The sequence below is a fragment of the Puma concolor genome, chromosome D2 (assembly GCF_028749965.1).
Source record: "Puma concolor isolate L17-30 chromosome D2, mPumCon1.1.hap2, whole genome shotgun sequence".
NCBI classification, from domain to species: domain Eukaryota; kingdom Metazoa; phylum Chordata; class Mammalia; order Carnivora; family Felidae; genus Puma; species Puma concolor.
The window spans coordinates 32,374,385-32,515,300 of record NC_141677.1 but is presented as its reverse complement, the minus strand read 5'-3'; the positions used below and the strand labels follow the sequence as shown (position 1 = coordinate 32,515,300).

Below are 140,916 nucleotides of genomic sequence, written 5' to 3'. Positions count from 1 at the left end.
TAGGGCAAGTGCACAGCCGCACCTTCAGGGACCCAAGCAGGTGAAGTGACTGCCTCTGGCTCATTCATTCACTCATTTATTCACTCAAATGCTAGGTGACAGTATCCTGGGCAGGGGATGTTTCACTGAATGGAACAAAGATCTCTTTCCTAGTATGACTTAGAGGCTAGTGGAAGGAGTCAGACAAATAAATGTAATAAGTAAACTACAACAGTTCGGTAGAAAGTGCCCAGGACGGAGCAAAGAAAATAAATAAATAAAATAAAAGCTGAGTGTGGGAAACCGAAACTGTGGGGCATGAGGCAGGGTGTCATGGGCGCCGCAGTTGTAAGCAGAATGGGAGAATAGGCCCAACGTTTCCATTTTTCAAGGTAAGTTATAAATCCAGACTTTTTTGGTAAAATCTCTCAATGTTAAAATCGCGATGTCCTGGGAGCCTGCTAGAGTCAGCAGTTACTTTCTTCTCTTTGCTAGGACTCCTGTAGTGCCTTTAGCACCCGGAGAGACAGAGCCCAGTTACAGGGCCGGTCACTGCCCCAAAGAAGCCACATTCAGAGACTACCAGTGACGCCTTCAGCCTTGTGTGGAGAGCTCTTCCTGTTTTCCCAGGTGCCCAAGCGATTTCGAAGTCCCTGTCCCTTGGGGCAGACACGGAGGAGCTGGCCACAACCCGCTGCTCGCCCAAGTTCTGCCGGGAAGACTGTTGCTCCGGAGAAGCCGCCCTCCCTAGAGCAGAAAGGACGTGCAGTGCTGACACCCAAGCACACTCCTGACCCCTCTGGGCACTGGGGAGACAGATGCAACATACAGATCACTCTTTATTCTCCGTTAGCAACAGGAAACAGCATGAATTCTGGACAAAAAGGGCTCAAAAATGCTGAAGGACCATGTCGTTTTTTCTTGTTGCAATTTCCATAATTCATCTTGTGACCATGATGTAACTTGCTGAATCACCCCGGTTTGTTAATTCCCGCTTTCCTCCCCCTGAGAGAGAGAGAGAGAGAGAGAGAGAGAGAGAGAGAGAATCTGTAGTTGTATGGTGGTTGTCAAGAGATCTAAAAGGCCTTTATGAAGGGGAATGTGACTGAGGAACTCCCAGAACATTGGGCAACTTATCCAAACGTCTTGAAGTTTTGTCTTTTAATTGAAATATACCCCGTGGACACACAAGTCCACAAATCAAAGTCAAGCTTCATGAATCTTCAGGGAGTCAACAGCCGTATTCAGCACCTCTACTAAGGAACAGGGCATTGCCAATTCGATTGTTTTTTATTTTTATTTAATTAATTAATTATTTATTTAATGTTTCTTTCTTTCTTTTTTTTTTATGGGCAGATATCCAATATTTATTGGTGGTAATATTCCAAGTTCAAAATATGGTAATTATATCCATATTAACCTACAAATTTAATGCAATTCTAAAAAAAAATTCCAGCATGTAATGTTTCTTTATTTTTGAGACAGAGAGAGACAGAGCATGAGCAGAGGAGAGGCAGAGACAGAGGGAGACACAGAATCCGAAGCAGGCTCCAGGCTCTGAGCTGACAGCACAGAGCCCGACGCGGGGCTCGAACCCACAGACCGCGAGTCCACGACCTGAGCCGAAGTCAGCCGCTCAACCGACTGAGCCACCCAGGCGCCCCTCGATTGTTTCTTAAATGAAAGCAACTGAGGCTGGGGGCGAATGTTCAGCTTCCTGTCTGAGGCCACAGGGCTCCGTAGGATGAAGCACTTTTATCTTTATCCAAATATCAGCAAGCAGACACTGAAGTCATTTTAATCAGGGGGCTGGTTGTATCACATTTGGGTCTTCAATCAGTCCCTCTGCACTCTGTGGAGAATGGCTAGCTGCAGGTGCAAACGGACAGACTAGTCCCAAGGCTTCTGCGTTCATCTAGGCAAGGAGTAGATCTGGTCGGTTCCAGGGGAGGACAAGGGTTGCTGGGGCCATAGCCCAGGCTATGTGGAAAGCACTTACCTGGTAAGTCTTCCATAAATGGCAGCCCATCGCAATAATCATCTATCAGTAGATGTACCGATCTATCTGTGAGGTTAGATTGTACCTGGAGAAGATGACCTTCTCTTCTAGAGAAGATGGGTGCTTGGACTGATGAGATCGTACTGGACTAGGGTGGGCCCCTAAGCCAGTGTGACAGAGGTCTTTCGAAAGGGGGAGATTTGGACACAGACACGCACATAGGGAGAATGCCACGAAGAAGATGGAGACAGAGGTCGAGATGATGCTTTTCCAACCCAAAGAACACCAAAGATTGCCAGCAGACCACTAGCCGAGGGGAGAGGCATGGGCCAGATTCTTCCTCCCAGCACTCAGAAGGCACCAGTGCTGCTGACAGCTTGATCTCAGATTTCTAAGTCTCCAGAACTACGAGACAGGGTCTGACATTCAAGCCACCCAGTTTCTGGTCCCATGGTGCAGCAGCCCTAGCAAATTAATACACTGAGATTCCCAAACTCAACTCAAACTTCGGTGGGTTGACACGGGCAGCATGGGAAGGGCGGGGTGACCTATCCATTCCTAGTAACCTCATGTCCCGTCTGAGCCAAGTGTCAGAACAATGGTCGGAGACGGGGAGCCCCCAGTAGCCCTCGGGTCCACTGCTGGCTGGTGGGCAAAAGCAGCCTGAAGCTAATCCTTGGGGCGACTGCTACATTTAGCCTTGGGGGCATACAGCAACACCTGCCACTTCCGAATGTCGCAGGAGGCGCTGCAAAGGAAACCGCTCGCTCGGACATAGTTCAGATGCCCACTCTGACTGTCCACTCCTCGTGTATCTCAAGAATTGCAAACATTTAAACTATGTCCATTGGCTGCTCTTCAAACATCTAAGTCAAGGCTCCCTGGGTATTGCATCATGGTAGACCCAATTAAGCTCATTTCATTCGAATATTCTTACAAGTCTCTCCAGTACACAAATCATTCCAGTCCTTTGAAGCGAGTTGTTTATCGCTAATAAGCCTACTCTCCACCGGAGTCCGCCCCCTCCAGGGAAGCCTTACAAAGTTTCTAGCTGGGAACAGAAAGCCCTGAGGGGATTTCCCAGTGTTGTCTCAGGACACAACCTTACAACCATAAAAAACAAGTCCAAACCAAGGTCTCCCGGCAGAGAATCAGTTACAGTATAGGCGTGAACAAGGGTCCACGAAGGCTGCTGGGGCCATAGCCCAGGCTGTGTGGAAAGCACCTGCCCGGTAAGTCTTCCATAAATGGCAGCCCATAGCAATAATCATCTGTCAATAGATGCACTGATCTGCGAGTTAGCTTACCTCTGGAGAAGATGACTTCAAAGGGAAGACACCATACAAAGTTCAGTCAACGGAATGCTTTTCTTGAACTTGGCCCACAAGGCCCCTTATGATCAGTCTCTGCCTCTCTTCATCGTCATCTCCCTCACTTCTACCCCACACTGAGACTTTATTTCCCAGACATCGAGTGCCCACATAGCTTATCATCCAACCCGGGACACTTTTGAGGCCGAGGACACATGAAGTTTTCTGGGACAACAGGTGGAAACTGAATGGTTTGGCCCAATCTGGGCCTTCTGGTCTCATCAGCTGTGTGGAACTACTTAGAGTTCCTGCGACATGCCTCCGGCTCTCGTATCCCCAGACTTTTGCACACACTCTCCTCTTCTCGGAACATCTCTCCTCCCTGCTCTACTGTCTATAACCCATCCCTCCGTGGAGCCTTCCCCAAGACCCCTAGGTGGGCTTGGGTTCTCCTTCCCTGTGTCCCCACTGTCCCCAGCACTTACCACATTCTATCTCCACTTCCCTGACTCCCCACAAGTCCTGTAGCCTCCATTTTTTTTTAAGTTTATTTATTTTGAGAGAGAGAGAGAGAGCGTGTGCAAGTGGCACATGCATGAGCATGAGCAGGGGGAGGGCAGAGAGAGGGGGTGAGAGAGAATCTCAAGCAGGCTCTGTGCTGTCAGTGCGGGGCCAGATGCGGGGCTCGATCTCATGAACCGTGAGATCATGACCTGAGCTGAAATCGAGAGACGGACGCTTAATCGACTGAGCCACCCAGGTGCCCCCAAGACCTATAACCTCTTGAAGATATCTTTGTATGCTCTAGTCCATTCCATGCTGTAGGTACTCAATAGGTATCTAGTCAATGATTTGATAATTAGCCCAGACAAGAGGTAGATGTGTCCACTAGCTTCATTTGTCTGGAGGGTTGTGATCACAAGGAAGACCTACGTTTGCTTTATGAGACCCTAAGGGAAGAACAAGAATACCAACTGGAAGCCTCATGGAAATATATTTCAGCTCAGTATTAAGAAGAGCTTTGCTGGGGCGCCTGGGTGGCTCAGTCGGGTGAGCGTCCGACTTCAGCTCAGGTCACGATCTCACAGTCCGTGGGTTCGAGCCCCGCATCGGGCTCTGGGCTGATGGCTCAGAGCCTGGAGCACACTTCCGATTCTGTGTCTCCCTCTCTCTCTGCCCCTCCCCCATTCATGCTCTGTCTCTCTCTGTCTCAAAAATAAATAAACGTTAAAAAAAAAAAAAAAAAAGAAGAGCTTTGCCGCCCAACAGGACTACACAAAATAAACAGGGAGCCTCGAGCAGTAGAGAGCTTTCTGTCACCAGAGCTGTTTTATTGACAAATTCTGGCACACATTTGGTAGGAATCTTGAGGCAAGGATTCGGGCATGTAGTGGGTGAATGGCCTGAATAACTACCTTATGCTCCATGATTCATCCATTCATTTATTCAACTAGTATTTACTGACCAGGGATTGCACCAGGAACCCAATGAATCCACACAGAACAAACACACCCATGTAACCACCGTGCAGAGTGGCGGCCTATGCGAGCCGATGAACAAGGCAGATTTGGCCTCCGACCCGGCGGCGAAGAAATAGACGTAATTGAATGAACTATTGGGTGTCAAAAGGGAGTGTGAGGGGACAACTTGGGGTGGGAGTCAGAGAGACACTTAGCTTGCAAAAGGATGAATATAGGAAGCTTGTGTGGTTCCATGACCTTAGATGTCTCTAGAGGGCTCAGGCTTCTTTTCTCTTCAGTGATGCCTGCTCTTCCAGTTGGGTGACCTTCCTGAGCGCTGGCTTAGGCCAGTCTATACCTGTCAGCTCCGGAGCTGTGAGTCCTGCTCAGCTGACAGGTAACCAGGTAACTTTGATCATCCCAGGGGAACCATGTGTGGTCTTTAGTTACACCCCTTCTCTCCTCCCCTCTTCTCTAAAAGACCACCAGAAGGCTAGTCACACGGACTTGGAGACAACAGAGGCACAGGCAATGCCATGGCGGGTGCACCCCAAGAGCCTGGCCGACTCTCCGTTTTCAGGGCAGCCATCAAAGCACCCAGTGGGACTGGCCACAATCCAGAGCTCCACATACAAAACAGAAAAGACACAGCAGGTGAGCCAAGAGGCATGTGACCCCGGGACTTTCTCCCGCACTGATGGGGGACAGCACTAGGGTAACACAGCAGCTATTCATGAAATGTTCACATGATTTGGGTAAACAATAATCTAAAAAAAATACCATGCCCCAAGTCTTCACTATGGGCCAGGCGCTGTGCTGAGTGATTATAGATGCATTATCTTATTTAGGGATTGAACGGCCCCGTAAGGGGCAGAATTATTATGTTTACATTACAGAAGAGGAACCTGAGGTCTAGAGGTTGTCAAAACTTATCTGAGATCACATAGCCAGGAGATGGCAGGCCCAAGGGTCTCTGGAGCCTGTGTTTGTGGCCTCTGTTCTGTGGACCTTACGTGGCGATAAATGAAAGCCCAACAAAGCAGAAAGGGTCAAAATGAGCTCTCCTGTTTGAACTCCAGAAGTCAGTGAGTAAGCCCTCATCAGGACGGGGATCCAAAACTAAGTTCAAGGCCTGGGCAACGTCAAAAGAAAAATAATGAACCAGAAAAAAATGTTTTCTTACTTATGTTACAAAGGGATAACTTCTAATATATAAATGCATATATTCATATAAGGACTAACAAACAGAAGAAGTGGATAAAAGAGATGAACAGAAATCACACAAAAAAAAGTATCCAAATAGCATTTAGGCATAGGAAAAGATGCCCAATCTGACCAGAGAAAATGCAAATTAAAGCCGAACTAAGGCAGCATTCATCTCCTGCAAACTTGAAAAATGTGTGGGATGCAGCTATTGTGGCCTTAAATGTAGCATGGATTTGAAAAGAAGGAAACCGAAAGTCAATGACGTAAGTATCCCTATCAAGAAATTATAAAAGGAACACAAGGCCCAAAGAAAGGAACACAAGGCCCAAAGAAACTCCCTAAAAAAATGGAGTTTTTTTAAGGAAAAAAAAACTCACAAAAATAATAACCCTTGGCCGGATGAATCAAGGAAAAACAAAAGAGAAAGAAAGAGAGAATGAACAAATCCGGTCCAATATCAGGAATGAAAAAGCAGGCCTCACCATACCTCCTGGAGACAATGCAAAGTTACGGCCTATGCTCCAAACTTGAAAATTTCTGGAGAAATTCCTCACAAAACACAATGGAAGCCAACACCAAAATGACAGAGGTGTTAGAATGATCCGATGAAGATTTTATAGCAGCCATGATAAAAAATATTGTTTCAGTGAGCACTTAGAAACACATTTGCAATAAAGGCGGGTGGGGGTAGAAAGCTGTAGCAAAGAAATAGAAGCTATAAAGAACAAAGTGGCAATTTCAGAAATCGCATAAACATTTGTAACACCTGTCAATAAAGACTTCTCTGATCATTAATGTCCTCATCTACGGGGCTAACTGAGGAGCTAAACGTCAAAGCATTTCCAGGCAGACAGACCTTCCTGTGTTGGATGCTCTAAAAAGAAGCGACTAGAAGCAAGGTTGGTAACAACCTTACCGAACAGTGTGTTCCCTGAGGTATTCCCTCCACGCCAGGCAGCTGCAATCTGCCTGCAGGCCCGGTGTTTGGTCCTGAAGAATACGATGGAAGGGGTGGAAGGGGAAGGGGGGCTTTAGATCCCCCAAGTGAGCTGGAAGCAGCAGGGAGGGGCTGGGCAGGAGGGAAGAAAGCTTTGTCTTTTTTTCAAACACAGTATTGTTTATCGCAATAGTAGCCAGGATTCCCAGGAGGGTGGAAGAGGGGGCTTGCAGAATGGTTTCAAAGGGGTCCCCTCACTCCTGCAGAGACACGCCCCGGAAAAGCCATACTTACAAAGGAGACCATCATGACCTGTACGGATGGAGAAGCACTGGGGGCAAGGAACAGATCAGGGACTACCCCACCAGTGGTCAGCACCCTCAGCTGGGAGGGGCAGAACTTTTGAAAGAGTCGGGTCTGTCTCTAGCTTTCCTCCTTCCTTTTTTTCCTTGGAAGAAGACGACACAGCATCAGGTACTTTCCCTTAGTTTACAGAACCTGTTTGCCCCTGCCACAGTGTCTGATCTCACACCCGTAGAGACTGAGGGATAGCCTCGTCTCATTTTACAGACGTCCAAGTTGAGCCTCAGAGCAATCAAGTGAATTACCCAAGGTAGTCCTCAGACTAAGGACCCATCCCACCTATATACTATCCCTAGGGGTGCCCGGGTGGCTCAGTCAGTTAAGCATCTGCCTCTGGCTCAGGTCACGATCTCACAGTTCGTGAGTTCGGGCCCCACATCAGGCTCTCTGCTGTCTGTGCGGAGCCCGCTTCAGATCCTCTGACCCCCTCTCTCTGCCCCTGCCCCACTCACACACGCGTGTTTTTTGTCTCCCTCAAAAAAAATTCCTATCTCCATCAAGACATAATGAGTATTATTTCTACCATTTTAGAGCACCTCTTGTGTGCCAGGCATAAGCCTCGATGCATTGCTTCCCTAATCGCGGGAACCGGGGAGGCCACCCCGCCTTACAGGCAAGGAGGTAGGAGTTCTTACTTAGTGCCTAACACTGTCGGAAACACTTCAGTTTGCATGGAGTCACTCAGTCTTCCCGACAATCCCATGAGAGTGAGTGGAAGTAGCATCTCCATTTCAGAGATATGGGAAATCGCGGGTCAGAGACATCAGGTAATCTGTCTGAGGCCACACAGCTGAGAAAGAGCACAACCGGTATTCGAACCGAGCCTTCTTACCACGGTTCTGTGTCCCCGGCAGCACAGGCGACTGTGGTGGGACATCACACAGATGTGGGACATCTGACATCACACAGAAGTGGGACATCTGACAGAATCAGTCAAAACCCCAGCCCAACTGAAGACCAGTCTTTCCACCCAGCTATCCTGCCTAGAGCGGGGCTGGAGGGATGCTCTGGGTCACTTGGGCAGCCTCCTTCCCTCCGGCTAAGAGACAGCTGGTTGCCAGTCAATCCCCAGAAACGGCCCGGCACGTGTGGAGGCAGAGCCCGCTATGGTGGCATCAGACCGGGTCGGGCTGGCAGAGCAGGGCCCCAGCTCCATCAACCTTCTCTGCTGCTTGCTGGCTGAAAGCAACCCCAGACTCTCATCGTCTCCCTGGGCCCCCACTGAAAACACAGTGCCAGGAGGAAAGGGAACTTGGAGGGGTAAGAGGAGCCGGGGTGGTGAGGAGAGGGGCGCTGGGGAGCTTGGTTCTGGAGTTGTGGGGAAAGGGTAACCTAGCAACCACTGGCTCACGTAGTCACAAAGCCCGACAGGCTTGCCCACAGAATCAGCCGAGCTTCCCTGTTGATATGCCCTCTGCTCGGGCACCAGGGACTTCTCACCCACATGCTGTAGCAGACACTTACCTCGGTGAGTCCACGGATCTCTCCAGGGGAGGAAGTGGACGCCAGAGCCAGACAGGGGCCCAGGCGGAGCTGAGACAGGAAAGGGATGTTCGGTCTCAGGCTTGGTGTGAGCATTCAGACCCCTTGGACTCAGCTGGTTGGGGCCCCAGGCAGAGAGGGAAGCGAGGGCAGAGGCAGACACAGTGGGGCCCGTCCCATCCCGCTCTGGAAAAGCAGGCCTGGCCTGCTCGAGTCCCTGGTGACCTTTCCACAGCAGCTGTGGGTTGTGACCCATCAGTGGCTTATAAAATCAATTTAATGGGTCACAGCTAACATTTACAAAATAAAAACAAAAAGTGAGATGAAAATATCACTGTGCATCGGATGTAGCAAGGGTAAGTGTTGCTTCGGGATGTTCCTGCTTCAATTTCACATACACAAAAGCGTGTGCACACGCGCATGTGAATCAGGTCACAATGTAACAATGAGTTTCTTACGATGAGCACAGTCAAGAGCGTTCGAAAGTCCCCGTTCTAACAAGTACTTTCTCCTGTAGGCAGATGGGTTTGGGGCTTCCAAATGGCCTGTTCTCAAACCTGCAGCATGTAAGTGCTCTAGATCGCAGAACCATCATCGAGAACATCCACAGCTTCCCTCCAAGGAAGTTCTGCCAACTGTTTTTCTCCTTAAAGGCGTCAAGTCAGGATGTTTGGGTCCTTGCTCTGGGACCTCAAGTCTCTCCTTCCCCAGTCTCAGGCAGTGCTGCCCCCCGCCCAGTTCCACCCTAGCCTGATAAGCGTTTGGCCCTGGGGATTTCTGGAGTCCCTTGCAGATCTTGTGACCGAGAGTTAATTTTCAGAATGCAATGACTTCCTGTCCCAGCCCCCTTCCTAGCACCCGCAATCCCTGCACTTTGGGGACGGATAAATAGATACATCTATGTAAACGTAAATGTAAGTGTATATGCATAGCTGTATAGCTATATTCAGATCTATAGATTTTTAGACTGATCACAATTCCTCAACAACTATCATCCTTCATCCACTCCACTGATTTAGTTTATTTCATATTATAATGGGCACCAGCAAATGCGCCTCTCAAACCAAGAACGAGAATATCATCATCAACACACCTTATGTACTCCCTCCCCATTTCAACACCCCCCCCCCAACTTCCCTCGGAAATAGCCACTAGCTGAATCACCGCAGTCAGCATTTTCTTGCCTTTTCCCCCTCATTTGATCACACGTGTGAGACTTTTGCTTGCCTTTATACTTTATTTTGAAAAAGGATCTCGGGCCGCAAGGTTTTCTGGGACTTGCCTGCCTTGACTTTGCAATTGTATTTGTGAGATTCACCCATGTCATTCCGTGTGGCTGTGGTTCGTTTTCACTGCAAGGTGATGTTCAGCTGACCACACAGAGAGCACAGCTCCATTCTTCCGCCACGGGACGTTTGGTGTTTGCCAATTTGAACAATGTTAGTCTGAACAGTCTCACAAATGGCCCCGGTTGCCCTTCTCTTGGCTGAATGTCTAGGAAGGGAATTGCTGAGCGGTACGGCATACGCAAGTATTCGGTTTTATGAGATGCTGTCCATTCCTCTCCCCCAAGGGTCTGCGCCGGTTTACAACTCCAGGGACCGCCAGTCTGTGAGAGTTCCTGTTATCCAACTTCAACGCTAGGGTTAAGTGCGCCGGCCTTTATCCATTAGAAAGCCTACGATGGCTACAGAGGCAAAGACCCCGTTGGCTGAACATCCACTGATGAGGTAGGACCCCAAGCGCCTGCCCTGCTGACCAAAGGGGTGGGGGGGGGGGGCAGGGGGGGCAGGCGTGGCCTGGGGAACTCACCTGACCCAGGGGCCAAGAGACGCAGTCCTTCCCTCACCCTCTGCTGCCATCTGCCAGCCCCCCCCGCCCCCCCCCCCCCCCCGTGGGTTCTCAGGCCTGAGTTAGCACAGGTCCCAGACTGGGTCCCTCCCTGGGGAGGGAAAGGACATGGTGGCAGGGGGTAGAGGCACTGAGTGCAAGAATTCCTGGGGTTTTTAAGGGGTGACTCCCTCTGTCAGTTGGGGTAGGAGAGACCAAGTAACTGCACCTTTCAGAGAAGGTTTGCTTTATTTCTTTAAGTCCCAGATCCCTTAGAGGCCGATGGAGGACGGCACCGAAAACTCAGGGGCCTGGTCAGCGAAATCCTCAGAGGGTCCCGGGGCAGAGCGTCTTGCTTAGCATATCCAGAGTCCGTCTCTTCTCCAGAGGGACTCCCTTCAGCCAGGGCCACCGGGAGAAGGGACTGCAGACAGCGAGAAGGCAGGTGGTCTCACCAGGCCCCAGGCGGAGAGCAACCCCCCTTTGGATCCTTGCTGGACTGACCTCGAGCTCCTCCTCCGGAGGCAGGGCCCAGCATCGTCAGGAGAGGGAAGGGGTGCAGGGTGGAGGACAGACAACCTGAGAAGCTTGTCTCCAGCGAAGCCAAGCAAGAGCTTGACGCTTCCCCGAAGCGTTGCAACTCTGATAGCTGCCCCGTCAGCTTGGCATCTCCTGAGAGCGGCCCCCACCGCAAAGGACTTGCTGACGTGGTCTGGCCTTGTTGTTCCAGCTTTGGCCCTTGGACGCTGAGTCTGGGCCAAGTCTGCCCGGAGGGTACAGGGACGGGGTGGGCGTGGGGTGGGGGGTGAGGGGGGTGTTGCCTATAGCTTGGGGAGAGGCTCTTTGTCTGCCCCCTGCCCCTGGAGGTGTATATGATGCACCTTTGCTCCAACCCACGTATTTGGATGAGTAGGTGGGTCTATGTCCTTTTTCCGGCTTTAGAGATGGTTTCCGGGAGAAAACGGAGATCTTGGGAGATTCATCTGAGTTTTCTCAAGTAGATCCTAGCTCCCTGTGAAAGCACCTTAGGAAGACAGAAGGCTCCCTGGGACTGGATTGCGCCAGTTGGGAAAGGACCCCGGGGGAGGCCTGGCTTTGGGTGCCATGGGGGTGGAAGTGAAATCCTGGAAAGCGACTTCAGCGTGTCTCGGGACTAGACTCCATATAAGCACTGAGCTCTGAGCTTGGGTGGGCACTGCAGCCAGGAGGCTCCATTAGCTTCTCCTTGACCTTCTCCTTCAGTCCAAGGGCTCAGCTGAAGCCTGAAAGGAAGTTAGGGCACAGCCCAAGGAGCCACGGGCACGGCAGACCACGGAAAGAACTGATGATCCCAGGGATCGTGGATTTCCAGCTGATCCAAGCGGCGCGGAGGACCCCCAAGCCCCAAAGCCCGGGGGCCTACCGCTTTGGCCGCCTCAGCCACCACTCCTTCTTCTCCCGGCACCACCCCCACCCACAACACGTGACCCACATCCAAGGTAGGCCTGGGGGAGGTCAGGGCCTGGCTGAAGTTGGTGGGCCAGTCTTGAGAACCGGAAAGGGAGGACGCAGCCCCTGTTTCGGAGCTGAGGCCCAGAGAGGATGGGGATTTGGGTCACAGAGCTGCCTGGCCACTGGCAAGCACTTGGTCGAGGGAAGCCTGGACTTGTGGGGCAGACTTCAAGGGCAGACTGTGTAGCCCTACAGGATTTCCCTCATTCTGCCATTTTAAAAATCAGAGAAACGGATGAATGTTCGGCCCCGGAACTGTACTCTGTTCTCTAACGCAGGCCAATTCATCCACTTAGCCATCCATTCATCAGGTATCTTATTCAGTGGGAACTCTGGGTCAGGCACTTTTTTTAGGCCCCGGGGATACAGCAGGATGAGACAGTCCCTGCCGTCATGGAGCTGACTCTGACGGGGAAAGATAGGAAATAGATAGGTGTCAGAGTGTGGTAAGTGCCAAGGCTCTAGAGGGGAGGAGACCTGATTAATAGCACGGGATTTGAGCAAAGAACTAAAGCAGAGAGGGCGTGAACCATGTGGATATTGGGGGAAGAACGTCCCAGCTGGGAACAGCAAGTTCAAAGGCCCTGAGGAAGGTATCCTGGTTCTGCTGGAGGAACAGCAAGGAAGCCAGTGCAGCTGGAACAGAGTAAGGAGGGATAGAAGGGAGATACACCAGGAAGGAGGTGGGGGGGGGGATGGTCCAGATTGTGTGGGCCTTAGAGGTCACCTCAGTTACCATTAAACCATCTCACTGAGTCAGTGGGAGCCACTGGAAGGTTGAAGACAAAGAAGTGACAGGAGTGACTCTCTTGGCCTGCCTGATGGTGGTGTAGACCAAGGAGGTAGCAGCGGAAGAGTTAGTGGCCCTGCTCTAGAGATAATCAGAGGTAAGGCCCAGGCCCTCCTTCCCACAGCCTCTAACCCTTCACAGATTTCACCGGGAAGCCCGTCTGTGTCGTCAGAGACAAGTTCTCTCTGGCCCCCTTGCCTCAAGCCACACTCTTATCCCGCTGTCTGATGGAGATGCCCACCATCCCTGTCCCCATCGGAGACCCGCAGTCCAATCGGGACCCCTGGCTTCCTTATGGTGGGTACTTTGGCAGGTGCCTGGGAAGGAAAGGACCAGTGCTCTTAGGTCAGTGGGGTTCCGTGGGGCACCCTAGAGTTTTCCACATTTCCTCAGACAGCAGAATCTGCGTTTTTCCCCACTGCCCAGGTCCTCAGAAATGTGGCCCCTACTCAGATTTGAGGTGTTTGAGGCGTTATCACAGAGGACGGGCAGATAGTCACGTGATTGACAGCTACAGGCAGGAATGAAATTGGAAATATTGAGCAGCTTGTATGTTCAGGGACCAGTCAGTGAGAGCCATCCAAACAGAGACGGGGCTGGAGCAAAAGCTTTCCGGAGGCCCCTGCCCTGCCCTGCCCAGTCTGACCCTTCTGGAAGGGCCAAGGGAAAGCCCGCCGGCGGGGGTGGGGGTGGGGAGAGCCCCCAAGGAGGAGGAACCAGGACAGCCCTGCAGCGCAGAGAGGCTTGGGAGGCTTCGCCAGGAACAGTCCAGTATCTGAGTGACTGGCACAGCATAGCAACTGAGCCAACCTCGGTGCCAGCCTCCGGCCCCGAAAAGAGGCAAAGCTAGATTAAACCACAGGCATCTCGGCCCCTGTAGCCAAGCATCTCCAGCACCTCCCCGGGGAAGCCACAGGCTGGGATATGAACTTCAGCCCCCTCCGGGAGCGACCGCACTCACCTAACAATGGGGGGGCATTGCCGCTCCTTCCCTCAAGGGCACCGCCTCCCCCTCTCCCTGTAGGACACAGGGCAGAAGGCTGGGGAGGTGAGCAGGCTCTTCCCACCCCCCACAGCCCTCCCAGTGCCGGGTGCCGCAGGGAGGGCAAAGAAAAGGACCCCGGGTATCAGCTGGCAACGTCTTGTCCCCTCATCCCAGAGGCCTGGAAGAAGGAACTGAAGAACCTGGCTTCTCGGGTGGCCGTCTTCACCGAGAACGAGCTGAAGAGCAAAGAGGTGGGTGCGGAACACAGGAGCTGTCTGGGAAGGGGTGCGACGGGGCCGTCCCTTGGAATCCCTCCTGAGTGGATTCCACCTAATGGGGTGCAGAGACAGCGCTCACGAGGGGCGCTCTGTTGGCCCGGGAGGAGGGGCTGCGCGGCACCAGCGGAAGGGGGAGGGTCCATCGTGGCTAGGTGGAGAAGTCCAAGAAGGGTTCATAACAGAGGTGGGATGTTTAGAACCCGACAGGGGAGGCATTCCTCGTGGGGGCAGGCGGCTCAAACGCTCAGAAGCTGGGAAATGCAGGACATCTTTAGAGACCGGGGCTGAGGTCCAGGGAATTGAAGTGGACAGCCATCGGGGGGAGGATGGGAAGGGGCCGACTTTGAATGTGGGCCAGAAGAGGCGTTTGTTCTTAGTTTCTCAACTTAGTGGAGTGTCAGATCTCCTAAGGAGCGGAGGACCACCGAAGGATTTCAAACAGGATGGGGTGGCCTCACGGGTGCTATTTGCTGGTAAGCCAGTAAAGGCAATTGGGAGGCAGCTTGAAGGTAGTTGGAATTGGACTTAGGACAGGCCTGGCCCTTGGGGACAGAGTCTGGTCCTGCCCTTGTCTTTTTTTTTTTTTTTTTTTTAATGTTTATTTATTTATTTTGAGAGAGAGAGAGAGAGAGCACAACAGCGGGGAAGGGGCAGAGAGAGAGGGAGGAAGAGAATCCCGAGCAGGCTCCATACCACCAGCGCAGAGCCTAACATGGGGTGCAGTCTCACGAACCATGAGATCATGACCTGAGCTGAAAGCAACCGACTGAGTCACCCAGGCACCCCCTGCCCTTGTCTTGGGGAGCAGAGTTCTCATCCCTGCTTTGCAGCTAACTCACTGCAATGCTCACTGCAACTCAGCTAAACTGTCTGGGTCTCACTTTTCCTACCTTTAAAATGGGAAGAAAGATACTACCAGTCTCAACTGGGGTTGCAGGGGTAGGAGGTCCCAGGCCTTGTACCCACAGGCCTGGCTCAGAAGGGTTTTCCCAGGGCAAAGAAAGGATGCCAAGCTCTGGGGGAAAGACCTGGGGGCAGCTGAGCTAGGAATTAAGGTAGGCAACGGGGGCCTTGGCCCAGGATACTGCTTTCAAATCTCTGATGGGCTTGGGGGGGTTGGGCAGGGAGGGTCTACCCAGGAGGAAGTATGAGGACTTTAGAGGACCACCAGGGGCTCCAGCATTCAAGACATTCCAGGAAGAAGAACTTTGGCTTTAACTGATGGGCTCCCGGCTGGGGAGAGGGGTCCAGAACAGGGTGGGGCTGGCCCGGTCATCCTCCCAGGTCCTTGCAACGCTGTGATGCTGGGATTCCAGGAGGTGATGGCGCCCTGGAGGTGTGACTGGGCCTCCCTCTCTTCTGCTCTGGCTTCTTCCTTGAGCCTCTCTCTCTCTCTCTCTCTGTCTCTCACTGCCTGGAGTCTCTAGCTACTTTGCTCCCAGCAGAAGGAGGAGCCTCCGCGGGAGCAGGGAGCAAAATACTCAGCTGAGACCGGCAGGCTCATCCCCACTGGCACCAGAGCCACTGGCCACCGTCACTCCCGCCAGGACCCACGGATTTATCCCTCTGGTAAAGATGGAGGAGTCCAGACCTTCAAGCTGCCGGATCAGGAGCTGCTGGTGAGGCCCTGGGAAGGCTGGGGGCCACAGGCCCAACCGAGGCCTCGTCTTGAGGGCTGAGAACGTGGTGGTTGCTGCTCCCGGGCTCACAGTAATCCCAACGAGGTGCTTACAAACTGCTTTCAAGTGCAGCCTCTCCCAGGGACGCTTGTACCCGAGGCTGTGAGACCTGGGAGTCAGGAGCCTGGATCCAATCCCCTGCCGCCTCCAGGTTTCTGTGTGAGCCTTCCCCACCCCCCCTCTTTGAAGGCCTTTCCCCTCGGGGCTTTAGTGCCAGGATCTACCCAAGCTGGGAGCAGGAACATGTCTCGAGGGGCTGCTCCAGCCGTGGCACTGGATGAGTTCAGGGAGGGAGTGACACGCGTGGAGAGCAGGGTCCTGCCGGCCGTGTCCCCAGCCCACGCCCTGGTGTGCTGCAGCCTGCAGGCTGCAAGGCCAGTCCCAGCCCGGTCCCCGCACACTCTGGGGGGTTTGGTCTGTACCACATGAAGCAGAAACCCACCTCCTCCGCGTGCAAGTTTCCCATCGAGGCCTGGCATGAGTCCGTGACTGATTCCGCTGGGCTGAGGCGACTTGAGGGTCCCCTGTGACAACGCATACGTATTCTCCAGGAAAGGTTAGACACTGAGCCAGCATCTCAACACCCTCCCTGTGATCAGCACTTCCGAGCACACGGTCCCTTTGGAGACTTACAACAGTCCCGTGAAGTGGATAGAGCAGACAGGGCCCAGGATCCCCGTTCCACGGATAGGGAGGCCAAGGCCCTGCCAGGTGACATTCTGTGGCCCAGGTCCCCAGAGAGGGAGCAGCATAGCTGGGACTAGAGCAGTACTTTCTCCACCATAGGGCGGCCTCATCTTGCCTGGAATTAGGTTCTCAGGTCCTGTGGGGAGGGGGCACAGGGCAGGTAAGTTGGATGCGGAGAACGGAGAAGGGCCCAGGGGCACACCCAGGGTGGGGGTCACGACAGCAGGCGGGTATCTGGGGATAAGGGGGCACCCTAGCAGGCATAGGCCTGGGAAGAGCCTTGGCCTAGTTCCCACTCTGCCAAGAATGAGGCCGACCTGCTGGGGACTGACGGGGCCCCTTCAGGTCATGGGAAGACTGACCGCCAAGCACTAAGGGGACCCCACTTTCCCAGGACTGCAGGGGCTCCACCTCCCACCGCAGGCCCCAACTCCGGCCGACCATAGGCACAGCCGCCCCCTTAGCCCATCTGACACAGAGCTGGATCTTCCCCCGATGACCCGTGACTGGAGAACACGGGGGAAAGAGGGCCCCGAAGTGGCAAAGGTGCCAGAGGCTGAGGAACCGGCTGGCAGCGAAGCGTGCACGCTGCTCGGCGGGATGGAGCCCCACGCTGGGCGATCTGCGGCATCAGCCAGCCCTGGCCCTCAGCCCGCCCATTGGGATCACCCCACCTCTTTGCTGGCATCTCCAGACCCTGGGAACTCCAGGGCGGGGAGGCCTGTGTGGTCCCTGAAACCCCCACACCAAGGATTCGGTGCGTCTCCAAGGAGCTGACTGGCCAGCTCTGCCTTTGCCTCCCCAGTGAGGGACTTTGGGGTAAAATCAGCCCACGCAGGCTTCACAAATGAGGGGCCCACGTACCTGATTCAGAGGCTGCGTTCTGCCACACTCTCCCTGCTAGGTGTCCTTTCAAGGCCTCAGATTCCTTATCTGGCCAGTGAGGAGGTTAGGAACGTCCCTCCAGGACTGGCGGGAGAGAAAGCACTCCATAAAGTGTGAAGTCACAAGGAAGGGGACCATTGGGGGGGCAGGATCCATCGCGGGGACCATTTTAGCCAAGCGTGTGGCTGTGGGAGCGGGAGGGGGGTCTGTGCTGCTGGCTGGCACGTGCCATCCGGGCACCCTGAGCCAAGGCCTGTCCTCCTGCCCACAGATCCTGGAGCTCCTCTGCCAAATCCTGCAGACAGACTCCTTGAGCGCTATCCAGTTCTGGCTACTATACGCTCCCCCGAAGGGTGAGGACGCAGCCTGTGCCCACGTCTTTCTCGAAGTGGAGGGCCTTGTTCTCTGCTTCTGCAGGACTTGGGTGTCATTCGGCTCCCGCCCAGGGCCTTCCGCCTGGGCCTCTCCTTTTCTGGAGCCCCAAACTAACCTTTCCCAGCTGCACCACGCCCCTGCACCCTCCTCCTCCGTCCTCGGCGGGATTGCCCCGACCCTGCTTCTCGGAGGCGCCTCTGCGCTGACCACTGGCCATGGCACCTGGGAGGGAGGGGTCCAAAGGTGTACTCAGCAGACACACCCCCTCACCCACCGCCGTGGGGCACACGACGCACACACAGACGCAACACGTGCACATAAGCACACAGGCGCATGCTCGCGAACACGGGAATGACGTGCGCGCGCGCACACTGGGACACGGGCCGGAAGGTGTATCCGAGCAGAGGCCGAGCAGAGAGAGAGGGGAGGCGGGGCGGGGGAGGGGCAGAAGGCAGAAGGCAGGGGAGGAGGCAGGACCGGTGGGCTGGTGGGTGGGCTGGTGGGCGGGCCAGAGGGGGCCAAGAACAAGGTGTACACAAATGAGAGAGTAGTGACAGAAGGCGGGGGGGGGGGGGGGGGGGGGGGGGGGCGCGTGCCCACAGGGGCCACGACAGAAGAGGGAGCTGGAGGCAGAAAGCTGCCTGGGCCAGGCTGGGCAGGAGAGCTGGAGGCCCCTCTTCCAGCCCGTCCCTTGTGGGGACAGGACAGGGTGGGTGTAGCCACTGAGGACTGCGCCCCCTGGCCGTGCTTGCAGAGAAAGATTTGGCCCTGGGGCTCCTGCAGACAGCGGTGGCGCAGCTCCTTCCTCAGCCCCTAGACTCCATCCCAGTAGAAAAACTTCTGGATCAGCTCCAGGAAGGCCAAGAGCCATCTCAAGAGAGGAAACAGCCACCCTGCAGGTGAGCTTTGGACCCCTCCCCACAGTTCCCAGAACCGTTCCCTCGCATTCAGCCTCCTGTCCTCCCAGGTGAGGCCAAGGGTGGTCCAGAAAAGGCATCCTGGCGCTGGCCACCGCCTGGGCTGCCGGAGCCGATGCTGGGGGAGCGGGAGCGGGCCCGGGCCCTTCCTCAGGGACCCTCCAGTCCAGCCGGTGCTGCATGAAGGCCCCTCTGCCAGACCGGACCTTGGCGGCTGGCTGTGGGGGATGCCCAAGGCATGACCTGTGTCGGCTATAAACAAGGCAGGGCTGGAGAAGCCGCATCTACCCCTCCAGATGCTCTTGGTCTTTGAGAAGACAAGTAGAGGAGGAAAGCTAACACAGGCAAGCAGAAATACCTTAATGCCGGGGTTAAGCACCTTGGATGGCTGGAGGAGACCGGGAAAGGGAAGCCCTCACGAAGCAGGTGAGGAGGGCCTGGGCGTCAGCAACGGAACTAGCAATAGCGGGTGCCCACCGTGCCTGCCTGGCACGTCCAGACAGACAGTTTACACGTTTGTGGTCCATACAACCACCTGCATTTTACAGATGAGAGACCTAAGGCTCCGGAACAGTTGATCCGGCCTTGGGCTGGTCTAGCTTCTGAGCCCAGCCGCACGCAGATTTGCCGGAGACCTTGTTAAAATACGAATACCTAGGGATTCCAACACAGCAGGTCAGGGACGAACCGGGGGATGTGTGATTTTGACAATCTCCGGAGCTTTTCTGATAGAGCTTGGGGAACACTACGGGGGTAGGGAGGATTTGCAGGAGCAGATGAGAGCGTGGGGGCAGTCAGGAAGGGAAGGCAGGAAAGTGCTTGCTCCAGGGGACACGTGTGGGGTGGCTGCAGCATGGGCAGGGGGGAAGGAGGCAGGTGTTTGTGCTCATTAACCAGAAGGCCTGGGTTCTTGCTCTGGCCCGGAACGGGGTGCTCTTTTCCACTTTGAGAGACCAGGGGAGGCACAGAAGGAAGGCAGGCTTCACTATGACCTGGGGCAAGCCACCGCCCATCTGGTGGCTTCCGTTTCACGTCTCAAAACCCCTCTCCCAGACCCCTAGGGAAGAAAATTACACTGGGCGCGTAAAAAGGTTTGCTTTGGTGCAAAGCTGAAGTTCTCTATCAGGGCAGCAGAAATTCTGTTTTCTCCACTCACGGGGGAAGGCTTCTTCTCTGCGAGGAAGCAGGGACCAAGCGAGGGCTGGGGTGGGCTGGTGCGGGGGCCTCCCTTACCGCTCCTGGGGCAGAAGGGCCTTGGCTCCTTGGGGCCACAGCAGGCAATGGAGTCACAGTTGTCTGTCGGGGTCCCACTTGGGTGGTGCCAGCCAGGGACAGATACTTTGGGGCTCTCCAGGAGGGGTGGCTCTTGCGTCTCCCCGGAGCACTTCCCTGCCTCGACTCTGCAGCAGAGGGCTCAGGCCTCGCCTTCCCTGTTTTGTCTTTGTGTCGGTTATAGCCAATCCTTGAAGAAGACGAAGACACCGCCTCTACCCAAAGGCGACAAACCGGGTAAGATTCCACGCAGCGGATCATCCTGGGGGCTCCCCGAGGCCCACCCTGGCTGTACTCCTCGGGTGGGGGGGGAGGTCAAGGACCCCAGAGATGAGTCCCTGTCCTAGGGAAGCTGCCCATTCCATCCGTTCACCTATTCACTCATTCATTTGAGAGAGGCTTGCTTAGCGACTGTGAGCGGGGCTCTGGGGAAGATTCCAGACAAGTTCCTGCTGCTATAGAGCTTCTAGCCCCGTGAGGAGGAGTGCAGACAACAAATGAAAACACCTGAGGGGACAGGTGCCAGAGGAAAATAAAGCAGGGTAAAATGAGGGACAGTAAGAAGGACTGGCAGGGTCAGGGGAGGGCTCCTTGGGCTGAACGACAGGCAGGAGCCAGCCCTGTCCAGGTCTGGGGAGAGCCCAGAAGTAGGGCCCTCACCTGCCCGGTGTATGCACGAGAGCACGAGCAGGCATAAGCAGGACAGGGTAGCCAGGGCCTTGTGGGGCAGGACAGTAGTAAGAAGGGAAATGGGCCAGGTGGGCAGGGCCGGCCCATGGTCTCATGCAGAGGGCATAGGCGTGCACTGGAGGGTTAGATGCAGGGCATGGGGGACCCCTCTGTCTGCTGAGTAGAAAATGGACTGTTGGGGGCAGGCGGGGATGAGGGGAGACCGGGGAGGAGGCTGCTACATGATTCTGGTGCCTTAGGCCAGGGCAGGGGGAGAGAAGAGGACAGATACCCAGCATGTACACGATTCTCCCTCACTAGACTGTAAGGGGTCCCAAGGGCCCGACTGAGTGTTTGGCACAGAGTAGGCACTCCTTGGGTATTTGTTCCCTGGGTGTAGACAGAAGAGGCAGTGGTGAAGCTCAGGGAGGGGAGTCGGCCCCTCCCGAGTCACCAGCCGAGCCCAGAGCAGAAGTGGGGCTTGACCCACATCTTGGTCCACCTGGGTCTCCCGAGCAGCTCCCAAGTTGGGGTCTGTCCCCTCCCTGTCCTCTCCTGACCGATGTCTTCCCTTCTCCCAGAGTACGTCGGGAAAGCCCAAGTCCTCCGAATGCACTCAAGCCAGAACGCAGCAGAGAAACCGTCAAAGCCAGAGGCAGAATGCTGAGGAGTCCGAGCCACTTTGCCCGCCCTGCTCAAGAGCAGCCCCCAGGTTCAAGGTTGTTCCCAGCCCTACGGCCTCAACAGCAACCCCGACTTTCCTATCACAGGGAGCCTATTAAAAACCTGCCTTCCCTTTAAGAGGACAATTCCATGCCTACTCTCGGTAGTAGGTCTGTGCCCCACTCCCTTGAAGAACGCCCAAGTGGAATCACTCACGCGGGGCTCAGCTGGTTCTGTGTTCCTGAGAGCTGAAAGGCAGCCTGAGAACGAGGCTCTGTCCTTCCCGAGCCAACACACACAGGACTCTGGGTAGGTCAGAGCGGAGGTCAAGAACCCACAGCCCTCCATAAAGTAATACCAATACCTCCATCAGTATCAACTGTTGAGTTCTACCAGGCTCTGTGGGGGCGGGCTCTAGACAATAGATCGTGGTGAGCACTGTGTGAGCCGTTCTACATAGTTCACATGAGGTGCCATATTTGCTTCTCCCAGGAGCTCTCCTAATATCATCGCTCCCATTTGCTAGATGAATAAATCAGGGCTCAAACCATCTGTCCAAATCCACACTGTAAGTGGCGGATCCAGGACCCAAATCCAGCACGTCTGGCTCGGGAACCCCCGCTCTTCCCCGCTGTGCTCTACTGCCTTGCGGACAGCAACCCTCACCAAAGGTTATGGCTGCAATGCAAAAAGCGTGAGCGTTAACAAAAACGGTGGTCGGCAAGATCAAGGAGGGGACGTGGCGGAAATGTGACCCTTTACGATCTAGAGAAGATGGCCTTTGACCCTCTGGGGAGTCCAGCGTGAGCCTTGGGATTTCTGCAGATTCCCTGGAAAGCCGGGGCGCGGAGATATGGGAGGCGCTGAGGATCTACAATGTCATGGTCGCCTGTGGCTCTGAGCTCCTGCTTCCACTGAATTAGGTCCGTGGATCACCGCTCCGTCCTCTTCTGGCCACTCGATTCGGCCCCACCTCACGGCACCTCAGACCGATTGCGTCCCTCCGGGTTTCCTCAAATACCCCGTTCATGCAAACCTTGTGTGCGCCGCAGGCTTCGGTCCAGATCAGGGGCTGGACGGGGATTGGCTGTGGATCCAGCCAACAGCTTCACGTCCGTATGAGATCGCCTTGTTTTTTGAAAGTCCCCTCTCCCACGGAGGACGTTCCCCTGGCGGCAGCCTCTTTTATAACCACGCCCCTTGCCATCTTGCTGGCTTCATCCTCCCCCGTCTGCACCCCTACCACGCGTTCGCCTCCAGAAAGCCCACGTTCATTGTACTTTCATTGTTCTCCATTTTTTTAATCTTGCTAAAATCCACATAGCATAGACCTTGCCACTCTACCCACATTTCAGGTGTATACAGTTCGGTGATTAAGTACACTCACGTTGTTGTACAAACATCACCAACCATCTGTCCACAGAACTCTCTTCACCTTGCAAAACTGAATGTCTGTGCCCATCAAACACTTGTTCCGCGTTCCCCCTCCTTGCCCCCAGCACACCCCTAGGAACTGGACTGCTCTAGGTACCTCGTATCAGTGGAGTCACAAAGTATTTATCCTTTGGTGACTGGCTTATTTCACTTAGTACGATGTCCTCCAGGCTCATCCATGTTGTAGCCTGTGTAGGAATTTTCTCTCATTTAATAGTTTTGCCGATGCAATAGTTCAGCTACCCCCCCCCCCTCAGTCCCTGTTCCCTGGCTCTCCAGCCCCTCCCTTGGGCTGTCCAGCCCTGTCAACGGGCTGACCTAGAGGTCTGTTCCTGGACTAGGGCCCTTGCCCCTTGGCAATTGTAGTTATGACAATCTCTCCCTCCTCCCTTAGGAATAATTTTTAGCCATCCACACAGTAGAACATCCTAGAAGGTATCTGCTTCCAGAATAAATCATACTTGTTGGCACAGAACACCTGGCTCTTTCGGTAAGCCTCCTACCTCCCCTTTAACTGTTCGGGAAGTATTACCACGAGGTTAATATTTGCCACTGCAGATTCTCGTCATTGTCTTATTCCAGAGAGTATCCCTCTCTCCAGAGCTGCTGAGCTGGTCCTTGAGATTTATTTATCTATTTTGCTTTTGCAACTCCCTGCAAAATGCCTGTGTCACCGCCTGGCCTTTGCACCCTTTATCACTGCGCTTAAAAGACAGGGTGTTCTGGGCCTGGCTTCTCACACATATATTTGGAGGGTAGATGGCCAACAGATCTTTCTCCACAGCCCTGCGGTCTATCGGGAGAAAGAAAGATAAAGGGTCTGAGCTGAACCACGCACACAGAAAAACACTGTGGAAGAGAACACTAATCTCTACCAATGGGAAACTGTTACCTTGCAGGGACGTGGAGGACTGAGCTGGGCTCGTACGGATACCCTGACCCCATTGGGCGCTCAAGACACCCTGTAAGGCAGGCGTCATGACCACATTTTACAGGTGGAAAATCCGAGGCTTAGAGCATAAGCAACAGTAACACATCAGAGTTCACACAGCCAATAAATAGTGGATCAGACGCAGGGCTTCAGGGCTCCTTAGTCAGTGCTCTTTCCTTCTACGCCGCCTTCTTGCAGTCCACCCACCCTTGGCCTGCTGCTTTCTCACTCCCAGCCACTTCGCCCACTTTCCTCCTGCTTCCTCTTCCCCCATCTCTCAGATACAGAGCAAGTCGGGCTTTGTTGTCACCCCCTGACTCTCTTCAAAGTCCCTCAACCGGCCCACGTCCTATCTCCAAGTTTTAAGGGAATCACCGCTAACCCCCACGGGGACAGGCAGCAGAGGGCACTCGGAGGTTCCAGACACATCACAAAGCACTGGTCAGAGTTGTCACTGGCCTTCTTGGAAATGCCAGTGGCATCCAGCCTGCCTTCCTCATCACCTGTGCCCTCAGATCCTATGTGGTTTGGAGGCCGGGCTGGTTCCAGGGCTGTGGCTCCTAAGGGCTCTGCAGAGTCTCTATGCTTAGCAGCGCCCCCTGTCTGCGGTGACTCTGCACCCACTTGGACATCATGGTGCCAGGACACTGGCCACTTCTAGGTCACTCTTAGGTTTCCCCTGGCTCCAGACCCTGAAGTTTCTCCCTACCGTTTGCCTCTCTGCCTGAAGCATGAAGATAGACTGTCCTTTCCAACCTTCTCCCCTATGGCTCTGGGTCCTTCTTGGGATCCAGTCCCCTTAGCCACTGTGGTAGCCGCTGTTTGTGCCTGCCCAAGGTGTCCCCCACCCTCCTTCCAGGGTGGGACTGAAACTAGTTCCATCCAACCACAGCCCCCAATCCCTGGGCACAGGGACTGGTTCAGGGGCAGGATGAGCATGTGACCCAAGCTGGGCCAATCACAGACTATCCTTGGATTTGTGGGGAGGAGGGGAATATTGGCTTTTGAGGGGATGCCATCACTGGAAAGCATCAGTCACACCTGAAGCCCCTGACCGTCCCCCATCGTTCCCCACTATATGAGTCCATAAAATTACTTCTTATAGTTGATTTCTATGCATTTTTAACGTAAAACTTACCACCTTACCCATCGTCAAGTGTATAGTCCAGTAATAACACGTGCATGTTGTGCGACCATCACCACATCTACCCCCAGAGCTCTCTCCGTCTTGCAGAACTGGAACTCTGCACCCGTTGAACATGAACTCCCCCTCCCGTCCCCACAGCCCTGGGCAACCATCCTTCTACTTCCTGTCTCTGTAGATTTGACCCTTCCAGGTCCCTCGAGTAAGTGGAGCCATTCAGTAGCTGTCCTTTTTGTGACCGGTTGATTTCACTCAGCGTGGCGCCCTCAAGATTCATCCGTGTTGCAGCCCACATCAGAATTCCTTTCCTTTTTTAAGCCGAATCACATTCCGTCGAATGTGCGCATCACGTTTTGTTGCTCCATTCATCCATCGATGGACCTTTGGGTTGTGAACAGGGTTGCTAAGGAGATGAGTGTGCGAAAGTATTGATTTTTATGCCACATGATGAAAGGGATCCTGGATAATCTAAGGCCATGCAACTGGGAAGTGAAGCCTCCAGAATTAGAATCCAGGTTTGTGAGACTCCGGAGTCACTGACAAGAGCCCTGGGTTCCCAAACTTGAGCCCTTCTGATGCCCCCATCGCGAATGTGTTATGATGCTTCACTCTCTGTACTATTCCTAAGGTTTCTTTAAAGGTACTTTTCTTAGTTTTTTGACTTAAATATTGTTTTGATCTAAGCAATAATGCCCATGGCATCATGTTTTCGATGCGTTCTTTATAAAAGTTCCTCAAACACATGAAGATAAATAGCAGTGTGTCAACACTCCTCCTTCTTGTGCCACCTAAGTTCCTCATCGCACCCCCAGAGTTATGTCGCCCACACCTCGGGTGACATTGACTAGAACATATTGCAGTTTAAAGAAGAGACACTTGGGACTCTAGCTGAAGGACACATGTGGGGGTCAGCTTCTCCCGGCCCAGTTTGCTGGCTCGACAACCGCCCCTCCCCCACCCCACTCCCCATAAATAGAGGAGAATAGGCGGGAGACCCATTTGCAGCAAAGGCAGAGGAGGTTGTATCCTCACTGGTAGCACCTTAGAATCCCATGGCTGGATACCCCTCAGAAGCTCTCTAACAACCTTCCCAGCCCATGGGTAACCTTCACTGGACCACCCATGACGTGGTATCCGACTTCACCTTGGGGCTATAGTAACAGAGATGTCACTGCCTTTGCTGGCTTCTCAAACCTTAGTTCTGTCCCCAGCCACCGAGATCAAGTCTTTCCTTCTTCCTCTGGCTACCTAATTTTGTGCTTGTCAATACTCTCTTGTAAGTCTCAATCAGACCACACCTACCTCCCTTCTAATACTTATACCTTTTTTCTGGTCTGATTCCACTAGCTAATACTTCCAGGGACTAATGTTAAATAGGAATGATGACAGTGAGCATTTTAATATTATTTAATGGGGATGCTTCTCATTTGTCATCAGTACGCATGTTTACTTATGAAGTACACGTGAGCTGAAACAATCACATACTCATTAAGTTATGTCAAGAAGTATCCGTCGGTTCTTGAGTGTTTAATCCACACTGGAAACTTACAAAGTCTGTATTACTGCTGTTACGACAATTTTACAGATAAGGGGCTGAAGAAAGAAGTCAGTTGGTCAAGGTTATACACGTAATAAGAATGAGACTCAGGATTTAAATCCTGAGCAGCTTGAATGGGCAGAGCCCACCCTCTTGAGCCTGTACACACCAGAACTTTGTGTAGCAGATATTGTTATTAGCACGACTTCATGGATGAGAAATCAGAGGAGAGGTTAAACAGCTTGCTGGTGCATCTTTCCCATGGGAGGATTGGCGGCCTCCGAGTTTACCTCTACTGCACATTGGTTAATTTCTGCCCCAGGCTGTGTGACTTTTCTCAAATCTGTCTTCCGCTTTGCTATCGTGTCAATTATACCCTTGATCGGACTCTGCTATAACCATTCGCAGTGCGGTGTTATTTTTGTCCTTGGTTTCTTTTCTTAGTCCCCACAACGTCCTTGTCAACTCATTCTATTGCCTCGTCTTGACTTGGATGTCTCGTTTCAGATAATTCAAGTCATCTCTGATTTCTTGAGAACGCAAAACATTTCTCGTCTGTTTTCTCCAATCCCTGGGGGTGTCTTCTTCCAGAATGGATACTTCATCTTTCCCTTGTAGGCTCTCCTTCCTCTCTCTCGTTTCTTTCTTCTTTGATTCCTTCCTCCCTTTTTTCCTGTGGAAGTCTTGTCTAGGCACCACCTCTGTTTTTTGCCTTTGCTTACATTGGATCTGGAACATTTATAGCCAACCCTCCCATTTGCCTTTGTTTATCTGGGCCCTGCATGCATCCTCCCCTCTGAACATTAGCTTGAGGGCTGAGTGTCACTGGTTTATATGTTCCCTATTGCCCTCTTCAAGCTGCCTGGGATAGAGGGATTGGAAAAGACTGGGTCCTGGGGAGCCAGGAAATCAGTCTGGTCTCTGTTCACTTCATCTGTAAGTTTTGAAAAATAAGAGATTAATCTTAGAACTGTTTCAGGTTTACAGACAATTTGTGAAAGTAGTTCAGAGAGTTCCCTCACCCAGTTTCCCCCACTATTATTTTTATATGACAGCTTTACTGAAATCCAATTCACAAACTACAAAATCCACCCGTTTAAAGTACAAAATTCAACGGTTTTTAGAATTCACAGAGTCGTGCAATATAGCCCATTCCAGAACGTCTTCATCACTCCAAAGAGAAACTCCTATACTCTCCTTTTCCCTCAGCACTCCCTCTGCCCTATGCCGCCACCACACACACACACACACACACACACACACACAGCCTATTCTGGACTTTTCATGTAAATGGAATCATATAACATGTGCTTTTGTGCCTGACTTCTTTCACTTTAGCATAACATTTTCAAGATTCATCCATGTTGTAACGTGTGTCAGTATTTCATTCCTTTTATGGCCAAATAATATTCCATTCTATGGACACAGCACGTTTGTTTATCCATTCATCCGCTGATGGACACTTGGATTGCTTCTACCTTTTGCCTTTTGTGAATAATATTGCTAGGAACCGTCATGTACAAGTTTTTGTGTGCGTACATGTTTCAACTCTGCGGGGTAGCTCTCTAGGAGTGGAATTGCTGGGTCATAGGATTACTCCCTTTGAGGACGGTTTTCCAAAGCAAGTGCACCATCTTGCATTCCCACCAGCAGCGTATGAGGGTGTGAATTTCTCCACATCCTGTCAACGCTTGATATCTGTCTTTTTAAAAATTATAACCATCTTAGTGAGCGTGAAGTAATATCTTACTGCGGTTTTTATTCTTTTATTTAAACATTTTTTAATGTTTATTTTTGAGAGAGAGAGAGAGAGCAGGGGAGGGGCAGAGAGAGGGAGTCACAGAATCTGAAGCAGTCTCTAGGCTCTGTGTGGACAGCTCAGGGCTCGAACTCACGAACAGCAAGATCATGACCTGAGCTAAAGTCGGACGCTTAACGGACTGAGCCACCCAGGCACCCCTCTTACTGTGGTTTTTAATGTGAGTTTCCCTGATGCCTCATGATTTGGGGCATCTTTTCGTGTGCTTATCCCGTTTGTGCCTCTGCTTTGGAAAAAAATGTCTGTTCAGATGCAATGTTGTTTGTAAGACAGCAAAGGTCCTATTTTGTGTATGGGGATACTCCATCCCATCTGGGACTTCCGTAGTTCTACGGGGATTGCCCTGCAGAAGCCCACCAGCCCCCTAGGTTCGCGGGGCTCAAGTTTTTGTATGCTCTTGGGCTGGCCCAGCATTTGGTTAATTCCACCCAGCTAAGCCTTTTTTTTTTTTTTTTTTGCCATCAGAGATTATTAACACAGGGTACTCACTGTTTGCATATTTTCTCCCTCCCATCTGGGAGGGGAAAGTGCCTGGGAAAGTGCCGTCCTTCCATCTCTATCTGGGATGCTCTTTATCCTTCACGGGAGACAAATAGCAGGTGTTTTGACGCCGTCGGGGCACCTACAAATCCACAGTCCGTTTTCCACCAAACTGGGGGAACCATGAGTTTTTGAGACTTCTCTTTGCCCAACTCCTATCATTGCACCACTTGCACAAAACAAGGCACGAATCTATTCCTGGAATGTTCGTTCACTCTGGCCCAAATCATGGCATAGTCTCTAGGGTAATCTTCATGAGGCATGTGGTTTTGGTTGAGACCCTTGCTGAGTGCCTAGTGACCCATTCCTTACTCCTTGTTTTCCCTTTGGGCCATTTCAATATGCAAAAGGAAATTAAAATAGCAACAGAGATGCCGTGGTGTTAATTGTGTCTTAATTTTCGCTGACTTGGCCGAGGAATAAAAACCCCCGAATAGGATTAAAAGTGTGAATATCACCTCAGACTGAAAACAAAAGCAGTCCTGCCACGCATCAGGCTGGGGGACAGACACAGATGAAACCAAGCTGCAACATTAACGGGAAATGCTGGTTTGCCCAAGGTCAAGCAACGGTTGTAAAATGCCTTACTCGCCCCCTTTTTGAGTGACGATCGCTCTCTTACCAATGAGCCCCCCAGATCTGTGTTGCTATTTTGATTTATTCCTGGGGATACTCAGTTGTTAAGTCACCCTTGCCTCCAGAGAGCACCCTGTCCCCCTGGTTAATCCCTCATCCTGCCTCAGAAACAGTCACCAATCCAGAAATGACCCCTACTTCCCTTGGATGCTTCCAGAACTCTCCAGTAGAAACCCAAACCTTAGAAAAGGCACTCCCTCTGCCTCTTGTCATATAGCATTCCACACTTGCTCACCGCACCAAGTCAATAAATTTGATTTTATCGGACCACAGGCTTGCCCTGTGCAATCTGTGGCTGCTTAGACTATAAGAGTTGGAATTAAATTGCTATAGCCCAGCTCTGGTTTTTTCCATTCAGCTCATCTTTTATTTGCCATTGGAGATAATTGACCCAGGGTAATGGTGGCTTAAATTCTTTCTTCCCGCCAGTAGAAAGGGGGAAAATGGTGCCTATTAGCTGCTCTCCTAGATCTGTTCACTCCTGCTAAGATGGGGGTGGGCCCCCAAACATGGCTGCCCACGCAGAAAGGTGGGCAATCAGCGAGCCCCAAGCATGGACAGCATGGAAGGGCCGGCAATCAGGACGACCCAGGGGCTCTCTCCAAAACCTGCCAGGGGACAACCAAGGAGGCACTTGGCCTTGCCCCCAACTGGCGACCTCTCCCAGGGGAAGTCCCTCCTCTCTTTGGGCCTCTGTTCACCCCTCCACTCGCCACGCCCCCCTCTTCCCGCTTGGACAGTCTATGATGATTCTAAGTTCAAACTGGAGAATAAGTGGGGTTCCCAGTGATAAAAATCACCAACAGGCTCTCCTTGTAGGGTCCCGGCCCTTTAAAGTAATCTGACCTAGAACTGCACACACTGCACTAGGAGAGAAAACAAAGGAGGACAGGAGGGGCTTCGAGAAAAGGTGCTGGTGGCTCTGGAAGGGTCCAGCCCAGCCCCCTTTTGCCAGCTCAGCAGACCAGAGACGGCACGTGGCCAAAGGAGCAAACCCAGACCATCGGTAGGTGCGTTTGATCTTTGGAGTAGATGTCTTGCGACAACTTAAAAATCAAGATTTGGAGTGTCTTCCGGAAACATCAGAAGCTATGGAAACAGTGGATCCCTGTTCTGCCTGGCATGGGTCCCCACCCACCATAGTGCCTACGTTCGGTTACAAGATTTGCCCTGAGGCTGGGAGCCCTGCTCCAGCACACATGTTGTCCATTATGGGCTGTTCTGCCTCTTCTGGCCCCTCCACCCCTCACTCTCCAGCTCGCCACCCCCTTCTGCTCCACATGGACATAGCAGTGGCCTCAAGGCCCTGAGACAACCCGGCACGCTTATGGCCGGAACAATTGCTTAGTGAGCTTTTAGTTCAATTTGCTGAGCCCTGGAGAATGGAAGTTTTCACCCACAGGTCAGGGAAGTTCTGCGTGAACTTTTTGTTGCATTTCCTTCTAAATTACAGAAAACGAGCAGCAGGAGATCTAATTCCATTCGTTGCAAAAAGCGTTGATTGACTGCCTGGTTTTAGCTAGCGGCTGGGACTATCGTGCCCCGACCATGTTCCAGGTCTGCCGTTGCTTGGTGTGGCGGAAGGACAGATTTGGTGGCTTCACAGCGGGGCTCAGCCGTTCATCGTGTGACACTCCTCAGTTCCTTCGTTACTCTCTCAGCTTCTGCTTCGGTAGAACTGTTCCCAGCCAGAGCATTAGATTAATCAGTAAGTGGGTTATCTGAGATCGAGCCCTTTTAGTGAACACTGTCACTTACTGGATGACACAGGCTGTCCCACATACAGAATCCCAGGCTTGTGTTTTGTCCACTGCATGGCCTCTCTCCGACTGCTTATATGGAGACTGTGTCTACTGTTTGCTAGCTGTGTGACTTTAGGCAAGTGAGTCAACCTCTCTGAGCCTCAGTTCTTCATCTGTGGAGTGGGGATAAGAGCAGACCAACTTTGTAGGGTTGTCGTAAGGATTTAGTGAGCTATTAGGTGAAGGGCGTAGCACAGTGCTTGGCACATAGTATGTGTTCAATAAATGTTCGCAATATATACCCCTACACTCAAGCACTCACTTCCAAACATTCATCTAGAATGCAAACCACATTACTGTTACCATACCTATTTTCTGGGCGACTCATTACACAAGGAACAGGCTAACACAAAAACTTCTCCTGGCCACTCTCCCATACCATCTTCACAACGGCCCCATGAAAAGATCGGGCCAGAGATGTTTTTCGCTGTCTTGCAGGTGACGGGTGACAGGTGACAGGTGGTCCGACGTGAAGACAGGCAGAGGCGGACTAGAACCTGGGTATCCTGCCTCCTCGACCAGTATTCTGTCCCCCTCTATCCTGCTGACTGCTTAGCATGATGAGATCAGCTGTGGTGGTGATCCAGAAGGCCCCTCAAATGCGCTAGGCTTCTGGGAACATCGCTATGAATGCCAAGTTCTTGCCGTGCAGACAGTAAATTCAAAAAGTTCTGGCAATGTCATCCATTTGGATGCCTAAGACTTCTTTAAGAGTTCTGAGAGAAGATGATGAAAATCCAAATTTAGAATGTTTGGGCTACGGTCCTATTACACCATTGGAGAGACTAAAATCTGAACAGCCTTTCTGGAACACTCTTTCCCAATTGCCTTAATCGGGAAATACACGTTCAGGGCCCTCCGAATGTGGTTTGGGTACATTTTTCGCTCAGATTCACTTCTGGATATGTCTCCTAAGAAAAACAAGGTAAGTGGAAACAGACTTACCCTATGTCATCGTTTATGATACCAAAATTTTAAAACAATGTAAATTTCTAGTACTAGAGGATTTGGTTAGATAAATGATCATCTAGCCATATAATGGGGTATTATGTGTCATTAAGGATGAAGAGGCAGCTTGACATGTTTCAGATTGGCAAGCTGTCCTTCTTACATCGCCGCAGGGGTGGAGGGGGAGGGAAGCCTATTTCTGATGGCATGCACGATAGCGTCCAGGCGCGTGTGAGTGCGCGTGCACGTGCACACACGCATGCACATACATGCACCATATCTGCATGTGTCTAGAAGGATAACCAAACGGGTAACAGTGATTACTGCTAAGTAGGAATATGGATTTTTTTTCTCATCTGGTTTCCAGATTTTTTTTTTCAATAATGAGCATATAATTTCTTAAAGAAGAAAAGACTTGAGGTGGAGGCCCTGGGATATTCTAGGCAGTGGAAGCTGGGTCCCTGGGCACTGTCCCAGCCATAATGCCCCTCTTCTCTCCCCTATGGTCACATCCCCAGCCACACCTCTGCCTTCCTCCAAGCCCTCGGGCACCTGAAGTGAGGCAGGGAGTAGGTGTCCCTCAGAACGGCCCTTGGAGTCACCTGTGTCCCCCTGGTCCAGGGGACTTAGACAAATCCTTTCCCTCCTGGCCTGAAAGGGACAGAGCCCCCCCTGCACCTGGGTTCCCATTCCAGCTCCAAACACCTTCCCTTTACTGGTCCCTTTACTTCTCAGGACAGCGATGTCCACACGTATAAAGTGGGAGAATAAAACAGAACAAAATCATTTAGTGACAGCACCTCGCAAACTGACGAGCTGCCAACGTCAGACCCAAGTTCAGTATTAACACACGTGGTCCTGGTCCAGAGCACTCCTGGTCCAGAGCCCCTGCCCAGTATTTAGTCCCGTGTGGCTCTGGGACCCTCCACCCTCTGCCGTGGCATTCCAGGAACCTTCCCAATTTCCCTAGCCTACAGATTCCCAGAGCTCCTGCAGACGGCATCTCCGGCCCCTCGGCCTCTGCCCCCGGCTCCGCCCTTCACGTTAACCCAGATGCAGAATTGGACTCCTGCACCAACTGCAACGAGGAATCCAATCATGATGTGCATTTGGGATCTCTGGAGATGTGTGGGTCCCAGGGAAGAGCTGTGCTGTCAGCCCCTGCCATTCTACCAAGGGTCCCCTCCCGCCCGCCTCCCCATCAGCTCTGCAGAAGCCCCTAGATATCACCCCTCGCTCTTCAACAGCAGCTCGCAGCCTTTGGCAGTCCTAGTGCTGGTGGACCCTGCCTTGTATCAACGTCCCCCCAAGTGGCATAGCCAAGGCCTCTTAAGAGGCCCCTCCCTCCATCTAACTGCTCGGACACAGGTAAAACAACCCCCCAGCTCCTTTTCCCCCAGGATTTGCCCCTGGGCTGGGACCTTGACACCTCTAGGGGGCAGCCTACTCGGAATCCTTGCAGGGCTGAAAGCCCTGACTGTGCCCTCCTATCCTCTCGGCCTCCAACGCGTGCCCTCGTCCCGGGTCTCACCTACGCCCCCACCCCAGCCCCTTCTTGGTGGGCACCTCCACCTCTGCTCGGTCAGAGGCCCCCCTGGCCACACTCGGGGTTCCCGGACTTCCCCAGCCCGGAGCAGGGCCCGCTGCTGGAGTCGTTCCTGTCTGCGGCTGCCCCGGACACTCGGGAGCACCTGCGGAGAAGTGACCTCTGTTAGTAGGAGGTGAGCCAGGCCATGTCGCTGCCCCCGGCGGGCACAGGAACATCCGTCTCCCTGGAACTATGTCCCTCGTCCCGCACCGAGCAGAGCCAGGGACGTCGTTACGGGACGGCCAGGGCCATGGCCACCCTGTGCGGTTCCGCACCAGCTAGTCACAGACCTCATAGGGCCCAGCCTCGCCCTGGCTCTCGGCATCTGCTGCTTTTCCTCCTGGCTCCTTCCTCTTTCCCTGGACTTCCCCCATCTACCCAGCCCGTCTTCCTTCTCGGTGGCTTTTCTGCACTCAGCATATGGCTCACTTCAGAACCGCTCCTCAGTGTGTCAGGGGTGGAAAGGCCCAGAGAGGGCACGTGATTTGCCCAAGGTCACACAGTGCCCTCAGCCTCAGCAGGTTCACAGTTTTCTGGGAAGCTGGCACGTGACTTTTTTTTTTTTTTCTTTCTGAATTTCTTGGCCAGTTTGCTAACCATAACAAAATACCACCAACTGGGTGACTTGAACAACAGAAATTTCTTGTCTCCCAGTTCTGGAGGCCAGCAGTCTGAGAACAAGGTGTCGGTGGGGTGGGGTGCCTGCTGAGGGCTGCGAGGGAGAGTCGGATCCGGGCCTCTCCCCCAGCCTCTGGCGGTTTGGCAACAATTGTCAGCCTTCCTTGGCTTAGAGATCTTCCTCGGATTTCTATTTCTGCCTTTATGGTCACATGACCTCTCCCTGTGTGCGTGTCTCTGGGTCCAAATTTCCCCTTTTAGGGCGACACCAGTCACGTTGGATTAGAGGCCCACCCTGCTCTGGTCTGACCTCATATTGCCTAATCACACCTACGATGATGCTATTTCCAAATAAAGACACATTCTGAGGTACTGGGGTTGGGTGCTCAGCACATGAGAGGGAGAGGGGACACAATTCAACCTGTAACACATGCCTGAAGGTCTCCCTAGGCCCATCTGGCCCTTGCTGTCATCTCGTGGCCAGCGGGGTCCTGCACTGGGCGAACACACACTGCTTAGGCGCCTGATTTTTAACCGTCAGAGACTCACCGGGCTCCTGCCTGGGCCGTCCCCTCACCCTTGACGGCTCTTTCCTGGTGGCCATCCTTCCAGCGTCCTGCTGTCAGATACCCCTAATAAGCTGAGAACCCCCACACCTACCTGTCTAGCCCTCCCCTCTGCCCCCGAGCTCCTGCCTCTCAACAGGGCTCCCTCCAGGGCTCCCCCACACCTCAGTCCTAGCGCATCATGACCCGGCTGTTCCAGCACGACGCTTCATTCGCCCAAGGGCATCACCCTTGACCCCACAGCCAATCCCTCCCCAACATCTGACTCTCACTTCCTTCCTCCTCCTCTGCTACCCCCTGGTCCAGGCCACCACCGTTTCCGGGCTGATGGCAGCATCCTTGCTCGTGACTTCCTCTTTGTTCCCTGCGAAGAAGACTTCAAAACCGTATCCCATCATTCTCTTGCGCAATGCCCTGCCCTGGCCACAGGCCCCGCTGTTGCTGCCATCTCATTCTTTGTGAGGCCCTCCCTTGGTCCTCACTCAGACAATACGTGGGTTTTCTGACAGGCTAGGGAGCCATGGACCCATTCATGCTGTTCCCAGCAGTGACGACGCTCTTCCAGCATTTGCCTGCCGCTCCTTCCCATCCCCGGGTCTCAGCACAGTTACCGCTCCCTCTGAGAAGCCCCCCGACCATCCTACCCAAGGACAGCTGACCCCTTTCTTCTCTACCCTGTTGTCCGGTGTAGCTCCTCTTAGCCCTTCCGTGATCTGTAAGGATCTTCCTCACTTCATTCCTGACTCGTTCGTTATCTGCCTCCCCCTCAAACTATAAGCTCCCCGTGGGGACGGACCACATCTGTCTCGTTCACTTCCTGTGGTCCCGGTGTATACAGTAGGTACTCAATAAGTGTTTGCTGATTGAATGACTGCGTGATGAAAAATTGGCCCCTGCCCTCAGGGAGCCCCAGCCCAGGGGAGGGGATAGTCAGGTGAAACTCATGAGACCATGAGGGACGTGAAGGCAGGGGATGCAGACAGCTTCAGATGCGCACGGACAGTGCCACTAACTCACCCGTGCTTCCTAGGGAGGTGACACCTGGTCCCAGTCTTGAAAGAAGAGTAAAGAAAAGGCAGGGGAACTGCATGAGCCCAGGCCTGCGGAGGGTGGGGGGGGGACCACCTGAGCTCCCCCTGGCTCCCACAGGCCCCCACACTGCAGTCAGGGCTGCATGGCAGTGAGGAGTATGCAGGCCAGCTGGGCCTAGATGTGTCCGTTCAGGTGGATGTGAGCCTTTGGGCACAGAAACCGAAAACCCGGGCGAGGGAGGGAGAGATTCCGAGCCTGGTCCCTGAGGTTGGGATGGAGGGCCTGAGCCCCCCGATGAATGGGTGTTCCTCAAACCTGTCCCCACATGGGTGGTGGGGTTCCAGGACTTCTATTAGCTTCCTCTCAGCAGGTGCTTGGCCAAGGTAGGGTGTGGGGCCCTGATTATCTGCATAATGGCTCCCTGTGAGTGAGCAGGAACCCTACAATGGGAGACATCCCTCGCCAGGGCTGCCCCGGAAGTGGATTTCCAGGTCTCTGTGGATACCATTCAGGGGGGTGCTGAGCCGACAGCCCAGCTGGACGTGAAGGTCACCCACCGCCTTGGACGTGACCCCGGCAGCACGGGCGGGCCGGCCCCGTGCGACCGTGTCTGCAGCTGCAGGAGGGGGGGAGACGTCCTTCAGGTAAGAGGGGGAGCCCCCAGGCCAGAGCCCTTTGTCCAGACTAGGGTCTGATGGGAAACTCCCCCAGAGTTGTCCACTCGGTGCTTCCTGACTCCGCCCACGATTCAATAAGCATTTACTGTGTGCCAGCTGTGTGCCAGGCTCTGAGATGTCAGCCCCTGCTCTCGGGGGTTCTCAGATTATCGGTAGAGATGGATAGGTCACACCCAAACGGATGCCCTGGGTGCTACAGCAGCACAGAGACAGGGCAGCTGAGGCAGCTGGGGGCTCCCGAGGGGAGTGACAGAGGCTTGAATGGTAAACAGCAAGGCAAGGCTTTAGGCGGGAGTACCCTTTCTTTGTTTATGATTTATGTATTTATTTTTGAGACAAAGAGTGTGTGTGTCCGTGCACGAGCAGGCGTGCAGCAGAGAGGGAGAGGGAGAGAGAGAGAATCCCAAGCGGGTTCCATGCTGGCAGCACAGAGCCCGACTTGGGGCTCGATCTCGTGAACAGGGAGCTCATGACCTGAGCCCAAACCGAGAATCAGACGCTTCACCGACGAAGCCACCCAGGCGCCTCTGGCCAACAATACCTTCTCTCTTCTTTCCCGAGGAACTCTGGGATGGAAAGAAATACATGTAACAACGCTGTTCTAACGTAGGGCTTGTGCTGGACCCAGAAAGGCAAGCAGGCCAGGCTGGCCGCCTTGGCGCTCTCCAGGCCATCAAGTCTGCCTTGGGAGGATAGGGCGAGGGCTTCATGGAGGCAGAAGCCCTGGGAGATGCTAACCATTCCCAGTCCTGCGAAGTCCGATCTTATTCGACGCCCCCCTCTCTGCTCTACGAGGGGAGCCTGAGGCTCAGAGAAGGGGCTCCAGCAAATAGCTAATGGGCTGGGATTTGGCCCTAACCGTGGCTCCAAAGACCATGCTCTCGCCGCCAACAGCACAGCCCCTCTGAACGGATGGGGCTGCTGACGACCGCAGCAGGCGGAGACCGGCCAACGTTCCTGGACTCCTTCTGGCAACAGCCTGAGGAAAGACCAGAAGTAGGAAGGAAAGGCGGGCCAAAGCAGAGTCCTTTCTGACAAGACAATCAGGTCTGGGGGGGGGGGGTTGCGTGGTAGGAAGAGTTCTGGAGGCGACACTGACAAGGAAATCAGGGAGACATTGTTATGGAAAGGAGGGACCAAGACTGAGAGGGAGGCAAGGGCCCCGGGGAAGTTGGGCCTCTGCCAGTGGGTTCAGGGTGCCGCTTCCTGTGGCCCCGCTTCTCTCTGCCCACTGACCAGGGCAGGGTGTGGCCCTCCCACTGGCTGGGCCACCTTGTCCCTTGCTCCCCTTCATCAGGAGGTCTCTACCAGGTCCATGACACCTCCCTGGCAGTGCTCCACTGCGCATCCGGGGCACAGGGCCTGTCTTCAGGGCCACCAGCCCCTCCTCCTGCACCAGGACCGTGTGGATGTGAGCCAGCACCGCATGCAGGCCAAGGCCCTTCCGTGGGCCCTGGGATGCGCTGGGCCCTCACCGCTGAGCTCCCAGAGTCATGCAAAGAGCTGTGGACTGGGAGACAGAGCCCGGGGAGGGTCTCGTGAGAAGGCAAGGCCCGGGGGACCTTGCAGGGAGGCAGAGAACCCACCATCTCCCTGTGTCACCGTGTATCCTACAAGTACTCCATTTATCGAGAGAAAGTGCCGCCTGCACGGGGCGCCCGGTCTGGGGGGCAGATGGGCCTTCTGCAGCAACCAGAGATCAACTCACCAGCACGCCGAGGGCTCTGAAGCAGAGGTTGGAGAAAGGTGGCCTGAGGAAAACCAGCATCGCGCCAGCCAGGGCCAGGGAAGCAGGGAGTCCAGAAGCCCAGCTGCTGCCTCTGGGGGTCAAGGGACGAGAAGAGAAAAATACAAATACAAAAAGGACCATGCTTCCCTTCTGGTAGCCTGCAGCCTCCGTGGGCAGAGCCAACTATGCTGTAATTATAAGGAATAATTATTACTTCTAGAGCACTTCTAGAGCCAGACACAGCACTCAGTACCTGACATACGATCAGCAATCTGATAGGTAAGAATCATGCCCATTTTACAGATGAGAGAATCTAAGTCTCAGAGAGGTAAAATGACTTTCCCAGATCTAAGCATTTACCCAGTTAGTAAACGGTGATGCTGGGGATCAGGCAAATCCCTAATTGGGGGAGGAAAGATGTTTTCCTCTAGGGAAACACTGCAGCGTGTTCTAAGAGGTCCTGGGGGGGACCAAGCATCCTCCACTACTTTGGTTGATTTAAATTTGGCGGGGGGCGGGGGGGGGGGGCGATGCCTGGATGGCTCAGTCAGTTGAAAGTCCTACTGTTGATTTTGGCCCTGGTCCTGATCCCAGGGGCCTGGGATTGAGCCCCGCATCCGGCTCTGTGCGGAGCCTACAGCCTGCTTAAGATTTTCTTCTCCCTCTCCCTCTGCCCTTCTCCCCATTTTTACTCCTTCTCTAAAGTTAAAAAAAAAAATTTAATGTTTCTAAAAAATCATTGTTTTTTAACCGGGACAGGGTTTTGCACACAAGAAAATTCATTCTAAACTGTGTGACAAACGTGTACAACCACCAACACATCAAGATCGAGAGCATCTCGATCGCTCCAAAAAGTTCCCTTGTGCCCCTTCCCAGCCCACCTTCTCTGCCACCCCCAGCCCTGGCAACCAGTGATGTTTTCTGTCCTTACAGTCTTGTCTTTTCCAAACTATCCTATGAATGGAATCACCCAATGTTCAGGCTTTTGAGTCTGACTTCTTTCACGAAGCACAACGCTTTTTAGTTCCAGCCAAAATGGTGCATGCATGTACACATGAGGGGTTTATGCTTTTTTACTGCGCGGTGGCATTCTACCGCACGGATGCGTCACAATTTACTTATCCAGTCCCTGTCGGATACACATTCGGGTTGTTTCCAGTGGGAGTCTATTTCAAATAAAGTCACTGTGGACATTCGTGTCCAGGTCGTTTCGTGGGCAAATGTTTTCATTCCCCTCTTGTGGATACAGAGGGGAGGCATCACTAGGTTGAGGAGAAGCATATGTTTCTTATCAAAATCTGCCCACATCGGGGCGCCTGGGTGGCTCAGTCGGTTAAGCGTCCGACTTCGGCTCAGGTCATGATCTCACGGTTCGTGCGTTCAAGCCCCGTGTCGGGCTCTGTGCTGACAGCTGAGAGTCTGGAGCCTGCTCCGACTGAACCACCCAGGTGCCCCTCACTGGGCTCTTAATTTGCATTTCATTAAAGACTCACGATGTGGGGCACTCTCTTCATGTGTGTACGTGTCATTGTACGTCTCCTCTAGTAAAGTGCACAGATTTTATTGGGTGGTTTGAGAGTCTGTGAGGTCTTTCGGATACGGCTCAATTCCAGATAGATGATATGAGAAGATTTCCTCTCGTGTTTTCTCTTCCTTGCCACCGTCTTTTGAGGAATACTTCTTCGTTTTAGGATGCCTGGGTGGCTCAGTCGGCTACGAGTCTGGCTCTTGATTTCTGCTCAGGTCATGATCTCACAGTTTGTGAGATTGAGCCCCGTGTCGGGCTCTGCACTGACAGCACGGAGCCTGCTTGGGATTCTCTCTCTCTCTCTCTCTCTGCCCCACTCCTGCTCATGCCCTCGCTCTCAATAAACTTAAAAAAAATAAAAATAACAAAGTTCCTATTTTTGACCTGTCTAGTTTGTCCACCCCTTCTTTTTTTTTTTTTTTTTTTTTTTACGTTTATTTTTGAGACAGAGAGAGGCAGAGCATGAAGAGGGGAGGGGCAGAGAGAGAGGGAGACACAGAATCGGAAACAGGCTCCAGGCTCCGAGCCGTCAGCACAGAGCCCGACGCGGGGCTCGAACTCACGGACCGTGAGATCATGACCTGAGCCGAAGTCGGACACTCAACCGACCGAGCCACCCAGACGCCCCGTCCACCCCTTCTTCTGTGGCAAGTGCTTTCTGTGCCATCTCTGACCCAAAGTCACAAAGGTATTTTTTGTTCATGTTTTCTTCTAGAAGTGTTATAGTTTCAGTTCATACCTTTAAGTTGATGGCTTGGACTGAGTCCATCTTTGTATATGACGTGAGAGTTGGGGGGTTACTTTTGTCCATCCGGAGGCTCCCAATTTCTGGCATCATCTATTGAATCACCTCAGCACTACGGCCATATGGGTCGATTTCTGGATTCTCCGTTGTGCCCCACTGTTACGTATGTTGATTCTTACACCAGTCATACTGGCTTGATGACTGCTGGTTCTCACAAGTAAGCCTGAAATCAGTGTATATTCTGCCACTCGGTGCCTTTTCAGAATTGTTTTGGCTGCTCTAAATCCTCTTTATGCCCATAAAGATTTTATAATGACTTCGTCAAATTCTAAAACAAACAAAAAACAGTCTGCTGGATTTTTGATTGGAATGCCATTGCGTTTACAGATCACTGTGGGGAGAATTGACATCTTAACATGGAGTCTTGGGATTCATAAACAGTCTACCGTTAGATACTCTTAGGGTTTTCTGCAGAGAGGTAGTTTGTGTCCCCGATGCGCTGTAAATGTGTATATTGCTTTCTTAATTTGCACTCTGCAACTTGGCTGGAGCCCCGAGGGGTGATCTCACGGGCCTACTGTCCTCCTCTAGATCTTTCTCGCATGCCTCCAGCAGAGGCCTGTGGACAAGAGCTGATGAGTAAATACAGCCCCCCACCCCACCCCACCCCGCCTTGTGCCTGGGGTGCGTCATGATTCCAAACTGTCACGCTAAGCTTTAAGGTTTTTTCAAACTTGGTATCTTCTCACCTGCTTACATGTGGACCACTTCGTCCCATGATCTGCCTAAGTGAAAATAGCCTATGGACCCTCTCTCCTGACACGGGTTTGTCACTCTTTGCAACTGAGTTTACCTGCTTGCCTGACCACCTCACCCCTCTGATAAGCTAAAAAACAAAACAAACAAACAAACAAAAAAACAGTCCCACTTTGTAGACTACTAGGCTTTTTTCTTACAGTTTTCTACCTCCTAAGCAGGATGTGGGTAACGTTTAGTCAGGGCTGTGGCTTGGGCTTCCCAAGGCCCTGGTCAGCAGTCCCTGCAGGGTGAAAGGGTCACAGGGGGACTGGAGCAGGGGTAGGACTGCTCAGGTGGAGGTCTGGGGGCTTTTTCAGGAACCCAAACTCTGGCCCACTCCGGTGGCAGACACAACAGCTCATCTGGTCCCACTAGCTGAGCGGGCCCCCTAGGCCCCCGCTCCAGGAATACCCCAGGGGCAATGTCGCCCCCGGGAGGCACCCACATCGTCGTCTCTTGCATTTTCTGATCATGTTGTTTCTAGAGGTAGGCACGGCAAATGCTTTCACTGCCGTTTTCCAGAGGGGCAGAGGGGGCCGTGCCCCTCAGAATCTCAGGGCCCAAAGGCTCCCCAGATCGGTGACGCCCCCATGCTAGACTCTGTGGGGCCCGTAATGGTGGGTGGAGGGTCCTCGGGGCTGGTTTCTGGGTCCCTCTCCCTCGAGCACTGCAGGCCCGCTTTGAGATACCGCCCTTCGGCCTGGGAGGACTGATCACAGGTTCCCAATGGTGTGACATTTTAAATTACCTCTCCAGCCCCACAGCGCTGCTCCCAGACCCGGCGACGGCGCCTACACGAAGGGCTCCTGCGGTAGCCGGGCTCAGCGCAGCGACAGACTGGCGATGTCCCCCGTGGCGCAAGATAGGGGCACATCAGCACGCATGCCCAGGTGGTATCCCTGCCCCACAAAGTGTGCGTGGTCCTCCGTCAGAGCCAGGGGTGCTGGGGCCCTTAGAGGACCCCACTCTGCCCACCCGCCCCGCTCCCCCGCCCGCCCCGGGGCCCCAGGACCCTGCTTTTTGCAAGCCATCTGTACCTTGGCCTGCAGAATTCCCTGCCTGAGGTCACGAGTGCGATTTGAGGGCCCGTGCCAGCATCTCCCAGGTTGGCAGGGATGTCATATGTGTGTGCACCCCTGGGCTCCAGGGGTAGTTGTCCAGAATGGGTGGTTCCCAGGGGGAGGCTGTTGGCGGAGGGATATAAACGGAGTTTGGGCTTGAGGCTAGATGGTCCACACACAGGCATGTGAGGTCTGGAGCGGACCTGTGTGCCTCGTCCTGAGCCCCACGGCTGGCAGGGAAGGGCCTGGGGTACACTCCTTAAAAGCGTGCGGTGGTGGATTAGTGATGTCTGACACAAGCAAGGTGTGAAGCACGGATGGCTGTTTTTTTAAATGATTTTTTAATGTTTATTTAGAGAGAGAGAGAGAGCGCGCGCACGCACACACACGAGCAGGGGAGGGGCAGAGAGAGAGAGGGGGGAAGGGGAGAATCCCACACTGTCAGCACGGAGCCCAAATCAGGGCTTGAACTCACGAGCCGCGAGATCATAACCTGAGCCGACATCAAGAGTCGGAGGCCTAACCAACTGAGCCACCCAGGCGCCCCCACGGATGGGTGGTTTTAAGTTATTCCTGCTACGTGCCAGCCCTCCCTGCTCCCCCGGCGTCACGTCCCTTCCCCCGCCTATCCGGCCCTCTCATTCCGCCTGGACTTTTCCAGGGAGAGAGTGCTCGCCCCCCCTCTAGGGAAGCCACCCCTTGCTGTCCCTCTGCACACCCCAAAACTACCTCCCAGGCACTTCCAAGCGGATGGTGACCTGCCCAAGGCCACAGAGCTACTCGAGGGCGCCCCCCCCCCCCCCCCCCCCCGGCCCACGGTGCTGTTCTGGCCTCTCTTCCCTGAGCTGGTGCTCCGAGGAGCCCAAGAGCGAGTGAGGCCGAGGCAGGGAGGCTGAGGGTCGAGCCTCTTCGGCTTTGCTCCCCCATCCATCCCCTACCCTCAGGCACCTTGCCCAGCAGAGTACATGAGAGGGAGGCTTCACCGTCCTTTTCCTCTAAAACAGAGACAACGAGAAAAACACAACACGCCATCTGGGGGTCCGAAACGAAACACCAAGGACAATGTTAATAAATACATAAACGTGTAAAGATCCGGATCTCAGAGGCACGGGAAGTTACACCCCTAACGCCGGCAGGCTGGGTCTCACAGGAATGATTTCAGTGTGTGCCCCAGCGGCCCAGGGAGGGGGTGGCAGCGGGTGGAGAGGACGGCTGGGGAGCCCCCTCTGGGCCTCTGTTCTCCAGGGGTTGTGGGGGTGGGGACCCACTGCTCCTAGGCCTCTAGCCTGGCTCAGAACAGCCCCCCAGCCCCCAGGAAGGCAGGCAGGCAAGCACCTCTGTCACCTGCTGAGGAGTCCGGGACACCCTCTGTGTGACTGGGAATAAGGACCCTTGGGAGAAATCCTGGCACTCCAAGGGGCTTCCTGGGAGCCAGGGGGTCTAAGGAAATTACCTGCCTTTGGAGGTAACACGGAGGGTAGCTGAGGTCCCACTGCGCTGTGGGTCATGTCACCTCCCTCCCCCCCGCCAGGCATGGGGCAAAGGCTCACATCCTGCCCTGGGGCTTGGGCCTGGGTGGACTGTGGTCCTCAGCCTTGGGACCTGACTGCACCCCGTTACCCTAGCACCACACACTTCTGGCCCAGCCCCGGCCAGGTGGGAGAAGACCCCGGACTCCAGCAGGTGTGGTCTTCGGCAGAGAACGATGATGGATGGGGCACAACCTGAGAACTCACATCCCTGTGTCCCAGAGAGTCACCTTCCGGGCCGGGCTCCTTTCATGCTGCAAAGTGACGACCGAAGTTGACCTTCCTGGTGCAGCCAGGGGTCTAGCACCAGTTGTGAATGCCCCGGATGATGAGAACACGCATTCCAGACTGTCCGGGGCCCCCTTCTCTGGGCTGGACCGGGTGAGGTTGGGATGCACCGGAAGTAACAGGAGATGCCATGTGCGTGGGGCAGAGGTGGTCACCAACACTGCCTTCCGGCCAGCAAGGGCGAGGTGGGTTCTGGCCTTGGCCTTGGCCTTGGCTGGAAGAGCTGTGTGGCGCTCTTGCTATGAAGAGCTGGGCCTGAGACAAACTCGCCTCCCACCCACCCCAGCCCTGCAGCCTGAGCGTCATGACCACACTCACCCCTCGCCCCCTTCCTCATGGACTGCCCTGAGAGTGCTCCCCCCTCACCTTCCCTGGTCCCGCTTTGCCTCTCTGGGCAGAGGGACCAGATAGACAGGACCTCCATAGTGGACCCCACAAGTTCTGGCAAAGGCAGGCAGCTGGAAGGATCCGGGGTGGGGGGGGGGTGTGCTAGCTGGCCCTCAGTCCTGCCAAGAGACAGACGGGGAGCCCCTGAGAGGTGCGACTGTCCCCCTGGCTGCTTGCTGAGGTATCTCCGGTTAGGGCTTCCCCTGATCTTTTTCTTCCTCACGCGCCCGCTTCACGGGCTCAAGTGTCACAGCCCCCAAACTAGAACAACAAGAAGGCAAATAATTTAGAAGGAAGTCTGTGTTTGCCGCTGCCCCCGCTGCGTGTCCTCTGAGCTGGCGGTCTCTGAGGCAGCACACAGTGTAAACTTGACTGGAGGGATAGGCGAGGCGGGGCTCATGTCCCCAGGGAGGTGGCGGGAAGGCTGGTGCCTGGGTGCTTCGGGTCTTCCCCGAGCCGCCCTTTTTCCTCGGAGACTGGCACAGGTGCCCTGGTCCAGCCCCAAGGCAGTCCCCGGGGGGTGCCAGGGGAAGTGCCCCCAGCCGCTCTGGGGCCCAGTGTCTGGGGAGTAAAGCGGTGCTGGGTCGCCGGGGGGCTGGTGCCCAGAGGTCTCGGGAGTTGTGTGGGCTGGCCGTGCTGATGGGCATCTGACCCTGTTGTTCCCACAGTGGGCTCCACAGCATCTGGAGGGGACTTCGGACTCCCGGGAGTAGAGAATGGCGGTGGCGAGGCCAGGCCAGGGTCCGGGCTGGTGTCGGGGCCCAGGGCCGTCTTGGAACAGGACTCACAGCACAGCCGGTGGTAGCCAGGGATGGAGCAGTAGCGATCGAGTGCTTCCGTCTGGCAGGAGATGGACCGGTCCCCCACGCAGGGCTCCGCTGCATGCATATGGCACAAGGACCACTGCCGGGAGGATGCCTCCATCTCCCACTCGGCCCCCCCAACCGCCGGCCTCCAGCTCCCGCCCTTGCTGGACCTGCTCTAAAGCTTTGCCCTGGAGGGCGCCACGGGCCTGCCTGAAGGGAGAGCCTGGCCAGAGTAAGAGCCCTTATTTTACGGAAGAGGAACTGAAATCCCCTAGAGCAGTGGTTCTCAAAAAGGGTCTCCACACATGAAGCATCGGCATCGTCTGGAAGCTGGTGAGCAATGCCAATTCTCAGGCCCCATCCAGACCTACCGAGTCAGAAGTTCTGGGCGTGGGGCTTAGTTCTGCGTTTCAACGAAACCTTCAAGTGACTCCAATGCGTGGACCAATCTGAGAACCACGGGCCTACATCAGTAGTCGTCAGATGTGGCTGCTAAGTGGAATCCCCCAGGGGCTTTCCAAATAGGCACTGCGCACCTCCCACGCCCGGGGAGACTGGACGGCCAGTGTGGCCTGGGCGCTGGGTGGTTCTGACCTGCAGCAAAGCTTGGAAACCCTGCTCTCGATGAAGTAGGAATCCTGGTCCCCTCCCAATCCACCCAAAGGAACTGATCCACTCGGGCCAGGGCCAGGCAAATGCCCAGGTAACCCACACTTGGGACAAGCCGAGGCAACATCCTGCCACCCGTCAACACACATTTGGAACACTAAGCCCTCCACCGATAAATCTGGAATCAAGCAGATCTGGGTTCCAACTGAGGCTCCACCACTGAAAAAGTGTGAGCCCTTGGGCAAGCCACTGAAGCTCTCCAACCCTCAGTCTCCTCTCCTATAAAATGGGGATAATGCTAGACACTTACCAATGAACAATAACATTATGATTATAAATAACATTTATAAAGTTCCTGGCATATAGGGGTGCCCACTGTATAACTTTCATTTGCTTTGGTTCAGATATCTAAAAATCGTTTTGTGTTTCTGTGATAATTCCAGGTAGGTCTCTCCAGACAATGTGAAGGCAGGAACTTTGCTTTCTGCTAATTTTCTGTGTGTGTGTGTGTGTGTGTGTGTGTGTGTGTGTTTAGGGACGGGGCAGAGGGTTGGGAGCTGGTTTAGGGCAACAGGAAAATTAGGAGGAAAAAAAAAAAAAAAAGGAAAGCCAGTGGCCTCTAGATGGCGCCAGAATTCTAGGACCAGAATCAGAGCCGACCCTTTGCTCCTGGACAGAAAAGGGAAGGATATCTGGCACTTATGCAGCCTGGGTCTCAGAACAGGGGCGGAGCAGCAGCCAGGCCTGGAGCCAGAAGATCCTCTGTGTACATCGAGTGAGATGATTGATGAGCTGAGCTCAGAGAGGTTTAGGGATCTGCACATGGTCACATAGCCAGTTGGTCCTCCAGCTAGAATTTACAGTCTGTGATTTTTCTGCTACTTGTCTTGTCAGACCCTGGTCCTTGAGAAGATGAAGTAGGAAAAGAGAGAGAGAAAGAATCTAGGAAGGAAGTATATGGCCTGGTATATAGCAGATGCTCAGTTAACGTTAATGGATGGATGGATAGGTAGATGGATGGATGGATACATGGATGGTGGATGACGGATGATGGATGGATGGATGGATGGATGGGTGGATGGATGGATGGATACATGGATGACAGATGATGGATGATGGATGGATGGATGGATGGATGGATGGATGGGTAGATGGATGGATGGATGCATACATAGATGACGGATGATGGATGATGGATGGATGGATGGATGGGTAGATGGATGGATGGATGCATACATAGATGACGGATGATGGATGATGGATGGATGGATGGATGGATGGATACATGGATGACAGATGACGAATGGTGGATGGATGGATGGATGGATGGGTAGATGGATGGATGGATGGATACATGGATGACAGATGATGGATGATGGATGGATGGATGGATGGGTAGATGGATGGATGGATGGATGGATGGATACATGGATGACAGATGACGAATGATGGATGGATGGATAGATGGGTAGATGGATGGATGGATGCATACATGGATGACGGATGATGGATGGATGGATGGATGGATGGATGGATGGAGAGATGGGTAGATGGATGGATAGATGGGAGGATGGACTAACTGGCTCCTGATCATGAGGCAGAGAGAAAGTACTACCACCATTTTTGTTATCTGACAGCTAGGCAGGAGTGCGTGCATTATCTCATTTAATTCAACAACCCTATGAAGACAGCTCAGATCTACAATTGCTTATCCCAAAACCTTGAAACCAGATATGACTGATAATTCAGAACTTCTGAGGTTAGAAAAGTAATATTCATATCATAGAACATCTGTCATAGGGAATGGGATATCCCCTTATAACTACAGCAATGTTTCTGTAGCAAAAGAATAATTGATCTCTTGTTGGGTCAGGCCAGGCTCTGCTGCGAAATGAGTCTGCACCGAATTTAGGGCACCACTTGCAGCTTTCAACATTTTGGAATCGCAGGTAAGGGACTGTGGACCCGTATGGGTAGCACCCCCCAGCCCACAGCTGAGGGATCTGAGGCTCCAGGAGGCTGAGGTCACATGGACAGCCTGGAAACTCGGGCTGTTCCACTGCATGGCCTGTGCTTGCGACACGGCGACCACTGGAAGGTTTGGGCTGGGGGTTGGGTCCAGATAGATACACACTTACTTGATAATATCTTGTTCATGGGATGTAGGGGCCCAGACTGTGGCACCCACTGTCCTTCTGGGGTCACAAGTTCCCGAATGTCAGCTCTCGCTGTAGAGTTCTGGAGATTGCCTGTGAGTGGAGACAAGCAGTTCTAGCACTGGGGATTTCTAGGGGGCAAGGATGCAAGCTGGGCTGGGCTTCAGGTCTAGGCCGGAGGAGCTGGGCCTGCCCCCCTCCCCCATCCTATCCAGCTCACCTCCACAGGGGGGAAGGCTGCAGACCTGGACAGTGTCCGGCTTCTCCCCCTCACACTGCCCAAGACTGTTGGCGTTGGTCCGGCACACGACCTGCCGCTGCTGGATGCCCTCCCCGCAGGTGGCGGAGCACTGTCGCGGGAAGGCCGGGGCCCGGTCAAGCCACAGTGGCCGGGGAGGGGTAGGTGGAGAGACGAGAGGAAGGGAGCAGTGAGCTCCAGAGTCTAGCCAATGCCCAGGACAGAAAGGTACAGAGGAGGGCCCCGGGTTTCTACTGACCAGAGGGATATCCAAGGACCGCTCCAAGTAGCCTCAGGAGGACAGAACACCAGCTGTCCGTATTCCTGTGCCAGGCGAATGGCCGAACCTTCCTGTCACCTACGTGGTTAACCCTGGTTCAGGAGGGGACCTCCAGAACCCCATTCCAGCACTTTTGCCTGTGTCTACCATGTCCGGCCTGTGCTTGGGTCCTTATATATTTTGTGGATCATTCTGGCAAACTCCCCTATTGTGATCCACCAGCCTGAGGGACCTGAAGTAGGTCCACTTACTTGATGATATCTTAATAATGGGATGTAAGCGGGGGCGCCTGGGTGGCTCAGTCGGTTGGTCGTTGGTCGTCCGTCTTCAGTTCAGGTCATGATCTCACGGTCAGTGAGTTCAAGCCCCGCGTGGGCTGTGTGCTGACAGCTCGGAGCCCGGAGCCTGCTTCGGATTCTGTGTCTCCCTCTCTCTCTGCCCCTCCCCCCTCACACTCTGTCTCTCTCTCGCTCTCAAAAATAAATAAACATTAAATTTTTTTTTTTTTTTTTAATAATGGGATGTAAGGACCCGGATTGTGACACTTGCTAAACTGAGAGACCTGGGTGACAGGGTCGCTATGAACCCCTTTAGCTCTGACTCGGTGACTCTGTGCCTCAACATACCAAAACTCAGCTGGCAGAGGCATGTTCACAAGTGTCTTCTGGGGCACCTGGGTGGCTCAGTCAGTTAAGCATCTGACGCTTGATTTCGGCTCAGGTCACACATGATCTCACGGTTCATGGGTTTGAGCCCCATGTCGGGCACTCCGCTGACAGCATGGAAACTGCTGCTTAGGATTTTCTCTCTCTCCCTTTCTCTCTGCCCCTCCCCAGCTCATGCACTCTCTCTCTCTCTCTCTCAAAATAAATAAGTAAACTTTAAAAAAAAAGTGTCTCCTGGGGTGCCTGGGTGGCTCAGTCAGTTAAGCATCTGACTTCGGCTCAAGTCATGATCTCAAGGTTCGTGGGTTCGAGCCCTGCGTGGGCTCTGTGCTGACAGCTCAGAGCCTGGAACCTGCTTCAGATTCTCTCTCTCTCTCTCTCTCTCTGTGCCCCCCCCCCCCATTCACACTCTGTCTCTCAAAAAAATAAATAAATAAATAAAACATAAAAAAAAAAAAGCATCTTCTTCCCCAAAACGGAAAGGTGTGGGCACAAAGGAGCCGGAGGCAAACAGTTTGCAGGGCCTGCTGCGCACGTCACCCCCAGGCCTCACCTCCTCTGAGAGACGGGGGCTGGTGGCGGGGGCTCCCCAAAAGCAAGGCTGCACCGTGTGACCAGGCCACAGGATGGGGGAGAGGCCACAGAAATGTACTTCTCCTGCTGGGCCCGAGGGAGACACGAGCGTTAAGGGTCACACAAACCGTGGGACTGGATGGCTCCTCCCCCAAGGATGAATAATGCCAATAGCTCCTGAACGCTCGGTCGGTCTCACAGGGGCAACAGTCTTCCACCACCTGTCACCTCACTGCCAGTGTTACCTAAGGGCCCTTTGTGGGCCAGCGGTCTTCTGTTTTATATTCAAACAAATAAAGCTGTGTGTTGAGGAGAAGAAAACAAAATCTGCCTACATTGTGAGGGGATGTGGGGTATTTAAAAATACTCTTCCTTATGCAATATTCTAAGCATCCAGAAAAGTATGAGGAAGCCTGGTCACGAAAGCCTGTTCACATACCGCCAGCAGCTTGAATATATCAGCATTCTGGCAGATTTTCAAATACTGTGTTGTGCCTCTTTAAACTTTATGTGCATGGTATCTCATTGGAAGTGATCTGCCTTCATATTTCAGTGCTTTTTCTTACCTATTTCTCTGAGGTTTATCCACATTGGTAAGTATACTTCAAGCTTTTATTGTATGACCAGACCATGATTTTTTTTTATATTTTTACAATATTTACTTATTTTTGAGAGAGAGAGAGAGAGACACAGAGACAGAGACAGAGACAGGGAGAGTAGGGGAGGGGCAGAAAGAGAAGGAGACACAGAATCCAAAGCAGCTCCAGGCTCTGAGCTGTCAGCACAGAGCCCCACGCGGGGCTCGAACTCATGAACCGTGAGATCATGACCTGAGCCGAAGTCGGACGCTTAACCGACTGAGCCACCCAGGTGCCCCTATTTTAACCATTTTTAAGTGCATAGTTCAGTGACATTAAGTACATCACAATGTTGTACAACCATCACCACCTCCACATCCAGAACTTTCTCCTTCTTCCTAAGCTGAAACCCTGTCCCCATTAAACACGGACTCCCAATGCCCTCTCCTCCAGCCCCAAGCACCCACCACCCTTCTTTCTGTCTCTATAAACCTGACCACTCTTGGTAAGTGGAATCATACAGCATTTATCATTTTGTGTCTGGCTGATTTCACTTAGCATAATGCCTTCAAGGGTCACAGCAAATGAATTTTTTATTAAAAAAATTTTTAGGGGTGCCTGGGTGGCTCAGTCGGTTAAGCGTCTGACTTCGGCCCAGGTCATGATCTCACGGTTTGTGGGTTCGAGCCCCACATCAGGCTCTGTGCTGACAGCGCAGAGCCTGGAGCCTGTCTCAGATTCTGTGTCTCCCTCTCTCTCTGCCCCTCCTCCACTCGCACTCTGTGTCCCTCTGTCTCAAAAATAAACATTAAAAAAAATTTTTTTTAATTGTTTTAATGTTTATTTATTTTTGAGAGAGGGAGAGAGAGAGAGAGAGAGACAGAGAGAGAGAGACAGAGTGTGAGCAGGGGAGGGGCAGAGAGAGAGAGGGAGACACAGAATCCAAAGCAGGTTCCAGGCTCCGAGCTGTCAGCCCAGAGCCCGACGCGGGGCTTGAACCCACAAACCTTGAGATCATGACCTGAGCCAAAGTTGGACGCTTAATCGACTGAGCCACCCAGGCATCCTTCAAATGAAATTTTTAGAGAAAACTCAAGACAAAAATTTCCCTGTGGCCACTTCGAGGGCCCAGGCAGGAGCACTTGGACTGGCTATTCCACAGCCTTCTTATTATCTCCTCTTTCCTACCCTGGCCTCCCAACAGTGAACTTTCTACAGAGCTGCTAGGTGACCTTTAAACCTGGAATCAGGGCTTGGAGCATCTGCATTAAAACCCTTCAACAGCTTCTCACTGCTCGTAGAATACATTCTTTTTCAAGTTTGTCCTTATTTATTTCGAGAGAGCCCAAGCAGAGGAGGGGCAGAGAGAGACAGACAGAATCCTGAGCAGGCTCCCTGCTGTCAGCACAGAGCGACGCAGGGCTCAAACTCACTGTGAGATCATGACCTGAGCCGAAATCAAGACTCAGATGCTTAACTGACTGAGCCACCTAGAAGCCCCACTTGGAATACATTCTAACTTTTCACAAAGCTCTGCAGGACTGATCCCTGCCTGCCTCTCTGTCATCCTGTCCCTTCCATTCAGCTCCAGTCCCACTCTCCTTTGGTTTCTGGAACACGGCAAGGGTCTTCCTGTGGCTCAGCCTTCAAGTCTCAACACAAACGTCACCTCCTCAGGGAGGTCCTCCCAGATACATTACCCCCATTTACTTCCGCACAGCTCCAACCGCCATCTGTAAATGCTTCTGTTACTGGTTTAGGTCTCTCTCATTGGACTGTAAGTTGCATGAGGACAAGTCGGTGATGGATTCCAGGCATTCCTAGCACAGCGTGCCTGGCACGTAGTTGGCATTTGGTAAATATTTCTTGAATGCAAGAAAGTGCTTCAGTTTGCTCACCTGTATCACGGGGGTCTTAACCCATGCCTCCTAGTTCTGACCCAGTTCTAGGTCAGAGCACATAGTGAATGAATATAAAGGCCTAGCCCAGGCCCATGGCCCAGCACACATAGGAGCTCTTGGACTCCGTTTTGAGAAAATTCAGATCAGATCAGATCAGAGGTGGGGAGGGAAATTCAGGCGGAGACTCTCTGCCAGCAGGGAGCACCACATCTCTTAGTAGCTCCCTACCCCGACCCACCTTTTCCCGGACTCCCCAGAGAAGGTGGCCACTGGCTCAGCCCCTCCCACCCTCTGAGAACAACTCACCTGGGACCAGGCTCCCGTGCGCCACTGGGCTGGGCAGGGCACGCGGAGGCAGGGCCGCCGGGCCTCGGGCCGATCCCCAGGGCAGGCCTTGGCCGGCATGGCCTTGTGGGTCCCATTGGAGAGGGGCAGCAGGCACTGAACCCCCCGGGTCTGCACCCCCAGCTTCCCACAGCTCCGGCTGCAGGCACCCCACTCTTCCATCACCCACCTAGAGACAGACAAAGCAAAAGGTGAAGGAGAGGCGGGACTATGGGGACGCTTCCTCCCAGGGTCCCTCCCACCCCCTGAATCGCTGCGGGCAGGGGCTGGCAAGTGGGTCTGAGCTTCAGAATGCTGGGAGCCAAGACAACCGTCCACGGGCTCTGCAGCTGCCATAAGGGGGGTCACCTATGATCTCCTCTGCTTCCTCATCTGAAAAATGCACGGGTATGATGCACCTTTACATCTGGCACCCTGCATGTCCGCAGGCAAGTTATGAACATCAGAATTCTTTTCAGCACTTCGTAAATATTGGAGTGTGGGCAGGTACTGTCCTAGGTGCGGAGATACAGCACGAGATTCAAGGCTGGTAGAGTTGAACCCCCGCCCCTGGGGCTCTTGGGACAGTTAAAGGACGTGTATACTTAAAAGCACTTGGCAGAGTGCACGCATGCAGTAGGCATGTAATAAAGACAGGCACTCTTACTATCGCCGTCAGCACCTGCAGAGTTTTGGTGCCGATCAGCTAAGCCGGTGGTCTCCCACCGTCTTTTGGCCACGGAGCAGCTTCCAAGAGCACCGTAAGCAGATACCACTGGATGAATTAGACAAAGACGAAAATGGCTCTGGTGGGGTGGTGGGAGGGGCGGCCACAACCCACTCCCCTCTCAGGTTCCTGAGACATCTTGTAGCGAATGAGGGCTCTTTCGGCCAACCCCTTCCTTTAAAAGACAAAAAAGGCCCCAAACTTCGTTTGGCATTTTACGGATGAGAAGCTGGGGGCGGGGGGGGGGGGGGGGGGGGCGGGCGGTGACGTGCCCAGGACCACAGCCGAGTCAGCGCCGCGTGCTCTGTGGCCACAGATGTTGGCGGAGACAGTGGCCGGCATGCCGTGTGAAGGGGGAGCGTGGAGCACTGAGGGGCAGGGGATCCCGCCTGGGCCAGGCACGGAGAGGCCACGGTGGACTCTGCACTGATCCCCAGCTCCTGTCCTGGCCCTGAGGTCCCCCCAGCCTCAGGAGCAGAGCTGCCGTGAATCAGCCAGGCCGAGTTAGACGGCTCGGACCCCAGAAGATTCCTGGGGAGGCAGGAAAGTGGACTGGGCGCTCTGCCTGGGGCCGGGGAGGCGCTGGGGCCATCTCTGTGATGGGCTCAAGGCCACACCTCGACTTCCCGAAAAGTCATAGCTCTTCTCCTCCACGAAGCCCCCTCCAAATAAGCCCAAGAACATGATCTTGTGCCCAAATGAGCCTGTCTCCTCAGGTCAGGGAACCCACTCAGGGGCTAGACTATGGGTGGGGGCCGCCGGACAGCATCCTGGCCTATGCCCCGGCGTCTAAAAGCACTGAGATCGACTTCACCTCAACGTCCCCTCGGATCATCGAGGGAAAGCTGTGTCCCCAAAGTGGGCCTCTGTTTCCCCATCTGTAAAAGAATGCTGGAAGGGGCAGAACAAAGGAAGCATTGTCCTTCTTCTGGGAGCGGAAGTTAATCCGCAAACCCCACAGGGGGACAGACGGGGGCGGATGCGGCCAGACCGGCAAGGAGGGCAGCACTGGCCACGGACGGAGTCCGGTGTGTGGGCTGCTCTGCTCAGGGAGTCCCGGGTGCAGGGGCCGTGACCCTGGACACTCAGGGCCAGAGGAAGCAGCCCCTCCTCCCCGGCCCAGGGCTACGAGAGAGTCAGTGACGCCCATGGGAAGGGGTCAGGCTCCTGGCCATCCCCCGGACACTCACGCAGGCTGGGCACACGGGTGCTGGTTGCAGCGCCGGCGGATGGGCTTGGGCCTCTTCCTGTGGTCACACAGGTGCCGCTGGACCATGTGGTGGTCTCGCCGGCGCCGGCAGCCGTATTTGGTGAACTGGATCCCTGGGGGGAGGACAGGCTGACTTGGGCCACATCCCGCCAGGCCCCCGCCGCTCCGCTGGGTCTCAGGGACGGCACGCTCTGGAGAGCCCGTGCCTCCCCTGTGCCTTTGCACCCCTCTTGCCCAAGTCTCCTTCTGAAGAAGCCTTCCTTGGCCAGCCCATCTCATGTGTCCCTGATGTCGTGCCAGCGGTGCAGGGGCTGGGGCGGGGGAGGCGCCTGGCTCTGCACGGCTGCCTCCCCGCATAGCGGGGGAGCCCTTACAGGGTGCAGGCCTTGCCCCGGTGCTGCTCCCCCACTCCCAGCCCCATCCCCAAGGCTCTGGCCAGGCAGGTGCCACACCCGAGAGATCTTTAAGGGGAAACGGAGGCACGAGCTATGGACACATCAGGTGGAGATAGTGTTGGCCCCCAGCCACTCCTACTCTTCCCCTGCAAAGCCCTGGGCTGCCCCACGAGGCAGCCAGATGGCTGGGCAGGCCCGTACCTCCTCCGCAGGCCTTGGTGCAGGGGGCCCAGCTCTTGAGCGCCCACTCGTAGGTGTCCGTCTCCTCCAGGAGCACGTTGTTGCTCCCAATAAGGGGCAGCAAGTCTTCATGGATGATGTACTTGTAGGCCAGGCTGCTGCGGGGGCCACCCTCAGCTGGGGGGAGCACCTGAGGGGAGACAGAGCAGGTGGCACAGGACTGGAGAGCAGAGAAGCAGGGCCAGCATGGGGGGGGACAGGGAGGAGGGGGGGTCAAAGGAAAGGATGTGGGGTCAGCACCGAGCACGGCCTGGGAGACCATTCAGACCAGCAGCCACGCAGCAAACTCAGGCTAAGCAGCAGGAACAGCCTGCGTGCTCACCTGGGATCATTTTTCTCCCAGACATAAGTCCTCACGAGGACAGGGACCGTGTCTGCTGGTCTGTCTTGCTTACCAGGGCATCTGCGCTACCTGACTCTGGTATGGCCAGGTCTATAGGACTCTGATCAGATATAAGATGGTCTGTAAGCCTCTGATCAGATATATGGTTGCAAATACCTTCTCCCATTCTGCTCAGCTTGTCTTCTCACTGTCTTCACGATGTCTTTCCAATGTACGAAGGTCCTCAATTTCCATGAAGACCAATTTACCTATTTTTCTTTTGTTGCTCATGCTTCTGGTATCATAAGATGCAAGGTCAGGAGATTCCCCCCTCCATTTTCTCTAAGAGTTCTATGGTTTTAGCTCTCTTACTTGGATATTTGATCTAGTTTGAGCTTGTTGTATACGGAGTGAGGTAGGGGTTCAACTTCATCCTTTTACATGTGGCTATCCAGTTGTCCCAGCACCATTAGGTGAAGAGATTATTCTTTGCCCATTGAATGGGTCTTGCTACCCTCAATCATTGGCATAGGTGTATGGGTGGCCAGTACGTATAAGGTGAATAGAAAATACATGCAGAGTGAAATAATACACTGACACCAATAGGCTTCAGACCCTGCCCTCTAGGACCTCCCCGACTAGTGACGGTCACACCAGGAAAGAAGCCTGTCCAAGCTCTCCCTGGCATGAATCAGCCAGTGTCAGGAGCACCACAGACAAAGCCCCTCCTGGTCTGAGCTCCTGCACTAATAATCCCTGCTCCATAAGCCCCGGTCTATGGCCTAGGAAGAGGGGGTGTGGGAAGAGGTGGACCCCAGCAAGGACAGTGACCGCATCCCCCTCTCCGGAGGCTGGCAGCGTGAGCTGGCACCCCCCAGTCCCTTGCGGGCAATGCCATAATGCAAGCGGACATTGGATGACGCCAGGGCAACAGGGGGAACCAACGCAGGTGCCTCCTCTCATTCCCAGGCCCTGTTTCTGACGCTGCGTGACGGAGAACAGACTCCCTCTCATAGCAAGACAACCGTTTCTTTCTCCCTCCTCATGTGCGTCCTGCCAGCCTTTGTGCACAGAGGGCATCTAGGCCTTGGCCTTGGCCAGGCTGCTAAAGACACTGCAACACCGCTTCCGACGGGGCTGCGCTGGCTCAACAGTGAAGACTGGGGAGACTGGGCTGGGGCAGCAAGGGGGTGGGCAGGGGCCACCGTACAGGGTGGGGGCTCACCAGGACGGCGATGGCTTCGGGCAGGGGCCCACTGGTCTTGAGGCTTTCCTTGGCGTCCTCCACCACATACTCCCACTCCAGGCCCATTGCAGTAAAGGTCCGGCTCATCGCTTCCTTGCCCTTGGGGTTGAGGATGAAGCTGCCTGTGACCTGGTTCTTCACCGCTGGCCATGGGGAGAGGGTCACACAGATTTCTATTCCCCTCCACAGGAACACTAGCCAGACCTCCTTCTGGGGCTTCGAGACCTTCCTAGTGGATCCCCTGGGGCTCCCTATGACCTGTCACCCCTTTCCACCAGAACCTTCCTCAGTCAGATGAGTCACTGCACTGGCTGCACGCAGCACCCCTGCCTCTAAACCCTGGCACACCCATTCCTCCCACCGTCTTCCCTCCTTCCTGTCTGACCAATCTTCACTCCTATGGAAGGCTCAGCACAATGTTCCCCTCCTCCAGGAAGGCTTCTTTTCTTTAAAAAAAAAAAAAAAAAAGTAAGTTTTCCTTTTATGTATGTATTTTTTTATTTTTAAAAGAGAAAGGGAGAAAGTGGGGTAGGGGCAGAGAGAAAGGGAGACAGAGAATCCCAAGCAGGCTCCATGCTGTCAGCACAGAGCCCGATGCGGGGCTCGAACCCACGAGAGATCACGACCTGAGCCGAAACCAGGAGTCAGACGCTGAATCAACTAAGCCACCCAGGCGCCCCCAGGAAGCCTTCTTTGATTGCCCAGTCCTCGGGGGACTTGCCCTCCCTTCTACAGCAGAGCACGAGGCTAAAAACACAGGCCCTGGCACCAGATTGATCTGGGGAAGTTACTTAGCCGCCCTGTGCTGCTTCAGTTTTGCCATCTGTAAAATGGGAATGCTAATCATCTGTAGCTCATAGGGCTGCGGCCGCATGAGGATAATCGCAGTACCCCCCTCCCACCTATCCACTATGGGGTCCTTGGGACAATTAAAGGAGTCCATAGATGTAAAGGACTAGGCAGAGTGCGTGGCATGCAGCTGGCATTCAATAAATGGGAGGCACTATGACTGCCATCAGAACAGGGCCCGAGTGTTAGCACTGGTGCCTGTCTCCCCCACAGCCTGTCAGTGTATCTCCCCCGTCTTGGTGTCCTTGGGGCCTGGCACAGAGCGAGTCTTAGAAACACCTGTAAATGTCCACCCCTTAAAGTCCCGCTGAGTGAGTAACCCGTAACTTGTTATCGAAAGGTGTCGGGTGGCAGCTGGGTGGGAGGTGTGCAGGTGCAGACGGCCTGGCAGAGGCCCCTGCGTCACAGCCTCGGCCACCCTGGAGCAGGCTGGTGAAGGGCTGCAGCCTCGGACCCGAGCCCCTCAGCCCAGGCGGGGGAGCAAAGGCTCTGGAGCCCTGGGGTGTCCCCACCTGGTGCCGACAAAAACCATCCAGGGTAATGACGAGACCATAAGAGCCAACGATTCAGAGCACTCACCATGCACTGGTCACTCTGGCGCCCGCCTCGGCGGAATCCTCACACACATCCCAAGGTTGGTGCTGTTATTGCCCCAGAAGGGGACCTAGAGACCCGCGAGGGGCAAAGGTGTCTCCTGGACACACAGGGCGCTGGTGGCCCAGCCGTCTGGAGGACCGGCCTCCCTGCTGAGCGAGAGGAGAGATGCCCCTCATCTCTCGATGCCTGATCCCTCTCTGCCCCCAGAATCGCCAGACCTGGAGCCAGAGCCGGGCCCGGCCTCAAGTCTCCCCACGGCTCTGTCTGCTACCCTCTCAGCAGCCGCCGTCCCCAGCCCTGGCTGTACACCCTCCGGTGGGCTGCGTGAACCTCTGAGTCCCGGCCCTACCGCTGACCCCACTCTGGACCCTGAGCATACCCCAGCCTCGTTTCACTGTGCTTCCCTTCATCATGCTTCACAGAGTCTGCATTGTTTACAAACGGAAGATCTGCAGCAGCCCTGCGCCGAGCAAGTCTGTTGGTGCCTTTTTTCTGACAGCCATTTGCTCACATTGGGTCTCTGGGTCACAGTTTGGAAATTCTCGCAGTATTTCCAACTTTTTCACGATTATTAAATTTGTCACGGTGCCCTGTGACCAGTGATCTTTGATGTCACTATTGCAAATGTTCGGGGACACCGTGAACCCCACTTATTTAAGACAGCACACTTGGGGCGCCTGGGTGGCTCAGTCGGTTAAGCGTCCGACTTCAGCTCAGGTCGTGATCTCACAGTCTGTGAGTTCGAGGCCCGCGTCGGGCTCTGTGCTGACAGCTCGGAGCCTGGAGACTGCTTCCAATTCTGTATCTCCCTCTCTCTCTGCCCCTTCCCCGCTCATGCTCTGTCTCTGTTTGTCTCAAAAATAAATAAAAACATTTTTAAAAAAATTAAAAAAAAAAAAAGACAGTAAACGTAACGGATACATGTGTGTGTTCGGATTGCTCCCCAATCGACCATCTCTGTCCCTCTCCTCGGGCCTCTCTGTTCCCGCAGACACAACACTATTGAAATCAAGTCAGTTAATGACCCTGCAATGGCCTTTAAGCGTCCAAGGGAAAGGAAGAGTCACATGTTTCTCACTTTAAATCTAAAGCTAGAAATGATTAAGCTTAGTGCAGAAGGCATGTCAAAAGCCAAGATGGGCGAAAAGCCAGGCCTCTTGTGCCGAACGGTCAGCCAAGTTGGGAAGGCAAAGGAAAAGTTCTTGAAGGAAACTGAAAGTGCTACTCCAGGGGGGCCTGGGACGGGGTGGGGGGGGCGGCGCTCAGTCGGTTAAACAGCCAACTTCGGCTCAGGTCATGATCTCGCAGTTTGTGGGTTCGAGCCCCGTGTCAGGCTCTGTGCTGACAGCTCAGAGCCTGGAGCCTGCTTCGGATTGTGTGTCTCCCTCTCTCTCTGCCCCTCCCCCATTCGCGCTCTGTCTCTCTTTCTCTAAAAAATAAACATTGAAAAAAAAATTAAAAAAAAAAAAAAAAGATCAAACCAGCCACAACATTCCCTTAAGCCAAAGCCTAACGCGGAGCAAGGCCCTAACTCTCTTCAGTTCTATGGAGGCTGAGAGAGGAAGAGGAAGAGAGCGAGGAAGCTGCAGACAAAAGTTCGAAGATAGCAGAGGTTGGAGAAAAGAAGCCATAAAAGCACAAGGTGAAGGAAGCAGCAGGTGCTGATGTCGAAACTGCAGCAAGTTTTCCAGGAGATCCAGCTAAGATAATTCACGAAGGTCACTACAAACAACAGATTTTCAATGTAGATGAGACAGCCTTCTGTTGGAAGGAGATGCCATCTAGAACTTTCACGGCTAGGGAGGAGTGTCCGTGGACTGTCCCGAGGCCTACGTAAGGTAATGGATGACAAGTGCCAGCTCGAGGCCTGGCACACGGTAGATATTAACAGCATGGTTCTCTTCCCTTGACTTCCTTTCAAAGAATCAAAGCCCCCAAATTCCAGGAGAGTCTAACGAGCTTGGACGGGGCCTTGGCTTTCACTGCCAAGACGGCCACCTGTCCTGGATGTCTCCAGAGAGCACGCACATACCATTTCAGGCACGTGCACAGACACACGCTCACTCTCAATACGTGCAGCTTGCACATTTCCACGGCGGGCTTGCCGCATACCTCACAACTGTGCAATCACACAGTGCGTGCCAATGTCAGGTTTCCATCCCACTTCCCTCCCCGCCCAGCTCCTGGGAGTTCTAACCCTCCAGGGAACTCACGGGCGAGCGTGCCCACACTGAACCTGCCCTGGGTTCTAGAAGCCTCTGCCCCGACCCCCATGGAAGCCCGGCTGCAGCCTCCACGGAGCACTCCTCGCTGCCAGCAGACAGAGGAGCTAGACGTCCACAGACAGGGGTGGGGGCTGGGAGGAGTGGGAGGGCTGGCTGGGGAGGCCCCAGGGGCTGCTAGTATTATGGAATCGTCTGAATCATCCGTAGGGGTGTAGCAGGAGGAGCGTCTGCAAGCTCCTCCCTCTTCTGGAGTCAGCGGCCCTTCTCTCCTTGCCCCCTCCCCTCCCCTCCCCTGGCCCCTGTTCTGGCACAATCCCCCGGAGCCAGACAGGCAAGTGGGCAGGGAGCTGGCCAAGCCAAGCCCTCCTGACTCATACCCATGCAGAGTGGGGCTGTGGGCAAGGGCCCGGGGCTGGGAGACAGGAGAGCCTGGTGCAGACTGGCTCACCGCGTGGGGGAATCAGGGTACACAGAGGGCCCACAATCCACCGTGGACCTCAGTTTCCCCCTGTGCTTCTTGTCTATTTGCACTACACCCTCTCAGGCGCCTTCCGGAGCAGGTTATAGGGCGTATTCTGCAGGGGGTGCAAGTTTCCCAGGAGGCTTTCACACGTTTTCTGTCATGGTGATGGTAATCTAAAAATACGAATATCGGCATTTTTGGAATACATGAGCCTGCCCAGAGATGTTACGTTTTGCATTCACGTCCATGACGAGGTGGTGACATGCGGTGTGGCCTGGCGAGCACAGTCGACTCGAGGGGCCTCTGGGACATGCTAAGTAAGGCCCAGCGACACCATGGCACCCATGCCCTCTGTAAGGGGTCTGAACAGACAAGTGCGGGAGGATGCAGCCACTCCCCAGTGTCAGGGAAGCATCCTTCTGTCTGCCTGCCCCCGGGACCCTGCTCCAAACCATGCTTACATGTTTTCAATTGAGATGTAATTCACGTACACGCACTCAGCCTTTGCAAGTGTGCAATTCACTGACTACTGGACCACTGCCCGATTCCAAGACCCTTCATCACGCCCATTTGCAGATGCCCCCATCCCCCTCCCACCGGCCCCTGACCACCACTAAGCTACTCTCTCGTGTCCACGGATTTGCCCGCCCTGGACATGTTCATTTCTTAACCACCGACTTGGTTTCAGCACAAACAGAACAAAGCAAACAAGTAAGCACAAAAATCTCTCCCTTTACGTTAATGTTCTCAATTTGAATTCTGTCGATTTCTTTTGGGGCCAGAATTTTTCATCTCTCTTGGCTTTAGAGTTGTATAACTCTCATAAGTAGTGCCTAAGTGACTGTGTTTATGTGTCATCAGATAAGAAGGATTTAAGGGTCCGTGTGTCAGACTGGCTGCAAATTCCTCCTCTTCCTATGCGCAGGCCTCTTTGCACTGGGACTCTACCGTACTTCCCACCAAGAGATCGTCTGTTTCTACAGCTTGAGTCTGGGCTTGGCCATGACACCTGCTTGGGCCGATGGGATGCTACAAAGCATGACACAAGTAGAGACCTGGAAAGTGTTTGCACACTGGGGCTTGCCTGCTCTTGCCCCCACTGAGGACCATGTGACAGACCACATGAATAATCCCAGGCTAGCCTGCCAGGGACACGGCCCTGTCACCCCTGTCACCCCAGCTGACAGCCAGTACCAACAACACCTACAGCCCCACCAGATGCTGCATTCGCACGAGTTGAGTCCAGGCACAGGAGTAGAAGTAGCTCCAGCTGGGCCCAGCCCAAACTCATGGCCCACAGAACCATGAGCTAACACAAACACTTGTTAGAAACCATAAAGTTTGGGGATGGGATGTTAGACAAGCAAAAGTTGACTGATACATTCTATGAAAACGGTTTTCTTTTGCGTACAACAGATGGACCGTGGCTGCCCCTGGGGAAGAAACTGATCCTGGAGGGCAGACGTGGGAGGGGGAATCTTCACTGGATCCCCATTCACACCTTCTGACATTCGAAGCATGGAACGGGGTGTCTACTTAGCCTAAGTTTAAAAAAATGTTTCTAAGGGTTCCCTGCATTAGACTACTCTCCTCTGCCCTCCCAGCTCCCCATACTCACCAATGTGGTGGGGAACCTTCTCCAGCTCCTCGATCTGGATGTGCCTGGCACCCGCCGGGATCTGGACCAGTTTGAGAGCTCCTGCCACAGAGCAGGATCCGGAAAAACCGTGAGCATCTTGAGCTGGTGGCCCCACTGCCCAGCACACCCCGTCACCCCCCACCCCCTGCATGTGCCCAAGACCCTGTTTCCTCATCTGTACAATAGGAAGGGGGGACCCTTGCCCACAAGGCGCCGAGAGGTTCAAATGAGATGCTATGGCTTAAAATGCCCTAAAAACTCTAAGGGCTGTGGCGGGGGGGGAGGGGGGGAGAGTATGCAGACACTTTGTTGTTACAATTTTCCACTTTCTTGAGCCTACTTTTCTCTCCTGATGTTCCCCCCCACCCCTTTCTTCTCATACCTTGAGCCACCATCACGGCTGCCCTGGGCCCCATGGCCCTCCCAATCCCAGGCCTGGAAACAAACCCCTCTCGAAGCCACCAACTTTCTCCCCACAAGGAGAGATGAGGCAAAACTATGACAGTCCCAAAGGGGAAATGGATCTAATTCTTCCTAGAGTGTAAAGAACTAATATCTGGCCCTTTTCAACAGCCAAGTGTGGTCAGATGGAAGGTAGAGAGGGAAGTCAAGGAACTCAAGGTACCAGGAGTTGAAAGGAGGCACCACAAGTTGACCAAAAAATGGAGAGAGAGGGGAGAGAGGGAAAAAAAATTCCAGTCCAGTCTGGGCCACATCCTCAGATGTGTCTGAGCTCTCACTCCCACAATAGCCCCAGGGCCAAAGAGATGGCTGAGTTCCTATCACAGCGCACTGGCCAGCAGAAAAATGCTTCTGAAGTCCTGGGCCCGAATGCAGGCAGCGCTCACTGGAAGAGGCTGCGGCCAGCTGCAGCTTCTGACTCAGTGGCCTGGGGCAGCCCGGGAAGGTCTGGAGGCAGGCTCTGGGTGCCTTCTCCCCTCCCCCGCCCTGAACCGTGGCCCAGCAGAAGAGGGACGGCTTGCCCAAGGGACTCGGGCTCAAGGGCCCCTGCTGGGCCAGAACCCCAGCCACTCCTGGTCATCTCCCAGCCCCAGCCTCTCACCTGCCTTCTTGGAGGCCTTGCCCAGTGTCCCCTTCACGGTCCTGCAGTGAGAGTTGTCGCCACCACAGACACCGCACTTGTCATCTGCCTTCATGGACCCCACCTCCTTGTCACAGCCAACGGGCTGACGCCAGAGGGGGGGTCAGAGGATAAGGCTCCCGTGCTCCCCACCCCCACCCCCAACCCCAGGCCGGCAGCCCCTGGTTCCCTCCCCAGTCCCCAGGCCCCACGAGTTGACCCTGAACCCAGAGGCATTCCTGGACACGTCACTGCCATAAACTCGCCATGTGACACGGGCAGGTCTTAAACCTGGCCATTCTTCTTCCCTCGAATGGGCCGGGCAATAACCCCCTTCTAGGATCCCAGGGTTATGTTGAGGACCAAGGGTGTCATGGGTGGGGAAGGCGAAGAGATGCCTGTCTCCCTAGGGCCCAGGAGAAGCGGGCAGTATAGCCCTCCGGTCTCCCCAGGCAGGCAGAAGGTGGGTGGCCCGGAGGAGGGAACCCACCACACATTCGCCGCGGGCACACACGCTGTATGGGTCCCGGTAGCTGCAGCGGGTCCCGTCGTGGACCACCTGGTTCATGAAGACCACATCCCCTGTGTCCTCCGACTGGCAGATCAGCTCACACTTCTGGGCATCTGTGGAGAAAGGGACCGTGCTGCATTCCCAGCTGTGCTCGGAGAAAGCGGGCTGGCCCAGAAGGACATCAGCACATGTCCCAAGCGGGAAGCTCCTGGGCCAGCTCTGGGCAGTGGGGGGGAGCACTGAGTATGGAGCTGGGACTTACAATCCCTGCCATGTCACCTATGAGCCTAGTGACCCTGGGCAAATCAGCTGACCTCTCGGAGTCTCCGTTCCTTATTTATTATCCCTGATCAATAAAATGCCACATCAGGATGCTAAATAAAATCAAGTGATAAAATAATAGTAATGGCCATAATAATAAACCAATATATAGTGAATGCTTACCATGTACCAAATACTTCCAAAACCTTTACATACTCTTTTTTTTTTTTTTTTTTTTTTTTTAAGTAGGCTCCACGTCCAATGTGGGGCTTGAACTCACGATCCCGAGATCAACAGTCACGTGCTCTACTGACTGAGTCAGCCGGGTGCCCCTACACACTCTTGATGCACGACCTCAAATTTTTTGTGTGACTTAACTCATTTAAACTTTTCAGTAAGTTCTAGGAAGCAAGTTCTAGCATTCTACAGGAGGAGACCAAGGACCAGAGAGGTTAAGAAAGTTGCCCAAGGCCACACAGCCACATACTGAGAACCAACTCCAGGATTCTAAACAAGGCAGTCTGGCTTGAGTCCCACACTGACCTCTACATACACTTCAGCAGTCTCATGTATAACAGTGTATCTCAACATGGTTGCAAACATCAGGACACCCTGTGAGAGTAAAGCAGGGCAGTAGGCTGGGTTTGGGTTTATAAAACAAAGTTGCAGTGAGAGCGGAAAGGAGGCCCTTCCTAGTTCTAACAATTAATTGTTCTCTTTCCCATCTGGGCTATTGATGTCCTTAAAAAGAAGGTTCCAAAAAACCTAACATATATATAACACTTGCTGTGTTTCTTAGAAAAAGGGAAGTTGGGGCTTAGCTAACTTTCTGGAATTTGTCTAAAAGTCCTGGGAAAGCCCAAAGCCCAGCTGCCCCATGGGCCTTGAAGCCCCTTCTTCTAGAGGCTTGTTTGGATCTGAATGGATCTGCAAGGCTTTCAAAGCGAGCCACCCCCTTATCCAAACTTCTCAGCAACCAAATGGCTCCCGCCCCTTGTCCCTGGGCTCCTAGGATACATCTTGCCCCAGTACTCAGGGCTCAAGTTCAGAGCCACAGCATCCAATACCACTTTGAACTTCACACACAGGTAGGACCCTGACCAGTACGCCCCAGGCAGGCAGGCAGCCATGGAAGCCAGCGGACAGTGGCGAGCTCCCCAGAATGGGAGGAATTCAAAGCAGAGGGAAAATGCTCTCTGCGATCATATTCTGGAGAGGTCTGTGCACCGGTGGGCAATGGAGAGGCCTCTAATGTCCCTTCTAATCTGAAGACTGTCATTCTAAATGTCAGCTGAATTGCCCTGCAATTAATACTTTGGAACAGGGGCTAAAAGAGGCAGCCCTGGGCTCAGGAGAGGAAAGGCTGCTCTAGTCGGTGCCATTGGAGGCTGAGGGCTGTGTGGTGGGGGGTGAGCATCTGTCCATCAAAAGACCATGGACAGGCTGGCAGGGGAGGTGAACACAGAGGACAGTTAAGGGCCCTTCCAGCATAAAGGCTCTAAGAGGCCGTGAATCCCACCCCTTCACTGGTATCTTGCTGCCGCTATAAGAGCCGTCAGTGGAAAGGCTCCAAAGCAGACAGGCACTGGCCTGCGTCTGTCCCAGAGCAGCCTGGAGGGATTCCGTATGAGGATCCCTGGCCACAGGCTCCCATCTGTGTGCCTCTTCAATCATTTTCATTAGCTGCTCAAACAGTAGCACAGTCAGTAAAACCTAAAACTATGGTATCTAACGGGATGGGGGCTCTCAGCAAAGCCAGGGCACCTGTACCTGTATAGAGCCTTCCCGTACAGGTAAGGGACCCGTGTGAGAGGCACCAACCCCAACAGCCAACACTGCTGTCAGCCACAACAGCACCTCTGAGTGAAATGTCCCTGGTTCAAAGGGCACCCGGGGGGTGGGGGTGGGTTCAGTCAGTTGAGCGCCCGACTTCGGCTCAGGTCATGATCTCACGGTTTGTGGGTTTGAGCCCCACGTCGGGCTCCACACTGACAGCATGCAGCCCACTTGGGATTCTCTCTTTCCCTCTCTCTGCCCCTCCTCACCCCCTTACTTTTTCTCTCTCTCAAAAATAAATAAACTTAAAAAAAAGAAAAGAAAAGAAAAGACATGCCCCGGTTCCAGATCGTTTCCCCGCCAGGGAACAGTCCTCATAAGCCTACACATCAGGGATGGCTTTAAGGAGGACGGTGGCCCAAAGACAAGGGCCTGCACAAAGGCGGCCAGCCTGCCGACTGTCCTCCACCGTCCCTCCACCTCCACTGGTGGCCCCAGGCACGGGAGGCCCACCTAGCAGATGCCCAAGGACATGGCGGATGGGGGGGGGGGCCCACTCACCATCTTCTGGCTCGTAGGGGATCCAGCTGTGCTTGGCGTCCCGGTGGATGTAATAAGAGTTGCGCCTCGCACACTGCTGGGCCCGGAAGTCCTCGTGGGGCCCCGGGCACTCCTCGCTGTTGCACACCTGGTACTGGAACATGGGCCCTGAGCACAGGCGGCCTCCGTAGGCTGGGCTGGGGCAGGCAGAGAGACCCGGTGACCTTGCCGGGGGAAGGCTGGGGAGGGCCAGGCTTCCCGCGTGGCCCCCAGGGGCAGCTCGGCCTTCTAGGGGAACATAAAGCAGCTGCTCGAACGTAAACTAGAGGGCTGCTCGTGGTGGGGGCTGCCATGCTCAGAGCCCTTCCAGATTCTTCTCGCTCCACCCCTGAGGCATATGCCACCTGTTCCCCTGTGTGTTGGCACGAGGGGCGGTGGGGGAGCTGAGAAGCACGGAGCCAGGGATGAGCAACCCTCTCCAATTGGGCTGGAAGAGAAACCAGTCTCATTTATCTCTGTGTACCCTTCGAACCATGACTCACGGCCTGACATACCACGGGGGCACTCCCTCCCAAGGTGCCCCCGCGAGTTCCCATCTGCACCTGCTTCGCGTCCTAATAAACTAAGGAGTGGTAAAAACAGACTTGGGTCCCGAATGAGAAGGCCTGGCTAGGTCTAACCCCACGTCCCGCCTGTGCAAATCTTGGGCAAGTCACTTCGTCCCGCTGAGCCTTAATTTCCTCTTTAAAGGTGGGACCCGGATACCTCTTCGGCCACCTACCTCCTGGTGTGTCGGTGAGGAATAAATAAGAAATGGCCTATGACGTACTCTGTACTCTCTGCCATCATGTTAAAAGGACTGGGTAGCGTTACAGATGCCAAGCGTCCAGGCATGGGTGACCGCGGCTCCGCTCCCGGACGCTGGGGCGTCACAGGGGTTCGTGCACCCAAGCGCTCAGCCTTCTACCTGGCACGGAGCAAGTGCTCGATACACGGTAATAATTGTAACAGCAGCTGTCATCCGTTAGTGCTTAATCTGGGCTGGGCACAGCGCTGAATTCTTTCACTTAAGCCTCATAAAATAAAAATAGTTCTTATCACAGCAGAGTTTGAAAGAGGGCAGCTCTGATGGAGGGGATAACCATCCACCTGGAAGGTGTTTTACTCAGAGTGGGCGCCACAGGGCCCTGCTCCAACCCCGGCTCTCCCCCCACCGACGGTGGAAGTTACGGGGCGGGCCGTTCGGCTCCTGTTTGCAAAAGGTCAGCACAACCGTCTGACACAGGAATAGGCTCCTCTGGGCGGTAGTGAGCTTCCCATCCCTGGAGGTAAACGGCCGAGTGTGAAGGACCCCTCCTGAGGATGCGAGGGAGGGTGGCCAACACTGAGCCACAGCATCCAGGGGGCCTGCTGTTCAGCGGAGTCTCGGCGTCCCTGGTCCCCGGAGCCCGCTGACCCGCACGGCCGCGTGTGACCCACACCGCCAGCCCTCATCTCGCCCGAGGCTGTTCTGAGCAGCCTGGGAGAGGCAGGCCATGGCCAGCTGGCCCTCGGAAGTTCCAAAACCATGGGAGGGATCCCCATAGAGGGGCAAAAGGGGAGAAACAGACCGGTCCCCCAGAATGTTGGATTTACTGGGACAGTGAAAGGCAGGAGTTGATGTCAAGTTTTGCTTCCTGGGGTAGAAAACAAACATGGCTACTGAGCATTTAGATCAGTGTTTTCTCAAAGCTTAGCCAAAGGATCCGGGTCATGGGCAGGCTCGTGAAACTGGGGGAATCTTTGGGCCCACCCAGAGTCTTCTGCACGTGAGAGTCTGAGAATCACCGGTTCAGACCTCATCTCAGCCTGATAGGAGATGTCAGGCCCGGGTGGAAGTGATGTGGCCCCCCTCCCAAACAATTTTGGGTCCCCACCATCAGGATACAGGCACCTGCAGGGTCCTTCTCTCTAGTGTCCTGCCCCTCGGTGCCTTCCTCACCCAGCCTGTCCTCAGGCCTAGGGAGGGAGGGGGTCCCCTGCCCTGCCCACCTCAGCCAAGAGCACTCACGGGGGATTGTCACAGCTCCGGCTCCGGGATCGAACGCCACCCCCGCATGACCGTGAACATGACCCGAACTTGGTCCAGGAGCTCCAGCCTCCATCCTGGCCGTAAGTCTGCTCTGGCGACTTCCAGATGCAGTGACCTTTGAAGCACCACTGGGATGGAGCAGAGGGAATGAGGTTACCCTGGGCACCCCGCCCCCCCGCTGCCTAGCCTGCTAGGAAGGGTGCCCGACTGCGCACATGGCACAGCTGGTGGGTGCCACAGGTGAGCCCAGAGAAAGGGACATTAAGAGTACGAGCCCCAAGGGTGACAGAATCCCACCCACACCGCAAGCCAAGTGACCTCCGGCAAAGGGCTCCACTTCCTGAGCCTATTCCTCTGGTGTCCACTGTGGATAACAGCACCTGCCCCCAGGGCTGCCGTGAACCTCCAAGGAGATAATGCCGGACACACACAGCCCTCCAAAAATGGCAGAGAGTATTGCTAATGACAGTAATAATTATGCAATTATTTGGTTTATCACCCCCGGAGAAAAAAAAGAGCTAATAGGGGAGAGAAGACACAGTCTCACCATGTTAATCTAGAGTAGATCTTGGCTCTGTGTCTCAAAATCACCACCCAGAGGCCACAGGCCGGTGTGTTTGTGGGAGGCAAGCCAGCCCCACGGGGAGGTCCATCCATGCACAAATGGAGGGGGTATACGAATGGAGTCTGAGAGGCCTGGGCTGGAACCCCAGCTCAGCCATTACTAGCTATGTGGGGCTTTGGCATAACTTCACCTTGCTGAGCCTCAATCTACTCATCTGTTAAATGGGACTGTTCTAAGAACTAAAGGCAGTAATACCCACAAAGGCCTTAGCTCAGGGCCAGGCACAAAGGCGGGCTCGACCAAAGTAACCCCCTCCCCTTCTCCTGCAGGGCAACATGTACGAAGTGCAGCAAAGCTCCCTGGGTCTTTTTTAAGAGATAACAGAGTGGCTCTCAGCCTTAGAGTCACCTGGGGAGCTTTTAAGACTCCAGATGCCTTGGGGCGCTTGGGTGGCTCAGGTGGTTAAGCGTCCGACTTCAGCTCAGGTCATGATCTCACGGTTCATGAGTTCGAACCCTGCACTGGGCTCTGTGCTGACAGCTCAGAGTCTGGAACCTGCTTCAGATTCTGTGTCTCCCTCTCTCTGCCCCTCCCCTGATCATGTGCATGCACTCTCTCTCTCTCAAAGAATAAATAAACAAAAAAAAAAAAAAACACCTCCAGATGCTTTGACTTCACCCCAGACCAACGGAGTCAGAATCTCTAGGAGTGGGGAGTTTTTACAGCAGCAATAGTATACCTTACATACTACAAAAAGTCTCTCTGGTCAAGTGTGCAAGTCAACAATTCTTCACAATCGACAGCGTTGTGCAACCGTCACCACGTCCAATTTGAGAACATTTCCATCACCCCAAAGAGATCTCTGTGCCCACCTGCAGTCGTTCCCTGTTCTAGAGGTGGGGACTTTTAGAGCTCCCCGGATGGTTCCAATCTGCAGCCAGAACTGAGAGCCACGGATTGACTGTCACATGCTATTGTGACGGAAGGACCTGGAACTCTGGAAATACCAGGAGCCAGTGTACCGAGTCTCCGGGGTAAGAACCCGCCAGGTGTGGAGCCCACTGGGCCATGCATAGCCGTGGGAAGCCCCATCCATCTGTGAGGAGGCAAGCCCTCCACATGTGATGTGAGCGGGCAGAGCCTCCTGAGGGCAGAGGGCAGAGGGCAGGCTAGGGGGGCGGGTCCTGTGGCTGAGTAATAACCCTGGAGCCTCTCTTAACACTTCCCAGCTGCTCTGCTTCTTCCCAGCTCTCTGCTTTGCTCCAGCGTGACTCAGTGATTCAGAACAACCCAAGGAGTGGAAAGGCCACTTGGTCAGGGGTCAGCAGGACCCGAAGTTCAATGAATGGCTCAAGGTCACCACAGAAATCAGAGAAGGGCCAGCAATATAGCAGAAGTGGATTTTAGAACCCCTCAGGCTCTTAGACCCGGCCATAAGTTCCCCATACAAATGATGCCCTGGCACCCACACCTGCTCAAGAGGGCAAACACATGCCAGGTGATATGTGAAAGGGCAGGTCTGGGGCAGGGGAGGCAACACGCATGTGGGAGAACCAGCATGGTGGGCCGGGGAGGGGGGCGGGCAGGACACCTGGAGTCTTCCCTTCATCCCTTCCTTTGCCTGCCTGGGCCTCACTCTTCTCATCTGTAAAATGGGGGAAAGGCTTCCTGCCACATGGGCGATGAGATGATGCCAAACTCTGTGAAGCAAGCGACTGTGGTGTGAGAGAGAGGGTGTACCTACAAGTTCCTGGGGGGCTCCACGCACACACACACGCAGCCACACGCCTGGGGGGCAGGGGCTCCCCTGGGACCTGCACACTCCTGCTGCAGCCCCGGGAACGCAGGTACCTGGCCAGGGGCACACTCTGTCCCGTCCAGCGGGGGCCCCTTCTTGGTCTTGCAGAAGTACGGGTTGTCAGGATGGCTGCACCACAGCTGTTTGCAGGGCTCGAAGGTCTGGAACTGCGCGGTAAGGGGACGGGGGTCACCGGCTACACTGGCCCTCAGGCTCTGACAAGTTGTCCAGGGGGCAAAGGGCAGTGATGGAGAGGAATGGTGCGGTGGACGCTGGGGCCACAGCGCTGTGAAGGAGGCAGGAGGGCCCACACCCTCAAACTGGACCCCACTCCAAGCGCCATGGCCTCCGGTGACCCCTCTTCCCTCCAGCGGGGCACCGAGAAGGGGCAGGCCACAGCCCACATCCCTTGTCGTCCCCCCAGGCCTCCCTCCTTGCCTTTGCAGAAGCCACTGTGACACTGGGCAGGGACTAGGGTTCCGAGGGTCTGAGGCTCAAGGGAGGCTTGGGCCTGCCGACGTCCCCTGAGCCCAGTGCCTATCGGGGCTTCAAGGGGCTGCCGGTCCAGCCGGGACCCCAAGGCACCCAGACAAGGTCAGGACTCCCAGCATCCTCTAGTCTCGCCAGGCTGTGCCAGATGTTGGTAATCTCCTGCTTCCCATTGTCCAGGAGAGCCCAGTTTTTTTTCTCTCCTATCATCCCCCTGCCAGCCGGACCAGTGTCCTCCAGATACAGCCCTGGGCATTGAAACCCCTCTCCACCCCCAGCTCAGAGACCACGTGTCCCAGTGTGGCCTGGACAGACACGGAGCCTCCTGGGCCTGCAGAGCTGAGGAGGGGGCTGCATTCGGATGGGAGGTTTGAGGCGCTGGAGTCACCAAGGCCTGACCCCTCAGAAAGACCCCTGCCCTGGGATGTCCCCTTCTCTGAGCCTCTGCCTGGACGCTGGTTAGCAGCTGCTCCGTTCTCTCCTGGGTGGCTCTAGCTGATCCCCAGGGCCAGGCTCTCCCTCGCCCTGTCCTGCAGGGTAAGGAAGGGCTATGCCCCCTTATATGTGTCTCCTGGGCATGGGGTGCGGTGGGGGGGGGCATGCAATTCACCGCCTGGAGAAGAGTTATGTGGCGGGCGACACAGGAGAATTTCACAAGGGTGACGAATCAGCCCAAATCATCCTACCAAATCCCTGAAGAGCAGACAGAGGCAACTATTCCTCCATCAGGCGAGAGCCCAGTGGCTGACGTGACAGAGGAACTGCCTGGCAGATAAGCTCCCTGATAACCCAGCCCAGCCAGGATCCCACCAGTCACCTGCCGCTCTGTTCTACTATGTTCCATCTTTCCCAGGAGTAAAGCATCCCCCAGCCACTGCACACACCTGCCCCCAAAGGTGGGACTGGGTGGGGAAGTTATGTAGCAGAAGGTGGCGGGGCCAGGTGCCGGTCGCCCTGGATCCCCACCCCCCCCACCCCCCCCCCCCCCCCCGCCATGGCAGCCGGCACGGAGCCTGTGGGCCCATCACCAGGCTACCTGGCCAGGAGGGAGGAAGATGTTCTGTGCAGGACCAGCCTGGGTCACAGACGGACACGGCCCTGATTCTCCAGCAGTCAGAGGCTGGTGGGAACTCACCGCAGAGCAGGTATGGTATCCAGAGCCGAAGTCAAAGCGGCACTGCTCGTCCATCGAGTAGTCAATGCCCGGCAGCTCCGGGGGCTGGGGCCAGGCGGGCGCAAAGGGGTCATCGAGGAGGCAGTCGTAGGAGCTGCCGGTGGAGACAAGGAGGTGAGCCAGGCTGAGGCCGGCGCTCCCCAGCTCTCCTTTCCTGGAGGTGGGGGTTTAGGCAGCAAAGAAGGCCTGCAGGAATCCATCGTTGCTGCCCTCTGCTAGGAGCCGTGTCTTCCAGGCAGGAAGGCTTGGTCTCTGGACCATCTGAGGGCCCATTGCACCGAGGGAAGAAAAGTCAGGCCGCTACACAGGACGTACTCGGGGCCCTGGCCAGCTGCCGCCTGAGGTGGGTGACAGTGTCTTTGCCCACACCTGCCCCCCCACCAAATCCTCTCTGTACCCATTCTTGGCCTTGAGCTCCTGAGTCTAAAGCTTGTCCTGGGCCCCTGATGACCTGGGAACTGAGCGTGTGTCGGGGGCAGGGAGGCACAGGGAGGGAGATGGCTGGGGTTGGGGGGGGGGGGGATGAAGGGCAGGCTGCATGCTCCCCAGTCCCCAGCCCGGAGGTGGAGGTGACCTACGGGAGGTAGCGGCTCAGCTCCACTTTGCTGCAGCGGGACCAGTGGAAGCGGTGGAAGGCAGCCTGCACCAGGGGTGCCATGACGCTGCCCAGGCTGGTCTCGTCCGCACAGCCATTCCCCTGACCGTCATGCTCCATGCCGAGCCTAGAGGGTGGCGGGGGGGGGGGGGGGGGGGGGGAGGAGGAAAGACGGGAATCCTGAGTCATGCCAGGGAGCCTGTCCCCAGGAAAACAGGCAGGTGGAACAGCAGTGGGAGACCATGCCCTGACCAAGCTTCAAACTGGACGGAAGCTGAGGGTCCCCCCTGATCCCCAGTGGGGCCGGACTCATTCTGCCCTCCTGCCCCCTCCTCAAACCCCACCCTGCCCTCACGGCTTCCATGGCCAGTTCAAGCCCCACTCCGACCCCAGACACCCTCCCTGGCCACCCTGACTGAGGGCTGACCTCCCACGGTGGCGGCCACTTGCCCCACCATTAACACCTCACGTGCCACGATGTGCTGTCTCTTCGCCAGACCCAAGGCCTTCGAGTACAAGGACCCGGTCTTCGTTTGGTTCAGCTCAACCTCATTTACCGAGTGGCTTACTTAAGCTTCTCCGAGACCCCGTAGTACTTTAGCACGGAGCTCTGTGCCTGGTACACACCTACCATGATGATAGCCTAAATTTAAAAGCTTGGTTCTTTTTATAATTAGTACTTAATGCCAAAGCCCAGAGGTTCTAAATTCTCAAGTACTCCCAGGTGGCTGTGTCTGGCCTTGACCACTAGACAGACACAGGGACCTCTGGTGCTGACCTTGGCTCTCCACAGGGAGAGGTCTCTGCTTTGGGAAGAGTGGACCCCCCTGCCTCCCACGTACAGGAAGACAAACTCCCAGCTCTAAAATATGTGGAACCATGGGCAGGAAGAGACCTCAGGGGTACCCCGGGTGCCAGCCTCCATGCTGCAGAGGAGGAAACTGAGGCCCGGGAGACAAGGGGTCACCGCCCGGTGAGGGGAAGAGCTGGGATGAAGTCCACATGGTCTCTGTGCTGACAGGGCCGGTGTGGAGAGGGGCACGGCAGACAGCGGAGGGCAGAACCCCTCTGGGGTGGCCCACTCCCCTGCTCCCCAGGCCCTTCACCTGCAGCACACAGCCCTCCCTCCGCGTGTGCCCTGGGGAGGGGCCGGGCCAGGAGTGCGTCCCTCAGCTCTGCCCCCTGGGCAGACGACGCCAGGAGGCATGACTGTAGCATGGGCACATTACCAGAGGACACGCTAGATGTCAGTGGCTTATCTGCTTTCTCCCGGAACGTAGCTTCTCTGGCCTAGTCTCCACAGCAGTCCATCCCTACAACGGGGCCTGGCACACAGTGGGTGCTCAAGAAATGTTGGTCGCGTGAACAGATATGCTCCCAACAAAATCCAGGCCCAAGGATCAAGCAAGCAAACCACCAGCCTGGCCTGAGGCCTGAGCCTCTGTGCACCTGTTGAAGATGGGCTCAGACCAGCGCCCCGATGTGCACCGAGCACCAGTGTGGGCCGGGACAGCTCTCAGAAGGGCCTTGAGTTGTGCACGGGACGAGGGAGAGAGACCGTCCAGAGAACAGACCACCTCCTATGACGGGATAGTGCATCCACCTGCCCAAAGACAGGGCCACGTCTGGTTTTCCGTGGCCCTGGGATTTGGGGGCTTGGACCCAACGCAGGCCCAGAATTGCCATCTGGGCCCCTGGGCTCCGTTCCCATCAGGGCTGGGCCTCAGTGCATGGGCAGCTTCTCTGGCATCTCACGGGACACTGGGACGGGGGCCCGATCTGGGATAAAGCCTCCCACACCCGCAGAACCCCTCGGAGCTCCCCGCACAGCCCGCCCTCCCGGCGCCACTTACACGTGGCCGGTCTCGTGAGCCACCACGAAGGCCGAGGAGAAGCCGTCCTCGTGGTTGAGGGTACAGCTTCTCAACGGGTGGCACATGCCAGTGACAGGCGCATACCCTGCCGGGGAGAGGGAGAGAGGGCGGAGAGAGAGGTCATGGGGAGGTAAAGCAGGACTCAATGAGGTCTGTGACCAACCGGCCACTGCAGGGACATCCTGACGTGGTCACTGCCAGAAGCTGCCTGGAGGAAGAAGGATCCTTGCAAGGCCCGCCCCCCGCCCCCCCCCCCCAGTACAGCAACCCCGAGCCAAATGCCCCCACACCCTAAAGCTCCACGGAGCCCCTCAGGGCCCACAGCCTCCTCTAATCAAGGCAGTGGGATTTCCAGATGCCCCAAGCCTGCCCAAACCCGACTTCCACGCCATGCCCCTCTAGCCAGCCAGTCAGCTGGTCAGTCAACAAACACATTCCAAATACTTTCTGATGGGGAGGGCAGGGGTAGACTGTGTTACATTCTATGGGGAACCAGAGGAATCAGATCCAAGCCCCCCTGCCCTGCCCCTGTCCCTGCCCCTGCCACACACCCACACTTAAGGAGCAGATGGCTTAGCAGAGAGACTAGGTGGTAGGAGGTCAGCTCACACGAGGGCCCGCAAGGCTACAGTCAAGGGGCATCATGCGTGTGCAGGGGGCATGTGGAGGAGAGAACAGATTCAACTAAGGGGGTTGAGGGCCACCAGGTAAGGCTCATGGGGGGGGGGGCGCGGGCACAGGGCTGGGCCCAGAGGACAGGTAAGACTCTGCAGGGGAGGGGATGGGGGGACGTGCTGGGGGGGGGGACACAGAAAGGCAGTGCAGGGGGCTGCACGTAGCAGCCCCAGTAATGTTTGCTAAGTAGCTACTGTGTGCGAGGCCTGAATTCTTTTTTATTTACTTATTTGAAAAGAGAGAGAAAAAAAGCACATGTCCATGGGTGAGGGGCAGAAAGAGAGAGAGAGAGAGAGAGAGAGAATCCTAAGCAGGCTCCTCGCTGTCACCGCAGGGCCCAACGTGGGCCTCGATCCCACGAACCGTGAGATCACGACCTGAGCCGAAATCAAGAATCAGACGCTTAACCAACTGAGCCACCCAGGCCACCCCACGAGGCCTGCGTTCTAAGGGGCCTGCTTCCCAGCCTCCCTGGGGCCCCGTTATAGGCTGGGAGGGAAGGCTGAGCTGGGAAAGACCTCAGAGAAGGGGTGAGGGCAGAAAGCACTTCCTGCCTGGGGCTGCGGTTATCCAGACGACTCTACCCGGTCTTCAGAAGTGCTCAAATGCTCTTTTATCTGAGACGCTTCGGGGGACTCTAATGAGAGGCTGCGGTGTGAAGGAGCTTCCTGGGGCCTTTACTGTCCTGGAGTTCTGAGGTTTACTCTACGTGAGAGGTGGGGATACACCTGCACACGTGTTGGTACGTCTGGCCACATGTGTCTGTGCACGAGCACGCACGTGTAAGTACGTACATGTATCCGCATGCGTAAGCGTGTGTATCTATGTGATCTGTGTACATGTATATCTGTGTGTGTGTGTGTGTACGTGTGTGTGTGTGTGTGTGTGTGTGTGTGTGAGAGAGAGAGCAAACCCCACACTTGACACTTCGGGCATTCAGACAAGGAGGCTTTGGATAGAGGCATGGCCAGCTGACTCCCTTCTGGAATCAGACCAGGAAAAACTAGAAAGCCCTCAACTCGGAGCCTGAAGATCCAGTCAGAGCTGCAGATCTGTCTCGTCTCTGCTAGAGGACAGGGGCAAGCCTCTTCGCCACTCTGTGCCTCAGTTTCCCCACCGGGAAAACTGCGAGTGACCAAAGCTTCACGTGTCTGCAGAGCACGCACGACCACAGGCATCTATTTCAGGCCTCCCTCAGCCCTTGTGGCGGGCTGGAACGGGGGAAAGCAGCAACTGTTTTTTCCCCACTCGGCAGGTGGGAGGACCAGGGGAGAAGAAGTGAGCTTGGGTCGCTGCACAGAGAGGTGTGGAGCGTGTCCACACACAGGCACCTGCTGGGTGCCCCGAGGCCTGTGATGAGCCCATATCGATACGGGGGTGGGGGGTGGGGGGGCTGGGGAACAGAAGCATCTTGAAGATGCTGACGGGTCTTCCCGCAGCCAGGCTCTGGGACAGTAAGCCTGACCACTCGCGGCCACCCGCAGGCTCGACCCAGACAGCAGGGACCAGAGCGGGGACCCATTCACTTCCCCTGATCCCCGAGGAAACCACTCTAAAGCTTGCCCATCCAGATGGGCCAGGTCCTTCTCCAGAGTCCCATGAACCTCTCTGTTGAGTGGCTCCTCAGAGCTCTTCGGGTGGCTCCAGAGAGCCCAGCCCCGAGCCCCGGCCTCTGCCCTGCAGCTGCAAGACCTGGCCACAGCAAATACAGTACCTTGCGTACCTGAGGGCCCAAAGTCCTGCCGGGTGAGGAAGACGACGTGGTCATGGTGCTCTGCGTGGCTGGGATCCTGGCGCTGCTGAGAGTGTGCCCAGCGACATACCTGCTCCAGGCTGCGAGAGGGGTTCCCCCGCTCGATCAGGCTCAGAGACTGCGGGGGCCAAGAGCGTCAACAGAGAGGGGGTTGCCAGCGGGCACCCGTCGTTCCCCTCCCGGTGGCAGAGGACACCGAGGCCCATGGGACGCGGTGCCTGTCCCCAGGTCGCTGTGCATGCGCACAGCCCTCCCGCTTCGGGGAACACTCGTGTGCCAGGCCCTGCGCCGGGACACCTGTCTGCGGGGAACTCAACACGCATTCTCTCACATCCCTCGACCGAGCTGCAAGGCGGGGGTAGTTCTGAGCACTTCTGTGCCTTGTGTTCGTGGTCTCATCTAATCTTCACAACAGCCCCTGGAGGAAGGTGCTACTGCCACCCCCATCCGGGGGAGAAGAAGCCACCAGTCGGTCTAAGACTGCAGAGCCCAGGGCCCCAGGGTCCAACCAGAGCAGGACTTGTCTCGCGGTCACTGCCCGGCTCAGAGCCCATTTCTGCATGGGGTCCTCAAGGAGAGGGATCTCCAGCTGCCAGGGCATAGGACTGCCTGCTTCCAGACTGCAGGGAATCCCCCAGACCCTGCTTAACATCCCCAAATGCCTCTGCCCCTGAAGCCTCAACTCTAACGGTCTCAGGGTTCTGATTCTGGGACCAAAATGCTTCCTACATGCTGACCAGCCCCTCCCCGCACCACAGCCCGTCCGATGCACCGGTCCCACACCCCCTCTCCCTCCAAACCCTGCCAGTTGCAGAAGGGAGGTGGTCACCTGCCGGTAGCCGACCATGATCAAGCGAACAAGGGCAATGTTTATGTGGGCGCCCAGGGACTCATCATGGTAAATCTCATCCACCTGCAAGGAGAAAAAAGCATGCAATTTTAAGGGAAGCAAACGTTTGTCAAGAGCCTACCACACAGCAGGTACTGAGCCAGGTACCTGACCCGTGTTATCCTCACCATGGCCTTTCCAGGCAGCATTCTTCTCCCTACTGTACAGACGAAGAAACTGAGGCAGAGAGAGGCAAAAGGACCTTCCCAAGGCCACACCGCTAAGTTGCTGCAGACCTGGGATTCAAATCCTGCCCCGCCTAGTTCCACCTGTGCACTCTCTCCACGAAGCCAAGTGTGAGGGGCTGGCCTCACACTCAGCCCTCTGACAAAGACTCATATTTCCACGGCTCAGGAGAGTCCTTCCACAAATGTCCCCTGGCCCGGGTCGCTCATCCTCAAGCCCCTGGGTACCCCTCCACTTGCCACCGGAATCGTCTGTCTGCTCCGTAGTGCCCGGGCACTTTTCCACGGCAAATCCAAGGGAAAGTACACGAGGACCTTGGAAATGCAGAGTCTCGGGCCCACCTCCCAAGTCAGAGTCTGTAATCTGAACACAATCCCCGGGGATGTTCAGCCACGGTCAAGTTTGAGGACCATGGCCCTGGAAAACTCCCTTCTCCCACAGGCCCAGGGGTCCGTGGGGCAGTGTCCCGCACAGGCCGCCAAAGAATGCTATCCCTCCTACTCCCTGAATCAGGAGAGCCGGAACAGTGTCCATGACAGATGGACGAGGCTCTGTCTGTCCACCCCCAGAGACAGGCAGCTCACCCTCCCCTGAGTGCCCATCTCCTAAGGATGCCCCTTGAACAATTCCAGATTTTTTGTTTTAACTTTTTTTTCTGAATATAAAACATTTCACCCTATAAACTTTGAAAAGTACAAAAAAAGGTGAAAGAGGAAAATCAAATTGCCCAAACTACAATCAGCCAGATGTACAATAACCACAGTTAACATGCTTCTTGCTGGATGTGTATCTGTGTGTGTGGGGGGGGGGGGGTGGGCGGGCGGGGGGGGAGGGGGAGGCTCAATTTACAAAACAGTAATCATACTGAATATACCGTTAACACATTGGTTGTTTCATGAAACAGTATTCTGTATGTTTAAAAGCATCACCTCTAGGGGGCGCCTGGGTGGCTCAGTCGGTTAAGCATCCGAGTCTTGGTTTTGGCTCAGGTCATGATTTCACGGTTCGCGGGATCGAGCCCCACGTCGGGTTCTGCTGACAGTGTGGAGCCTCCTTGGGGTTCTCTCTCTCCCTCTCTGCCCCTCCCCCCTCAAAATAAACTTTAAAAAAAAAAGTATCATCTCTAATGTCTGCGTATGATGGGCCACGACTTAGATAATTAATCCCCTAGCTGGACGTAACCCCCGAGACTCGCTCAGTGACTCGCTGGGTGGGTCAGTGTCAGAGCACAGCACTGGTGAAGCAATGCAGTTACTGGGGGCCAGAGTCCCGGGTTCGGGTCCTAGCTCTGTGGCTTAGGGCACATCAGGCAACTCCTTGGCACCTCTGTTTCTGTTTCTGTAGAATGGGGATCCTAATGGCTGTCACAGGAGAACTGTGCGGTGGAAGACGGGGGTGCCGACCGGCCACACACACACTCTCTCCCAAACAAGTCCAACCTAAGAATTCTCTCCTGTTCTGCCAAAATAATCTGCACCGGAGTAACTCTTAAATAACCTTGACATTTCAGCCCCTCCAACTCAGAACGTGGCCTTCTACGTGGTCAGTGTCTCAGACCTCCCTGATGTGCCCTGCGGGCAAGCAGACCAGAGATGGGGTGATAAGCAGGGCACGCTCCACACAGACACATCTGTGCCCCACATGTACACATGGAAACCCCACCGGTTGCCCCAGGGCAGGAAAAGAGATCAGTCGCTGGAATGCTTGGGTGGAGGCATCCGCACGGCCTCTAGGCTTTTGGAAATTCTCAGGGGGCCACTGTCTTCCTGCTCTGTCTCTCTCCAAAGCGGGCCAGGCAGGTTGCTGCCCGAATCCTTCCTTACTGTCCCCACACTCAGCAGGCCAAAGCCACCCACCAAAGCCCCCAGTGACGCCTGCTCCAATGGCTGGCATCTCCAGCCATTGGCTGGAGCCCCCAGTGATGCCCGCTCCAATGGCTGGCATCTCCGGCCCAGGACACGGGGAAGTCTTCGCGGTGGGACTGGGGAGGAGGCTGCTGCCTCTCTGAACAAAAAGTAGGATCAGAGCCTGAGTGTCCATCACTGGTGGGGGTTGAGCGGGGCCTTCCGATGCCACCTCCCACTCCGGGTAACTGGCCTAAATGCAGTACTGAGCAAGCAGAAGGGGGACGCACCATCCGGAGAGACCCCACTCAGCACAGCACTCTGAAATAATCTGGCGACCAAATGCTTCAGGGACGGGTGTATCTAGACCCCAGGAGCTGGGGGAAAGGAAGGTGGTGTACATGTGGGAGGGAGGGGTCAGGGAGGACTTGCTGGAGGACCCAGAACGCGTCCCGCTGGAGAAGGTCACGGGCCTTTCGGAGGAGATGGGCAGAGGTTCAGGGCAGGGGAGAGAAAGGCAGGAGTCATGCGGAACCATCGAGAGAGCCCCAGGCCGGTGGTAATCAGGGCAGCTGAGGCCAGCCCCCCACGCGATGGGAATCTCTTCCCAGCCCACGCTCCCACACTTCCAGCAACGTGTGTGCTAGCCCGTTAGAAAGTTCTGGGCGCCGTGAGCCCCACTGAACCTTCCCGTCCGCCTCCTCCACTGGCCTCAAGTCTCTCTCTGGAAGTCCCACGGGGCGTATCTGCTCCTTTCCCCAGGAGAGATGGCGGCCACGGTCTCTCAGGGGGCTTCTCTCCGTGCTCACGTCAGTCAAATAGAAAACCTTCCAGGCGGTGAGAGAGACGACAGGCCACTTGCCAAGGAAGGACCATCCATCTAGTTAGGGGTAGGTTGTCAGCAGTGACCAGAGGAGACGCTGAAGTAATAGCACCAAAGTCCCAAGATAAAGAAACCGTCAACCCACAATCCTGGGCCCAGCAAACCAGCTTTTAAGAACCACGATGAAAGAAGCCATTGTCAATCAAGGAAACAGAAACGGAGCCACCCAGACCCCACTGTCTGCAGGTCTGCAGGAAAGTAAGGTGGAAAGTGATCCCCAACAGGTGGCCCAGGGTGTAAGAGTGGGTGAACAGTTCTGAAGCTCTGAGAGCAGCAGGGTTCAGCAATGAGCAAGTCTAGTCTTTTCTTATGCTAAATAAGGAGATAAAAATAAAGTAATTCTATTTCACACCCTTATTCCCTCATTAAAAAAAGGAGGGGGGCCCTGGGTAGCTCGGTCGGTTAAGCATCGGATTCCCGATTTCAGCTCAGGTCATGATCTCACGGTTCACGAGTTCGAGCCCTACATCGGGCCTTGGACTGACAGTGTGGAGCCTGCTTGGGATTCTCTCTCTCTCCCTCTCTCTGCCCCTCCCCTGCTCATGCGCTCCCTCTCCCTCTCTCTCAAAATAAACTTAAAAACAAAAAAGGTGGGGTTGGCCCTGCCATTCCACATCCCCTAGTGGGGTCCATCTGGGGTGCCCCGGCACCCTCATCTGCACACACCCCCATCACCCCCAGCCCTTGAGTGGGGCTCTGATTCAGCTGAAGCTGTCCTGACCCTTCCCACAGGCCAAGGAGGGGGCTGGACAGGGCTGCAGAAGTGCCCTGGCACACAGGTCCCAGCCACAGCCGTGAGCTGGTGCTGGAGCCACAGCCAGGAGGGGGAGCCACAGCCAAGAGGTGCAGCCTCCTGAGAGGCCCAGGACCCCGGCCCTCGCGCGGGCGGCCCCCTGGCAGGCTCTAATCTGGCTGTGCGCTCAAGAACTGGCTGTCGGCCTCCACCCTCCCAATGCCAAAGGTCAGGCCCGTGCGCCAGCTCTGGGGAGACCTGGAACTGCTTCCCGCGGCTGTGGGTCCCAGCGGGATACATCAAGAGACGCCCACAGGGCAGAAAAGAAGGCTATGTCTGGTGTCCTTCTTCCCCACCTCAGCCAAGGTCAACATCCCCTGCCAAGACCCCAGGGTAGGGCTCCACATCAGATATTGGCTTGGGACGGCCACTGGGCATATACTAGAAAATCAAGCAAACGTCAGGACTCTCTCTGGTCAAGGGGGCACAGAACAGCAGAAGGGAGAAGGTCCGTGATAATGTAACAGAAGCTAGAGACCACGAGGGTTGGAGAAAGAGCCGCTATTCCCTGAACACCTACTACGTGCCGGGCACCATGTGAGGGCTTGCATACAACCTCACACCAGCCTACGGAGAGAGGAATTATTCCTGTCTCACGGGTGAGAAATCCAAGGCTCAGAGCGGTTAAGTAACTTGCCCAAGGCCACCCAGCTGGAAAGTGGGAAGGCTCAGATTTAAACTCTGATGCTTTGTGACTCTGAGCCACTCCACACAGCTGTTTTTCCAGAACCAGCTCCTGTGGCAGGCTGGCTGGAGTGGGCTTTCTGTGGCCTAGGAGAGAAGATAAGCGAAGCGGGTTTCCACATCCAGTAAACAGCAACACGGCCAGCCAGGGAGTCGTTGCGAGAGCCCCTTCTCTGTTTTGCTGTAACCCTGCATGGCCAGGCCTCCCGGGGGCCTTGTGGCCAAACCCAGGGAGCAGGAAGAAGGGAAGGGGGTTGGGAACTCTAGATCTGTGTTCCGGCCCAAAGGGAGGATCAGACCCCAGGTACCGACAGCAGAAATGCCTGGGGCTCCACTGCGGCTGGCGGGGAGAGCTAGGCCCCTGGGGAGCCCATGGTGGTGGGGGGGGGGTGCAGCTGGCAGCCTTCCCTTCTGGACCAGGCCAAAATGGGCTTCTCCTTGGCAGTGCGGGGACAGGGGTCCAGCAGAGAATGGCCCCCCAGCCAGCCCCAAGTTCCCACAATGCTAGGGAACACTGCTCCCAAGGAGTTCTGGAGCAGCCTATCCACCAGCCTGGCAGCCAGGTTCAGGCAGGTCTCAAACAGGGAGGGGCCGTGCTGAGAAAGCATGACCCCAGGGTCTCAAGCCCACCCCATGCTCAAACAGGAGAGGGCAGTGACTGCTACCTAAAGGCTGATGCAGCCACAGCCTGCATGCCATAACCTGGTGCCCTGGATGCGGTCTTAGAGCAAAAACAAAGGACCTTAGGGGCAAATAGGGGGAATCTGAAACAAATACGGGCTTTCATTAACAATAACGCATCAGTATTGGCTCAGTAGTTGTGACGAATGTACCATGGTAATGGCAGATGTTGAACAAAGTGGGGCCCTCGGGAACTCTCTGGACTAGGCTTGCAGCTGTTCTGTAAATCTGAAACTATTCTAAAATCAAAAATATATATCAGTTGAAAAGAGAAGAAGGTTACGTCTAGCTGCCATACCTCCTTGGGCTGCTCCAGACTGTTTGCCCTTCCTGACAGTTCCAGAGACTTTCCTGGGTTTTGATGACCTAAGCAGTTTCGAGGAATACCAGTGGGGTATTTTGCAGACCATCCTTCACTTCGGGTATGGCTGATGTTTGTCTCATGATTAGATGCGCAGTACGGGCCTGGGGGGGAGGAAGGCCACAGGAGTGAAGGGCCATCTTCCCCACGCGATGTCAAGGGCACCCGCCGCCAGCACGACCCGTCACCGACAATGCTGACGTCTAGGGCCTGCTGGGACAGCGCTTGCCAGGTTTCTCCTGCGTAACATACTCTCTCCTTCCCGGCCCCCGTGCTGTGCACTTCAGGACAAAGTCACCGGGCACAGCCTGAGCTTCAGGAGTGGGAGTTAGAATCCACCTCCTTGAGGGCAGAATGCCTACGTCAATTATTCGGAATCCTTTTCCCAGCTGTTCATTTATTCTGTCGCTTATTTATCAGTATGAACCCATGGCTGTGTGTTTTTATACTCTGGGTTATACTTCAACGCGACATTAACCTGGTCGCTCAAATTGTCCCAGCTTTGGCCCCCGGGAGCTCTTTCCTTCAGTTGGCTCCTGTGTCCCTTTAACACACCCTTCTTGTTGGCTTCTGGGGTTCTTTGTTTTGTTTTGTTTTGTTTTTGTGTGTTGGGCACTTCCTTACTTTCTGGCAACACGGGAGGCTCGCCTTGGACGTTCTCTGCTCCAGTTGTGACGGCCAACTGTTCCTCGAAGGAGCTCCAAGGAGTCATTACCCCCCCGTCTCGCCGGGAGACAAGCAGGCCCACAGTGACGGCCGAGCCTGCGTGAGCACGGCGGCCACGGGAAAGGAAGCAGTCTCTGCTCACGTGCCCTCCCTGGTCGCTTCCGGCCTCTGAACCTGAACAGAACGGGGGTGGCCCTGCTTGAAGGTGCGGCCTGGCCAACAGTCACCTCTCCTGCCCTTTCTAGTCCCAGGCCCTGGAACTAGCCCCGTGTCTCCCCAGCTCCGACCCCTCTCATCGAGAGCACGAGGCAACTCTGCAGACCAGACGCTCCAACCAGCACCACGTGGCACGCGTCTGAGATGTTCTCCTTTCCCCGTTGACCGTCACAGGGGGCCAGGTGGCGGTGACAGTGTGCTGTCACCGCTGTCCATGCAAGCGAGACTCTCACGTGACTCCTGGTGGCTTCACAGGACACTGCAACGCCCTGACATTGCTGGCAGCAGGCCATTTACAGGTTGAGAAAGGAATGGGAGTCCTGGTTGTCTGAAAACTTCCAGGGGCGCCTGGGTGGCTCAGTCGGTTAAGCGTCCGACTTCAGCTCAGGTCACGATCTCGCGGTCCGCGGGTTCGAGCCCCGCGTCGAGCCCCGCGTCGAGCCCCGCGTCGGGCTCTGGGCTGATGGCTCAGAGCCTGGAGCCTGCTTCCGATTCTGTGTCTCCCTCTCTTTCTGCCCCTCCCCTGTTCATGCTCTGTCTCTCTCTGTCTCAAAAATAAATAAACGTTAAAAAAAAATTTTTTTTTAAATAAAAAAAAAAAAAAGAAAACCTCCGTTGCCACCTTGCAGTAAAATCAAGAAGGCACCCACATCAAAGTCACAGAACAGGTTCTGGCTTGGAGAAAATCCAGAGGCAAGGGCGGGGGGTGGGGGGGGGGCTCCCGCAGCGTCACCCAGGCTCCAGACGGCACAGGAGCCAATGCCGTGCAGAAAACACGGACGCGGATGGCTCTGTGGCTGAAAGCGACTCTGACAAGTAACACTCGGAATGGAAGAAGTGATGGGAATACCGGACTTTTTCACACCATCGTATCTACGTGCGCACGTGAGTAACACACGACGAAAATCTAAGCCTCCATCAGGTTGAAAGAGTTCTTCCGACGAGCACAAATAAAAATTCTAAGTGATACGAAAACACCACGTCGGGGTTTAACGGGTAGCACTTTTTCTGTTTCTTAAGTGCGTAAAGTAACAGAGCATCTGACAATCGATGGGTTCAGTTTTGATGAAACGTGGCAAGTGATGTGTTCACACGTAGTGTGTGACCTCCTCCGCGTGGGCACACCTGGTCTGGTGTGGTACATGCATCTACGTGCACACAGCCGAGTTACACATATGGGTGGCTGTGTGTGCATGTACACGCATGTGCGTGGAAACATGCACTCCATCTGTGCATGTGTGCACTTTCTGGGGGTGTACCCCAGTAACACTGTGCGGCCTGCAGCCCAGGATCCCTGCCCACCCCCCCAGCTGGCCTATGCAGTAGCCAGAGCTGGGCCTCGGCTTCCCTCAGGTTGGGACACTGAGTCCGGGCCAGGGAGCGGCTCACGAGTCCCCAGCATTTATCCCCCACAACCTGTCTCCATAATGCAGCCGCCTTTATGCCCCAGGTCGGCCTGTCTGAGTGCAAAGAGAGGCACCGTGGACGCCCAGAAAGACCCCAACTGCCGTGACCTCACCTCGCTGAGCCCGACTCTCCCATCTGAGTGTGAACTGATAAACCTTGCAGAGAGGCCTGAGGACAGAAGGTGAGGCAAATGTCAAGCATTTGGAACAGGGCTTGGAACACATATGTGCTCGATCAGTGGCCTCTCTTGGTTCAGAACTTCTACTTCCCACTTGGGGAGCCGACGAGAGGTCCATTAGGTCAGCCCAGGAATACGGGATTTCAGGAACGTGACCTTCAATATGGCGACCGAGATGCCTGGTATGAAAGTGCTCTGTCGACCATAAATCTTTCATTACCAGGAAGGGTATTTGTCCTCATTGTTATTGTGTCTCTCCTGCCAGGAATCCCAGTATTCACGCCTCTGTGTTAAGCATTGTTCTCTGCCCAAGGGGGCTTGCTTTCAAAAAGCAATATGGCGACTGGAGCTAATACCTCAGGGCAGGACTCCCTGCCACAAGGGTCACCTTGGCTGCGGGGAGTCCTGTGCACTGGAGGATGTTTAGCAGCATCCCCGGCTCCTCCTTCAAGACAGCCAGTAGCATCCCATCCCCTCCGGCTGCGATAAACCAAAAATATCTCCAAACCTTCCCCAGTGCCCCCTGGGAAGCAAACTTGCCTATTAAGAACCACTACCTCAAAGTAAGTAGATTCTGCTCCTAGTTGTGGGGAGCCTCAGATTGCCCTAAAAAGCAGTGGAAAGCATTTTAGGGTGAGACAAGACAAGAGAAAGGCCTAAAAAGAGAGGGAGGAGGAGGATTTGTGTCCTTCCAACGAGCAGAGAGGATGAGCTGCTCGGAGGCTCACATATGCCCGAACGGAAAACGTCTGGCAAAGCAACACTCTCCGTCAGCACGAAAGCAGTGTTTTTGTGGCGTTCCAAACTGGCCTTTATGATGAATATTTAACACAGTTATGTGCCAAGAGAACGCCGCCACCCTCCCAGGCTGAGGCCACCAAGGCCCTGGTCTGACAGTCATCTGTACCCAAATCTCCTGGGCCTCGAAGGGGCACCAAGCTCTTCCAGCAGAGCATCGGAGAGGCTTCAGGAAGGGGCCCGGAAGCAGGTCAGAGTGGGTAGGACTCTCTGAGAGGCACCGGCCAACATCTCTACGGCAACCACGCCCAACACCTTTGTGGCATCAGCCTGGCCAGATGGGGTGAGAGCAGGGTGGGCAGGGAGCCTAGGACTGCCAAGAAAGAGGCATCCGGCTGTGGAACGGCTCAGTGAGGACCGATAAAGGGGCCTGTCTCCTTGCCCTCTCTCTGCTCTGGCTCTGGGCCCTCTGAGGATGCCTGCATCCCCCTGTCCCAGAGAGTCCTCACCGCAGACATTCGGTGACAGTGCCTGATTCTCTCCATGCCCCTGGCTGGCAAGCCTGGCCACAGCCAGGAGCCGAGAGCAGGAAGCAGGCCCGGGGGTGAAGCTTCAGGATCCTGGCTCAGCTACGGAGACCCATTTCGGGAAGAGGCCGGGGGGTGGAGGCTACGATCTTCCTTCTCCCTCCTCCTCAGAGCTGTTTCGCCCCTGGTTCTACCACAGTGGGAGGGGGAGGGGGCGCATGAATTTTGGAATCAGACAGATCTGGGTTCGAATCCTAACTCTGCCACTTACTATCCCGAGCCAAGTCGCTTGGCTTCTCAGAGCCACAGCGGTCAAAGGAATGTCACTGGCGTAAGGCCACTGTGAGGATTCACAGAGCCTGTCTGTGAAGTTCTCAGCCCCGTGCCGGACATGTGGTAGGTGCTGGAACGATACTGTGATATTCAAGAAGGCTCGAGGAGGCTCAGGCTCCGTCTTCTCCTCCCCCCAAATCCAAGCCAGTGCCACCATCAGGCAATGTTCTTCACCCCTCCTCTCCATGCCAGAGCCCATGCTGTCGCCCGAGGGACCTTCCCGCCACAGCTAAACTCCTGAGAGGTCTCCGCAGGCCTGGCTGCCCCCTCATTCCTACGTCTACAATCCCGCCATACGACGATGATCCACCTCACCAAACCCTTTCCCCCCAGGCTGGTTCAGCTCCAAACCTCAAGCCTCTCCCTCCAGTCCACAGGGACGGCTGCCTCCTCTAAGCTCCTTCAGCACTGGCCTCAACGGTTCCCAAACTACTCCGTGGTCTGAGGCTTGTTTTGGCCGCCAGACCAAAGCTTCTAGAATGAGGTCTGTCACACTAGGCACTCACCAAATGCTGAACAAAACTGCTCTTTATGTTTCAAAGCTCTCAAATGGTTCCCTAATCCTGAGGCTTGAAGACGCTTTAAGGAGAGTGACCTGGTGCAGATGGGTAAACTGAGGCACGGGCAAATAAAGTCCCTCAAGGGCCCACGAGCATGTGAGGGAGGGAAGGGGGGGGGAGTCCTTGCCACCATGTGCAGTTGCATAAATATTTATAGCACATCCCCAGGTTAATGCAAAGGAAAACTGAGAGGCAGGATACCCTGAGAGCTGCCAGTGAGCAGGGCCCCATCAGATGGTTCTGAGGGTTTCACTAACGGCTTCTCCCCCTCCTCCAGGGTTAGCACAATAGGACCATACATCCCGGGAATCGGATCTCTCCCTGATCCTGCTAGGCCAGCCCCGGCCCCGCAAATCAGGATCAGAAATGGTCACAGGCCGGCAGGCACTTTAAGGGGACAGCAAAGGGACACCCTTTATACTGGCTGCGTGAAATCCCTCAGGAAATTAGTGCTTTGAGCTTCAAGCATCCCAGCCAAATAAAGTTCCCACACAATGGACAGGATGAGCTGCCGGTCCCCCAGGAGGAGAGGTGGTTGGCCACCCATCCACTCACCAACGTGGGCCAGAGCTCTCGCTGGCTGCCCTCCGCACCTGCGACATCAGAACGCAACCTCCCAGAAGATCCCCCTATGGCGAACCATCCGCCTTGTATGGTTCATCAAGCCCCCCAATTCTTCTTGGGGAACAAGCTCCTGTAGACCCTCCCCATCACTTTCTAACTTTCCCCCTCCTCTCCTGGGCAACTTCATCACCATAAAAAAGGACAGAAAGTATAAACAAGTGTAACCGCAAACGTTATTTCCCATTTGTTCTCCTAAAAACCTACTTGTCTTTCCTAAATAAGCCTATTTGTCCTAACCGTACAAGCCTTTTGCCAACTCTCTTTCCCCTTAGGTATATAAGTTACAAATTCAAATCACCCCTTTGAGCGACTCATCACTAAGCATCCCCACAAATACACGTATTGTACATGATGATCTTTCATCAGTTTAAATTGCAAGCCCCTGGAACTGAAACTAGGAGGATAGAGGGAAAGTTGTCTTTCCTCCCTGACATCTGGGTCACCAGCCAGAGACAGCACTACCAGGCATGAGGCTTCAGACCTCTATGCAGAGGCCATGTGAAGAGGGTTGGCTCCAAAGTGACAGAGCAGGCCTCAGACCCCAGGCCTGTGGCTTGAACAGATGGAGACAGGATAGCCAGACCTCTCACGGGGTAGTCGGGAGACTGGAGTAAATGAAGTCACATTTACAAGGAGTCTGGCTCCCAGTGCTTGCTCAATGACGGTAATGACTTACAAGGGGATGTTATTTGCAGTTGTCTGGGGACACACAGCAAGGTAAAGGCTCTGAGGGCAGGGACCCCATTTTCTACTCCTCTGAGCCCTCCACTATAGAAGCCATTTTTTGTCTGCATGCTTGGCTTCCCCACTATCTAGGAAGAGATTCTGTTCCACCTCGCCCCCATGCAAGGTGTTGGGCTCCACCTGGGGACCCAAGCCAACCCTCCAGTCATAGCAATTAGTCAAGGACAGCCACCTGATTGACCCAGGCCAGCCTTCCCTAGAAACATCGGGGGGATTCCTTTGCCTTTGTGTCCTGGGAGCAGGAAGTATGGGGCCTGGGGTGGCCCAATGGGCCTGTTTCCTGCCATGGAGAGAAAAAGCCTGGCTCCTATTGGCTTATATCACCAAGAGGACAAATAGGGAGGTGAGAGAGAGAGAGAGAGAGAGAGAGAGCGAGCGAGCACCCTACCGGACTAACATCCACTCCCATCATGCCCAATGCCCAGCACGGGGGACGCACCTGGCTGTGAACCAATGAACGCACGACCATCAACACTGGAGAGTGAGGCCAGCTGGGAAGCAGGGCTCCGGGAAGCCTGTCCCACCCTTCCAGATCCTGCTGACCTGCTCACACTTTAGTCCAACCAACGCACATTTAAGGAGAAAGAAAGCAACAGAATGCTCACTGGAGGCACCCAGATGGGAGGCCACAGACCATGAAAGAGAGCCTTTGGTCTTCCCCAGACTCCCAACCCTCCACCACTCCCGCCCAGGCCTTCTCTCCTCACCCCTATTCCCAGGCCAGAATCTAGAAAGGGAGAGACAGTGGCGAGGCCAGCTCTTGGGGGAGGTGGGGGAGGCCCCACCACTTAGTTGCTTAGGATGGTCACACAGCCAGAATCCAGGGGTGTGTCCCCAGTGAGGTTGCTAGCCTTCTAGCTTCAGGAACAAAGACGCAGCCCATAAGTCGGACGGGCCACCAGACTCCCTGCCATCCCCGGGAAGGGCTTCCTACCTGGGACCCTGGCCAGGCCTCAAGCCCGGAGAATAATTATAACGTGTACCTTGCTTGAAACTATGTGTCCAAAAGACACTTTTCGCCTTATCTGAATCTGATTCCACAGAAGCTACGTTACAACTGAGAACCGGATACTTGATAACAATGCAAAGTGTCTATAGATGCACGAATCTCTTCTACCCCGTGAAAAAGCCAATTTCGTTCTGTTTGCACATTCATTTCAAAATCCCTGATCGTAAATGTTTCCATTCTTTCAGAATGGTCCTTCTTTCAGAAGGGTTCTCTTCTGAAAGGGTGGTTAACACTTGCCTGGTTCCCTCCCTGATGAGTGAGTAAACTAAAATCTTTCACACTTGCCCGCTTTTATTTCTGTATGAGCGTCAGGATTTGACCTTTTCCTGAAAAGTATCCTTTAGCAAACGGAAGGACTCTGGGGCTGTGAATGGGGTCTGGTTCACAGGCTCACACTCCTGGGGTCTTCAGCCCCCGCTCTGGACCCAAGACCCAGGCTCCCAGCACCTGAGGGCTTCCTAAGCGTTCCCCTGCCCCCACCTGCTGGCTCCAGGGGCCAACCCTGCTTTCCCACTGATGGGATCAGTACTGGGCTGTGTGGCCTCAGGTTGGGCTAACCATCTACCGAGTCTGGGCGGGTGGTCAAGGGCTCCAGGGAGGTGGGTGTGTCCATATTCATAATCACCTGCCCTGCCTCACAAACAGCCCAACGTGGTAGCCTTTGCTCTTAAGAGTCCCACACGTCAGGCTCCTTAAGGGACAGAAGAATTCATATCCCAACAAAGAGGAGGCCGGGGGCGCAGTCCCCCCCTCCCTGGGGCTCAGTGTAATTGGATCTGACTTCTAGCCCCACCCCCCTTTTCTTTACACCCGTATTATGGACACAAACCTGCTACCTTTCTGTCCCCTGCTTCTTCAACGACCCACTCACCCACTCCATACATACCCATCACCCGTTAGGGGTCCGGGACTGTGCTGTGTTCAGCTGGGGCTCAAAAAAAGTATAAGACAAGACCCCAACCCACCCCTTCAGAGGCTTAGACGAAGGACCACTTCTACACACACACAGACAGTACAGCTCCAAGAACAATGAAGGCGGGCCGGTGTGGGCGCCCCAAGAGATGCCTCTTTGGCATACCGATTATTTTTTGAACATGTATCTATTTTTGAGAGAGAGCAAGTGTGCGTGGGGGAGGGGCAGAGAGCGGGAGACAGAGGATCCCAAGCAGGCTCCGAGCTGTGAGCACAGAGCCCAATGTGGGGCTTGAAACTCACGAACCCGTGAGATCACGACCTGAGCCGAAAGCAAGAGTCGGCCGCTTAACCGACTGAGCCACCCAGGAGCCCCATAAGCAGCTTATTTTTTTTTTATTTTTTTTAACATTTATTTATTTTTGAGACAGAGAGAGAGAGAGAGCATGAACAGGGGAGGGTCAGAGAAAGAGGGAGACACAGAATCTGAAACAGGCTCCAAACTCTGAGACATCAGCACAGAGCCTGACGCGGGGCTCGAACCCACGGACCGCGAGATCATGACCTGAGCCGAAGTCGGACGCTTAACCCACTGAGCCACCCAGGCGCCCCATAAGACGGTTATTTTTAAGAAACTGCAGGCATATGAGAAGCTCCGAAAACCCCAGCGGAAGTTACCCTTTCGTGGGAGACATTTACATGTATGAGGGAAATGTCCGCCTGTGAGGGTATTTCGTAGCTGTACCAAAAGCGGGGGATGATTCAGTCTCCGGAAACTCTTACCGAGGCAGGTGAAGACGTCAATCTGCACAACCACCTTTCTGTTCCCTGTGCACCAAACAAAGGCCCCCTTCGGGACCTGGGATCTGGCCCCCCCACCAGCAGATTGAAGGCTCCTTGGCCAATCTTCCCGGCCTGGGATCGGGCATTTTCTCCAGAAGGGGAGTCCCAGGGAAGGCCCCTCGACTCCTGGGCAAGCAAAGCCCCTGGCCACGCCTGCCTCAGGCTCTGAATGTGTCCCAGCCCTGAACCCACTGGCCCCAGGCCCCGGGTTGCCAGGGGCCGGCGCCGATGGCCTACGGGCCTCTCAGCCCGGGGCGGGTGTCAGGCCAGCTCAGGCTTGGGTCACTGCTGGGCTAGGGAGCGAGCAGTGCATCCATCAGACAACACCAGGCCCGAGAGAAATCATGTCCTGAGCAACACTGGTGGCCATCCCCCCCCCCCTCCGCCCCGTTTTGGGACGTGAGGACACTCACGATGTTCATGAGGGTAAGGACGTAGTTCTGCACGTGCTCCTTGCCGTGGAAGCGCACCACGGAGTCATCCACCGCGAGCAGCACCTCGATGCTGTAGCTGCCCGCCTTGGCATGCCGCCGCTTCCGCTCCCCGTCGCCCAGCTGGTTGCCCACCAGGCCCAGCAGGTTGGGGAGGTCGCCCGGGCCAAAGGCTGCCAACCGGGATGGGAAGAGAGACAGAGGTCAGAGCCGCAGGAGAAGCTGTCGCCCAGAGGCCGCCCGCCAGCCCGCTGTGCCCCGTCACGTGTGCCCTCTTCCTGCCTCTGTAAGAAGCCGACTCAGCGTGAGGGTTCCTCCCACACCTGCCACCTCGGGGGCACAAGCCCTTTTCCAGGAGCTAGGCCACGGCTGAGGCTTTGAGGCGAGGAACACGGAGAAGGGGGACCTCTCCTGGACTCGCAGGCCTAGGTCCCAGGTCCCACTCAGCCCTATCTTCCCCGCGTGACCCAGCCCTGCCCCTTCACTCCTCCCGTGACACAGGATGAGCCCTCCTTGATCTCTCACCCAGAAGGTTGCTGTAAAAATCAAACGTGGGGGGGCGTCTGGGTGACCCAGTCGGTTAAGTGTCCGACTTCGGCCCGGGTCATGATCTCGAGGTTCGTGAGTTGGAGCCCCGCGTCGGGCTCTGTGCGGACAGCTCAGAGCCTGGGGCCTGCTTCGGGTTCTGCGTCTCCCTCTCTCTCCACCCCTCCCCTGCTCGTGCTCTGTCTCTCTCTCCGTCTCTCAAAAATAAGTAAACATTAAAAAAATTTTTTAAATCAAACAGGGCAGTAGGTGGGAACTTCTCAGTAAAGGAAAATAATCCTGGTGTTACTGTAGCCCATGCAGGGCATTTTAGGAACCCCTGGATATGTCCCCTCAAGTCCCTCTCTCCATCATCGCCAGCCCCCCAAAATTTCACCACCACTGCTTTGCCTTTCGGCAAAAAGCAAAAGATGCATTTAACTAGGAGCTATGAACTTATATAATCTAAGCGTTGTCATACTTTTCCTATAAAGGACCAGATAGTGAATATTTTACGCTTTATGGGTCCTACAGTCTCAGTCAGCTATTCAGTTTGGCATAAAAGTAGCCACAGATAATATCAAAGCAGACCAGTGTGTCTTTGTCCCAGTAAAACTTAATTTCCGGTGCTGGGTGGCTCAGTCGGTTAAGCATCCAACTCTTGATTTCGGCTCAGGCCATGATCTCAGGGTTTGTGAGTCCAAGCCCCAGGCAGGACTCTGTGCTGACAGTGGGGAGCCTGCCTGAGATTCTCTGTCCCCTTCTCTCTCTGACCCTCCCCCACACGTACCTGTGTGCATTCCCTCTCTCTCTCTCTCTCTGTCTCTCTCTCAAAATAAATAAACTTAAAAAAAAATTAATTTCCCATGGTGGGCCTTAGTTTGCTGACCTCCAGTCTAATCCAATCCAATCCAATTCTTACAACTCTCAGGTTACTGCCCCCAATATACAGGCTAACAAACTGAGGTCCAGAGTAGCTTGTCCAGGTCTGTCTGAATCAAGACACCAGGCTTTGAAGCGTCACCATCGGTGCTGCTACTTAGAAAGGTAGCACCTTAAGTCGTTATCAGTCATTTGCACCATAGTCTGAATAAACTGCAGCAACATTTGTTGGGGCGGTGGAGTTGAGGGTTCATGAGGACCCGGTGGGAAAAACCAATGAAGGGGAGCAGAATTTGCCACCCCAAAATACGTCTCTGTGGTGTGAGGATTATTTCAGGCTGATTATTCTTTTTTTTTTTTTTAATTTTTTTTTTCAACGTTTATTTATTTTTGGGATAGAGAGAGACAGAGCATGAACGGGGGAGGGGCAGAGAGAGAGGGAGACACAGAATCGGAAACAGGCTCCAGGCTCTGAGCCATCAGCCCAGAGCCCGACACGGGGCTCAAACTCACGGACCGCGAGATCGTGACCTGGCTGAAGTCGGACGCTTAACCGACTGCACCACCCAGGCGCCCCAGGCTGATTATTCTTAAGAAACAGCAGACACGGGAAAAGCTCTGGAAATTGAGAAGTGACCCTTTAAGGGAAATCTCCGTTCATAAGGGGGAGATTACTTCCCTGCACCAGGAAGAAGGATGACTCTAAATCTCTGGAAACTCTTTATCAAAAGAGAGGGAAATGACTTAAATCCACATAACAACCTTGCCCCTGTTTGCTGGGTTTTCCTGGTAACCTCCCATCAACTCACCGCTCCTTCCCACCCACCAACATTTTCTTTTGTCTTTAGCTGATGTTAGGGTGGTGGCTTGGACCATTTGGGGGAGTTACTCAATTTTCCTGAGTCTCTCCCACATACACAGAAGGTATCCATGTAGTTAAACTTCTGATTGCTTTATCTTTGTTAGTCTGTCTTTTATTACAGGGTGCCTCAGCCAGAACCTAGAAGGGTAAAGGGAAAATTCTTTTTCCTCCCCCACACTAAGAAAGTCAGATAAGAGGCTGGGGTCTCTTGAGAAGACTCCAAAGCCTTAACATTTCATGATTCCCCTCCATTCTACCCTGAAGTTCTGACACTTGTACCATTAACTTTTCTTTTCTTTTCTTTTCTTTTCTTTTCTTTTCTTTTCTTTTCTTTTGAGAGAGAGAGACTGAGTGGTGCAGTGGGGGAGAGGGAGAATCCCAAGCAGGCTCCTCCCTGTCAGTGCGGCTCAAACTCACGAACCATGAGATCATGACCTCAGCCAAAACCAAGAGGTGGATGCTTAACCAACTGAGCCACCCAGGTGCCCCATACCATTAATTTCTGAGAATATCCAGTTATGCGAGAACCCTCCAGAGAGTGGGACAGGAACTAAGGATAGGAAAATGCCACCAATACGTCCCCAGCATGTATCAAGGGGAATGACTGCAGGAGGGGCCTCATACTTACTTGGTGGGTGGATGGTAGGTGAGTGGGAAAGGTGGGAGCCCCGCCCTTGAACCCACTGCCTCCCCTGGGTGACAGAGAAAGAACCAGATGGTAACAGTACAGTGACTTCAAGGCCTACAGGAGGACTGACGAGGGAAGGCTTCCACACCAAGACCCAAACCAGGACTGGGGGGTTGACAGAGGCTTCTGGAGGAGGGGACACCTAAGCTGGGCCAGACGGGGCGCGGGAGACAACCTGTTGGAACACGGGGAACAGAGGGTCCCCAGCAGTGGGAACTGTATTAGCAAAACCCACTGCGAGCAAGTGTGGGGTGAAACCATCCACAGTATGCGTGACCCTTGGGGACGATTCAACAGGTACCTTGGCAGAGACCCAAGATCTGCCTCTAAGCCTCTATCGATATGGATACTTCAGGAACTGAAATCTGAGGACAGGGCAACAGGGAGCCACGGGACCCTGCTATGGTTTCTTTTTCTCTTCCCTTTGGTTCGGGGCTCTAAGGAAGGAAAGCACTAGACTGAAGGGCTGGAAAAGCGTGTGCGCGCTGGCTGAGTGGAGAAACCAGAAACGCGCGGCCAGCCCTCCGAGTGATGCACAGCCTGGGGAGCCGGGCCCGGGCCGGTGTTGCCCTCACTAGGCCTGACACAAGCACTCCCGGCGGCCTGGTGCCTGAGCCCAATGGTGAGTACAGAGCCCAGAGGCAAATGCCTGGGACAGGGGAAGGAGACCCCCCAGGAGGGGAGGAGAAGGAGCAAGCGCTCTCTCCACGGAGCAGGGAGACTAAATAGCGGCCACTCCCAACATGTGAGCAGTGCCCACAGGTTGACAGGCTGCAAGTGAAAGGTGGACGTGACCCCTCACGGCTCTCCCAGCCACAGGCCTGTCAAAGGGAGGCTCGGGGAGGTCACCTGACTCATCCCAGGTCACACAGAAAGTTAATGGCAGAAGCCCAGAATGGAAACCCAGGGCTCCCACCCTCACGTGATCACGCCCTATCAGGGCCCGCCCGGATTTCCCTCCCAGCAAAAACAGTGAGGAGCACTGGGCAGGGCCTACTGACGTCAACCATAGGCCCTGGAGAGGTGCCCCCCACACCCTCTTCTGTCTCTCAGGCCAGAAACAGGTAACCTTCCAAGAGGGGAGGGTGGGGGCGGCAGGCCCCCGGGGGGGTTTTCCAGAAGCCCACCCAAGACGCCCCACGAGAATGTGAAATGGTGCAGCCGCTCTTGCAAAGCAGTTTGGCAGTTCCCCAAAAGACAAGTACGGCGTTTCCACAGGACCCAGCAACTCCACTCCCAGTTACATACCCAAGGGAACTGAAAACATACATCCACACAACAACTCGTCCGTGAACGTTCACAGCGGCGTTATCCTAATAACCGAAAACCGGAAACGACCCACGCCGACCCAGAGGCGAAGGGATAAACAAAATGTGGTGCATTCGTGCAGTGGAAGACCACCCTGCCACCAGAAGGGGTGAAGTAATGCCACGAGCCACACGCGGCTGAACCTCACATGCGGGGCGAGAGAAGCCAGTCCCAGAAGGCCTGCGTGATGCCGTTTACGTGAGCCATCCTGAGGCACATCCATAGAGGCAGAAGGTAGGCTGGCGGTCGCCAGGGGGTTGGAGAGGGGGAAAAGGGGAGTGACTGCTAATCAATGGGCCACAGGGCTTTCTAGGGGAGCGACAGAAACGTTCTGGAATCAGATAGTGGTGATGGGTGCACAACACTGTAACCATAGTAAAAATCCACTGAAATGTATACTTGAAAATGATATAAATGATGGCTTTTATCTCAAGTTAAAACAACAAAAAAAGACGGGGCACCTGGGTGGCTCAGTCGGTTAGCATCTGATTCTTGACTTCGGCTCAGGTCATGATCTCGTAGTTTGTGAGTTCGAACCCCATGTTCACGTTGATATCACAGAGCTGGCTTGGGATTCTGTCTCCCTCTCTGTCTTCCCCTCCCCAATCACTCCCTGTCTCTCTCTCAAAGTAAATAAAAATAAACTTAAAAAAAAAAAAAAAAAAAACGCTGGGGCGCCTGGGTGGTTCAGTCGGTTGAGCGTCCGACTTCGGATCAGGTCATGATGTCATGGTTTGTGGGTTCAAGCCCCACATCAGGCTCTGTGCTGACAGCTCAGAGCCTGGAGCCTGCTTTGGATTTTGTGTCTCTCTCTCCGCAACTCCCCCACTCGCGCTGTCTCTCAAAAAATGAATAAACGTTTAAAAAAAATTAAAATAAATAAAAACAAAACAAAACAAAAGCAGCAGCACTAGCCCCAAGCCCCAGCCTGGCAGGCTTCCCCTGAAAGGATGGGCCGCCCTGCTGTCTGATGCCTGCCCCCCCCCTCCCTTGCCACAGAGCTGGAACTCTGGCCACAGGTGCACATGGCCCCGAGGCAGACTGTTCCCTCCTCGGGCAGGACCTGTAGGGTGGTAAGGGGTTATTGAGAGCGGGACCATGGGTTGAGGAGGGAAAGGGCAGCATTAGGAGCACAGCAGCATCCAGGACACAGCCCCTGAGGCCCAGGCAGTGTCCATGGGGGAGTCTCTGAGGGGTTGGGTGGGGACCAGCTAGACCTGGAGATCCAGCCAAGGGAATTTCTACCTCCAGACTCTGAAGTTTAGTGTGCCCCCAAGTTCATTGGCAAATGTCAGATACTTCTCCAGTGGAGCCCAGGTGCCTGAAGCCCTTCCACAGGCCACAGCTCAGCTCGAAAACCAATCTGATGGGTCTTCTGACACCTCCTCTCCTCGCTTGAGGAAAGCCAGACATATCCTGGGGAGTAGCAGAGCTCATGTGAAGGAACAAAGACTCGGTATCTGTCCTCCAGGAACTGCCTCCCCCCAACCCCCCAGCCTATTTGGGACAAGAAGAAGTCCTGGGAGAAATCCGGAGCGCTCGAGGGTCCAAGAGAGGGGACACCTGAGCTGGGCTGACACTTGGGCAGCATGGAGGCAGACAGAGGTGGAGGAAGGTGCTTGGCCTGAGGCAGACTTCTCAAAAGCCCACTTGCTGGCAGCTAAGCAGGTTCCGACCGGCTGGCCTAGGCCTCTGAGGCATTGCTCTGTGCCAAGAAGTATACCCACCCCTGAAGTGAAACCTTCTGTCCTGATCACGAATGATAAACGGCGACAGACACACCTAGAAATGCTAACCTACTCACCGGGCTCAGACCCACCGCTGGTCTTGAAAGAACAGTGAGTGAGCGTCCCAGGTTTCCAAAACGCCCTCCATTGCCACCTGTCTTTCTAAGGAAAGACACGCATGGGCCTGAGGCATGGCATCACCCATGGGCCCATGACGTTCAGCTGAGAAGCCTGATGACGCAAGCCCCGGCAGCCTTCCTGGGCCTGAACGCCAACTCCGCGAGCGCAGCGGTTTGAGTTTCCCTGCCACTGACCGTGGCGGCAGGCAGTGTGGCTGGTTCCAGGCCCATGGCCATGGAGCAGCACTTCTCCAGGGTCTCCCCAAAAGGGGAGATTTATGCTTTTTGATTCAGAGCTGGCCTCAGGTAAAGTGGAGCCCAGTGAGACTTGTCCTTCTTCCCAGCTACAGTAGAAGGCACGGTGCCGTCCCACTCTGCCCTTGAGATTCACCCCAGCCCCCCCCCCCCCCCACCGAGACTCCACCAAGTCCCTGCCCCCCCCTCCCGTGCCCCCACCCCAGGCCTGCAGAGCCCTCCACCACTCAGCTCAGCCTCTGGTGCCGTGGCTTCTCTCAAGAGGGGCACCAGGAGAGCAGCTGGTACTTCAAAGGAGGTAGTGTATGTGGGGACAACTGGTTTCCACGCATTCCTTCACGCTATGCCCAACCCCACCGGGGCCCTGGCAGGAGGGTGTGGTCCACTCACGGCCAGATTTCCACCCAAAGCCTTCTCACGTCCTCCTGGCCAAAGGGGGCTTTGGGACAAAGCTAAGTTGGACAATGAAGCTGGCCATGGGCCCAAGACTAGCACGCGTAGCATCCACTGGTTCATTCACGCAAGCATGGGCCCCGAGTACTGGTGGTATGCGGGCTCCTGTGCCGACAGCCAGGGTGCCAGGACACCCCTGCTCTCAGGGGCTCTCACCCTAACGTGTCACTGGTTACCCTAAGAACAATACTGTAGTAAGAACAATCGTTCACCAAACACCTGCTGCGTGCCAAGCTCCATGATGGAATTTTTATACCCACTATCGCTAATACACCCAAATCTTAAGAGATCAATAATAAGCATCCCTACTCTACAGATTAGAAAAATAGGTTCAGAGATTTTAGTCAATTGGTTAGGGTCTCACAGCAGACAGTGTTGGAGGCAGGATTTAAAAATGCTCTGTTGGGGGGGGGGGGTCCATGGGTGGTGGTTCAGTTGGTTGGGTGACTGACTTCAGCTCGGGTCATTATCTCATGGTTCGTGGGTTCGAGCCCCGCATCGGGCTCTGTGCTGACGGCTCGGAGCCTGGAGCCTGCTTCGGATTCTGTGTCTCCCTCTCTCTCTGCCCCTCCCCTGCTCTCTCTCTCTCTCTCAAAAATAAACATTTGGAGAAAAAATGGTCTCCTGGGGGCACCTGGGTGGCTCAGTCAGTCGAGCATCCGACTCTTGACTTCGGCTCAGGCCATGATCTCACGGTCGTGAGACTGATCCACGCATAGGACGCCACACTGACAGCATGGAGCCTGCTTGGGATTCTCTCTCTCCCTCTCTCTCTGCCCCTCCCCTGCTCACGCAAGCGCCCTCTCTCTCTCCCTCTCTCTCTCTCAAAAAAGAAAAAATAAATAAAATAAAAATAAAAATGGGCTCTGGGACACAAACCTACCTCTGGTGCCCTGATACCTGGAAGTCTCCCTACAAACGCCCTAAGAACTTCCTTAAGCTTCCTTAAGCCCTAAGTGGCTTCCTAAGCCACTTCCTGTGGCTCCCACGGGCTGAGTGAATTTTTAGGGGGAAGAGCTAACTGCAACCATTGCACCTTCTGCTGGGCAGGGAAGACAGCCTTCCAAAGCAATGTGGAGCCCCTCAGAGACCTCCGGAGTCCCTAGGGCCACAGTTCAGGGGGGCTCGAGTAGCTCACCCGCCAGCTGTAATGGTCCCTAAGCCCCACTGGGGTTTCTCGGCTGGTATACACGGTCCAGTCCCACCTCGCGGAGGAGAAGGCTGAGGCCCGGACTTGACCGCGCGGGACGTGGACGGAGGCGGAGCTCAGGGACCCGCCCAGTGCCTACCTTCATTGTGAAGGTCCCCTCCAGGCTCCGCCCACTCCTGCTGGTCGACTTCCCGGCGGTACACCACGTGTGTCCTCCCGCTGGCCTCCTTCTCCTGCTGCCCCCACTCCAGGGGCTCTATGAAGTAGTCGGTGCTATCGGTGCGGATGAGGCCCGCCTGAGCCGGGCAACGCAGCAAGCGGGAGCAGAGAGGGGGGAGAGAGAAGAGGCGTGAGTACACAGCCCGGGACAGGCGAGCATCTGTGACCGCGAACGTGTGTGACTACACGGGTGCGGACCCTTCCTCGAGGGCCTCGGGGAGCCCTGGGATTCCAGCAGGGAAGTGCGCGGGCGGGTGGTCGGACGCCGAGCAAGGGGGCCCAGGTCCATTTCGGGCAAAGCGGATCCGCTTGTACTGTGTTGTGGGGAGCTCCTGGGGTTCCACCTAACGTTTCATTTCACCAAGGCCTCCAGAGCTTAAAGGGGGTAGGGGGAGGCAGGAAAGGCATTGCGATACATACGCACACACACTGCCTCGGGCACAGAATTCCACCCCAAAGCGCCATCACACAGATTGGCCTTTAACACCTCCCCCCCCCCCCCCCCCCCCCCCGACAAGGCGGGGAGATTCCTACCTGTAAAGGTTAATGATCCTGCACATGGGTGCCTGTTCCCACTCCCACACAGCGTGCTATTATGTCAGCTTTAAAGCACGTGGGCACGTCCACCAGGGACGCAGTTCATGTCTGCTGACCATAAACGAGCCAGGATAGGGCACAGGAATAAACGCTCTGTTTTTAATCTAATTTTTTTTTTTTTTGCCTGCGTCAAAATAGTCCTGTAAAAATAATCAGCTGTTGGCCTGGGAAACAAAAACATTAAAAATGCAACCTTGGCCAAGCCCCACAAATGTGTTATTAGATGAAGGCAATAATCACAGGGGCCAATGAAACACGTGTGCAGCCCCCCCCAGCCCACACCCTGGGGTCAGCTCTATAGAGCAGTCAGACCAGCGCACCTACTACAGTGCCTGGAAAATAGTAGGCAATCCTTAATGAATTCCTTCACTCATTCCACACGTATCTATTGAGTGCCTTCTACATACCAGCAGTGCTCCAGACCCCGGGAAGGCAGCTGTGAACACAAGGTGGTGAACGAAGGAACTATTTTTATAAATCTATCAGACGTTCTCCACTTGAGCAGGAGCAGCCATGCTTCTATGCAACTAAACTCCACCAGCTTCCCCACCTCCCCCTGTTCCGAGATGACTTCTTGGGGCATCTCCTCGAAGATCTCCTGAGCACGAGTCAGCAGCCACTAATCCTCTCCTGCCAAAGCTACTGCAGCCCCTCGAAATCTGGCATCCCCTGCCCTGTGTGGCCCCCAGATCTCAGTGCCTCACACGAGGGATGCAGGCTCCGGAATGAATGATCTGCACGGCACAGGGCTGGGCTGCGAGGCACTACCATCCAATTCGCCCCTCCTGCCCACAATGATGGACCGCACAGACCTTTCAAGTTCACCAGGCCTGACCCAGTCTGAGGCTTCAATCCCTCAACAACATCCCTAGTCAGGGGGCTCTTAACTTTTGCTTGGATGCCTCTAGCAACAGAGAGCTCTCTCCCTCAAGACACAACCTGTTCTGTGCAGGGACAGTGGTGACGTTTAGTGAGCTGAAACACACTTCCCTACATTCCACCCTTTGCAAAGTCCTATTCTCCCTGGGATTAACAACAGTATCTTATATAACAGCCACTTATATTGACATATTTCACCTTTACAACAACCTTGTAAGGCAGATGCAAATATTAGACCCATTTCATGGATGAGGAAACAGGCTCAGAATGGTTAAGAAACTTGCCCAGTCACCCAGCAAGTAAGCGACAGAACTAGAATAAGAGCCCAGCTCCGTGTGGCTCTTAACCAGGAGGCTCTGTTACCTTAGGCCATCCCAGGGCCCCACTTCTGCCCCCCCGGGGGCCACTCAGCAAGGAAACTTCCCTCCCATACTCCCATCTATACGTCCCTGGGCTTCCCATCTAGTCTGAGCTTACAGAGCAAGCAGGATGTTCACATCCTACCTCTGGGCAGAGGGCTTCCCGGAAGCCAGGCCACCTCCCACATGGATGTGAGAACAGAGGAGAAACTTCCGCACACGGCCCTAAAGGGAACGGACCCCACCATCCCCCAGGCGACTCCCAGCCTGAAAGGATTCTCACCCCACACACCATCCCCATCACACCCTCAGCCCTGCTCTGTCAGAAGTGGAAGCCCCAGGATTCCTGGGTCTGGTCCAGCCCCATGCCCACAGTCCTCTCCCCAGGCAAGAGTTACCAAACCCCTACCTGCCCATCCTGGCTAACTGGTAAGGACAAAGACCTGTGATATAACAACCTGGGAAATACGTTTCAAATCCCTCTGTGACTATGGGTCCCACCACACCCCAGGGGTCAAAGACAGCACTTGCAGCAACGCTCCTGCTCCGTTTTGTGCATCGTTTCTGGCCCTGACAGAGAGTTCTTGCCCCGGATGGGGCGCCCCGTGGGTCTCTGAGAGCCTCCTCCTGGAGAGCGATGGGCGGGCAGGCTCAGCCGTCAGATCAGGAAGTGGGCTGGGCAGGTCCCTCCCCCGTGGCCCTCGGTTTCCCCATCCACACCATGAGAGGTTTGGCGGGCTGTCTTCAGCTCTGCCTTGGCCGGGAAACCAGGCACCGCTTGGGGCAGACAAATTGGCAACGGGAACTTTCTGGCTCTCTGCCCCCTTGCCAAATTACTCCTGTCTCTCAATTTATGAGATGTTTGTATTTCTGAAAAGTGGTGGCTAATTTTAAAGAACTACAATCAAATCAAATTTCTGTAGAAGAAATCAAGAAAAGAGGAAAACATATGTTGCTGGAAGACAAAAATACATTGCCGTTTCACCCATACCTCCTTCTCTTCAAAACAGTAAGTTGGCAGAAATATATATTAGAAAGGTTCTTCATGCAACACAAACAGTTGATTATGTCCAACTGAGCCACATTCTATGCAGGCCCTCAGGCGATTCTCTCCAAATGGAAACTCTCCAGTGCACAGGCCTGGCCGCCATCAGCCAGGCTCTGGACTCCTTTACTACAGCTGCTACTGAGGGGCCTCTCCTGGGAGGTGAGTGGCGGAGGGGGACCTGTTGGACGTTTCCAGGATGGCTGGTGACGTCATTTTAGGGGCAAAGGCAATGCCTTCTGCCGTATCTTCATCCAGAGGCCTCCAGGCCATGCTATCCCAGATTTTTTAGGCCTGCTTCCTTTCAGGGGAAGCCCCAGGTCCAGAGGGGAAGTCCAGGGCTCCTGAAGGAGACGGGTCACGTGGTGATGGGGGAGGTAGGTGTTGGCGTATCCTTGTATCCTGCCTTAGGTCATAATTGAGCAAGTTCAGTTGCTCATTGGTAACCGTCTATCATCGGGATGAAGTCCCAAATGTTTCAGCAGATAACGGAAGCCGCGTTATTTTAGAATGAGTATGTGTATGTACGTGTGTATATATAAACGTGTTTATTCTAAAATCGCATGTACTTGCACGTAAACTGGGAGGTGACGGTACAATACACCAATACATCTTGGGGGCCACGGGAAGAGATCCCAAAGGACTGAAATATGTGTCCTTGGAGGTGCCGAGCTCCGGGCTTATATTGAGAAGCTCTCCCGTCAACGTCAGGTCAGGAGCAAGGACCCAGCCTGAGGTCCAGGCACAGGTAAGTGGGGGAACTCCAGGAGGCCAGCTGCAGGCCCTCCCTCTAGGAAAGGGGAGCCTTTCCTCACAAGGAAGAGCCTTTCCTAGTCATCCAGAGCCTCCTGGCTGTGCCCTCCGATTTGCCAACCTTCGCAGAATGCCCAGGAGGGCTTATTTCAAGATGAGAGCCCCGGCGAAGCCGGGTGAGAGGTATGCCAGGTCCCCTCTTTCTTCTCCTTCCAAGGTCAGCCTATGTGGGGCCTTCCCACGGGAGCAAGAAACAGAGCAGGCCTCCAACCAACCAGCCCACCACCTCCCAAGGAGAGCACGTTCTCAGGCCCAAACTCGTTCTGGAAATTCCATTACCAAGGTTTTTTTACTGCCAGCTGTGCTGTCTCAGGTCCTAGGCTTCCAGCAAATACAGCTTGAAACTGTTCCACTGTAGGAAATGAAAGAAGGCCCAGCAAGTGGAGGCTGGGGTGATACACACAACTGGGGGCAGCAAGAGGGTCCGGAACGGCTTCCCTCAGGCTCACCCCCCACCCAGCAACCTGCTTCTGTGCCCGGCCACGCTCCCTCCCCAGACCACGGCACCAGCTGGAGCTCAGAAACCCCAACTGCAGGTGTCTGCCTCCCTCCCACCACCCCCAGGAGGACTTCTTTCAAGATGACAGCCCGACGATCCACTGGGTCCCCTCTCACCGAGCTCATCACGACCTCCAGTGCGTGGCCCCGCTGCTTCATCACGGCCGATACCCCCGACCACGCCCTCACTTCCCTTCTTACCACCCTGGACACGGTAATAATTCTGTGAACGCCCACAGCTCTCTCCCTGCCTTTCCCTCCTTCTCACCGTCTCAGAAGAGCCTCTGCCCTGGTTCAACCCAACCAGCCACCCTCTCCCTGTCTGCACACTGACGCACGTGGTGCCCACTGGTCTCACTTGAGATCAACGGCCACAGCTCTCCCGTGAGCATGATGCCGGCTGGGGATTCTGCTGTGGCTCCCCGCTACACTGATGGCTTAGACTTCGAACACTTCCCACCTCCTGGTCTCCTGTTCTCAAGGAGAAAACAGGCACCGTCGGGCGGGCTCTCCCCTACCCTGCCACCACCCTATGAACTCCCACCCTGCGGGCACCCTGTGCCCTTCCTCACCTCCTGCTCGCCTCCCTCTTACCTCTGCAGAACGCAGCTCCCGCAGTGGGTGCCCCTCTTCCCAGTATCACCGTGCCCACCCTCTCCTGCGCCATTCTGGTTGGCACACAGATGCGCTCAGGGACCTTCCCCTCTGTGAAACTCCCTCCCGGGCCCCGGCCAGCCAGTGCCAGAGTCCCTGCTTCCCTCCGCACTGCGCACGACTGGGCCGACTGGGCCTGTGAAGTGATGCAGCCACTTTGGAAACAGTCTACGGTTCCACAAAACACTACACAGTTACCATATGACCCCGCAATTCCACTCCTTGGCATACACCCAAGAGAAATGACAACATATGTCCACACAAAAACTTGTCCGTGAATGTTCACTGCGGCCCTGCTCACGGTAGCCAGAAAGGAGGACCGGTCCAAATGCCCATCAACAGATGAATGCATCCACAAACAAAAAAAGAGGAAGTACTAGTCCATGCTGGAACACGGAGGAATCTTGAAAACATAATGCCGAGTGAAAGAAGCCAGGCACCAAAGGCCACATATTCTACAATTCCATCCAAACAAAATGTCCAGAATAGGGAAATCCATAGGGACAGAAAGATTAGTGGTTGCCAAGGGCTGGGGTAATGGATGGGGGGTGGTGATAACAAAAAAGGACACGGGGCTTCTTTTTGAGATGGTGAAAATTTGAAAACTCAAATTGAATGATAATTACCCAACTCTATCCATATCATGAACATTCACTGAATTATACATTTTAAAAAAAAAATTTTTTTTTAATGTTTATTTCAGAGAGAGAGCGTGAGCAGGAGAGGGGCAGAGAGAGAGGGAGACACAGAATCTGAAGCAGGCTCCAGGCTCTGAGCTGTCAGCACAGAGCCCGATGTGGGGCTCCGACTCACGAACCTCGAGATCATGACCTGAGCCAAAGTTGGATGCTTAACCAACTGAGCCACCCAGGCACCCTTAAGTTGTACACTTTAAATTAGGTGAGGGGCACCAGGTGGCTCAGTCAGTTGAGCATCCTGACTCTTGATTTCAGCAGGTCACGATCCCAGAGTCATGGGATCAAGCCCCACGTCAGGCCGTGTGCCGAGCTCGGTGTGTGTCCACACTTGGCACAGAGCCCGCTTATGATTCTCTCTCTCTCTCTGCCCCCTCCCCGGCTCATGCTCTCTCTCTCTCTCTCTCTCTCTCTCTCTGTCAAATTAACAAAAATTATAATAAATTAGGTGAACCGCATGGTACATAAACTGTATCTCAGTAAAGCTGTTTAAAAAACACGACATATTCAGGGAGAGGAAAAATGACACAAGGGTGCAAACGGGGACACACGGGCCCCACGGGGCCCCGCGAAGGGACGACGCGTGCCCCTGGGGCTGACACCCGCACACGCGCGGGCAGACAGCAGACACGTCTGCGTGGAGACGACACACAGGCACTCAGACGACAACGCGCGCACGAGCTGCACAGGCTGCCCGTGACCACGGAAGCGTGAGTCAGCACGGCTGGGATAAAAGCCCATGGATGCCGAGATTCCGAGTAATCCAAACCTGATGTGGAAGCCCTGAGCCGCAGGAGCTCTGCCGCAGGAGCTCTGCCGCAGGCTGCACGGCCAAGGCCGGGGCCCCAGCCAGGGCAAGTCTGAAAGCCGATTCTCCCCGAGCTGCAGCCTTGGGGATAGGCAGGAGGAAGGAGCCCCTGAAGGACGGAGCGGACAACCGTCAGGCTTGTCGTCAACTGGTGTGCCCGGCCCTGCGTGCCCCATGTGGGCAGCCTCAGAATTCCCTGAACGGGCCAAAGTCTCGGAAGAAACACCAGGAAGCGGACATCCTCCACCAGCTGGAGGCTGTTATCCGGGGCGACCGCTGGGCCCCCCTTTCCCAGGGCCATGGCCTCTGCAGGCCCCACACCCTGGAAGGTGCTGGGTGAAAGGCTTGCTGGGCCTAGTTCCCCTGCAGCAAGAATCCTTTCGGGGAAGAAGCAATGTGGTCGGTGAGGCGGGTAAATGCAGAGACCTGACAGCCAGGATCCCTGGCGCTGCCCTCCCAAACCGTGTCATCTGGGACAAGTTACCTGACATCCCTTTGCCTCAGGATTATACCGGCATCGATCCTGTGGGTTGCTCTGAGAAATATAAACAGAGCACCTAGCACGGTCCAGGCTCGCGGCAAGGACTGTGCGAATGCTCCCTCTTGCTGCAAGAATATCACAATCAACTCCCCGTGTGCCTGGGAGTCCCACTGGCTCATGGGTTCAGTGCTGGGAGCAGCATTCTGGAACCACAGGATGGTTAGCCTCTAACTCCTGGTGCCACCACGACCTGGCTTTCACCCGCTCAGATCGGTGCCGTAAACAGAAGGAACTGCCCGAGGGAAAAAATACCATGGGTTGAGCACCCTTAAGGGGAAAAGTCCTTAGCAAGGAGAGGCCTTCCTGGTTTAGGGGAGTTTTAAAGGCGACAAAGGGCCTGTCAGAGGTTAGTGGAAACGCACCCAGCTGCTAGGGAGCGGTCTCTGGGTGGCAAAATTGTTGCGATTTCCTTCTCTTTAAACTCTGTAGGTGTCTTCTAACTTTTCTAGGATTCCCCATCTGAAAAGGAAAGTCCATTCTGCACAGAATGTCTGCCTAGTACAACGAGCAAGTAATGATTCCATAAGAATTATTTTCAAACAGGGGCACCTGGGTGGCTCAGCCGGTTGAGCGTCCGACTTCGGCTCAGGTCATGATCTCGCGGTTTGTGGGTTCGAGCCCCGTGTGGGGGCTCTGTGCTGAAGGCTCGGAGCCTGGAGCCTGCTTTGGATTCTGTCTCCATCTCTGTCTCTGCCTCTTCCCCACTCATGCTCTGTCTCTCTCTCTCTCTCTCTCTTTCTCAAATATAAATTAAAAATTTAAGAAAAAAAAAGAATTATTTTCAAACAAAGTTTTAAAAAAGGAGACAAACCCAATGAAGCCCCCCCCCCCCTTTTCTGTCACCCAAATTCCCTGCAAGTGGTGTAATGGCTGCTCCTGGGAGCCAGGCCCTCCCCAAGCCTCAGTTTCCACATCTGAAACCAAAGGGTCACTGGCAGGATGGACTGAGGTCACGAAGCACAAATGCCTCCCTCCCACCACCGAGGTCCTGCCCACGGCAGGGCGGCCAGCCCCTTCCTTCCCCTCCTTCCTTCTCTGGCCCGGCTCTCCTGGCATCCCCGACCTGACCCCAGCTTTTCCATCAGACACACAATAGATTTTTCCAGGAGGCCACAGCAGTGGGTGTCACCGCTAGGTGCCCGTTAGAATCATCAGAGGGATTTGCAGAATTACTGGCACCGAGACCACACCCCAGGCCAACGGATCAAATCTCAGGGGATGTGGCCCAGGCATCAGGATTCTCTCCGAGCTGCCCAAGTGATTCTACTGTGCAGCCAGGCCTGGGAACCACTCATCCAAACTCCGGAAGCTTCCCAACAATGGAATGTTTAAGGGTTCATCCATGTCTCACAAAGAGAGTGGCATCAGCTGGGGCTGTTCGACGAGAATCAGCCGGTCATAATGCAGGAAACGGGGCAAGACAGAGAGGGAATGAGAGGACGAGAAAGTGCCCTGGACCAGGCGGGGCTGGGAAGGGCGTGTCGTGAGCACTTCCCGGGGCTGAGCCTGACCGAGGCCAGTCCCCACCTCGTGTACAGGTGCTTAGGACCCAACCACCTCCTTCCCTCGAGGGGCGGCTCCACTTCGAATGAAGAATAACTCCCCAAAATTGCCCTGAGCTGGGGGGGGGAGGGGTGGAGCTGGGGAGGGGGCTGTGATCTGCTGGGTGGCCAGTGGCAAGCCAATGATGTCGCGGCCACCCAAGCTGGGGAGTCCACAGCACAGACAGTGAAAACAATTAGTAGCAGGGCCTCAATGACCACGATGAAAGTGCTGATTGTCCTCTGGCACTGTGGGGAGCAGTTCCTCGGGTCTTCAAAAGCTTGGTAAATATTCTTTAAATGAAGGGTGTTCACTTTTATGCCAACCACCCCCCCCTCCCCAGCAGCAGAGATCCTGGCCCGGGGGCAGGGCAGGGACGCACGCCTGCAGGTGCTCCGAGACTCCCCATCTGCAGCACACCCCCGCCCTGGAGCCCAGCCAGAGTTAAGGGCAGACCTTGCCAGGCTAGCAGCCACCCGTCCTTTCCATTCCCTGCGCCCAGGAGCCACGTGGCTCTGAGGCACCCCCTCCTATCACCACTGTGGCCCACCAAGCTCGGGCTGGGAGCTTGACCTTGCCCGCTTGGCCCTGAGTCCCCGCAGTGGCAGCGGCTTCAGGACAAGGAGGCAGGAAGCGGCTTTCACATGCCAGGGGGCAGTGTGGACGCCAGGCCCCAGGCTGAGGGGCGGCTCCCTGCACCGAGGCCCCGCAGTCTCCAACCTCCAGCTCAGAGGCAGAGCCGCGGACAGTGGGGCAGCTCCAGGAAGGAGCGTGGCCAGTCCCTCCCACAGCTGGGGGCCAGCCCCCACCGGGTCACTTGTCCCGGCGCAACCTCCCCTCTGAGCCATCTGACATCGCCCCGGCCCAGAGGGGCGCTGACTGGGTTTTAAGCCATGTTCTCCCTACACGAGATCACGCACGTGAAATGTTCACCACGGAGTCTGACACACAGCAGGACTGCAGCCAGCGATACACGGAGGCTGCGGTGGCAGCAGGGACGGTTTCCCAGGCAAGGTGGAGGAGGATGGGAGGACGGAAGGGGGAGCGGGCTTCGTTCGTCGCTCAGATTCCTGTGCAGGGCCCAGCCCCAACCCCCCCGAGAGGCTCCCGACCACTCAGGCCCTCCAGGCATCCCGGCCCTCCTCTGCACGGTGGCGACGAATCCGTATTTGCCGGGCCTCGTGGCTGTCCTTACTCCTGACCTAGCCTTCCAGATTTCTGGCCCCGTCTTCCAGATTTCTTAGAACTCGGACACGTCACCAAACCTTGTCTCTGCTAAGCCCTGTCGGTTACTAGCAACGCAAACGCCCACATCCCAGCCGCTAGGGCCACTCACCAGGTTCCCGACTCACTTTACACATTCACGTACGTCTCTGCAGTTTCTCCTAAACCTCTGTCTGCGGTGCCATTCATCTATTCACTCATTCACTCCTTCATTCATTCATTCATTCATTCAGAGATAATGACTGAGCCAGCCCTGTTCTGGGCACTGGGGACACAGCCCCAAATTCCTCCTCACCTCGGGCTAACGTTCTATCGAGGGGGGAGACAGGCAATCAATAAGTAAAACTAGGCATATCAGGTGGAAACAGCGGTGGGGGAGAACGTTTACACGGAGTACAGAAATGGGATCTGGAACTTTTAAGTAGTGGAGTCAGGGAAGAGGTTACTCAGAAGGTGACATCTGAGAAAAAGTCTGAGGGAGATGGCAGTCTCTGGGGAGGAATGCTCCAAAGGAGGGCAGTCAGGGGAGCACAGCCCGAGAGGGGTGGAGGAGGTCACAGGCGGACAGGGAGGAGGGACCACAGTCCAGGCCTGCTTGGCTTTCCCCGGGTGAGTGTCACGGGAGCGCTTGGACTTAACAAGACTGCTCTGGCTGCTGTCATGCGCAGGGGCGTGGGTGGAGGCAGGGAGATCCGTGAGGGAGGCCACAACCATCACCCCCGAGAGAGGTAGTGTCTGGACCACCCCAGCACTTGTATTTCCTGTCAAGCCCTGTTACACGGGCCCTGCTCCGTACCTGGAACCACGCGTGTTCACGTGGGCCTCCACACCTCTGTCCCTGCTGTGAGCTCTGCCAGGAACGCCCCTCCCGCCCAGCTCAAACGTCACCCCATCGCCGCTCCCTCTCCTGTGGCCTCAGTGGCTCCTGGCAGCGCTCTGTCCCCATCCAGGGGATTTTCTTGTCTATTCTTTGACATGTGAGCTTCAGGAGGACAAGTACTGAGCCACAAACCCCCTTAAAAGAAGCATCCTTGGGGCCAAGCCTCCTTAATAAACTCCCTTGGGCATATCGCCCTTAATGAGAGGTCTGTTCTCCCATAAAATGTGGCCATGGCTTAGGGGACAGCATGTTTTACCTAGAGTCTCCCCATCTACGGACCGTGAATTATGAGGTAACAAAGCATCGAGCAGTCAGCGCTCCCAGGCCAGCAGCCTGTCGGGCCACAGAACACAAGGCCTCTTTGGGCTCGAGGAGCTAATTCGGAGTGTGGGCTCCTGCCAGCCCCAAGGGGCGGAAATGAACCTCTGCTGTGGGGTGGAGGTGATTGGGGGTATGGGTATTTTCTAGACAGATCAAAGGTAGAAATATCTGGTTGGCTTAAAAGCAAAGGCTGACAAAGGGCTTCAGGCAACCCTTGGGGAACAGGGTTTGCATCCAGACCAACCGTGTCCTGCCTGACAAATGCTCCCACCTTCGAACAGTTCTCTAAAAGGGGACCGTGCTTCAGGCCCCTCAGCCCGTGTTACAGAGAACAGAAGAAAAGGAGACTGCAGGGTGTTTCATATTCTCTGACAAGTAACGTGTGCCTCATAGCAGCCCACTGCCCTCCAATATCTTGAAAATGGAGAAAACAGTGGCAATGGTGATTTAGGGCCTAGAAACACCAGAAGGCTCTGTTTGACCTTCAAATCCTGTTAACCAGGAGGCTGACACTTGTTTTTTCTTAGTTGGCTTCCCAGTTTTCGGGGACCCAAGGACACGCAGAAGCTGAGCATCCTACTCTCCCAGTGGGACCCGGGCCCGAGGACTGCCAGCCCGGGCCCCAGAGGGCAAGCACCAGACCAACGGTGTAGGAACACCCTTTTGGGCTCTAAAGCTGTTGCCACAGCTACTGCATCACTGGCCAGCACAGGGCTTACAACCCTGAGTCACTGTCGACATTTACTCAGTCCTTTCCCACTGACTCAGAAGAGGCCGAGTGGGATGGTGGGGGAGCACTGGACTGGGAGTCAGGGGCCCTGACAGTCGCCCTTTGACCCTGGGTGGGTCTCTTCCCTTCCGTGGGCTTCAGCTTCCTTGTCTGGAGAATTAAGGGGGACCAAGAGGCCCCCGAAGCCTCCTCCAGCCACAGCTGTCCACACTCAGGCCAAAGTCAGGGTGGCCTATGGAAATGACGTTGAGCTGAACTCACCCCTGGAGGTTTTCATAACAGGGATTATTTGTGCTAACAGGAAACACGGAGCTGCCAGAGCCCAGGCAGCCTGCAAAGATTACTGTTATTGGGCTCGTCATGGTCATTGTTGTTTCTCAGGCTCCGGAGGCAGGCAAGGCCTACATGCTGAACACAGAATGCCAGGCCCCACAGATGGCTTGGGAATGTCCCACCGCAGGGTCCAGGTGTGGAAACTGAGGCTCAGAGAGGTCAAGCGACTTTCCCAGAGTCATGCCCAAATCCCCTGGGCCCCCTCCGAAAGCCCACCCCTGGGCCCCTGCCCCACTGAGCACGGCTGACAGATGAAAGGCCAGCGCAGCCCCGAAGACACTCACGGGCCCGGAGGCCGCCCTCCCTCCAGCCCGCCTGAGGACGCCAGGGAAGAAAACTAAAACCAGCCCCCAGACCAGCCCCCAATGGCCCTGCTCGAGAGGAGCAGCAGTGAGGTGATGTCTGGCTTTTATTCCATACCATAAATAAGTTATTAATCCAGGGCAGACAGCAAGGCACAGCCATGGGGAGACCGGGGAGGTGAAACTCTGCAAGACCAGACCACCTTGAGGACTGGAAAACTACCCAGGCCCCAGACCCCGCAAGTCCGCTCAGACAGAGGCCCCGGTGGGACAGGGGCTTCTGGGAAGCAAGGAGAGCACTGGAACGGGTGACCAGCCGTCTGGAAACAAACCTACCGTGGATCCTGCCTCAGTTTCTCTATTTATTCCAAGAGATCAGCAAGAGTGAGTAAACGCTACCATGATATTGTTCTAGGCACTATGGCAGAACTTTATATGTTTGATTTCCAGTGAATAAAACAAGGTAGGACACCCGCTTCACAGATGTGGAAACTGAGGCTCAGAGAGGTCAAGCGACTTTCCCAGAGTCACCGTGGACGAGCGATGACAAAGGGGGCTGCAGTCCTCCTGTCCCCGTCCGCACGCCTCTCTGCGGTGAGACTTTGCCGCCACCGGCCTCCAGAGGTGGCACCCATTTCCCCGCTCCTGGAAAACCTAGCCTGGCCTTGTGGCTCTCTTTGACCCACGGAATGCACAGAAGCAGTCACGCAGCTGCCCAGACCAGGCCTGAAGAGGTCCCGCGGCTTCCGGCCGTGGTCTCCGGAGACTGCGGTGCCAAAACCAGTGCTGCCCGCCGGCCGGAGGGAGCTGGGGCCCCGCCGGCCAGCACCAACGCCGGATGTGGGAACCGGGCCAGCTCGGACCGTCCAGCCCAGCCCGCCGTCTGGCTGCGCACAGCTGCGGGGGAGCCCGGGAGCAGCCAGCAGAGGAACCTCGCAGCCAACCTACAGAATCACCATAGCACTCCCTCACAGGGTCAGCTCACCCCGCAGCCACCAAGAGTCTGCCCCGGGGCAGGCCCTGTGCGGGGTCCCGAGGACACACGGGTGACTAAGCTCGGACCCCGCCCTTTGGGAACCCGATGGGACGGGTCCGGGTGAGGACGCAAACTGGGGCCAGGAGCAAGTTGTAGCCTGAGGAAAACTAACAGGCCTGGTGAGGTCAGGACGGGGACGGGCTCTGCCTGCCCAGCTGAGAGCCCGGGGACCTCTCTGGGGGTGTCAAGCAGAGCAATAGGTTGCTCTTGACCTTCTTCTTCTTTCCCACCACCCACCTCCCCAGACCCAGCAGATTCAACCGACAAGCTCACACCGTCCCATAGCAACAGCTGCAGCATATCGCGTACTGAGCACACAGGACGGCTCTAGGAAGTGACCTCCTTTACGATGCCCACCTCACAGGTGAGGAAACGGAGGCACAGAGAGGCCCAGTAACTGTCCAAGGCCACACAGCATGTGTGAAAGCCAGAGCTGGGACTTCAACCCGGGAGATGCAGTTGCAGGGGTCGCTCTCTCGTCCCCTCACGAACCGCCCCACTGGCGATCAGGGGCCTCTAGCTAATTGTCCTTCTGTGACCGGCCCACACGCTGTCTTAATAGGACCCTTTGCTTCAAAACCGCTATTTCTGGGGCACGTGGGTGGCTCAGTCAGTTAAGCATCCGACTCTTGATTTCGGCTCAAGTCCATGATCTCCCGGTTCATGAGCTCAAGCCCCACATCCAGCTCTGTGCTGTCAGGGCTTGGGATTCTCTCTCCCTCTCCCTCTCTGTCACTGCCCCTCCCGTGAGCTCCCTCTCTCTCTCTCTCTCAAAATAAACAAACTAAACAAACACTTTTTTAGGTCACTATTTCAAATTTCTCCTTCAAATACTTAAAGATCTCACAAAGCCAGATGGGTACTTCCTTTAAACAGGGCATACCCCCACTCCAGGCATCACACTCCACATCCCCAGGACAGGGGTGGACAGCAGGACAGAGCCAGGGGCTTCCCAAGGAGGTACTGGGTCAGCCCACCGGCTCCCCAGCCAGCAAGGAGTGGCCCCCAGGGCAAGAACAGGTGCTGACAGGGACACCAATGAGCCACAGGCAAATATGCAATGGCAGCACCGTACCAGCGTGCATCTGGAAAGATCAGCATCTTCCACCAATACTAATGTAACTCCTGCTTCCAGACCCCCCATGGCTCCCTATGGCCACAGGGGCAAGTCTAAGCTCCACGGTGAGGCACAGATTTTCCAAACTACATTTTCACTGCTCCCCCTCTCCTATGGAGAGCTGGGATGATTCGCCATTTCCCTACGAAGAATGCCTACAGTTCCTACCTCCGGGGTTTTAAAAAACTCCTACTGAGGCTTTAATATGCGGCCCAAATGGCCTCTCCCCTCGGAAGCCTTCTCGGAGCACCTGTCCTTTTCAATAGTCCCCTCCAGGCCACCCACCAAGTGCATTATGCTTCCCTGTTCTCCCATAAAACACTGAAGTTTAGTGTGGTCTGTCTGGTTTCGCACTGTCCACTGGGCACGTCAGCCTTTTCTTTAAACTGTGGGCTTCAAGCCCCCTGGGGGGGCGGGGGGGCTCAGTCGGTTAAGGGTCCACTTCGGCTCAGGTCATGATCTTACGGTCTGTGAGTTCGAGCCCCGCGTCAGGCTCTGTGCCGACAGCTCAGAGCCTGGAGCCTGCTTTGGATTCTGCGTCTCCCTCTCTCTATGCCCCTCCCCCACTCACTCCCTATCTCCCTCTCTCCCTCTCTCTCTCTCTCAAAAATAAATAAACATTAAAAAATTCAAACTGTGGGCTTCTAGAATTCAGGGAGACAGGGCTGAGTCTCATCCCTGCACACCCCCAGGACCTCGTGAAGGGCCGGGCTCTGGACAAGGGCCCACGGATTAAAGCAGCTGCATTATCTCAGCTCAGTCGTGACACTTCCACTTCCACGCGTGGAGCCAGTGCTGATTGGCTCATCGTGCTAAGACTGCCAAAGCAGAGGGAAGGCAGGGCTTGGCCAGCCCGGGGACCAGAGGTGGCCTCAGACCCACGCCAGAGAACGCTGCTAATCTACATCCTGCTGCAACACAAGGGCATCTGATAATATTTACAGTGTTTTCCACTATTAATAATAACTGTAATTACTGTAGTAAATGCTATGAGAGGTAATAAATATTAGTATCAAGAGCCACTGAAATAATTTCCTTTATTAAGACCCCACCATACACCAGATGCTTCGCTTTTTTATATCATCTTATTTAATTCTCTGTACAAGCCTACAAATGGTTGCCCTTCTCTCCTTTTGAAAGTGAGGAATGTATACACAGAGCGATTTAGAAACACAGTCAGGGTCACGCGGCCAGTCTGGACCAGAGCGAAGAGACCCCGCACTTTCTGTCGCCCTAGACTGTCTCCTCACAATTACTAACAGCACCTGTCTAGGCCTTTCTACTGGCCGGGCACATTTTGTAACAGCTTTACTGAAATATAATTCATATACCATACAATTCACCCATTTAAAGCGTAGAATTTAATGGTATTTAGTATATGCACAGGGCCGTGCAACTGCCCCACAATCAATTTTAGAATTTCATCACCCCATAAAGAAACCCCCTCCCCATCTGCTCCCTACCCCACTGTAAGCCCATTCTAAAGGCAAAGGACAGAGCCTCAGAGAGCTGCTGTGATTTGTACATTAGGCAGGGGTAAGAAGCAAGGCTGGGACCCAGCCCCGCTGCCCCTCCTCACACGGCCTGCCAGGGGTCTACTCTGTAACCCCTTAAATATGCATGATCTGCAGAGGGTGAAAAACGGAACCAGATGGTGACAGAGCTTACATGTGCCTTGCTTCCACACCAGGCCCGTGACTCACAGAGTCACTGACGGCAAAGGGGGGACGCACAGCACAGACAAGTCCCCACCACTCCCAGTGCAGGGGCAGCGAGGCCCAGGACACAGGGAGGCAGAGAAGGCAGTGGGGGAAGGAGCCTTTTGGGCAGTCTGGGATCTAGATGGTTCGTGGGGCCCCACTCCGCTGACCCCATTCCTGCACCCCCAATCCCTCCTGACCCACAACGAACTGGCCCCTGCCCCAGGCCTCTGTGCTCCTCCCAGGAATTCAGAGCCATAATCGCTAACAGGGGACCTGCTCTGCACTTGACCCCCAGCCCGGGGTCCTGAGGTGACCCGGGTCCTCCCTGCCCACAGGCCCTCAGAGGCTGGGGGTCACAGGAGTGTCGGGAGAACCACTGCACTGACTGGCTGGGCTCCCCGAGACAGGCTCTGAAGAGTGGTCCTGCCTGGGCACATTCCCAGTTGGGTATCCTGGGGCTCCCCCCCGCCCCCCGCCCCAGGGGAAACAATTTGCAGGTAGAAGGGGCCGCCCACATCCCTTATTTCCTTCCCCCACACAAGCCTGCCCTGGGCCAGTCATTCTCTCTGCTGGCCAGAGGCCCAGCACTTCCTTCCACATTTATAATGTTTGAACAGTCTTGCGCCAATGCCACCTCCTTCAGGGAGGCTTCCTAGATGCCCTGGCCAAAATAAGTGGGTCCTTCTGCTGCTGCCTCACACAAAACCGTGATTTGTCTGCTCGTATGTCTGGGTCCCCATTATCCTACAAACTCATCCAGGGCAGAGGTCCCAGCTTCCTCATTCCTGGGTCCTTCCTGACCCTCTCCCCCGCACTGTGACACACAAGACCCTCCAGAAGAGCAGGTGGGAAACGAGGTCAGTTTTGGCATGAATTAACCACAGGGCACAGCACCCTCCCAGCGTCTGTCCCAGGTGTCCGTGGGGGAGTGGCTCTATGGGATGGCAGTGACACTTGCTGCCCTCCCCCTACCCCCGGGGGGGTTCCAGTTGGCAATGAGGACCAAGCCACCAGTTTAGACATGGCACTTCCCCCCAGCGCAGCTAAGATCCAAATGGCTGCAGTCTATCCACACAAAGTGTCTTTGTTCAAGCCCTTCTCACAGTTGGAAGGTTGGCTTGGCCATGAGGGCCAAACTCAGGGCTGGCTGTCTTTCCTCCTGGTACCTGCAATGAAGCCTGGTCTGGCACAGAGCATGTCCTAGAACCCGCCAGGCGAGGAGGCCTCAACCATAGGTTTAGAGAGGCCTGGCTTCAAATTCCTTCAGCTGGCCTGCCCCGCGTCCCAAAGCACCAATGCCAGAGCTGGAAGGGGCTCTGAGCCCCTCTATCCCATCCTCTGAGGTGTACCTAACAGGCAAATGGAGCCCAGAGAAGGAGAGCAGCATGCCCAGGGTCACACAGCCACGTCTCCAACTCCCAGCTCAGACTCTTTGCAGTTAACAGGCTGTCCCATCCCTACTCGAGGACCCCTCTCCTATCCTGCCCTCCCCTCAAGGTCAGGCCAAGGCCCACCTTCCCAGTGCGCCTTCTGGGATCCCCTCCCCGGTTCCATCCAGCATGGGGATGTACCCTCACTGGCTTGAAGAAGGAAGAGCTTCTGCCCAGAATGCCCTCCTCGCCCTCTGGCCTCAGCAACTTCTACCCACCCTTCAAGGCCCAGTTCAAACGTGACGTTCCCGGGGCATCAAAGACAACAATCGCTCCCGTCTCCTGAGCACCATCTCCATCGTGCTCTGGAATGCCAACAAGTTAACGCAGAAACTACCAGAGGTGTTTCTCCTGCTTGGCACCCAAGTTCCTTGAGGGCAGGGACGGGGCTCTCTGCGAAGCAGGGTAATAACATCTGCATACACACCGCGTACGACCGGCGGGCTTTACAAACTATACGGCGCTGGGCAAACAAGCTCTCTGCCTATCCTCAGATCTTCCCCCCACGGCTCAGTCTCCCCGTCTATACAGCGGGTGAAAATAATGAGTGCACATCCCCGTGTGCAGGCCGGGGCTGTTGCTGCTATATTCCTCGGGTCACTTTCATTTTCTTACGTCTCCCTGAGGACCTCACCCACGGCCAGTGGTCAGTACGTATTTTTTTAGAAAGAAGGCCTTTTGGGACTTGAGGTGCTAAAGAAGATGGGGTTAAAATCCAAAGACCACACACAGATACAGACTCAAATCTGATCAGAAATGTTACACCGTAGGGGCGCCTGGGTGGCTCCGTCCGTCGAGCGACGGACTTCGGCTCAGGTCATGATGTCGCGGTTTGCGAGTTCGAGCCTCGCCTCGGGCTCTGTGCTGAAAGCTCAGAGCCCGGAGCCTGCTTCGGATCCTGTGTCTCCCTCTCTCTCTGCCCCTCCCCTGCTCATGCTCTGTCTCAGAAATAAATAAACATTAAAAAATTTAAAGAAAGAAAGAAAGAAAGAAAGAAAGAAAGAAAGAAAGAAAGAAAGAAAGAAAGGTTGCACTGTGGCCTTTGGGTCTAAAGGGGGCTCAGCTGGGTCACCGTGAACAGCCCCTTGCTCTCATGGGACACGGGGCAGTTTTCCGGAATGGGCTGGAAATTCTGAAATCCTTGCCCCGGGGAGGCTTCTGCACTGGGCTGTGGCTAGGGACTGGCTCCAGAGACAGCCGAAGGCAGCAGCAGTGGCCTGGGGGCAAGCCAAAGCAGTGGTAGTCATACCACAGGTAGTAATGCTGTTGATCGTCCACTGACAGCTTTGAGGCCCCAACATACTTTCGTGGGGGCAGCGGAAGAGGCGGTGGCCGCAGCCCTGTCACTGAAGAGCCAACAGCCTCTGTGGCTGCGGACCGGAGAGGGAGTTCACGGTGCGATTTGGTCAAGCCACCGGTTTGCACCAGCACTTTCTGTCTCGCCCTCTGCACAGACACCGCATCCCCGGGCGACTGCAAACATCAGTCACCCCTTAGGGGGGTGATGATGAAAAAAAGAACAAGAAGCCCTGGCCCACATCAAGGCAGTGTGACAATCAGCAGGAAGACACCGTGCAAGGACGGGGACACGGGGAGAAATGCTCCCAGCCCCACTAGTGAAGAAAGATTCCCCCTTAGCATCCTCCTGATCTGACGCATCCCTCACTTAAAGCGGAAGGGCAGAGGAGCACGGGGGTCCTTTCCTGAGACGCGTCAGCTCATACCTGACAAAGCATGACAAAGTAAAGCCTGGGACTGCCACACGGGCTCCCAAGCGCCTGAGACACCGGGGATGGAGCCGAACTCCAGCACGAGTCAAGGCTCCGAGAGGGCCACCCACAGCTTTGGGGTTTGCAGTACAGAGACAACTAGCAGGCGTTCTGAGCTTGGGTGGATGGAACGGGTCCTAAGAAAAGGAATTCACTGAGAGGGGCGCCTGGGTGGCTCAGTCGGTTGAGCGTCCGACTTCAGCTCAGGTCATGATCTCGCGGTCCGTGAGTTTGAGCCCCGCATCGGGCTCTGGGCTGATGGCTCAGAGCCTGGAGCCTGCTTCCGATTCTGTGTCTCCCTCTCTCTCTGCCCCTCCCCCGCATTCATGCTCTGTCTCTCTCTGTCTCAAAAATAAATAAACATTAAAAAAATATATTTAAAAAAAAAAAAAAAAAGGAACTCACTGAGCTCCTGAGTGGCTCAGTGAGTTAAGTATCTGACTCTTGATTTCGGCTCAGGTCATGATCTCACAGTTCGTCGATTCGAGCCCCGCGTTGGGCTCCACACGGACAGTGCAGAGCCTGCTTGGGATTCTCTCTCTTGCCCTCTCTCCCTGCCCCTCATCCGCACACGCACGTGTGTGCTCTCCCTCCCTCTCTCTCTCAAAATAAATGAACTTTAAAAAAGAAATCTGGGGGCGCCTGGGTGGCGCAGTCGGTTAAGCGTCCGACTTCAGCCAGGTCACGATCTCGCGGTCCGTGAGTTCGAGCCCCGCGTCAGGCTCTGGGCTGATGGCTCAGAGCCTGGAGCCTGTTTCCGATTCTATGTCTCCCTCTCTCTCTGCCCCTCCCCCGTTCATGCTCTGTCTCTCTCTGTCCCAAAAATAAGTAAACGTTGAAAAAAAAATTTTTTTTTTAAAAATAAAAAAGAAATCTGTTTTTTTTTTAATTTTTTTTTTTAATGTTTATTTATTTTTGAGAGAGACAGAGACAGAGTGCGAGTGGGTTAGGGGCAGACAGAGAGGGAGACACAGACTCTGAGGCGGGCTCCAGGCTCCGAGCTGTCAGCACAGAGCCCGACGCGGGGCCCGAACTCACGGGCCGTGAGATCATGACCTGAACCGAAGTCAGACGCTCAACCGCGGGAGAGGAGGCGTCCCCGAAAATCTGTGCTGTGTGGCACTGTCACCACATAGCCACCCAGGCACCCCAAGAAATCTGTTTTTTTTAAAAAAGGGGAGCACTCACAGAGCGGAGCACTGGGAAAGAGCAGGCTGACTTTAAGACCAAAGACAGTGGGGGATGAGGAAGGACGTAACAATAACAAAAATAACGGCAGCTAACACCAACAGAGCCTTGACCCCATGCCAGGCAGGTGCTGACCACCCACCACATTGCCTGGTAAGGTAGGTCCTATTATCGTCACTACCACTCAGCCCCGGGAGGGCGTGGACCATGTCTGTGGCATCCCCCAGAGCCTGAACAGGGCTGGCCACATAGGACGCACACAGTAAATGTGTGCATTATGCATAAATCCTTGCTTCACACAGGAGGGAAGGCAGCGCAGAGTAATTAACATCTCCAAAGCCTCAGGGCTACTGGGTGGCCCAGCCAGGATTCAGCCCCAGCAGAGCCCGCCTTCCTTACCGCTGCATGTGTCTGGGCTCAGGGAATCCTGCTAGCTTAAGCCGTGGTCCCAGCGCATCCGGTGGGGGAATGGACAAGGCATCATCCTAACCAGATCTTCTGCACCTGCCAGAGCGTGAACCTGGTGGCCAGTGGGGCATGCAGAGCTCTCCGGAGGCAGTGAGGCCTGTGACTGGCCCAAACCACACATTGTGCCCCCAGGAGTCCCAAACACAGGGAGCCAAGGAGAAAACCACGCCAGCCTGGCTCGGGTAGCCAGGCTTGTCCCTTACCAATCCGTCGCAGTTGCTGATGGCGACAGCTGCCCCTGGCATGCCCGTGACGTCCCCGGTGTAGACACACTCCCGCCGCAAGGGCTGTCGGAACAGCTCCCGAAAATCCTCCTGCCACTCCACGGAGGCTCCGGGCACCACCAGCCGTCGGTTGGGCCGTAGGCGCAAATGCAGTTCCTCCCCGAAAACAGTAACATTGAAGTAGAGGGAGGAGCGCCCCACCCGGCCAGGCTGCAGGGTGGCTCCTTTGCGGCGCAGGGGGCTGCGGGCCACCCGGAGGTGACCTGAGCGTGACCGTGGTGCGGGTGGCTCATCCACTATCGCACTCCCTGAGGAGGCTGCTGCTGGCCCAGACAGCACGTGGGAGAGGAAGCGTCCCCGAAAGTCTGTGCTGCATGGCACTGTCACAACATAGTCACTGAGCTTTCCGGAGAGGCGCAGCTCTGCTGGAAGTAAACAAGGAGTTACATCAATGTAGTCTGTGCAAAGGTAAGGGGAGACCGGCAATCCCACGGGCGGAGAGAGCTCTGCAACCCTCAGCATCACCTCGGAGGGACCTCTTAGCCCAAGTTCATCCGATAGCCATCCAGTGCTTCCTGAGCCTCTGGATCTCTGTACTTAGATGAACGGTGTTCAAGTACTCTGTGCACATAACTTGCTTTCTGTAGTCCCCAAGGCCCTGTTAAACTTAACAGAAGAAAAGAAATGATGCCAGAGTCCTGTCTGTCACTCCAGCCACGAGCCTTCCAACTTTGGGCATTGCCAAGGAAAGGGTTGAAATTCCCCGAAAGCCCCCAGGGCAAGGAGAGGGATGGCGGGATCTGCCCAGACTCCCTCAGTGTGCTGAAGTCACCAGCCCAGCCTGGGGTAGGGCCCTCCTCGCCAAGCTCTCTGAACACAGCCAGCAAAACACACACACCTAGAAACCCAGGGGATCCTGGGCACGTGTCAAGGAGACAGGAGCTGGAGAAGGGAGGGAGGGAGTACAGGTTCTATGTTTGTCCAAGTTTAGAAAGAAAACTTTTTAAAGTAAACAGAGGCTGCTGAGATTTTGACACGGCCCAGCACCAAGCCTGGTAAATATAGATCTTCAAAAATAAAGAAGAGACGCATGGGGTGACCTGCCCACTCGGACTGAATTAAGTGTGAGGTCATGGCCCCATGCTCCAGGCTGCATGCCAGCAGCCCGGTCCTCACACAGCTCTCCCTGAGCCCAGCCAGGCCCAGCAGGAATGACAGCTCGCTGGCTTCCAGGCTTGGTGATTCAGGGACCGGAGTTTGGAGGGATTTTCATTTCCACATGGCTCCGTCTTTTGCCTCCCTTAGCCCCCTTCACACTACCGATGAAACCTAGAAAATGACATCTCCCGAAAACCCCCCATGCTCATGGCAGTTACGGTGGGGGAGTACTGACTCTCCTCTGGTTTTACCCATTGAGACCCCCCAGGATTTCTGCTAGGGAGATCCCACTTCAGTACATGAGTATAGAGCTCACAGACAAGCAGATGTCCCGCCTAGAAATAACCAGAGTCCCCTCCCCATGCTCAGGTGAGGGTGTGGGGCGTCTGGTCTGTGTGTGAGACGGTGTCTGCACAGAGCCTGAGAATGATGGAGGAGAGAGCTAGCAGTGTGTTTCCCAGCAGGAGTGTGAGGGCCAGGTGCTCACTGGGTGTGGGCAACCACCTGCCAGCCTGACTCCGTGAGGATGAGGCAGTGAGACACGCACACACAAGTTGGAGAGACAGTAGGCACTGAAAGTTAAAGGCACACGGGACAGAAACAGACCAATAGAGTGTGTGTGTGTGTGTGTGTGTGTGTGTGTGTGCGCGCGCGCGCGCGGGCGCGTGAGAGAGAGAGACAGAGACAGAGACAAATATATAGCCCCTAAGAAGAGACTCCAGATTCCCAAAACCTCTCCGGGGTCTCTCCACCTCTCGTGCCAGAAAGGAAGAGCAAGCTCGGGTCAGCGACCGGGCCATAGGGGAAGAAAGAGCTCAAGCCCAGGGCGCGCACCGCCTCCTGCTCCCCGGAATGCCGCCGGCCCCTCGGGCGCCCTGGGGCCAGCCTGACTCCCGGGCACCCCGGACCCCTCGCGCCCCCGCGCGCCCGACCTGCACGCACCTGGGGTCCGGCTGCCCGCGGCGGCGCAGAGCGCCCAGTGCAGGGGCAGCAGGCAGGACAGCAGCGTGCGGAACGGAGCCATGTGGCCGCGCGCGGACGCGGGCCCGAGGGCGCCCGAGCCCCGGGCTCCGGGTGCCGACGAGGCTGGAGCGCGCCCCGGACTGCCGAGCGCGGGCCGACCGTCCTCCGCCCGCTCCGCCGCCGCCGCCGGCCCGCCGGCTCCAGGTCCCCCGCGCCGCCGCCTGGACCGCTGGCTCCACGCGCCCGAGGCTGCCGGCGGGAGAGCGGAGCGGCCGACGCGCCAGCGCCCCCCGTGCCAACTGCCGCGGGCCGGTCGGTCCGCCCGCGCCGTGACGCTCGGGGACGCGGCGCGAGCCGGCCAAGGGGGCGGCGGGGCGGGCGGGCCGGGGGTGGGCACGCTGGCGGGGCGGGGCCGGGCGCGGGTCGGACGGGGGGCGCTGCGCGGCCGGGGCGGAGCGCGGGGCTGGGGAGTGCAGCGCCGAGCGGCCCTGCCTGATCGGAAGTGCCACGCGGAGCCAGCCGCCTGGGCTCCCCCGGAGTGACGGTCCGTAGCCGCTTTCCTTGTCCCCTCTGCTCCCCTTACTTGACCGCAGGGCCCACTCTCCAGAGCCACCGGGCGGAAGGGATGTCCAACTCCGTTTGGGTGATGAGACGGTGACCACCTCTCCTTCCCTAGAGGGGGTTTCTATCTCCTTTCTCTCCTAGTGGAGTGGATGCCCTCCACTAACTTTATCTACCCGTTTTGCAGACCACGCCTCTGGGCCCCCAACTGCAGGGAGTGACCTGAGTCCGAGTCAAGAGTGTGGTTGAACAAGGTGAGGAGAGAGAGCCCTCCCTGGCTTTGTGCTTCGACAGACCTGACTGGAATCCTAGCCGTGAGCCTCCCTGGGAGAGTTAACTATAGCACGCACTAGGTGTTCCATAAATAAGGCACCCTCCACCTCTGGCACTAATAGCTTCTCCGCGGCCCGAGGTGGGAACAATCCAGAGGCAGGGACTAGTGTGGATTGCTGGTTTTGCAGTGTTGCTGAGATCAGTTCGGTAGTCGGGGCAAATAGCCCAACCCCTGCTTCACTGTATAAATGTGTTCCTAACAATTTGCAAATGAACTGTATTTCAAATAAGCCAGAGGTGGGAATTGGAGAAAGGATTTTTTTTTTTTTTTTAAGAACCGTGGAATAAAGAATCTTTGTATACAGTGTATAAAGACCCCTGATCCCTCTGCTTTTGAGTCCAGACATTTTGTTGTGGGGCTTTCTTAAAGGGAGGCCAGCTTGCGGGTGGAAATTCTCTAAACACACTTCTCTGGGGAATCCCTGGATCCCCTGAGAGAGGACTTGGGTTCCTGCACACTTCCCAGTCTGCACCCTGGTTAGGCTCTGAATACCTTCCTGCCGTGTGGACAGAGACCTGGATTCCTCAGGATTCCTCATCCTCGGTATTGGAGGGCCGGTGGGTTTCTGAAAGCAGGTTCGGAGAGCTGACGTGGTGTCCCAGGTCACACAGCTCATTTGCAGTGGGGCTGGGATCCCAGTCTAGTGCTGAGCCAGAGAAAGAGACAAGACGAAAGGTCAGTAGACTATTCAAGGCTGAGCTTTGCCAAACCCAGTCTGTGACCAAGGGCAAGTCATTTTCCTCTTTGGGCGGCGGTACCTCATCTGTCAAAGGGGTAACCACGAGGCTCACGGGAGTCAAGGCAAACTCTGACGTCCTGTGGAAATGCAGAGCATTTTCTATTCCAAGGAATACCAAGAGAATTCCAAGGAATTCCAAGAATTCCAAAGAATACCATCCAGTTATTTGCAAATGGCACCAGCAAATCCACACACATATATATATATTTATTTGAAAGAGACTTTGTGTGTGTGCGCACACACAAGCAAGGGGGTGAGAGGGAGAAAGAATCTTTTTAAAAAAATTTAATGTTTATTTATGTATTTTTTTAATGTTTTGTTGATTTTTGAGAGTTAGAGAGAGACAGAACGTGAGCGAAGGAGGGGCAGAAAGAAAGGGAGACACAGGATACTGACGTGGGGCTAGATCCCACAACTTGTGAGGTCACGACCTGAGCCGAAGTCGGACGCTTAACCCATGGAGCCACCCAGGTGCCCCTGGAGAAAGAATCTTAAGCAGGCTCCACGCTCAGCACAGAGCCCAATTTGGGGCTCTATCCCACCACCCTGGGATCACAAACTGACCTGTATTAAGTTCAGGAAAAACAGAATTCCTTTTTCTCACTCTTTTGGGTCCTTTAAGCTCTGTTAAGTCAAGAGCCAGACTGTGGTTTTGTGTGTGAGGACAGATGGAGCAAGAATGTGTGTGTGTGTGTGTGTGTGTGTGTGTGTGTGTGTGTGTCCGTGGGAATGTGGAGGAGGGGCTGTGAGGTGACCAGGCTGGAACTGTCTCCATTCTGGCCCCCCACAAATCCACTAAATGAGCTCAGGATAAAATGACCTTCCCTTCTCAGGGTCTCAGTTTTCCCAGCTGCAGAGTGGGGGCCCTATGGGGACAGAAGGGAAGAGTCACAGTACATGATGGCTGACTTTCTCCCTTGCCATCCCAGAAGCTTGCCTAGCCCCCTCCCTGAGCCCCACCCCATTCTTCCTGCCTTAGACTTGGTAAGTCAAGAGGGACAGATTGCAGCTGGGACCCCAGCAGCCTGACTCATGAGCAGCGGGCTGGGGCCTCCCCCGGAGCCAGTCCTGGCAAGCAGAGAGCAAAACCTCACCCCGGTTCTCTCCCCCCGCCCCCTTCCCTGGGGCTATAACGGTTGCTTTTGTTGGCCAGTATTGTATGTCCAGGCTCTTTTCCACTGAGGAACCCTTTGTTAGGAAGAGCGGACAAGGGAACATAACTCAGAGTCTGGGCAGAAGGTGGAGGAAAGGGCTGGGTGGCAGGCCCCATTTCTGGAGGTGAACAGGGCCAAAGCAAGGAGGGAAGTTCTGGGTTCCCTGACTCTCACCTTGGGATTCTCGCACAGTGGAATACGGCTTGGGTGTTTCTCTCGCTGATGGTTCTCCAACATTTATCCAACGCTCCTTCTGTCCAAAGCGCTGGCAGCGGAGAGGGATATGCAAAGAGCTTGCACTGCACGGTCAGGAGCCAATTGGAAGATATGACAGGTGCACGAGAAAGCCTGAAAACCGGGTAAGACAGGAAAAAGGAGAGTGCTCTGGATGAAGGCGCGGAGTCACGGGTGAGCGTTATGGGGATTCCAGAAGGAAAGGGGCTCAGGGCAAGTTCAGTGGAAGGCTTGGGTCCAAGCCAAAGCCCATAGTCCTTGGAGTACACCATGGTGCCTGCACAGGATTCTCGCACCCGCATCCCCGGAGAGGTCACATGGTTCTGTTTGTCTTCCTTCATCTTTTTTTAAAAATGTTTATTGAGAGAGAGAGATTGACAGCACACGTGTGCACACAGGGGAGGAGCCGGGAGAGGGGAGAAGGGGTGCGGAGAGAGAATCCCAGAGCAGGCTCTGCACTGTTAGCACGGAGCCTGACAAGGGGTTCGGATTCACGAACCGTGAGATCATGACCTGAGCCAAAATCAAGAGTTGGACGCTTAACCAACCAAGCCACCTAGGCACCCCTGGAAAGGTTTTCAAAAAGATAAAAGGAAGGGGCTCCCGGGTGGCTCGGTCAGTTAAGCAACCAATTTCAGCTCAGGTCGTGATCTCACTTTGTGGGTTCGAGCCCCGCATCGGGCTCTGTGCTGATGGCTCAGAGCCTGGAGCCTGCTTCGGATTCTGTGTCTCCCTCTCTCTCTGCCCCTCCCCAGCTTGTGCTCTCAATCTCTCTCTCTCTCTCTCTCTTTCAAAAATAAACATAAAAAAAGATAAAAGAAAGGGGCTCCTGGGTGGCTCAGTTGGTTAAGCATCCGCCTCTTGATTTCGGCTCAGGTCATCATCTCAAGGTTCGTGGGATTGAGCCCTGAGTTGCGCTCCTGGCTGACGGTGCAGAGCCTGCTTGGGGTTCTCTATCCCTACGTCTCCCTCACTGGCAGAAGTGCACGTTCTCTCGCTCTCTCTCAAAAAATAAATAAATGAATTTTAAATTAAATAAACACCTTTCTGCTATGAAAACTAGAACACTTACAGAAAAGTGCCACCTGCTTGTTTTTTTACAGAGGGGTAAACTGAGGCCCAGAAAGCAGAAGTAACTTCCATGAGACCTCAGAGTGGGTTCGTTCAGGGGCAAGATAACACCCCAAGACTCCTTGCTCCTGGTAAGATGATCCTAGAATACCACCCTGTTGGTTTCTCCACTCCCCGCCCCCACCCACCGCAGGACCTTGGCCCTTTGGCTACTCATCGTTGGCTCCCACTTCATTCCTAAGGGAAGAAGAAAGGTGTGGATCTCTTCCTCCTGACACCTGAGAACCACAGTCCCACTAAGAAGTTCTAGGCCAGGGGCGCCTGGCTGGCTCAGTCGCTAGAGCATGCAACTCTTGATCTCAGGGTTGTGAGTTCAAGCCCCACCTTGGGTGTAGAGATTACTTAAAAATTAAAAATCTTAAAAAAAAAAAAGTTCTAGGTCAATAGCTCCGAAATCAGGGTCCCCCAGACCGGCAGAATCAGCATCACTTAGGTGTTATAAATGAGAATTCTCAGGCCCTACCCCAGACCTATTCAACCAGAATAGGGGGCGAGGCCCAGCAAGCTTTATCAAACCCTCCATGGATTCTGGTGCATGCTCAACATGAGGATCACTATTCTAAGCAAAGCTTTGCAAATCAAGGCCCAATTAAGATGAGAACAAACTCACTGAGGACCTGTGACCTGCTCCTCACTGAAGGCTGCCACCCTCACCTCCTATCCCCAGTTTCTAAAGCTTCGACTTGAGCCGTATCTGAAGTCTGGGTCTGGACACAGCTCCAGGAGCATCCAGAGCAACCAGAGACCATGCCTTGTGGCCCTTCTCCGCATCACCCTTCTCCTCCTCCTCCTCCCCACCCCCACATTCCCTCTGCACATTTCTTGGCGAGTGTCTAATGACCGTATCTAAGAGACCCGGACGGGTTAAGTTAACCACAGTGATTTGTCATACATTACAGAACAGCTGACACCCCCGAGACCGGCTGAACCATGAGATCAGTTAGAAACAATGCTGTTTGTGCCCTGTGTGTAGATGTCGTATGGTTGTGGTTACTGCATGGTGAGGGGTTCAGGGAGAGGAGGTCTCCTCGTCCTAGTAAGGAGGGATGCCAGAAAAGCCAGCTGTCCTTCCAGAATTCTGTTTCTGCCATTCACTCTCCCGAAACTGTAGGTTTATAATTGCAAATCAAAGTCCAGCGCAGCCCCTGATATTGGCCCCTTGGGGCTCAAGAGAGGCAGGCAGAAAACAGAGACCCTCTCCTATTTCCTGGAGCCCCTTGGTTGTAATAGAAGGTCTTAAAGAGATTTGGCAAGGACTCATTTCTCACCAGCCTGTCTTCTAATCCTGGTGTCCTCTTAGATGCCATGGTGGCATCCTGCCAGCAAAGACGGGCCAGGCCTCCATTCCCGTCCTTTCTCTAGATCAGTTGGGTTATAGGTAACCAAATAAATAAATATGGCTTAATTTTTACCCCACATATTATAGAATACTGAAAGAGACCTGGGCATGCCCAGTTAATTTGGCAGCCCAACAGACTCAGCCAGTACCCTAGTTCCTTCCTCCTTCTGCTCTGCCATGTTTGCAGTTACTCTTGGCCTCAGTCTTGTCCCCTCTTAGTCACAAAACGGCTGCATCAGCGCCAGCCAAATGCGTATATTCACCAACTGCAATGGTGACCAGAGGCAACGGAAAAGGGAGTTCTTTCTTGTCCCCTCTTTCAAAAATTTTTATTATGCAAATGTTCAAACATAACACGAAAGAAGACAGTAGCATGAAGCTACCCCCAAATCCCCCTCTGGCTCACATTTACCCACAACTCAGCTTCGATCATTATTAGCACAAGACTCGTCTTGTTTCATTGTTACCCCCTTCCCACCACACATCCTGGTGGGATTTTTTAAACTTTACATCCAAATTAGTTAGCATACAGTGAAACAATGATTTCAGGAGTAGATTCCTTAATGCCCCTTACCCATTTAGCCCATCCCCCCTCCCATAACCCCTCCCATAACCCTCAGTTTGTTCTCCATATTTATGAGTCTCTTCTGTTTTGTCCCGCTCTCTGTTTTTATATTATTTTTGTTTCCCTTCCCATACGTTCATCTGTTTTGTCTCTTAAAGTCCTCATATGAGTGAAGTCATATGATTTTTGTCTTTCTCTGACTGACTAATTTCACTTGGCATAATACCCTCCAGTTCCATCCACGTAGCTGCAAATGGCAAGATTTCATTCTTTTGATTGCTGAATAATACTCCATTCTATATATATACCGCATCTTCCTTATCCATTCATCCATCGATGGACATTTGGGCTCTTTCCATACTTTGGCTATTGTCGATAGTGCTGCTATAAACATGGGGGTGCATGTGTCCCTTCGAAACAGCACACCTATATCCCGTGGATAAATGCCTAGTAGTGCAATTGCTGGGTTGTAGGGTAGTTCTATTTTTAGTTTTTTGAGGAACCTCCATACTGTTTTCCAGAGTGGCTGCACCAGCTTGCATTCCCAACATCCTGGGTTATTTTAAAGCAAATCTCAGGAGTACCTGGGTGGCTCAGTTGGTTAAGCGTCCAACTTCGGCTCAGGTCATGATCTCGAGGTTCATGAGTTCAAGCCCCACATAGAGCTCTGTGCTGACAGCTCAGAGCCTGGAGCCTGCTTTGGATTCTGTGTCTCCCTCTCTCTCTGGCCCTCCCCTGCTCATGCTCTCTCTCTCTCTCTCTCTCTCTCAAAAATAAAATAAAACATTAAAAAAATTTTAAAGCGAATCTCAGACATCACCTCCTGTTTAGTATCAGTAGCTAAGAAAGACTTACTCGTCTTTAAAAACAAAAACAAAACATCAACAACAAAAAACATAGTGCCTCAGTCACATCTAACAAAATTAACCTCAACTTCTTAAAGTCATCTTATATCCGATCATTGCTTAAATTCCTCCACAAAAATTTTTGTCTTCTTTCGTTTTGTTTTGAAGGCACAGATTGTTCAAATCCGGGTCCAAAATAAGTTCACACAATGTGTTTGGCTGACGGGTCTCAGAAGACTCCTTTAGTCAAATCCATGGGTGGGCAACCTGCACGTGGGGCCAAACCCAGCCCACGGCCTGTTTTTATAAACACAGCCTGCCACCTTCACTTGTTTACATATTCTTGGCCTCATTTCATGCTACAAAGGCACAGTGGAGTCGTTTCTACAGAGCCAGGATGAGCCACAAAGACTAAAATATTTATTACTTGGCCTTTACAGAAAAAGTTCGTTGACCCCTCATCTAAATAATTCCCCTATCTTTTTTTTTTTTCCTCTCCAGTTTTTGGTTTGAAGAAATGAGGACATTTGTCCCACAGAATCCTGCGTTTTCTGGTGCCCCTTTTGAGGAGCAAGGTAGAGGTTTCCAGAGCAACCCCCCCCAGCCCCCCCACAGCATTTACCTTCAAGTCTTTTTTTTTTTAATACGATTTATTGTCAAGTTAGCTAATGTACATTGTATACAGTGTGCTCTTGGTTTCGGGGGTAGATTCCCAGGATTCATTGCTTACCTACAACACCCAGTGCTCATGCCAACGAGTGCCCTCCTCAATGCCTATCACCCACTTTGCCTTTGAGTCTTGATACCCAGAATCCCTCACAGCCAATCCCTGACCAGGCCCGAGGCCCTCCTCGGAAGCACATGGCTGCTCGCGAGATGCCCTCCCAGCCCCCGACCCAGATCCTCCCCGCTCCGTCTTCTAGCTCGTGGTCAGCATCTAACAAGCACACCCCTGTCCCAACTCTGTGCTGGACACCAGGGACCCAGAGGTGACCATGGCAGACCGGTCTGTGGGTTCTGAGCTCCTCATCTACTGAGGGTGCTCCCAAGCTGGGAGGGAGGCACAGGTGCCACGAGGGCACAGAGAAGGCGTGCCAAACCTACATTTGTGCAGTTGGAAAACGTTTCCTGGAGGGGGTGCCCAGGGGCTTGTGGGGAGGGTGGTGCGGGATCCAACCTCAAAGGGGCCGAAAAGCTGTGTTAAGGGATCTGGCCCATCCAGAAGGCTCTCACAGCCCCTGGAGGCTTCTATGAGGGGGCGGGAGCAGCATTAGGATTGAAAAAGCGAGTGAGATGTAAAATCTGCTCTCAAGTTCCTCGCTCCCGCTGAGGCATGAGTCACCCATGGTGGTGCACTGGGCTATTTCGAGCCCAGGGGGTGAAAGGGTCAAGATACAGTGCGAGGGGTGCTTGTAATAGTGTTTTGTCTTTTCAAGATATATCAACTATATATTTTTAATGTATATCTTTATATTGTATTTCATATCATATAATCTGTTTTAATGTATAATTTATGTTTTATATATTATATACTGTAAATTATGTAATGATATGATTTTTAAATGCACAATTTATTCGATATTTAATATATAATTTTATTTATATATTGTTATATAGTTATTAAATTATGTATCAATATAAAATATAGACGTATATCTTTTTCATGTTTATTTTTGAGAGAGAGGGTGCACACCCATGTGCACGTCAGGATGGTCAGTTTGATATGAAGTCTTCTGGGTGTAAACCAGATGCTTTGTTTAGGCTGCAGGGGAGGGTCTGTGAGAGGGAGACAGAGGATCCAAAGCGAGTTCTGCGCTGACAGAAGAGAGCCCCGTGTGGGGCTCGAACCCACGAACCCTGAGATCATGACCTGAGCCGAAATCAGATGCTTAACCGACTGAGCCACTCAGGCGCCCCCAGACATATATCTTAATATGTATTTGACATATTTCAGAAAGGCGGGATATTCTTCCAGGTCCATATGTTTTCTGTGTAATGGGATACGTAACAGGGTAGCCTCCTAACGATGGAAAAGAGTCTCTGAAATGATGCCTCGGAGGTAGTGCCTTTGCTCTCTTCACCCAAAACCACCTTTGCTCCAATAGGTTGCGCTGGGCTATGGCCCCTCTTGGAGCTGGTTTCTAAATGTGGAAAATGAGACTAGAAATATCAATCTCCCGTCAATGATGGCTAAACACAATGCCAGCCATATATCTGGAAGCCCTTTGGGGAGCCAGGGCAGAGGAGGCGTAATGTTACTGGCATTTTGCTTCCTTCTTAGCCCTTAAAACGGAATGCCCTGAGTGACTAAGAGTCCTCACCCTCTGCCACTCAAAGGTCAGGTGGGTGGGAGCTGAACCTACATTTGCTCATTTCCAGGATGACCCACCCTCTTTCAAACAGGGGCGGGGTGTGGGGGGGGGCACACAGGCACCCGCACTTTGCCAATGGAATTCTTGCCTTCCATTGGCACTGAGCTTTTCACAAGCCCCACCTTCAGAATCGTCAGGAGTCGACAGTTGTCAGCTGTGTTCTCCAAAAGAGGCACAGGCCTTTATTGAGCACTCTGTACGAGGTACTGGGGGAAGCATTGCCCGGGCCCCGGAGAAACGTCAGCTCCTCGGGTGACCTGAATGTATGCCTGCTGGTGATTCCAATGGTGAAGGTGGTGGTTTGTATGACGTCTAACATTTGCCCAGCGAGAGAAAAACCTCAGCTGGGACGCCGGGAGGGCAGGGTCCTGGTCAAGGCTCTGCTGCTGACAGGCTGGGGAGCTCTGGGCAGTCCCCTTCCTGCCCCGTACCGTGAGCGTGGGGATGAGATCACCTCTGCGGTGCCTCTGAGCCCCCACCACCCATGACTCAGCCCCCAGGGCTTTGCACACCCTGTTTCCTGAGGCTGGGTGCCTTTTCCCATGCCTCCACCTGGCAAGCTATGCCTCCTCCTTCAGACTCTCTGTCAGCAGGCACTTCCTCCCTGGACCCATTATGACACATGTTACTTTTTTTTTTTTTTTAATGTTTACTCATTTTTTGAGAGACAGAGACAGAGTATGAGCTGGGGAGGGGACACAGAGAGAGAAAGCACAGATTCTGAAGCAGGCTCCAGGCTCCGAGCTGTCAGCCCGGAGCCCAATGCGGGGCTCGAACTCATGAACCATGACATCATGACCTGAGCCAAAGCCGGCCGCCTAAGCGACCGAGCCACCCAGGTGCCCCGACACATATTTCTTATGGAAGCATTTCTTATACACTTTCTTTTTTTCTTTTTTTTTTTTTAAGTTTATTTATTTATTTTGAGAGGGAGAGAAAAAGCATGAGTGGGGGAGGGGCAGAGAGAAAGGAAGAGTAAAGAGGGAATCCCAAGCAGGCTCTGCAACTGACAGTGCAGAGCCAGATGCGGGGCTCGAACTCATGAACTACGAGATCACGGCCTGAGCCAAAGTTAGAGGCTTAACCAGCTGAGCTACCCAGGTGCCCCTTCTTATAAATTGTCTTAAGGGCAAGGCTCAGGTGTTGTCTCATTAAGACCTGGCACACAGTAGGTGCTCAATAAAAGTGCGTTGTACTGGATAGCACTGAGGTCCCTTCCCTCCGCCCTCTACCCTGGGTGAGCGTCGCTCTCCTAAGGGCTAAATCGTTCTTGCAAGAGTCTGATCCTCTCACCGTGAAGGCCGGGAGGTGAAAAAGGATATAGGTCTCCAGGGATACTCAGGCCTTGGGAACTAACTGAGGCTTGATACACATCATCTCACCCAACAGCTGATGGTGACACCCTTGCGGTCACCATTAGTCACTCATCCGCCACAGGCACTTCTGTTCTTTTTATAACTCCAGGCAGTTGGGGCCCTACACCTGCCCCACATTTATGCTCCACAGGCTTCCGAGATCTGCTTTTTGGCAAGACCTCTAGATCAATTAGCCGAGTCAGCGCTGAGAAGTTGGGAGGTTTGTGGGGTGGGAACCGGGTCAGAAATCCCTCCCAGACACCAAAGAGCTACTTAGGGCCAGTGGCGTTGAGCCTGGTCACGGAGACCAGGAAGACCAGGTCATGGAGAAGGCAAAGTGCACAGAGAATTAAAGCACACGGTGAAGATCCAAATCCGGAATGAGCTATAAAAGGGCCGCAGATTGCACGTTACAAGCTGTGTGCTTTCCCGAGTCCCCTCCAGCTGGCCGGCCGGGAGGAAGCTTCCTCCCACTTGGCCGCGACTGACCTCCACCGAATGTTCCAAATAGGTCCACATACCTCTCCCGGCCCCGTGGCCCAGAGAGCAGGGCAGCTGAAGAGATGAGTCCTGCCTGGAGGCAGCCACACCCAGTGACCTCACTGCTCACTACTGAGCTGTGAGCACCAGGAGGAGGCAGAAGGCCCTGGGGAGTGGCTTCTAGAAGGAGCACCTCTATCCAAGGACAAATGGCCCAGAAAGCCAAACACAGGCCGCCGCTTAGCTCTGGGGCCACATGGGTTTATCAGTCACCTGAAGAAATGTTAGTAGCCGCTGCCCATCCTGTGTTTGGGTGTCGAGCTGCCCTGTAGGGGTCTGGGCTCGACTGGAAATGCCCAGAGTGGTCAGCTGTCAGCTTTGGGGACTCCTTGGCCGTGCCTCCTCCCACCTGCCCTGAGCAACAGCCGAAGTGACATTCAGGCACCTTGTTTCCCTTCTACCTCAGCCCTGTTGCCTCAGTAATAGGAAGGATGGTGAGGGACCGTTACTCCTCAACCCTCCACCACCACTTGGGCGGCAGCATCCCTGGGGGTCTTCTATCCCCCACGGGGCCCTTGTCCTTCTCTCTTCCAGAAGCCATGTCTCTGGAGCACCCACCCTCACAACTGCAACTATAAAGAGCTGTAAAGGTCTGAGATGTTACCCTCCTTGGAGGCTAATCCACTTTTCCAGAGGAAGATGCTAACCGCCTGGGTCAGAGACCAAGGACTTTGTTGTTCATGGCGCAGCGGGCAGCGTGAGCTTCCTGTTCCCTCGCCCCCAAGTCCCACGGGGCCAAGCCGGAGGCGGGCCCTGGTGGGTGCTGTGACCACAATGGGTTTGTGCCACAGCTGAGGAGCCTTGAGTCCAGGCAACGCCGGTCTTCTAAAGAGGCTGCTAGCAAACAGGCAAGAAGAAAGGCAAGATCATTATCTTCCGGGGCCATTTGTTATGCAAAAGTCCTCAAAAATATAGCCCAGAACCAAAGCTATTCAGGAGACAGACGGGGACCCATTGGAATCATCTCCCAGCAGATACTGTGGAGGTGACGTAAGCCTCTGAGCTGAGCAGAAAATAGGAATCTGTCTCCATAAGTGCAAGCGCAGTGGGGAGCTACGTCCTTTCTTACCCTTGGCCGAGCCCTGCCTTGGACTAGATCATTGGGAAGCAGGGTCTGAGACAATCCAGGTGCGGGCTGGTGGGGGAGCCAGGTACCTGAGGCCCAAGAGAGGGCAGGAGGCCGCAAAAGGGGCAGGCGCTTCCAGAACCACATCAAACTGATAAGGGGGGTCCTGAGAGTCCAGCCTCTGACTTAGATGACCTGTTTGTGTCCACCCCCAAAGGACCCCCACCCTTGGGACTCCTTTCCCTGCTCGATGCACATTACTTCCCTGATCCCAGCCAAAGAGAAGTCGCCGGGAGAATCCAGATCTCATCCAGCTAGTAGGAACCTGAGGGCTCCACAAAGTTAGCCCAGAGGGTAGGGCCTTGGGCCCTGGAATAAGACTGGCCCAGGTTCACGCCCAGTGCTGATGCAGACCAACCGCCTTGGTGACCTGGTGCAAGTCACGGCACCTGTCAAGTGCCTCGCTTTCCTTCTATGCAAAAGAATAAAGGTCCCTACTCACGAGGGCTCTTGTAGAGATTAATCCAACCATCCACGGGAAGTGCTAAGCTATCACCCAGTGGCAGCACCGTGAATGGTGACCACTAATGTCCCAGCGACTGCTCTGGTGGTGACGGACCGTGCAAGGCGACACTGCCAGGGAACATAAGCTCTGGTATTCCAACCCAGGTTGCCCGACGTCCTTCCCAGGACGCCCATTCCAACTGGATCTGCCCTCTCCACCCACCCCGCCTCCTTCTTTCCGCCACTTCTCTCCAACCTCCGCAGCCTGGCGCCCTCCACCTTAGGCTGTAGCTACCTTGCCAAGGGGATTCCACACGCCGTCCGTGGTTTGTCCCTGTCGAATGCAGAATCCAGAAGGGCTTCAGGAAAGTCGGTGACGCTGGCTTGCCACTTACCAGCTCTGTGACGGGCGGAACGTTTCTTAACCCCCTTGAGCCTCAGTTTCCCCATCCGTAAAATAGGAAAACCGCAGAGCTGGCTTATGGGACTGCGGTGAGGATTCCTAGATGCTTGGCAGAGTGCCTGGCACGTGGTGAGGACTCAACAGATGTCAGCTGCCTTATTATTCTGAATGAAGATTGTAAAAGACACACCCAGATCTGGGGGGGGTTGGTAGGTTCTGTGCTCCAGAAGTAAGGAACTGAGAAGCCAGCAGATGAGCTTGTGGGGAGGCAGAAAAGCTCTCTGCACACTGTGTAAACGTGTGCGGGTGAGAGGGTGCTGGCCATCAGAAAGGCCTGGAAGCAGAGCAAGCACACAGTGCCGCAGAGGGGTAAGGACGTGGCGGCCACCAGCTGCGCTCAGCCCTCTGGGGTCCCCCAGCAGCACGAGAAAGGGGGTGAAGATGACCACAGCCATCTGTCGGAGGTCCCAAGGTCCCGTGGGTGCTGGGGCCACAGTGGGGCCAGAGCCAGGTGACTCTGCGGCGTCTAGAAGGCCTCGGACCTACTTCTCACAGATCAGACGAAGCACTGGCTGGGTGCATGGCTGGGGTAACCAGCTCATCCTGGTTTGCCCAGGCTTCTCCGATTTGGGCACTGACAGGCCCTGCCCTGGGCACACTGGAATGGTTGGTCCTGTACTTGTGACCCACTGGCTTCAGAATGGTGCCTATTCCCTTCCTGAGGGCCCCCGAGTGCCCTCAGAGGAGCCGTCCTCAGCCCCAGCCAAGCTCCACTGCTCCATCTTTCCCAAAGAAGTGGCCCTGGGATTTGACTGATAGCATCCACAATGATTGGCAGGTCAGGCTGGACGTGGCCCGGGGTCCCGGGGTCAACGTGACTGTAGCTGGGGCTGGCCCCCACTCCAAGGCAGCCAACTTCAAGGCCAGAAGATGTGCCAGGAGCGGTATAACTTCAACACAAACTTGGTGGAGGTTGTCAGGCACAGGGGTGAGGCCTGCTGGATGGCTGACGAGGGCAGATTAAATGCTTATGGAAGTGTCCACCCCCAACAGATCTCAACACAGTATTTTTTAATTGGGGCTTTAATCCCCCAAAGTCTACTATATGTACCTCCCCTCACTGCCAGCTCCCTTGCCCCAGTGAGCCCGTACCCTCTAGAGGCACGGACGATGGTTGGACAGGGGTGGGAGAGATGGGGAGGTCTGATCCGGGACGCTGGCCGCAGGTTTAGAAAGGGGGTGGGGGCTGGGGCGCCTGGGTGGCGCAGTCGGTTAAGCGTCCGACTTCAGCCAGGTCACGATCTCGCGGTCCGGGAGTTCGAGCCCCGCGTCAGGCTCTGGGCTGATGGCTCAGAGCCTGGAGCCTGTTTCCAATTCTGTGTCTCCCTCTCTCTCTGCCCCTCCCCCGTTCATGCTCTGTCTCTCTGTCCCAAAAATAAAATAAAACGTTGAAAAAAAAAAAATTTAAAAAAAAAAAAAAAAAAAAGAAAGGGGGTGGGGGGCTATCTAAGAAGAAGTTGGGTGAATATGCTAGGCAGTTCCTAGCAGTTGATGGGGAAGAGGCTAGGAGGAGGAGGAGGGGCAAATAAGGATGATCCCACTGGTTCTTCCCGAAGGATCCCCTGAAATGGAGAAGGGAAGTTTGGAAGGGAAAGGGAAGAGCTCGTTTGGAACGAGGTGAGTTTGAAGTTTCTGGGACTCAACCAAGGGAGCCCACACCTGGCGTGCAGTGAGCACCCAGGCCTGGCATTCCTGGGAGACAAAAGATCTGAGAATCGTCAGCCTCTGGGTACACAGGCTGGTGAGCCGACTGCAGGGGGCAAGCACAGTCCAAAGAGAGGCTTGCGAGTGGAATTAAAGCAAGACTGACTCCTAGTAGCTGAAGGTCTTGTCCTCTGAGAGTTTTCTGACTCTTGGGCAATTCACTAACTGTCTTACTGGGACGGGATTGATTTTCAACTCCATTTATTTATCTATCTATCTATCTATCTGTTTGCTTTTACGTTTATTTATTTTTGAGAGAGAGAAAGTGCAAGCGAGAGGCAGAGAGAGAGGGAAACAAAGAATCCAAAGCAGGCTCTAAAGCACCGTCAGCGTCAGCGGGGAGCTCAAACTCGCAAACCGAATTGAACCTTCAGGTCCTGACCTGAGCTTAACCAACTGAGCCACCCAGGCACCCCTCCTCAATCCCTTTTATATATAACTCTCCAGCCAACTGTGTGCCAGGGACTTAATTCCCATCCTTGAAACATATTCTTCCAGTGGGATTCTGGATCCTTCTGCAAAGGACAATTCTAGTGACTTCCCTTCCTCTCCAAGGTGGATGAATATGCAAATTTCATCTCCACCATGTCCCTCCATAAACCCTGTGGTTTGGGGTTCTTTGCTCTTATCTTTTCACTTTGGGGATGAAAATTTTCAAATATATACGAAAGCAAAGAGGATAATAAACTTTCATGCACCCATAAACCAACTTTAATAATTGACTTGTGGCTAACCTCCTTCATTTATACATTCCCCACTCCCCTATACACACACACACTCCATCCGTACTGGATTATATTGAAGCAAATTATAAATAGTTCATATGTCTCGAAAATATAAGATCTTTTTATTTTTTTTAAGTGTATTTATTTTTTGAGAGAATGAGAGAGAGAGAGAGAACGAGCTGAGAAGGGGCAGAGAGAGAGGGAGAGAGAATTCCAAGCAGGCTCCGTGCTGTCAGCACAGAACCCAATGCGGGGCTTGAACTCACAGACCTGAGATCATAACCTGAGCCAAGATCAACAGTCAGATGCCTTACCGACTGAGCCACCCAGGCACCCCATAAGATCTCTTTAAAGAAAGTAAGCTTCTTTATTGAAGTGTAACATATATACTGAAAAGTGCTCAAGAAATACAAAAAATATATACACCTAACTCATGTAGCTACTTCCCAGAACAAGAAATAAAGCATCATGGGGCGCCTGGGTGGCGCAGTCGGTTAAGCGTCCGACTTCA

The 140,916-nt window shown here is 54.6% G+C and overlaps 2 protein-coding genes across 3 annotated transcripts; one reads left to right on the top strand and one right to left on the bottom strand.

The window, feature by feature from the left end:
* Positions 1–8,667: 8,667 nt before the first annotated feature.
* TBATA (thymus, brain and testes associated) lies at positions 8,668–21,372 on the top strand. The gene is made up of 10 exons (XM_086679912.1): positions 8,668–8,722; positions 10,310–10,466; positions 11,809–12,044; positions 12,989–13,144; positions 14,007–14,083; positions 15,556–15,729; positions 17,633–17,714; positions 18,491–18,635; positions 20,110–20,162; positions 21,176–21,372. The coding sequence occupies exons 2-10, from the start codon at positions 10,420–10,422 to the stop codon at positions 21,259–21,261; spliced, it is 1,056 nt and encodes a 351-aa protein (XP_086536038.1). The 5' UTR covers positions 8,668–8,722; positions 10,310–10,419; the 3' UTR covers positions 21,262–21,372.
* Positions 21,373–42,712: 21,340 nt separating this feature from the next.
* Positions 42,713–125,103, bottom strand: ADAMTS14 (ADAM metallopeptidase with thrombospondin type 1 motif 14). 2 transcript variants are annotated; one of them, XM_086679905.1, is made up of 22 exons: positions 124,754–125,103; positions 122,633–123,075; positions 101,418–101,574; positions 93,292–93,482; positions 78,630–78,713; positions 77,771–77,918; positions 75,352–75,457; positions 73,482–73,625; positions 72,865–72,997; positions 71,294–71,407; positions 68,857–69,005; positions 66,828–67,003; positions 64,209–64,342; positions 63,701–63,824; positions 62,617–62,697; positions 56,844–57,007; positions 55,258–55,426; positions 54,642–54,774; positions 52,707–52,914; positions 48,386–48,515; positions 48,148–48,258; positions 42,713–45,472 (listed from the first exon to the last, which is right to left on the bottom strand). In XM_086679905.1, the coding sequence occupies exons 1-22, from the start codon at positions 124,833–124,835 to the stop codon at positions 44,991–44,993; spliced, it is 3,663 nt and encodes a 1,220-aa protein (XP_086536031.1). In that variant the 5' UTR covers positions 124,836–125,103; the 3' UTR covers positions 42,713–44,990. The 2 variants fall into 2 exon arrangements, with proteins under 2 accessions (XP_086536031.1, XP_086536030.1); XM_086679904.1 differs by lacking the exon at positions 124,754–125,103 and having other exon boundaries at positions 122,633–123,589.
* Between the last annotated feature and the right edge of the window lie 15,813 nt (positions 125,104–140,916).

Coding starts and splice junctions, on each gene's coding strand:
- TBATA (XM_086679912.1), top strand. CDS start 10,420: ATGGCTACAGAGGCAAAGACCCCGTTGGCTGAACATCCACTGATGAG. Junction 10,467..11,808: donor GCTGAACATCCACTGATGAG/GTAGGACCCCAA, acceptor CTTCTCCTTCAG/TCCAAGGGCTCAGCTGAAGC. Junction 20,163..21,175: donor ACCCAAAGGCGACAAACCGG/GTAAGATTCCAC, acceptor CCCTTCTCCCAG/AGTACGTCGGGAAAGCCCAA.
- ADAMTS14 (XM_086679904.1), bottom strand. CDS start 123,175: ATGCTGAGGGTTGCAGAGCTCTCTCCGCCCGTGGGATTGCCGGTCTCC. Junction 93,483..101,417: donor AGGGGACCTTCACAATGAAG/GTAGGCACTGGG, acceptor CCCGGTTGGCAG/CCTTTGGCCCGGGCGACCTC. Junction 52,915..54,641: donor CACCCGTGTGCCCAGCCTGC/GTGAGTGTCCGG, acceptor GTCTGTCTCTAG/GTGGGTGATGGAAGAGTGGG.